The 144,179-nt window shown below is 36.4% G+C and overlaps 5 protein-coding genes across 5 annotated transcripts; 2 read left to right on the forward strand and 3 right to left on the reverse strand.

Annotated features, from left to right (window-relative positions):
* Positions 1-10,207: 10,207 nt before the first annotated feature.
* Positions 10,208-12,532, forward strand: LOC140140317 (uncharacterized). The gene is made up of 3 exons (XM_072162090.1): positions 10,208-10,510; positions 10,642-10,713; positions 12,135-12,532. The coding sequence occupies exons 1-3, from the start codon at positions 10,441-10,443 to the stop codon at positions 12,470-12,472; spliced, it is 480 nt and encodes a 159-aa protein (XP_072018191.1). The 5' UTR covers positions 10,208-10,440; the 3' UTR covers positions 12,473-12,532.
* Positions 12,533-13,478: 946 nt separating this feature from the next.
* On the forward strand, positions 13,479-29,039 carry LOC140141126 (major facilitator superfamily domain-containing protein 6-A-like). The gene is made up of 5 exons (XM_072162914.1): positions 13,479-13,579; positions 15,467-15,550; positions 20,204-20,358; positions 24,370-25,339; positions 28,060-29,039. Exons 1-5 carry the CDS (start codon positions 13,504-13,506, stop codon positions 28,239-28,241), a joined length of 1,467 nt encoding a protein of 488 aa, XP_072019015.1. The 5' UTR covers positions 13,479-13,503; the 3' UTR covers positions 28,242-29,039.
* Positions 29,040-36,301: 7,262 nt separating this feature from the next.
* On the reverse strand, positions 36,302-61,162 carry LOC140141128 (organic cation transporter protein-like). Its single transcript, XM_072162915.1, has 10 exons — positions 60,668-61,162; positions 49,627-49,773; positions 49,046-49,157; positions 47,574-47,742; positions 44,370-44,514; positions 44,072-44,157; positions 42,690-42,904; positions 41,590-41,698; positions 39,798-40,010; positions 36,302-37,108 (listed from the first exon to the last, which is right to left on the reverse strand). Exons 1-10 carry the CDS (start codon positions 61,016-61,018, stop codon positions 37,006-37,008), a joined length of 1,650 nt encoding a protein of 549 aa, XP_072019016.1. The 5' UTR covers positions 61,019-61,162; the 3' UTR covers positions 36,302-37,005.
* A 2,236-nt stretch (positions 61,163-63,398) lies between these two features.
* LOC140141129 (organic cation transporter protein-like) lies at positions 63,399-79,314 on the reverse strand. Its single transcript, XM_072162916.1, has 10 exons — positions 78,964-79,314; positions 75,229-75,375; positions 74,655-74,787; positions 72,407-72,575; positions 71,574-71,724; positions 71,152-71,246; positions 70,415-70,629; positions 69,639-69,747; positions 68,496-68,708; positions 63,399-63,973 (listed from the first exon to the last, which is right to left on the reverse strand). Exons 1-10 carry the CDS (start codon positions 79,312-79,314, stop codon positions 63,829-63,831), a joined length of 1,728 nt encoding a protein of 575 aa, XP_072019017.1. The 3' UTR covers positions 63,399-63,828.
* A 9,329-nt stretch (positions 79,315-88,643) lies between these two features.
* LOC140140318 (histamine N-methyltransferase-like) lies at positions 88,644-114,356 on the reverse strand. The gene is made up of 4 exons (XM_072162091.1): positions 114,239-114,356; positions 95,908-96,142; positions 90,575-90,889; positions 88,644-89,781 (listed from the first exon to the last, which is right to left on the reverse strand). Exons 2-4 carry the CDS (start codon positions 96,125-96,127, stop codon positions 89,393-89,395), a joined length of 924 nt encoding a protein of 307 aa, XP_072018192.1. The 5' UTR covers positions 96,128-96,142; positions 114,239-114,356; the 3' UTR covers positions 88,644-89,392.
* Positions 114,357-144,179: the final 29,823 nt, after the last annotated feature.

A 144,179-nucleotide genomic window follows, 5' to 3' on the forward strand; every position in this document is an offset into this window, starting at 1 on the left:
AGGGGGGGGAACATCATGGAAAATCAACGGAGCATTCAAGAATGATTTACTCGAGTCTAACTCTAGCTTCCATGGCATGGGATGGCGATAAACTGGAAATGACTTGATGGCAGCTGCCAGCCATGCCAGCAGGGACTCAATTCAAGAAGAAATGCCATCGCATGATCGATAGCTCTTTTTTTTTTTTTTTTCCGGGGATGTGACACCTGATATGAGACCTTTGACTGACATTCAAAGTTGATGAAATGTCATCGTATTATTATGTAGTTGATCATGTACTACATACAACAAGTAGTAAATGGTGTTCATTATGTTAGGTGGTACTACACCCCTGATAAATTTTGTGACTAATTTTGCATTTTTCTCAAAAAAATAGCTATGCATTGGTATCAAAAAATAGCTATGCATTGGTAACAAAAATTATGTATATCATAGGGGCAAGGAATCCAATTACTTCATTGAAATTTCAGTGATTCAAGAAAGTGGTTCATTTACATTAAGAAATTAGGTACATTCTAGCGGTACCTCTTTTCTTATCATAAATAACGTACCGTTTGTCTAGAGTCACTGAAATAATTATTCCAGTGTAGTAACTGGATTCCTTGCCCCTATAATATACATTAATTTTGTTACCAGTGTCAGTGTGTTATTATTTTTGAGAAAAATAGTCACAAATTTATCTAGGGTGTAGTACCACCTTAAGCCATGGATTTTCAGGTAATAAATTTGTGCCCGGTACCCGACTCATTTTTCGGGCTGGTAATATGGTACCCAAAATTTTTTAACAAATATTTTATTCCTTTTTTTTTTTTTTCTGGACCTACACGTAGAGCTATTTTTTATAAATGCTAGGATCATTCATGGTCGACTTACAAAAAAAAGGTTTATGTTTTTAATATACAAATTGATAATTTGTATTCATGTTCCATTGTTCATACTCTATTAAGGTATTTACACCTGTAGTAAATTGTGACCATTTTTGAATTTTTCTCAAAAAATAATAACACACTGGTAACAAAAGTTATGTATATTATTGGGGCAAGGAATCCAATTACTACACTGAAATTTAATTGACTCAAGACAAGTGGTTCAGTATATATGATCGGATACGAGGTACATCCCAGCGGTACCTCATTTCTTATCCTAAATAACGGACCGCTTGTCTTGTGTCACTGAAATTCCAGTGTAGGAACTGGATTCATTGCCCCTATATTATACATAACTTTTTTTACCAGTGTGTTATAAGTTTTTGAGAAAAAGCAAAAATAGTCACAAATTTACCCCATGGGTGTAGTACCCCCTTAATGATTTCAAAATGCATTGAATTTGTATATATTGAAATCGAGTACCGGTATAACATGAACACAAATATCACTTTGCATAAAAAAACACAACAACCATGAATGATCCCAGCATTTAGCTCTAGGTCAAGGGACACACTCCAATACTGGAAAAATAATTTTTGTTGAAATTTCGGTACCTGGGCAGGAATTTCCTGCCGGGTAATGTAATCTTAGGCGGAACCCGTGAGCAGTGTTCATAAGCATAAAGTTTTAAATTATGAAAAGTTTAACATAAGTTATTATTTGTAGGCCTATTCATGTCATTAGTCTATTGACATATTTCAAAATGGATACAAATCCAATGCATTTTGAAGTGCCAATTATAACTTTGCATATTGAAAACACAAAATGTAACTTTTTTATTTTTTGAAAAGTCAACCATGGCTGATCCTAGCATTTAGCTCTTTGGTCCAGGGACACTCCAAATCCAAAAATAAAATCCAATTTTTGGACAATTTGTGGAATTTGTCAAAAAACTAGGGGTGGAACTTTACTCAAACATGGGACTTTACTATACTATACTATACTATACTATACTATACTATACTATACTATACTACATACTATACTATACTATACTATACTATACTATACTATACTATACTATACTATACTATACTATACTATACTATACTATAATACTATACCCATGTTCTGGGAAAAGTGAGGTGTTTTTGTATAATTATTGTAATTTACAATGTTATATATTAAAAGAAAAGGAGCAGAATAAAATAAAAGAGTAATTAAATTTATTTCCATAAAAGACTTCAATTTCTTCAATACTGTGTCCACTTTCCATGTTCTTATATGTTTGTAGCTGTACCAGTGGTTTGATCCTGGATCATCAACACATAGTGTTCATACAGTACATGGCCCATTCACTCTGTGAGTGGTCCAAGAGAGAAATTATTTTGGCATACACATGCCCTGTGTCTTACATGTAGTTGTACGCATTGACTGACTGGCTATATAATATGGGGATATTATAGTGTGCATGCAGTGAAGGGCCTGTGGGGCTATTTTCTTTGGAAAGGGGGGGGGGCTATCAGTGACCAGATTGCATTGTTTTTTGTCACCTACATGTATCTGAAGTGAAGTTGATAATATTTATGACCACACCCCCTTATCCATATCAGCAAATATAAAGTTATATGGGCACTGTCAGTTAGAAGGACAGAACCCTGTCCCTGAAATTTGAAAGTAAACAAGGTTTTTAAGCATTGGATAGGTTGGACGGCCATGATGATACCTCATTTACAATCTTTTTCATTTTTCAATTTCAATTGTAAAAAAACCCTCCATGTTCCACACATTTAGTGGAAAACAATTTGACCCCTTTAGTAGCCTATGCCAAACCTATCATGATCCTCCACTTATTTGGGACCCCTCCTAAGAACTGGCAGCACCCTGATGACATATTGTTGAGTTAAAAAAGCTTACCCAAGCACTGAATACCAGTATGAATGTTGAGTCCACCCCAGACCCCAGTTATAACAAGTCACCAAAAATTCAGGGCAAGTCAAGTCATTTCAAGTCACTTGATTGAAGCGTAAATGTAAAAAGCAAAAGTCAGAAGTGTAAAAAGCATGTCAGAATTTTAGAAAATTATATTTGCAAGTGATTTATGGATACTTTTGTGTGTGGGTATGCACTTGTGTTTCTAGGTGTTTGTGCTTTGTGAAATTGTTTAACCCAAATGCAATTTGTATAAGTTGAAACAAAATTCTGACTTAGTTTACACTTCTGGCTTTTGATTGTGTTTATTGGTTAGGGTTAGGATGTGGGTTTGAATACAGTATCTGTGGTTTGCATAAAGGGTCAATGTGTTACTATGATCCTGATTGGATTTTCTCTAGGGTTTTCTGATATCGTATGACCCCGCATTAGGGAGCTGTCACTTTCTTCGGGAGGGGGTCCCAAATATACGGGGGGGGTGGTCATAAATTTCCGGACAAAGAAAAATAAGGGGTCATAAAATTTTTGATGACCAAAATGTAGGAAGTCACAAGATGTCCACAGATAGTGTATTTATGTTATTCAAAAGACAGATTTCAATACAATTTTAGCCTGCCGGGGGTAAGGTGTATTGGTGGTGGACTGGTGGTGGGGAGGGGTGTTTGGGTCATAAAATTGTTGTCGAAATAAGGGGTCGAAATTTTATTGATGCTGACTTTTTGTAAATTTGGGACTGGGGGGCAAGGGGTATTTCTCTTGCCCCCCCATTTTTAGGCAACTTGACTCCCCCACAAAAAAAATCACACACATTTCAAATTTTTGCTGCAACTTTTTGCTACAAAATTGGTTGATCCCCCCTGAAATTCACTTCCCCCAAGTCCCCCTCCCGAAAAAAATCCTGGGTCTGCCACTGATTACACGTAATCGTCATGCACTGAGGGAAATTGTATACATAAGCTTACTGGAATACTTCCTTTACATGTAAGTGCATGGTTCTTCATGTATAAGCTGTTCTTATTTGAATTTTATAGTGGGAAATTAAACACGATAGTGGACAATATATTGCCGGGATATATTGACATGAAATCATTTATCTTTTCAAAAGAAAATTAATATAATTAGTACGGCGTAATTTGCTGTTTACATAGTTTGTACACATGTCCATGTGCCCGATCGACGGTCAATTGTTTACGTATCGCGAGTTGTCACCACAGCTGTCAAATCGTTACCGAATTGCCTTGGCTCAATCCCATAATGCAACGCGAGTGCAAAACTCAAGATCTAGGCACGCTAAGCGTAAACGCTCATAAAATGTCGTTTATTTTACTATTTACTGTTTTTTTCTTGAAATTACCACTGCGGTAGGTTTCTCTGGATCCCTTTTATCAATATAAAGTGAAATGTTCTCATTCAATTTTCCTGCGAAATCTCTCACTGCCCCTTTAAGCACCTGAAGTGCTTCTTATACATTTGTAAGGCTATAGAAGGCTATAGAACTTCTCGGAAATGCGCTCAGTAAATTCCTGAAATAATAATAATAAATAAAAAGAAAATTTAAGAATCCTCAACAAAGGAAGCGGAAGGGGACACTAAACATGTTTGTTTTTTACTCAACCTTGAAAAAATAAGTTTCTAAGTGACATGCTGCAAACACATAATCTGGGTTGGGCACACCTGTACAACAGAGTCTTTTAAATTTGTAGGTCTCTTTAATAGTGAGACAAAGGAGCATGTACAGATGACTTGATATCCACTGCCACTCTCATAGGAATTCCATCTTGAATTTCATCATATACCAAACAATTACCTGTCTTGTGTCTATAAAATTTCAGCTCAAGTTGCACTGGTGAAGACCTTCTTTATGTTGGGATTAGAACTGGCTCAGTTCCTTGGATTACAGTGGCATAGCTATGGGTTGTGGCACCCAGCGATTCAATCATTCTATACTACGGTCACAACCTGAGGTGAACCAAATTATAGAGTTCTCAAGTAATTCTTGGGCTTGGCTCGACTTCTCGAGTGAGTAACTTACCATTTCATATGGCATGGACATGGTGATGAAAAATTTTTAGCAGGTTGATCGATGAACAGTTTCTTCTGGAGGTTGCCAAATTTTAATACCTCGTTTATCACACCGGTAACACACATACACATCACGATTGAGGAATCATAAGCAGCAACCAATGAAGCACATACTTGGTACATATCATGATTTTCAAGCACAAATGGCAATATCGTGTTTCACGGCCCACAATAATTGGCGCGAAAGTTGGACTCCCTAGCTTACTGAAAATTGGTCGCGCTATACGTAAACAGCAAAAATGATGATGTTTTTTAATTATTTAATGTTTTCTTGCTGTATTGTCCCATAAAGTTTAGTACGATATTATTTTTAATGTGTAGAAATGTAACTCTGTGAAAATTATAGTAAATAAAAAAGAAATAATGAAATAAAATACAGTTTGTGCAGTGTTGCTTTTGTCTTTGAGAGCTTTTTCTTTTTTGTATTGACCTAGACCCGGGACCTAGACGGGCCTATTGTTGTTTATTTACAAGTATTAAAGTTATAGATTTATAGGGTATACATTTTTTAAACGTATGCGTTTTTAACGGAATAAATAGCAATGTAGGACCTATAATACTATGGCATTCCATTTATTCCGTCAAATTTATGCCGATAAAATCTGTTAATATTGGTGGTGCGTGTCGGCTATAAAATGACGGAATAAATCATAGGCCTATAATAGTGGGCATGAAGTATGCAATTTATTCCGTCAAAATAATAATAATAACAATAATTAAATGTTTAAATTATCAGTCTCGTTCTTTAACGGAATAAATTGAATCTGTGTGTTGGAAGCGGTAAAAATGAAAAGCATTGTTTATTCCGTTGTTTAATTGTATTTTAATAATCTATTAATACTCCCTATACCGGTATACATTTTGTAAACGTATGCGTTTTTAACGGAATAAATAGCGATTTAGGGCCTATACTATGACATGGCATTTATTCCGTCAAAATGATGCCGATAAATCTGTTAATATTGGTGCGTGTCGGCTATAAATGACGGAATAAATCATATGCCTGGTAGTTGGCATGAAGTATATGCAATTTATTCCGTCATAATAATAATAATAATAATAATAATATAATAATAAAATGAGTAAATTATCAGTCTCGTTCTTTAACGGAATAGATTGAATGTGTCACTTCCCAACTTTTAAACACAGGATCAGGATAACTTTTAGCACGATCTCGTAGCAGCTAGGCCTTGGGCCCTATAATAGAGTTTGTGTTAATAACGGAATATGCAAAACCAAGTTAATATTTAGTATTTTGTAGATTATAAATGATCATGCTGATTCTCGGCCTCATTTTTAGAGGTAATAATTCAAGCGCAGCCGGGAAGCGCAGTTGATTAATTTGCTTAATTCTGTAGTGTAGGCCTACTAGTAGGCTTATGAACGGAATAAATGTAAAAAATAGGAATGATTTCAAAGTAGCCTATACTGTGTTACAATCTTAACGGAATAAAGGTAAAATCAAGTTATACTGGGGGTATTGTGTTGATTTAGTTTATCATGCTATTCAAGTTATTTTGTGACGGCATGATCTAGGCCTAGGCCTGTTTTTAAAGGTTTAATGTTTAGCAATCTCACAATATACATGATATATTATCGTGTCAGTGAATAAACAAACCAATTAAGGCTTAAGTTAGTTTTAAGTTTTCCCGCCTTTTTAAAACTTAATTTTCCGCCAAAATGTTCCCGCTCTTTTTAGTTTAAGCTTGTCATAGCCCCGCAAATCTTTATAAACCCCGCTTTTGCTGCGCAATTTATCCCCCCAAAGGAAAACCCCTCTTTCTCGTCCTCCGGACGGGGACTTATTTTAGCTTGTTGGTTGAGAAAGCATATATATATAATCGTGTTTGGCGGCCCACCCTATGGGAAAATTCTATTATTTGCGTGTAGGTGGGCCGTCAAACACGATATATATTAAGCTTGATGATGAGCCCTATATATATAATCGTGTTTCGCGGCCCACCCTATGGGAAAATCGTATAATTTGTGTGTAGGTGGGCCGCCAAACACGATTATATATTAAGCTTGATGATGAGCCCCTATATATATAATCGTGTTTCGCGGCCCACCCTATGGGAAAATCGTATAATTTGTGTGTAGGTGGGCCGCCAAACACGATTATATATATATGGGCTTTCCAACAAGCTAAAACTAAAAATAAGTCCCCGTCCGGAGGACGAGAAAGAGGGTTTTCCTTTGGGGGATAAATTGCGCAGCAAAAGGGGTATATAAAGATTTGCGGGCTATGACAAGCTTAAGCTAGAAAGGAGCGAGATTTTGGCGGGAAAGTGATGCTCAAGAAGGCGGGAAATTTGGGGGAATTCTAATGTAAACCATGAAAATACTCCAGGGCAAAACAAAGACATCACAAAAAACGGTGGGACATAGGCAATTTATGCGCCTATAAACTGAGGCCTATGCGTTTTATTATATTGTAAAGGGAACGCATGTGTTGTAGGGGAATTACTAATTGGCCTAAGCCTGCTAAAAATAAAAATGATAAGCATTTGCCGGTCCACACGGCAAAAACATTTGAAAAGACAAAATTTAATAAAGAGATCGCCCTGGCCCCTGCATAAGTATAAAAGAGTTCACTGCATAGCAATTACAGACAGAAATGGATCGATACTGCATAGCATACCGGCAATTAAACTATTAACTCAAGTGGGATGTTTATAAACATAATCATCATTATTCACACCTGTGGCGATGACGGCGCGTGGCATTCATTGTCAATCGCTGTCAATCATAATCAAAGACTCATGACATGCGGTGGAGTGTGGCGTACAGACAGATTGGAATTTATAATATTATTAATACTGGACTGATCAATTTAAGGTGGGGGTATAGGGAATTTCAACTTTCTCTCAGTTATAATAATTATATGTGGCGTTTTCGCTCAAAAATTTCTTTGCCCCTTTTCTTTAGGCATGTTTATAAAATTTTCAACATTGTCATCATTGTATTTTCCCGGGCTTTTCCATAAAAAGCAACAACCACACAATATTTAGTTTGAACCACTCCCCCCGGGTGTATATTGACGGGCCTCTTCTAGCTGAATTAATTTGGTTGTTGCTTAGAAAAAGTTGGAATCTCATTTAATTTTGAGCTTTCTAGAATTCAATCATGGCTAGTCGTAACAGGAAGATATTTCAATTATGGACCGATATTCAAGATGTTATCGGTCAAGCTTCTTACTGGCCTGCTCGTATAAGGAGATTATTTTGGACATCTAATATCCAACACTTTGATCGAATTTTAATTTGCGCTTTCGCCTATGTTAATGGTTTAAACCCAGTCATGGTACTGGAATGGGCTGATGTTATGAATTGGTGTAGAGATGGCAGCGCAGAATTGCACCTGAAGAATCTTTTTATTTTATTTGAGGCAGGCAAACACTACAACTTATATGCTTGGCATATTTTTAACCGCAGGTATGAATACTTGGATGGAAGGGCAAGACAATATGTCCACAGATCGGAAAGGGGGCGTGGTGAGTAAAAAGTTTAAACATTAAATATTTTGCATGTTGCGAAATTTGCATAAAACATCAAATATGGCAGTTGGCGGCAAAAGGTAATGTATTGTGGTATGTGAGTAAAATGTTTGAACATTAAATAGTTTGCATGTTGCGAAATTTGCATAAAACATCAAATATGGCACTTGGAGGCAAAAAGGTAATGTATTGTGGTATGTGAGTAAAATGTTTGAACATTAACTATTTTGCATGTTGCGAAATTTGCATAAAACATCAAATATGGCATTGGCGGTAAAAAGGTAATGTATTGTGGTATGTGAGAAAAATTTGAACATCATTCGGACTTGAAACTTCGGACTTGAAACACAGGAATGGCGGACAGAAGAAATAATGGAAAGGGGAAGACTGGAAAGGGGAAGACGGGAAAGGATCGTCATGGTGGCGGGTGGTTCCGCAATAGAACACCAAGCTTATCTGAAATGGAGTTTCGCAATTGGAATAATCCTTTTGATTTTTATTCTTTGATGATGGCACCAGTTTTTACTTTGATTTTATGGTTGATGAACCATGGATTACTCGCCTCTTCAGCAATATGCAAGAAATGTGGCAGACCGTGCCAAATCAAGAGAAATTCGAGCAAACTCGACGGGCATGTTTGGAGATGCCGAAGTAAAGGGCATAAAAAAGTGAAAGAACACGAATTTTCACTTTCTTTGAGAAGACATTCTTATTTTTCTGGATTTAAGTTACCCTTGCAAGATATCTTGAACTTCATCAAACAGTATTTGGATGGTCACTCGCTATTGAAATGTACGATGCATACTAACATAGACTACAAGAACACTGCAGTCAACTGGGCATCAATGATCCGAGATATATTTATGGAATATATTTGGCGATATGTGATTGACGCAGAGATGAAATTAAGTGGTGAAATTGAGGTGGATGAAAGCATGTTTGGCAGAAAATGCAAGTATCACCGGGGTAACCCGCACGCAGGTATCAAGGTTTGGGTTGTTGGGCTTGTGGAGCGAGCATCGGGGCGTATGATATTATACCCTGTTGAGAACAGAAATGCCAACACCCTTTTAAAGATAATACAGCGCCATGTGTCCCCTGGGTCCAAAATTTTTAGCGATGGATGGGGTGGCTACAGCAAATTAAACAGTCTAGGTATGTACGAACATTTCTCAGTTATTCATAAGTACCAATACAAGAAAGTCTACCGCAATTGCACTACTGGAGAGATGCTAACCGTCTGCACCAATACCATGGAAGGATCCTGGAGGCACGCAAAGCTGCATTTTAATAAAATGGCGGGCACTTCCATTGGAAACTTTGAGAGTCATCTATGCGAAATCATGTTCAGAAATCACATGAAGAGTAAAAACATTTACGAACGCTTCTTTGACTATATCACCAAGTTTTATAGCCTAAAAAAGAAGGGAAAGATGACAGCCAAATATCCATTATTTGACACGTGGACGCATGGAGGTGACACCAAAGAGAAGTTTGTCATATACAATGACCTGAGTGGTAAGATGTCAATCCTCAGTTTTTGTGGTTTTAGTGTTTATTAGTTGCATTAATTTAACGGAATAAATGGCATACTCTATGGTGCGATTTATTCCGTTAAAATAATATCCGATAATAAAAAAAACCCGTTAAACCGCACAATCCTCTGTTAACCTTTTTAGTTTTTTTTTAAATCGTCACAATGTAACGGAATCAATGATTATCTACTGGTGCTACATGTATTTATTCCGTCAAAACATGCAAAATGTGCCTGATAATTAAAAAAAGAAAACACCTTAAATAGAGGATTGACGGTAAGATTGAAACAGGGATGTTGGAAACAGCAAAAAATGTTAAACTTCAATTAATATCTGTTTACGCTTTATATTTTCAGATGCTGATGCTGATGACGGTGACAGTCCTCCCGTTGAGCTTCGTGGTGAGGTTGAAGAGACATCTAGCAGCGCCGCCTCGGGCGATGATCTCAGCGAGCACGACCCAATACCCGAGACACCTCCACACGCGCACTTGGACGATGAGGCTGAGGTGGATGATGATGTCGACGACATGTCAGTTGACAACACCCCCCAGACGGGTCCATTTAATCCGTTACTGCATTGTGACGAGAATTTGAGTGGTAAGAACTTAATTTCTTTCTTTCTTTCTTTCTTCCCCCTTTTCTTAATTCTTTCTTTCTTTGCTCTGTAACGGCATATTAAAAGCCTATACATCATAATAACATTTATATTTACTTTTCATATTTTTCAGCTGACGACACCAACGCTTCCCAGACAGGCAGGCCCAAGCCCCAAGCCCTACGCTGTGATGAGAACTTGAGTGGTAAGAAAGGTTTTCTTACAAGCCGACGACGAAAGTCGGCTTGTTCTGTCTTCTTCCAATTCTTTCTTCTTCTTCTTCTTCTTCTGGCAACCAATCAAAATGCTCTAGCTCCGCCAAGCATTGACAGATTTCAACCATATTTTACCCAAATGACCACTGGGTTAGGCCAAACCTTCCATTTGACTTTGACCTTGCTGTGACCTTTGACCTAGCTATAATGGTCAAAAATGTGATTTCACAAAAAATGCTACTCCTTCCACAAATTACATGCAATGATCATGTGACTCATGCATATGAATCAACATGTGGCAGTGCTTAAAACTTGTTAAAAAGAATTGAGGTCAAAGGTCATTAAGGGGGTCATTTCCGGTCTGAAAGCTAAAAATATTCAAAAAATCACTGTCTTTACAAATTATATAGCAGAGAGTCGCCTTTAGCACACATGCATTGCTACTAGCCAGGGTCTTTAGGATGCCTACAGTTTTGGGGTCAAAGGTCATTAAGGGGTTACTTCCGGTCAAAAACCGAAATATTCAAAAAAAATATATCTCAAAATGTAAACAGACCAGAGTAATATAACCATCATACATGAATCAGTGTTACTTGATGTATGCATGGTATTTTTATTTTGGGGGTCAAAGGTCATTAAGGGGTCACTTCCTGTTTTTAGCTTAATAACTTTAAGAATTTTTATCTCAAGAACTAAACATGTTAGAATTTTTTAATTAAAATTGGGACAATACATTTTGTCGGTGTACATAAGGTTTTTTTTTCATTGAGGTCACATGTCATGAAACGGGTCAAAAGGTCAATCAAAACTTTAAAAAAATCAAAATCCATGTATAAGTTCCGATTAAGCTGAAATTCACCAGGAATCTTTCTTATGACATCCTAAGCACAATGCAAGAGCAGTTGACCCCATCCGTGACCCAAGGGTCAAGTTATAGGGGTCAAAGGTCAAATTTCGAAATTGATCCAATCGAGCTCAAATTCAACAGGAATTATTCTTACGACATTCTAAACATGTTAAAAATATAATAATATTTATGACCCCAAAGGTCAAAGTTAAGGGGTCAAAGGTCAACTGCGGCGGCTTGTACTCAGCGTCTGTTGACTCTAGTTTCTTTCTTTCTTTCTCTCATTCTCTCTTTCTTTCTCTCTTTCTTTATTTCTTTCTCTCATTCTCTCTCTCTTTCTTTCTTTCTTTCTCTCTCTCTTTCTCTCTTTCTCTCTTTCTCTCTTTCTCTCTTTCTTTCTTTCTTTCTTTCTTTCTTTCTTTCTTTCTTTCTTTCTTTCTTTCTTTCTTTCTTTCTTTCTTTCTTTCTTTCTTTCTTTCTTTCTTTCTTTCTTTCTTTCTTTCTCTTTCTTGGCCTACATAGGCCTAAATCATGACAAGCCTATTTTGTTTTAATCATTTTCAGACAGTATTTCTGACATTGAGTCGTCATCATCAAAGACCCGGGAACCAGTCGCCGGCCCTTCAGCACCAACAAGAACGAGAACAACTCAACGCTATGTGGCGTACCCCAAGGGCTGGGAACCAGCCCCAGAGACTGACCGCGACGTGAGTGGGGAAACCAGCAGCGCCAGCACCAGCAGCACAAAGAAGAAAGTGTTGAAGAGAAAGAAGGGAAAAGGACCAAAAGGAAAGAAGAGACAGTGGCGAAAGAGTACCAGTAAGGAGAAGCACACAAATCCGTACACGAAGAAGGCGTATGACTGGACGACGTGGTCTTCAAGTGATGATGACTTTCAATAAAAACAAATTACATGTTCCAGCGTTTACATAGTTTTACGAGTTTTTACAGTTGGTTGGAATTGAAGCTAATTGAACTATTTACAGTTGCAGTTGACATGGTTGAAATTGAACTCATGATTTTGTTTGACTCTGTGGTTTAACGTTGGAGTTTAACGTTGGAGTTTAACGTTGGAGTTTTCTGCTACGTTGCATTAACTATAATTGACTTATTCCAGAAAATTACAATTTGCACTTTTGAGCACACCCTTGCCAGTTGGAGCTTTATTAGGTAAGTATGAAGTTTATTATCTTACTTTTAACATTTTTATAAATGCCAAAAGTGATTGTTTAATTGCTTCTCCAAAAAAAAATCATTTTTAAACGGTTTTACTTTCGGATATTTTCAGTATTTGTAGGCCTATGTTTAAATAAATGCAAAAGTCCAAAACACAAATAAAGAAATAGAACAATTTCAAAACTAAATGTTGGACAATCAAACAATCATTTTCCAGTGTATAAATTGAAGTTATACAATTATTTTTATTTATGTAAAATTATGCGCAGGTTTGTTAAGGAATTTTGCTTAAAAATCGCGAAATAAGATTTAATAATATTAAAAATAATTTATTACGGACTTATTTATATCATATAATATCATTTGCACAACTGCGCAATCTCCCGTCTTTGTATTTTGCCACGCACGACTGAAAAACCTCCGTAAACACAGCGAGCAGATATTATTGATTAATTTTTAGTAAGCTAGGGAGTCAAACTTTGGCGGCAAAACAGTGGGCCGTGAAACACGATATTGCCGCACAAATTATAGCACTTTTAATCTAAATTTGATTGCAAAAGCACTTTGCCATGCATGCACCTCGCGCTTCCAGTTAAACACAGCCTGTGTGAAAACAAAATTAACAGGAAAATATAGAGCGCCACCACTATTCATGCGCCCAATTAGAGTATCGATCATATTGACTGCTCAGATAATTACGAATCATTCTGGCAGCTTCACAGTTGTGGAAAATTGCAGTATTTTTCTACAATTCAAAATGTCACATCTACGCATGCATCACTCTGGTGCTGCCCTAGATAGTGTGATATCTTTTGCTATAAAGTCGGTTAAAAGTAAGTGAGTCTGACAGTCTCATGGACAGAAAAAACAAGACTGCGGAATTTGTATTGTCAAATTTAAAATTAAATTGTTTACACTTTACCATGTTACAGTGGAATTTTCAATCGAATTAACACAGCCTGACATAGCATGACGATTTTTTGCGTACACTGCGCAATTCGTACGCCAGCATGTGCAATTGTGCGTACAAAACGCAGAAATGGAATCCATCCATGCCAGCGCACTCGTGATGGGGCTGTGCAATAATTATGTGTACCGCCAGGGTGGTGAATTCTCAAAGTGGTCTGCCAAAATCGCTTGCTCCCCCTTTGGCCATCCCAAAAAAGTGCCAAAAACCTTTAAAATCTTGCCCCCCCTTTACACACTAAGATTTTGGGGAATCCAAATTTAAAACCTGTAATTATCTTTATAATGCGAGCGCAGCGAGCAGGAAATTTTGAATATTTGAACGTGTTCCTAATGTTTTCGTACACCTTTTTAGGGCGTATATAATATAGAAAACTGCATCATTTTACATATCAAATTAAAGCCCTTGAGTAAAGAAAGCCGAAACTGAAAACATTTTTGTCATAGCACTTTCCGTAACAAAGTTACATCTTGTCGAGTCATCAAAAAGATTCTGCTAGCAAAATTCCCCAAAACAGCATAGGGGTGTTTCTAGTTCCTTCCGCCATATCCGTCTGCTCTATCTGATATTATTATGGGTCACACAATGCTATGCTTCTTGACTAGCAAATGAGGTGCCGATGTGTAGGTATGCCAGGCAAACCTTAGTTAACACATTTGCTAGTCAACCAAATTCGCCTAGAACTCAACACATATTTTACATAGAAATTTAAAAGAACAGGCTGGTCAAGGAAACCTACATAAATATGTTTTCTATACTTCACTTGACCCAAATATATGATTTTTATGGTGATAAGACAATCGCACATGGAATTTTAGAGGGATTTTGATAGCAGTTCCATTAAAAAAGCTGCTATCATAATGAGACGAAGATCTAGAAACACCCCCGAAATGCTGTTTTGGGGAATTTTGCTAGCTGAATCTTTTTGATGAAAGTCAATCTTTGACAAAAATGTAACTTTGCTACGGAAAGTGCTATGAAAAAAAGGTTTTCAGTTTTGGCTTTGTTTACTCAAGGGCTTTAATTTGATATATAAAATGATGCAGTTTGATGGCAAATTTGAATTCACCTAGCATACCTACAATGTGATGTAGCAAATTTTAAAAATAAACAACTCATTCAGATACGGTACGGTAGTTTAAAAAATGTTGCAGGTTTGTGTGACTATATTCACACACAACATTAAAATACTTGGAATTCTTTTGTTCCATGATTTACCAAAAATATACTGACAGGAAACTCTAAAGAATTAAAGCAATAATGTGTGATTTGCATATAATAGATTCTTATTTAAATGTTTGTTTTCACTGATCACATTATTCCCTTTTAATTTCGAGCCAAACAAATGAGGTATAACGACGAAAATTGCGATTCATTCCAACGCCTACAATGTGTGTACTACGCTCGCCCATCGTATTACATGTAACTGCACGGAGCATCGCGCTCGACGTGTGTACATACAAGCTGACATCCACGGTACATATGTTAGCAAGTACTCGATCGTTGAACTTTGAATAAAACCGGGTCGACCCGGTTTTAATACAAAAAGTTAAATTTTACTGTTATTAAAGGACTTCAGGCTTAGTCTTTTACGTGGTATTTTAGTATATACCACTGGCCCACTAGGCATTATAATTATGCAAAAAGTAGAAATCCAAGTAAAATTGAGGGCGTCGCTGTGAAGCAAATCACACATTATGGCTTTAATATGACTCTTTTAACCAAAAGATTTTATCATATTTTGTCATAACAGAAAAGAACCTACAATGTGGTGCCTATGTTCATGTCAACAGAATATTTCTTCCCATAAAAACTGCCTACTTCCTCTACTTTGCAGGTAAGTCTTGAGCCCTAATCCTAACCCTATTCATAAACATAGCCATGGATTTGTAATTCTAACACTGAGTTAGGGTTAAGGTTAATGGTGGATAGCATTAGGGTTAGGGATATGGTTAGGTTAGACCCTAATAACCTAACCATATCCTAATAATCCTAATCCTAACCTAAAATGGCCTAAACCCTTACTGCAGCCCTTTTTTGAAATGACCATTCAGACAATTAAACAGGCTATTAATTTTCATTCATACACTCCTATCCTATATCAAACCAGTCAATCATAAAAGCGGTTAGAAAAGTACACGGAGTGCATTAATGTGTATAATGACACTCGGTGTACTACGCGCAGTGCTTTTGCACATGTTCATGTCGTTAGTTAGTCAAACCTCACAAAAAATACTGTGCAAAGGTGGGTGACTGACCCCTTAAAGTAATTAGAAAATGTGTGGGATAGTAAAAGGGGTGGGGTATGAACGTTGACAGTATTTATTGTGGGACATTAGAGCACATCGGACATATCGAATTGCATTCTGAATATGAAGAATGTCCTTCTGATATCAAATAATTTTGATTTTGTGAAATTCGCAATGTAATACACATTTTATAGCAAATGATTAAAAATTGATATTTTTGATATTTAACCAAGAGCTGTAGGCATTCTTGTATTGTTTGTAAAATGTTTTGTCAAATAAAATACATCTTTAAAACATTATGTGTGCATTTATCTTATTTTTGTCTCTTTCTGTTTGTTACAAGTAATCAGAAAATATCATTAAAAAATATTCAATAAAGATCGATTTATCTTATCGTGTCCCCGCTGGCTTGATTAATTGTTAATATAGCGCCACCACTTTTTTCCGATCGAACTCTGAATGATCACTATATACATGACATCACCAAAATAAAAGACGGCCGAACTTCATTACGTATTCATGATGCCTACTATATATTCATATTGACATTTCGAGATAAATATTCATATTCACATTGCGAACCAATCAGAACACTTCGGTGTAAATTAGTCTTGCCGGTTCTGAATGCGTAATTAGCGCTTGATCTCTATTTAAAATGCGGAAATAAATACTATCTATGAATAATTCATCATTCATCGATCATGAATATGCATGTAATCGTCACGTTAAAATCATCCGATCGAATCGTATCATGTTTATGGCGCTTACTACGTGTATATAGTGTAGGCTTGATCCACCAGTCCTTCAACTGCTTACGCACGGTCATCGGGTTGTGCTTTTCTCAGGGGGAGAGGGGCAAGTAAATGAATACCATTTAAAATGATCATTTACTGTGTGGAATGAACAATATTTTGTGATATCTTCTAATTATAAATTTATTAAAACATCAGAAAGGGTAAAAAATCAGACAGATTCACACTATATATTTGTTAAAAACGTATTTTATTTCACACATTGTACAAATATCACAAATAATACAAGAATGCCTACAGCTCTTGATTTAACAGTACTCGAAGTAAACTTTATAAATCTGATGATTTATACTTTAAGTGTATGTAGGTGGGATGAAAAGCCGACTATCAATTGAAAATTTTGACCTTTCGTATTGAAGATATGGATTTTTTTCCCAAAATACCCAAAAAAATTTGGTCTTTTGGGGGAAAAATCCATAATCTTCAATATGAAAGGTCAAAATTTTCAATTGATCGTCGGCTTTTCCTCCCAGCTACATACACTTTAAGAATATATGGTCATTTTCACGGTAAAGGGTGTAACTTTGGATTTTTAACATTTTAATCCGTAGTGTTCTAATAAAGCCACAGAATTCCATAATTTTTGGCCACATACATGTAAGTCATCTAGTTAGCAGCTACCTTGGGTAGCATAATCAGCTTTGGGAGTTACTGCATTCAGTTTTAGCAGGCTTAAATGTACTTAATATTGCCATTTTGAAAAACTATAAAAACAGTAACATTTTTGTAAAACCCTGTGTTTTCTTCAGTTAGTTCATGGATAATTTTTCTTATCCTGAAAGTACAGTCATATGTTCAGTAAACACTGCCACATTAGATTTAATTGTGAACGGCCCTGTATTTTTGAGAACCGGACTTCGATATTTGTCGTTTCGGAGGCTTCATTTCAATTGTTAACAAACTTTGTGGGTGTAGCTTTGGTTCATAATTCTTGGTTATTTCTTCACTTCTTCTTGATTTATAACAGTTGTTATCTTAACTTGAAATGGGTAACAAAAATTAGCCGATTTGCAAGCTTTTAAAATTTTTATAAAATCTTGACTTCAAATAGCCGTTTTTCCGTTAACTTTTTGAAGCCTCCGAAACAAACTGTTCAGCAAGCTTGTGCAAATATAAATAAAAGAGCTCATCCAATCTATTTATCAAAATGTAGCAAAGTAGATCCTCAAGTCACATGTTTTTAAATCGTGGAGATATATATCACCGTTTGAAAATGGGACCCAATACAAACTTTCCGTTAACAATTGAAGCCTCCGAAACAAATGAAGCCTCCGAAACAACAGTAAACTTAATTATCATCTATGCATATCTAAATTGGTGTGTTTCATACTGATATCTGCATTGTAATTATTACTTGATATGTGCAGAATGTCAAAAATATTAAAAAAATTGACATTATGGTTAATGTTTGAAAAATATACTGATACCTTAAAAAGCCTGTTTCGGAGGCTTCACATGCAAAAAACACCATACTTAACAAATGGGTGAAAAAATTAATGTGTGATAAATCTACAATATCTGCTGCATAGAATCATTGATTCAATACACACAAGAAAATAACAGCTTAGATGATCCCAACACTGTTGTTTTCAAAAAAACTACTTCTGAAATGTTTAACAATTGTTAACATGAAGCCTCCGAAACAAAAAAAATGACTTGCTGTGATAATTTAATTTTTGTCACAACTGAAATTCAATACTTAGAAGCAAAGCATGAAAATTGGTAATTGTGATATTTTTTACCTATTTTTTTATGTCAACTTGTAGTACTTAGCTAAATATTTTACTTTTATGATCACCTGTGTTGTTAACTGAAGCCTCCGAAACACAAATCGCTTGAATTGCCAATTCTAAAAAAATAACTCCAATTTCTGTGAAACTTGGATGGGAGGTTCCTTTCATCAAGTAGTATTTGTACATGAAGTTAGACATTCAAATTATTTTAGGAACCCAATTAAAACTTAAAAAATATGTTTAAGGTTTGGACATTTCCATTGTAAATGACACTTGATGTTAAAAATTTTCAAAACTGCAATTACAAACATAGCAAAACATGGCATAAAATTTAACTTATATCTGTTGACTTACTTTGGAATGGAATTTCACATGTATTCCAGCTTTCATGTCAAAATTTTCTGAGGTTATGTAAAATACATTTTTTCTTAGATTTTAACCAAAATGTTATGCAAATGTCAATTTTTTTTATTAGAAATCAAAAGGTTTAAGCCTTGAAACATTATTTTACTTGAATTTAAGTTGCTTCTATGCATGATTTCAGTAAACAGAAACATATTTAAGTGGTTTGAAATTTTGACCCTAAAATCAAAAGTTACACCCTTTACCGTGAAAATGACCATATATCATTAGATTTATAAAATTTACTTCGAGGACTTTTATACATGTATATCAAAAATGTGAAAAATATCAAATTTAAATAATTTGTCATAAGATTTGTATTATATCGTGAATTTCAAAAAATGAAAATTATTTGATATCAGAAAGACATTCTTCGCATTCAGAATGCAATTCGATATGTCTGATGTGCTCTCATGTCCCACAAAAAATACTGTCAAAACGCTCATTCCAGATCCCTTAAAACATGTCTTTACAAAAATTATCAAACTGGTAAAACACCAGTTCTGCTTCAAGCGAGCCAATTAAAAGTCATATGATGATCGAGGAATACTAAATATTTCCTAATTAACCCAATATACACTACCCCTGTTAAACTTGAAACTGTGTTAAGGGGGTACTACACCCCTGCCCAATTTTGTGCCTATTTTTGCATTTTTCTCAAAAATTATAGCGCATTGGTGACAAGTTAGATATGTATATTATAGGGGCAAGGACTACAACTACTGCACTGGAAATTTTATTTCAGCACAGACAACAGTTGTGGATCGAGTTACAGTCAAAAATGAGGGAAAACCAATATTTGATCAATAAATCAATAACTACTTGGCTTGAGTTGTTGAATTTTTAGTGCAGTAGTTGTAGTCCTTGCCCCTATATACATATCTTACGTGTCACCAATGTGCTATAATTTTTGAGGAAAATGCAAAAATAGGCACAAAATTGGGCAGGGGTGTAGTACCCCCTTAAAGTCATACATACATACATACATGAGAGCTTTTGTTACACATCATTTCAAAAGATCACAGCGTGAAAAACCAAAACATATGCAAAATATATACAAGAAACAATTGAAAAACAAAAGAAAAATGAATCAAGCAAAATTATGTTTGCGGAAACACGGGGCGGAAACAGGTGGGTTTTAAGGCCTTTTTTAAAGGCAGAGACTGTTTCAGCACTTCGCACAAAGTCATCCAAAGGTATTTGGCAAAATATTGGCAAAAATGAAAATTGATGCTGGCGTGCAGTTGGAAATTAATGATAATTATCATTTTCATACTACTATACGTTTTTACAGCAATGGTATCAATTTTCCCATACCTACCCATCTACATGACATACCTTGGGCTCACAGCTACTCAAGTTGGTATCATATCCACCATGGAACCTGTAACAAACATAGCCATCTGTACTCTACTATGCATGGTTGCTGATCGTTATGCTCTACACAAGGTAAGACCGGGGGGCACTTCAATATGAAATGGATATAGGTGTAGGGCTGACACTTTCACAGTAAGAGGCATTTGGTATGGGGTCATTCAGTCAGGATTAATAGGAAAATTTTCACAGGAAAATTTTCTGGACATGTGACACCCATGGGTGCAAACATACATGTATTAGCATTATGGAATGTGACCCCGAGCGGCACAGCGGGTGGTCTTCCAATGTATTTGAATAGGAAGAATTTCTCCTTGGATGCAAAATAAGTTACTTGTCGGAAGTTTATAATGTTAAGAGTTTCGGTAGATAAATATTTTTTTCCGTAGGTGAATATTTTTGAAATTACGTTATGATGATATTGTGAAGAAATTAAGATTTCATAATTTTCAATAATTTTGCAAATGCACAAATTTCTATCGAAACTGCGGCCAAAATTACTATTCCAATTCAAAATAACTAAGACTTGAATAGGGAGGACACTGCCGGGGGTCAGGGATCAGGCTCGAAGTTACACTCACATTGATATGCATTGGTCTCATGTCCAGAAAATTTTCCCATGAATATTTACCTATTAATCTTGACTGTCATTGGGTGAGCCCATAATTTTTAACATTCCGTTAGGGCAAAATGTAAAAAATATGGGGTCATTGGGTAAGAAAATGACATTTTTTTTAAATGGAACATTTGGGTGAGAGCCAAAACAATGCCACAGAAACCTCAAACATTGAATTTCTAGTTCTAAATGGCTTCAAATTTCTTTGCTTTTTCAAAATAAGTAACAAAATCAGTGATAAGTGAAAGTTGCTGTTCAAATTGAAAAATAAGGGTCTTTAGGTGACAGATCAAATGGAAAAATAGGGGGTCTTTGGGTGACAAGAGCATGTGTTCGTAAACAAATATGGGGTCTTTGGGTGACAGTGATGCTGAAAAAGGGGGTCTTAACAGCCCTACATACGCGTCACCTCCAAAGTGGGAGTGTCATGCACCCCCCATCCCAAAGACCCCTCCTTACTTTAGCCTTTTTATAGAGCTATATGGGGTGGGGGAAATGAGGAAAATAGTCTTATACCAAACTTGAAGCAAAGTTTCCTCAAATTTGAGCTAGAGCAGTGTCATCTGACCAACCTAGCAATCACATGACTCCCAAAATACAAATAAATCACCGACAATTTTCCACTATTTTGGACAAAATAATGCCAAATTTTGTACATTTCAGTTCTAGATTTTAACCCCATAAAAAGTTATGCCTTGTTATATGTAAATCAGACAGCTCATGCAACACACTTTTTGAGAAAATCACGATTAAAAATTCTGTTGTTGGATTTGGCTTCATACTTACTTCTTTCTTTTAGAATTTCCTCAACAGGGAGTTTATGGGAATTTATATAAAGAAGAGACTTGGAAGTTTCATTTTGGCGAAATTGACATGGCTATCTTTCAGTAAAGCTGTTTAATATGGTATACAGTCATGTAGTACTGTATGTGAAACGAGTTTTGAACTCTGTCACCATATTATGCTATACAGTCTCACTATGTTTTCCTTTATAGTACATATACATCTCTATGTGATGCGTGTATTGGTTTACGGACACAAATAAGCTCTGAATAGAGCTGATATGTTGTTCACTGTATAGATCTGCTATCTGTATGTGATATATACGTATAGGACGGTTGCACTGAAGGTCATTAGTTCAAATCATCCTCCAGAAGACATGCAAATCCATGGAGTAAAATACCAATCACCTGCTAAAGTGGTATTGATTCTTATGTACTCAATGCATTTGGAGGATGATTTGAACTAATGACCTTTCATGCAATCGCCCTATGAATGGGTAAAGTAGCTTACATCATTGAATAGCGCAGTATGTGAAACACAATTGAATACCTGAGTGGAAGAAGGGCCCAACTCCAATTTTTTACAAAAATGAGTTAGACCCATCATTTTATTGCCAGCAGACTATTCTTCCATGTGTGTGAAAGATGAGCAAAAATCCACGCTCTAAATAGTCTTCCATGTACACTTAATCATGGTTTTCATGGAAGAAAGGCCCATCTCCACGGAGTTGGGCCCTTCTTCCACAAATATTGGGTTAAAGAGGAATTTTGTTCATCCATGAAATCTGCTTTTCACTACAATAAACTTTCTTGCTAACATATTACATGCGTCTACTTGTGCAATTAATGGATTTCTGTAGTTATTTATAACACATCTGCTTACGGAACTGGTACTCAGGCGCGGATTCAGGGGGGGGCCGGCGGGCCGGGCCCCCCCCATAATAACAAAAAAAAAGAGGAAAGGAGAGAAGAGAAGAGAAAGAGGAGAAAAGGAGAAAAAAGAAGAAAAAAGGAGAAAAGGAGAAGGAAAAGGTTAAATTGCACGTATAGTAGGCCCATGCCTAAATCGCAGTCGGGTCAGTCTATATAGGTATGTGATTATTTTGCTTGAAGGCGGGTCCTCTGCCTAAAAGCATGTGAAATTACGGCGGGCCCACCGATATGTAGGGCCCGTCACATTTTGTCACCAAAGTCAGTAGGCCTATTAAGACGGACTCCGAGCCGACTTCAATTCAACACCATGCATGCTTTAATTGCGAATCTCAAGTCTTAGGCCTATAAAGTGTCAGTGTTACATTTAAAATTTTACAAACCTTTTTTTGTTTTAAAACGCAATGATAGTGTAAAAATGGTCCACCAAATGGCTTCAATTAGGTCTTCATTTTGCAAAAGTTTCTCACTTCTGAGGGGGGCATATCCCCCTCAGACACCCCTACGTTCGCAAATTTTCGGCCTTTTGAAACATAAAATTTTACACAATAAATAGTGCAAAATAGTCCACCAAATGGCTTCAATAGGCCTTCATTTTACAAATTTTTCTCACTTCTGAGGGGGAACATCCCACTCAGACACCCCCCCTGCGTGCGCAACTTTATTGGTACATAATTATAAAGCAATAATTCACACAATAAAAGTCAAAACTTGTCCACACTAATGGCTTCAATTGGGCTGTTTTTCTCAAATTTTAGGCTTTTTCAAACCAAAATTTTACACAATAATAGTGACAAAATGGTCCACCAAATGGCTTCAAATGGGTCTACATTTTCCAAAAGTTTCTAACTTCTGAGGGGGGCACATCCCCCCTCAGACACCCCCCTACGTCGCGCAGCGCTCCGGGATGGCCACTTCGCGGCCATTACTTACATTTCTTTTTCAAAAATTGGGCCCCCCCCCCCTCTGACTGCTCTGGATCCGCCACTGCTGGTACTTGCAGTATATTAGTGGAAGAAGGGCCCAACTCCAGCTCGTATTAAGACCTGTACCGTTTCCATGGAATCATCATATATAATTTCGAATGTATGTAATATTGTATGTTTATGTATTGAAGGTCCCCTGAAGATGAAAACATTCTGTCTATAAAACTTTTCAAAATATTAAGTTTTTTCTTAATATCTCAAAAACAGTTTTGATGGAGTTGGGCCCTTCTTCCACTCAGGTATTCAATTTTAAAAAAACCCAGCAAATACACCAAAATCAAAGTTTTAAATCTCATTAATTATGAAATATGTATATCTGGGAAGCATGGTGGTCCAATGGTTAGAGCGCGAGCTTCATAATCGAAAGGTTGTGGGTTCGAGCCCCGCCGCAGCCAGTGTGTTGCGTCCTTGGGCAAGATGCCTTAATACCCAATTGCTTCACTCCACCCAGGTATAAAATGGGGGGCTGCTGGGGGTAATCACAATGTAAATCAGCTGAGAGTACCTGCGCATCAGTTGCGGACTTGTGGAAGCGGAAATGATTCTGATGTATCCTAATGGCAGCGGAATAATTGTTGAAGTGTGCTGGTACTTAGGTGTAGCGCACGTTAAATCACCGACATTTATTTTATTTATTTTTATTTATGTTAGTTGGTGGATTTGAACAGCTCAAAAACTAAATTTCTACACACCAAGTTCTCAAATAAGTAAGAAACCGACGAAATAATACTGACAGTTTTAATCAATCTGTTCTTGTATTTTTTGTTTTCAGGTATTTTTAATGCTCAGTGTTGTTGTGCCAGTTCTCACCTACTCAGCAATGTACTTTTTACCACATGTGGAACAGATTCCATGGACTCCTATAATAGAAAACACAACAAACCATGCGCTTATGAGACCAATCATCACTCCCTCGTTAGACAGTGTAAAGCCCACAACAGAAATCCATACTACGCCTTATCCCAAAATCAACTTCATTATTACTTTCTGGGTGATGCTGACACTGAAAATCATTGAGCGCTCCTTCAAAGGTCCATTTTACACCATCATGGATTCGTCAACGCAAAAGCTTGTGCAGGAGCATGGTGGTGAATTTGGCAGACAACGATTATGGGGTGCTGTTGCATGGGGTATATGGTCTCCAATTGCTGGATTAACGATTGATTCCTTCAAACCTACTGCAACTTTAAGCAATAAATATACTCCGATATTCATCATGCTTGTTACTTTCCTACTGTTGTGTATTATACCAGTGCTGATGATCAAACTACCTGTGCATGAAAGACCACAATCAATGTCTAGGCATATGTTCTCCTTGTTTTTAAAACCATTATTCCTAATGTTTTTAATCACCACATTTGTATGTGGAATGATTCTAGGGATTATATCCGCATACTTATTTATCTTCCTGCAAGATGAACTTAACAGTCCGCATTATTTGATGGGACTCACTTTAACGTTAACATGCGTTGCTGAAGTACCGGTGATGTTCTATGCTAAAAAGATAATCGCACTATTGGGCTATGTGAATGCGATGAATTTGGTGCTGTTTACATGGGGATTGCGCTGCTTTCTTTACAGCACATTACAGTCAGCATTTTGGGTGCTACCTGTGGAGTTATTGCATGGGATAACATTTGGTCTGTATTATCCAGCATATACTTCGTTTATCAACTGGATTTCACCCGATGGGATGCAGACGTCTGTGCAAGCATTGTGCAATGGGATATATATGGGATTGGGTAAGTCTACTGTACTATGGTGATGATGATGACAATAATGATGATGACAATGATGAGATGATACACTATGGACCACAATGGCCTCATCCCAATGGCATATAGTTCAAGAACCTCATTTAAACAATCATAGTACAAAATTTGACCTCACATTGCAGAGTGTGAGTTTTTGTACCCAAATTTTCTAAGGTCATTCATCAATTAATGTACAAATGTATTGGGGTATAAAGAACTATGCACTGATGAGTGAGCTTGTTGTGAATCCTAGTGGTGACAATGATGATGATGACAATAACAATGATGATGACAATAATGATGATGATGACAATAATAATGATGATGATGATGACAATAATAATGATGATGATGACAATAATAATGATGATAATGACAATAATAATGATGACAACATTGATGACAATAATAATGATGATGATGACAATAATGATGATGACAATAATGATGATGACAACATTGATGATGACAATGATGATGATGACAATGATGATGATGACAACATTGATGACAATGATGATGATGACAATAATAATGATGATGATGACAATAATAATGATGATGACAATAATAATGATGATGATGACAATAATGATGACAACATTGATGATGACAATAATAATGATGATGATGACAATAATAATGACAACATTGATGATGACAATGATGACAATAATAATGATGACAACATTGATGATGACAATAATAATGATGATGACAATAATAATGATGACAATAATGATGATGACAATGATGATGATGACAATAATGATGATGACAGCATTGATGATGACAATATAATGACGATGATGATGACAATAATAATGATGACAATGATGATGATGACAATAATGATGATGACAACATTGATGATGACAATGATGATGATGACACTGATGATGACAATAATGATGATGACAACATTGATGATGACAATGATGATGACAATGATGATGATGATGACAATAATAATGACAATGATGATGACAAAAATAATGATGACAATAATGATGACAATAATGATGATGACAACATTGATTTATTTTATTTTATTTTTTTAAATTTTATTCATCTGGCAATTAACAACAAAATTGAGACAAAACAACAAATTGGGTCTACTGAGCTGCCGGGGAACACTGAAAGCACAAAAGAGCACTGTCACCACAAGGCGCAGCGCTCCCAACTCAGCAGACCACACACATACAAATCATATTGGAAAAAAATAAAAAAAGGCATCAATATAAATTAATCATCATGCTCCATATAGTGAGATTTGAGTTGAGATTTAAAAGTAGACTTGTTACAGGTGAGATATGAGTCTCTGACATTTGATGATGACAATGATGATGATGACAATTATGATGATGACAACATTGATGACAATGATGATGATGACAATAATGATGATGACAACATTGATGATGACAATGATGATGATGACAATGATGATGATGACAATGATAATGACAATGATTATGACAATAATAATGATGACAATAATGATGATGACAATAATGATGATGACAACATTGATGATGACAACATTGATGATGACAATGATGATGATAACAATTATGATGATGACAACATTGATGATGACAATAATGATGATGACAATAATAATGACAATGATGATGACAATAATAATGACAATAATGATGATGACAATGATGATGATGACAATAATGATGACAATAATAATGACTATGATGATGACAATAATAATGACAATAATAATGATGACAATAATGATGATGACAATAATGATGACAATAATGATGATGACAACATTGATGATGACAATGATGATGATGATAATAATGATGACAACATTGATGATGACAATAATAATGACAATGATGATGACAATAATGATGATGACAATGATGATGATGACAATAATGATGATGACAACATTGATGATGACAATGATGATGATGACAATTGATGATGGTCATAATGATGATGATCATCATCATCATAATGAACATCATGATCATGCAAATAGGTTAATGTAATCGATCATAATGATGATCATTGATGAAAATAGGATGATGTTGATGATGATGCCCACACATACTAGCTGGCCTCCACAATATTTTACAGGCTTTTCTGACCACACTTCTCATACCAGGGTAGTCTTGTACATTGGCCTTCCTCCCTCTGTGGTAAAATCATGGCTACACCACTGTAAGATGATGAAGATGTTGATAATGATGATGACGAAGGTGTGTGGTGGTGACGATGTGGATGAAGAGGAAGATGATCATGACAATGTCAACAAGGCCAAAAAAAACCAAGTTTGTTTCCTGTAGAGTCCGCGCTTTACATTTTTGACGGCTTATTTTGTGCATTAGAATAATTTGTTTTCACTTTTCAAAGAAAAAAAGAAGAAAAAAACTGCAAAAATCACAAAAAATATTATACTACTGGAGTAAACATTTACACATTACACAACAAACGAGCGTAGTGAAAAACTACTGGAGAAAAACATCACACATTTTTTAAATACCTTTTTTAATCTGCAGGTTGAAAGGGGATCATAAATATTCTTGAATATGATTTTTTGTGTGTGTCTGAGAGACCAACTGTAAATTCCCATTCCAATTTGCAGCAAAAACAGCATTTTGTCATTTGAAGAAATGGATTAAAAAAAACAAAAGAAAAAAAAACGCATTTCGCATTTGACTTTTCTTTTCTTTTTAAAGGCATTGGTGCAGGAATGCTTTGTGGTGGCTTTGTATACGACACTTACGGAGGAAGAAATCTATTCCGAGCTGCAGCTGTAATGTGCATTGGAACTTTTATATTCATGGTCATGGCTCAGTGTGCATTGAGACGCAGAACTGATTCTCCGGCAGAAACTCGGCACTTACTAAATGTAGCCTGATATGAGGGGGTAAATGACCATAAGAGGATGTACTGCAAACATAGGTCATATTTTTGGCCAATATTTGGCCCTTTTTCTAAGCAAATTTGGGAAAATTGATCGGTCATTTTTCAACATTTTTGAAATGTGCCAAATGTTTCAGGGGAAAAGTTACCAGAAATTTGGACTTGTGGTATGCTAATTTCTTGGAATTTAATTGGTATAGCCATAGGTCCACTTTCAAATTCTCAGTTGCGCATGCAAATTTAATTTGAGGACATCACAGTGGTATAACGTGAGTCATCCTATGAGAATATTTTTCTTGCCCCCCCCATTTTTCAGGCAAAACCCCCAAAATGACGTACATTTTCACTTTTTCACCCCTGAAATTCACTTTGCCCCCCCCAAAAAATTCCTGGTGCCGCCACTGGGGGGGGGCATTGGTAAGTTTCCTATGGGATGTTTTAAATTTTAAAATTGATTAAGTGAACATGTGCCCTTGTGACGCTATGCCACTGTGACAGTAAACAGTGTATAATATTTGTGCCTGAATAAGAGAGGAGATGACTATTTCATTATTCATTATTTGATTCTAGTGTTCAATAATGTTGTATTCTGATGGTTGGTGAATAAACTTTAGTTTTACTCAAATTAAAGCATTTCAAGCAAAAAAATTGTGCAGTTGGGAAACAGGAACCAAGGTGTTGATTTTCATTGGCCTTATCACAAATATTTTGATTTGAAGAAGATCCTTGTTATTATTGGTGCAGTGTTTACAACAAGGATTTTATACCTTAGGGGATGTGCAATAATTATGAGCCCTGGTGGGAGGGGTAAAATAGGGGGGCAAGAAATTTTTGGCAAGCCGAAAGGGTGGGGAGCAATTTTGGTAAGCCAAGGGGGGGCAACTGATTTTTGATACACATTCATGGGGCACCTTTTAAATAAAACGCTCCTAAAAGGCTAAGGAAAACATTACAGAAACGTTTAAATATGCAAATTTTCTTGCTTACTGAGCTCCCAACATGTATCTAAACCATTAATTTAACTTAAGGTTTGTAGATTGGGATTCCAAAAATTTGGCATGTGCAAAGGGGAGGGGGCAAAGAACTTTTAGCAGGCCGAGAGGGGGTGGGGCAAGCGATTTTGGGCAGGCCAAGAGGTGGGGGGGGCAAGCACTTTTTGGCGAGCCGTTTGGAAATTTTACCCGGCTCATAATTAGTGCACAGCCCCTTAAATTACATGCTTTTGATTAACTCTGTGTTAATTTACAAGGTCATTATGTGTGTCCCTGTTTTGACCTGGCCTATCTATCTTTCTTTAATTCTCTCCATGTGGAAGATAAGTTCAATTTTTTTTTCATTTAAAAAAATATCAGAATTGTAAATTTTCATTACCATAATTATTTGGAATGAGCATGAAAAATGCATTACAAACAAACCTAGTATTGGTTCAGTGGTTCTTAACATAGCTCTTAATATTTAAAAAAAATATCTCAAAACTTATGACTTTTTGGGCGAGAAGCGTAAGCGCTTCTTGCCCTTTTGCACTGAGTCTTGACCACATATTACTCACAATGTTGTAGAAATAGTTGTGCTGTCTATATACTTGGGAAACTACAGAGGTGATTGTGTACATTAAAATTTTTAATTATTATTTCATTTTGATATTCAAACAGTGCTATAAAGTCATCGTAGGAAGCAATGTGTTTGAAATAATTGTTGTACAACTTGAATGAACTAGAATTACTTGTATGCAAATCCAAAAGTTACAACAGATATTTTAATTTCTTTGTTGATTTAGCGGGATTGCCAGATTTTATGTACAGTTGGGCTACATTAATAGCCTCGTTATAGTTTTATTAATACTAGCAAATTACTTGCCTCTATGTGCTTGCTGTTTTATTTAGCGTATATAATCTGTAAAACAAATTAATTCTCGGTGCCAATTCGACTTTCTGAGGACGTAAGATGAGCTGTGAATTTGGGAATTGGGGGATCAGAGATTTCTAATGAAATATGTGACTGGACACTACGAATCAGCCGTAAAGCCATCCCCGGTCAATTTTGTTTTATTACATGTTTAGAAAATATATATCATAAGCTTTAAAATAGTACATGTATATTATTTGACTTCAAACGATATCCAGAAGCGGGGTTATGGTTTGTTGAACTCTGCTCTTTCAACAAAATTGTACCTTTTTTCGGTTCTATGTGTGTCTCTTTTTCCACATTGTTCATAAAGTCGTAATTGGCGGTCATTTCAAATCATCCCCAAGCCAACAAGGTTCAGGAATGTCCTCTCATTGTTATCGTTGGTTATAATGTACATACCTAGACAAAATACAAGGCAATTGTAACCCACCACTTGAACAGGATTTAGCCAAAGCAAACAAAGAATAGAACATTAATGATTCTACATGTAGAAGATTATTATCCTCTTCTGCAATAGGATTATTGATTGGTTTAAACACTATCAAATGAGAAACATGTCGCGCCTAATTAAGACACTTATGAATACGACCTTGGCACACATTTTGCACTGTATCTCAGAATACAATTTGCCGAGTTAACGGCTCATTTATATCTTTAGTATATATCTTGGTATCCATCTCAGTTAACTTGTAAACAACATCATTTGTTCATGTAATATCTGCCCAACCGTCCAATCATCATCAATTTGTATCTTAAGATACTGTAAATATCTTTATAAACAAAAAGTATAATCTATTCAGATTCAAAGCAACTTTATTTTCTATTTGTTGTGCTTTATTACCACACATATATATTTTTTTTAAACCTTGTATAATTGTAGTAGTTTCAAAAATAGTTTGGTGTATTACTTTGTATCCTTGTGATAGATTCAAATTATTAGATGTTTGTATTAAAAATACCATCAATAGTTCCATATAATCAGAGCTGGATTTACCATAGGGCCAGATGGGCCCAGGCCCAGGGCCGCCAAATTTTTTGGGGCCCCCAAAATTGCCCTGTGTAGTGCATCTTCCATTTTACCCAAAAAACACCATGTTTTGGGCCAAAATAGGGTACAAAAATTGCAATATTTTGCGCACTTTGCGCGCACTGGCCGGTTATGTAGCAAATTTCAGCTTCTATTTGGGCTAAAATTGATTTTTTTTGTAAATGTCCTAGTAAAATCTAAAAACTTGGCCACTTGAGTGCACATGTCTTCCTCACGGTTCGTTTGGGGCCGGCCTCCAAATTTTGACCTGGCCCAGTGCCCCCAAAAGGTAAATCTGGCCCTGCATATAATATATCTTGCCAACTGTATTTTACAACTTTATACACATATGCAACATTCCCATTCAAATATCAAATTTTTATTCTTTTGTACAGTATGTTACATGTTTTTAAATCAATATATCTATTGTCTAATATCATTATACTAAAGAATGCTAAACCAGAATAGCATAAACAACCTCTTTCATCAATTGCAGCTTTCTCTGTTCCATTTTCTACATTTTAAGTAACAATGCCTATATTTTCATTATTTAAGTTTTTTTTATATATTATCGTGATACTGTTTCTTATATAATGTAACTCTCTCACCAAATAAATGAAAGTTCACATACCAGCACATTCTCCATTTGCTTTCTTTGTGTCCACGTTTAGACAGATGGAAAATGGTCCAAAATGAGTACAACTGTGCAGGGGTTATTTTAACGGGCCTCTGGCACGTTCGTGCAGTGAGAATAAATATCCGTGCTTAAAATATTTCTATAATATTCAAGTTTCAGCCACACGACCAGGAAATTCCTCCACAAAAAAACAAAACAAAAACAAAAAACAATATTGCCTTACAACGCCCTTTTCTCTCCAATGGGCTATTCCAGATGTATTCCGCACCCCCATGGAAGACACTTCCGGAATTCGGGGCTAAATTGTCAGCCGGAATTCACATGTCAGGAAATACCCATGGAAGACACTGCCGGAATTGTGGTAATATGTCTAATATGGCCAGCCGGAATTCACGTAAATGTAAATGTCTTCCATAGGGTTCCAGCTGGAATTAGAACATTTTTTGTTTCCAGCCAGAATTCAAGTAAATGTCTTTCATAGGGTAATCGAGATGGTGATCATAAGTGAAGATTCTGCTGGAATTGGAGCATTTTGGACCATTTTCCAGCCGGAATATTAAGAAATGTGAATGTCTTCCATAGGCACATCATGGCCTTTCACAATCCCCACTCTTGTTTTTTCGTTTATTTTAGCAGCCGGAATTTCACCTAATCTCAATGTCTTCCATACCCTCCAGCCGGAATCTTTGCTAAAAATGACTGCTGGAATTCTAGACACATCTCAATTCCAGCTGGAATTGTATTTTTTAAAATGTCTTCCATAGGGGGGTGCGGAATACATCTGGAATAGCCCAATTAGTGAACCAATTGTGTACTTTCATCAAGCTGGAAAAAGTCAAAGGGATTTATATTTAAACTCAAAACATACCCTTCCAAATAACTTAAATAACAGTTTCTTTTCTAATTAAAATTTTACAGGGATTGTAATTTTATGAAATTGTAAACACCTGTGTGCATTTTATGCAACTTTGCAGACTTTTTATGCGTTGTTGCATTCTGATTAACATTTTTTAAACAAAAAACATGACATTCAGTGAGCCAGGTGTGTACTCTCACCAAGCTGTAGCTAATAAGTAAAAAATAATGACAAGTCAATTAAAGGGATTTACATTTTAAATGAAACCCTACCCTTCTAAATAACTCGAAACATTTTCTTTTCTAATTAAAATTTTACAGAGATTGTAATTTTATGAATGTGTAGGCATGCACCTGCGTGTATTTTAACTTTATAGAGTATAGCGCTTTTGCATTATGATTAACATTTTTAAACAAAAAACTGGTAACTTGATATAAGTGAACCAGATATGTACTTTCATCGACCTGTTTGGATAACACGTTTATTATTTGAAATATTCTTAATCGTGGTGTGACCAAACGTAAAAAATATTCATAGAAACAATAACAAGTTGTCTTTACGATGATATTACGCAAACACATTAGGAAATGAATTTGGAGAAAACCTTCTGTTAATAAAATACTATGCTGAGCCACCAGCCTGGGTGGCTCACGCTACAGTAATTTCAGATGATTGAGCCCAGTAATACATCAAATAATGTCTTCCAATTCATGAAAACAAATAGATTATTATCGGATTAAAAGCTTAGAGGGAAGGTCTCTCTGCTCAGCGAGTGTTTGTAATTATCAGGTTTTCTCCAAATTCATTCTCTAATGATTTGGACAAATTGTAAATGATAATAATTGTGATAATAATAATAAAAAATAACCGGGCAAAACAGACGTGTCATTTTTGGTATGACATTTTCGTTATAGAAGAAAAAAAAACGGGCAAAATAGACGTGTCATTTTTTGGTATGACATTTTCGTTATTGATATATGGTGACAGCTATAGTCAGATCACATGTGTGCAACTTTGCAGACTTTTTATGCGTTGTTGCATTCTGATTAACATTTGAAAAAAACATTAACTATTTAGTGAGGCAGGTGTGTACTTTCACCAAGCTGTATTTAAGTAAAAATTTACAATGAAACCCTACCCATCTAAATAATTTTAAACATTTTCTTTTCTGATTAAAATTTTACAGAGATTGTAATTTTATTTGCATTTTATGCAACTTTGCAGAAATTTATGCGTTTTTGCATTCTAATTTTTTTTTTAAATACCGGTAACTTGACATTAGCGAACTAGATGTTTACATTCATCGAGCTGTAGCTAGATTCAAAAATGACAACAAGAATCGAGCCGTTTGGATAACACGTTTATTATTTGAAATATTCTTAATCGTGTGACCAATCGTGAATAATATTCACAGAAACAACAAGTTGTCCTTACGATGATATTACAAATTTTAAATGAAAATATTAAATTATCAGCATTTAGGGACCGTTCATTTTTAACGCGGGAGGGGGGCCGGGAAAATGTTGAGCTTTATGGCTGAAAATACCTACCCCCTATTGCGATGAATCAATTTCACGTAACCCCCCTATTGAATCAAACAAAATCACATACCCCCCCCCTTCAAGCAAACTTCAATATTAATTCAGTCAGAGATTGGGATTTTGACATTGGGGATGGGGTTTGAAAATATTTCTTGAAGTCATAGTGAATACAGCTCCTTTTGGCGACAAAATAAGTTAATTGTAGAAATGCGCGTGAAAATTTGTGTCATTTTGAAGCTAAACTGATGAAATATGGTGCAAAAGTGGAATAAAATCATGCGAAGTGCACAAAAATGTGCAATTTTTGGACTAAAATGCCCAAATATAAGGTTAATTTGGTCAGAAACCCACATAGGCCTACAGAGCCTCTACAGGCCTCAGCTTGTGGCGGGGGTGATTGTATGGACCACCCCCGGCCTTGGCAAAATATTAGGGGGATTTACTGCCCCCATCCCCTGGGATCTACGCCTATGCCAATAGATCTACTTTTGGTGAGAAAATTTATAGGTGAGGAGTGTCGGAGTGGTTTGTGTGCGTAGCATGTGACAGTGGCGTAGATTTCTTTTTTGACATTTGGGGGATGGGGTAGGCAAAAGAAAAAAAATTCCTGAAGTATAATAATAGTGAATCCAGCACAATTTGGCCGTTGACTGTGTTTATGGTACAAATGCGCGCGAAGCGCACAATGTTTTGCCCTATTGGAGCTAAAATGGTGAAATATGGTGCAAAAAGGGAACAAATTTGTGCGAATAAGTCATTTATAGACAATTATGTATGGTATGATTGATATTGTTACTATATGCAAGACCTTCGGATACTTGGTATTAAATAATAGTGAATAACTATTAAATTTCACATGACCCCCCTATCAGGAAAAATAAAATCACATAACCCCCCTGTTTGTCAAAAGTGAAAATCGCATACCCCCCCCCCCTACATTTTTCCCGGCCCCACCTCCCACATTAATAATGAGCGGTCCCTTAGTTCTATTCGCTCATTCTGTTGCTCTTTTACCTTTTTGTTGCTTGTTTTCAATCCTCTTGTAACTCAGGCTCTTGAAATGAATATGTCACTAATATTAATTAAAAAAATGCACGATAATGTATTTTAAGGTCACACTGATTAAGTGACAGTACTATGTATTAAGAAACTTTTAATAAAGACAGCTGTCTACAAAAAAGGGAAAAAATTAAATTATGTTAATTTAAAAGCTTAAAATTTAGAAATACAAGTTGTGGTGTACCCCAAGGTTAAATTCGAGGACCCCTATTATATATTATATATAAACGATAATAAATAAATGAAGAATGTACCAATTTATTCTCTCTGCTGATTATGAGTTTCCCCCACTGTAGATAGTTTCAAGAGTAACCTAAAAACTCACTGATTGTTACTGTTTTAAGCCTTTTTCAGGTATTATATGTTTTGTATATATTTTGTATCTTTGTAAAGTGCTTTGATCAGGTTGGAAAAGCACTATATGAAGTGCTGTTATTATTATTAATGGCGGAAGCCCTTTGTCTCGAACAAAAGGTACCTCTCGATGAATAGCGTTTCGGAAACTCAAATAGGCACAAAGGAACAATAGGCGTTACGTATTCTATTTCCTCTCCTCTCTATATTAGCTCCATGGGTATGAGCCTATTGGTTGTAATACGACCTCGAGGCAACCGCCATCCCACTAGTTGAGATCAAAAATGTATCACCAAATCGAGTGATTTTAATTTTTTTCCATAAACTGGAGGGGAACACACACCTCGAGCACACCCCGCACAGCCTGATATTGAGGCAAAAGTATCTAAAATCATTCCAATTTGCCAACGTGCAGAGTCTTTTCCCCACCTAAAATAGCCACTGGAACCATGGAATAGGTCCCCAGTACTAGTTTCCGCACGGATTTGATGAGCGAACAACGATCGCATCCCGCGCCTAAGCTACGAGGGTCTTTGTGCATAAATCATGATATTAATAAGAAACTGTACTGGACAAGTTGTCAATTTTCAGTAGTTCCTTGCTTGACGAAATATTATTCGAAATATTATTGCCCCCCCCCTGCATATTGTCTAGTCTGTACCGTATTTACTTGTTTCCCCACATCAAGTTGGTGTACCTTGCTCTGAAATATTATAGTTATTGCGCTGAATAATTATATTCTGAGTAACTGCCATTATATTTATGGACATTATCATTTTTATAGGAACCCTCAATCGCTTTCCGCTTTCATTGTTTTAAGTCAAAGTTCTACAGACAAGAAAGAGACTGTATTTGTAGATTTTCCAAAAGCCCGGGTCCAGAATTCACTGATACTAATTATTAACATAATCATATCTACCAAAAAACGTGTAAAAAGGGGCCAAAGTTTAAAAAAACTTTCCTGTGTGGCTTTTCACCATTTTTTCAACTTGGTCCCATTTAGTTAAGTCGTAATAACATGAAGAACGGGTCATAATTTTTACATGCAACAATTTGCACTTATAGTTTTTAAGACTGTCCGAAAGCGGTGGAATATGACGTAGGCTATGTGTTATCAAAAACATTTGAAGGTTTATGTTTTATTATATTGCGTGTTCATAAAGAGTAGTAGAGTAGTATGTATAAGCAAATCGACTGTCTGGCAAACTGCTGCATATAGGCCTGGGCCCTACATCTGTACATATGGCGCAGAATCCCACATGATGATGAAATAAACCTCGTCGCGTTGCTAATTTTCACTTCTTTTTTCATTAACTAACCGTTATTTCATTAACTAACCGTTATTTTTAAACTTTGGAAAACCTCGACCGAGGTTCTTTATATGTCTATGTCTGTATCCTTTTCAAATGTTTCAGTAAGTTCATATTCTGGTTCTGTATCTCTTGTGTCTCCTTTTATCCGCTGCCAAAGTGTTAAGCCCCTGTATTAAAGAAACATATTGGAAGAATCATGATGCACAAATTCTAACGGCATGTACAGTTACAATATTTTACTTGATCATGTCAATTAATTTTTAGATATCATGCCAGGTATATTTCTGTACACGCACCGTTAGATATCAAGGGGCTGTGTTATGTTTTGAAAGAAAAACGTGTCTGCCATCTGAGCAAAATATTGCTCCACCTCGGACCAAAAAATAAAATTGCTCCACCTCAGAGTAAACTAAGAAACACTTATTGTGAAGGGCATTGAAAGGGAGACTCCGGAAAGCGTAAACATTATTTCGTATATGCCTTATACAGGGTGTCCCAGAATGATTTATACCAGGAAAGTTGTATGTTTTAGGTATAAAGGGCATTACTATCTGTAGTATTGTTTTAAATTCTAAAATTAACATATATTTAGCTTTCTTAGGAATTTTAGATTTTAGAAATTGGACGTTTCTAATAGAAGTTACATGCTATTGCGTAAAAATGGTGAATTCCCAAGTTTGGACAAAACTACCTATTTTGAAAACCTGTAAAATTACTAACCGTTCAGCACAAAGTTATTTGGAAAATGCTATGCAGTATATTTGTTGTGTCCTGTTCTTTCTTCTACTAAATAGTCGATTATTTATGATATTACGAAGCAAGTTTGTATGGAATAAAGGATTTGTTACGCTTGGGTGACCTTAAACTATTCTTTCTTTGGCGGCAGTTTTGGCGACAAATATTGCAGCGTGTGAGTTTCATCATTTGAAATGCCGGCAAAGATCTACTTTTCATAAAAGTATAAAGAAGGTTCGTCCTTAGTGTCACATCATGTATTTATGTGCACAGTATATTGGCAAACCCACAGCTACGTAACAGAGAAGATTAAAATTTACTGAGGAGGATCCTTGAAGAAGTTATATCCTCTGTAATAATAACATTTTTGGGTAAAAATTGTGGTAAATATTACATAAAAAGTACGTTTATCAACCTATATATCTGAAGTCATATTGAAATGTTTCACTTTATCCCGTGCAATTGATCCCATATCAAGAATTAATCAGCGTTATAAGCTCTACATCTGTGCCAAATTTAGTGTATTTCCTATAAAAGAATGTAGGATTTCTCCAATATATTGCACAGTGCGGCTGGACGATGGTGATAAAGGATCCATGTGTTATGAAGCCTTTGCGCTGTAAATTACACACGTGCAGTTTTTGTCCATTTTCAGTAATAGCAATGTCACGCCAAAACGAATTAAGCTATTTCCATGAAAGTCACAGAATAAGTAGGAGACATATGTGTCATTGTATTGCACATATTAAAATTAGATACACTGTTGACTATACATTTTTGATATTTTGTTCAAACACGGTATAAATCATTCTGGGACACCCTGTATGTTAGAAAAATAATTATCAAGCGCGAATCACGTGGGTTTATTTAAAACAAACTCATATTGACCATAAAAACGAATAAAAACGGTCGGCTCTCAACACGCGATATTCAAAATTCCCGCGCCGAAGTTGTCTAAGTACAATGACGTAAAAGCTTGGTTATTTGTGCTCAATTGTCGTCATCCTTCATTGATTGTATCACTCATATTGCAGTTCCTGTCCGTTTTCCTATACACAATACACAGTGCTCTCACCATTGACACGTAACCTCTACAAATAGTGTATGTTAGAAGTATAGGCAATTGCCTAGTTAACGTCGCTGTGTGAAAAATGACCGGCCAATATTTAAAGTACTCTTCTGAAATTCTAGAAAATATAGTTTTGTAACGTGTCCTAAATTTTTAGCTAATTTAGATGTTTGGAAATATTCGCACTTTGGTGTTTTAGTGTATGTTATAGGTAATAGGACATTGCCTTGTTAACGTCACTGTGTGAAAAACAACCTGCCAATATTTAAAGTACTCTTCTGAAATTCTAGAAAATATAGTTTTGTAACATGTCCTAAATTTTTAGCTAATTTAGGTGTTTGGAAATATTCGCACTTTTGTGTTTTAGGAAGGATATGTAAACGACAGATAACACCAAAAATTTGAAGAAATTATTTCCAAACCGTGTTACGGTCCACAGCCATTATGTTTCTCATTTTCAAGAATTCTGGTTAACAATATGCACACTATTGTCTCATTTCGTAAACAAAGGCCCACACAGTATTGTTACCTTGCGATTGCTTTATAATCGTTCACCCAACTGAAACTATAATACCAGCTCATTGCTCATTGCACAGGTAAAACAGAAACATGTGTAGTGTGGATTTAACCAGAGAAGATCTGATGTAACGTACTTGAGCTGTTTTCAATGAGTGTTATCTTGGTTTTATAGCTTTTAATGGGGTTTAAGTCCTGCAATGGTCGTGGTGAATTCTACTGTAGACATGACTGCATCATGTGGGACCATTGCACTCGACTACTTCGGCGCCGCCCGGGAATTTTGAATATCGCGTGTTTGTTTTAAATAAAACCATGTGATTCGTGCTTTAAGTTCGGATTTTCTTCTTTACAAATACTGCTGTGTTGTTTTAACATATTGAACGAAATGGGACGAATGGGTATAATAACCGTACATAATCCGACTTTCCTTTAATGTCTTAATATTTTGAATACGATAAGCTATATGAGAATTTGTAACGGCTGCATTGCTGTTTATGAATACTTTGCATATTATCCGTATCTGTAGGACTTACTTTCCAACTAGCTCCCCTTCTTCCAGAGTTTCCGGTAGTTTTCTTCCCTGTGTTTCCGGCAGTAATAACAATGGAATCCCAGCAACGAAACAAAAGCTTGCAAATATAATCAAAGGTAATTCTGGGGAGACTATATCAGCTAATAATAAAATATATGGAGATAAAATACTGCCAATACGAGAGGAAAATGAGCCCATCCCAACGCCGACATTCCTGCAAGAAGAAACGAAAAAATGTTCATTATTTGAATATTCGCTTTGCATTTCGTTAAAGTGCTTCATTCGTCGTAAGTTTTGCTTGCTGACATATCGAAAACCATGTTTGTTTTTTTTTATAAACCGATATATAACATGTGAAGTGCCTTACACGATTCGCTGAGCGCGGGCAGCGACCATGACAAGAACGGTTTTGCACTTCAAAAAATCGATAACAGGGTCGTTCTTCGGTAAGGCGCCTATTTGATGGTTTGGAAAATAGACATTTCAAAATGATATTTTTATTTATTTATTTTTACAGATTAAGAAAGAGATGTCTCCAGTGTAGTGAAAAATCTTAAGTCGTAACTTTAAATATTTGTTCGTCACAATTGCACCGAAGTTCAACTATAGCAAAATGTGTCGCACATTGAACCTTTCTGTTCTTTAGCTACAGAGGAAAGATGTATCCAAGATTATGCAACATATCATTACAATTCCTTTTGACCAGTTTTAAGGTTGAGTAACGGAGATGATGTCAATGAATGGAGAGTCCTAACCGCATTGCATATGGAAAGGTTTCTATACAAAAACGATTCTCTTATAAACCATCATGCGCACAGTTCCCACCTCGATACACCTGAGCACACATTTTCCTCCAAGAGCTTCCAAGCAGAGAACAAAAAGCAGTGAATGTCTCCACCACAGTCTTTGATTACACTATACGGTTGAGTGCATAGCAATGTGAGAGCTGTAGAGCGTTTAGCTGAAAATGGGCCTCTTTGGTTGGTTTTTGTCGAAACCTCAAGTGTTCCCTTAATCCAATCAGAATTTTTTTTTTATAGCAAACGAAAGCTAACACTTCCCCCTAAAATTCTTGGCGCAACCGCTGCAACAGAATATGGTATTCCACGGCAGTCAAGTCAAGTAAGACCACAAAGACAGCCCTGTTGTCATCGATGGATCTGAGAATCCTATTGTGGTGAACAGACAGGAGTGCCGTCTTGGTACTATGAGCAGCCCGATACGCTGACTCTAAAGGCTCAACCAATTTATTACACTCGATATACTTGTTGACCTGAGCAGAGACAACCTTCTCAATCAGTTTACCAACAAAGGCCAGTACAGTCCTTTATATACTCAAAGGCCAGTAGTCCTATATATACACGCAAAGGCCAGAAGTCCAATATAATACCTACTGATGACTTTGATGAAGCCACTTGCCTTTAGGAATGGTATCGTCACCCTTTTTATGGTCTATAGTCGTGTTCACACAGTCGGACATAAGTGAGTTATTACCGGTAATGAGCGACTTATAACCGGTAATAGTGAGTTATTACCGGTAATAAGTGACCGACCGTGTGAACACGACTTATATTATGCCGCCACCCTAACAGAATAGAATGATAGAGTTAGGTTGGTATGGATATAGGATTAGGTCAATAATACCCTTCAGGTCACTGATTTCGTCTTTTAACGCATCGAAACAATTTGTAATTGTGGAGCTGAAAAATATCAAGACCTTGATATATTGCAAGTTTCTTTGCAACCGTTTTCTTCGCGTACATCTTGGATCTTATATCTAAAGGTCCTATTACCTTATTGGTGTTGGAAATAACTCGGCAGCATAGAGGTAGACAGTGGCGTACGATGCTGATATACATAACTTTCCGACCATCGCAATGGTTAGTGTAACATTATCCAATTCTGAAAACAAAACGTAATTAATATACTTTATAATTATTCTGCTATAATATATATCTTCAATACGAAAGGTCAAAATTTGCAATCGATCGTCGGCTTTTCATCCGAGCTACACACATTTGAAGTACATTATAATTAGATTTTTACTTTGAGGACTATTGCATACAAAAATATCAATTTTTAATCATTTCCCATCAAATGTGTATTATATAATATCGCGAATTAAAAAAAAAAATCAAAATTATTTGATATCAGCAGGACATTCTTCGTATTCAGAATGGAATTCGAAGTCTGATGTGCTCTCATGTCCCAGAAAAAAAATACTGTCCAAACGTTGCATGCTACCAGAGCCAAAGTACACAATAGGTGTTTATTTGATCGTTAGGATGCAGCCCGTTACGTCTCCATCTTCCTTTGTGAATATATCACGATTAGGGGCAGTGCAATAAATATGACGCCTGGGGGAGGGTACAATGGGGAGGGGGGCAAGAACTGTGTGGCCAGCTAACAAAAAGGGGGAGAGCAAGCAATTTTTGACAAGCCAAGTGGGGTAGCAAGCGAGTTTATGGGTCTCCATTTGGACATTTTACCCTCCCGGGGGCTCATAATTATTATTGCAGAGCCTCTTAACCAACTAAAAATTTGCAACTAACTTTACGTTGTGCCCGATACCATTGGATTTCATCAGGCATCTGACTAATGATTAGCATATTTTTATTCCAGAATTAGATCAATTTCAAAAATAATGTTTTAAACTTTTAAGCCCTGCCGCGATGGGTCCGTCACTCATTTCATACTTTTACCTCATTCTTCCAGTCCTCTACCGGGGGTGGGGATTTATAAAGCTTGATGGATATTCAAAACCACAACCTTCAACCTTGAACAATTATTATTTGTGAACATTATTGTTTTTTACACCCGATTGAAGCACAGTTTTCATTTTGGGGATAGGACGATGACAACCCTACACCGGAACCCTAACCGGTACTATTACCGTTGGGAATCGGAATGCAACAGAACAAAGCAAGACTGCCAACCATCATAAAACCGAACATGACGCGTCGTCTGCCGAAACGATCTAGTAGTAATTGGCATGAAATATAGGCGGGAATCTCCACCGCACCCGCGATGAAAAAAGAAAGGTATGGGTCACTGCCAAGATCTTCTGTGAAAAACGACAGACCGTAGTAAACCATTGAGTTGGCGATCCTACAAGAGAGAATTAAAATATAATAAGCGATGAATATCTTTTAATGTGCCTGAACTATAGCCTATAGGAAAAGAATAGTTTTTACTATATGCGATGTCAAGTTCAGAAGATAGATGACAGTTAAATACAAATTCCGTTGAATCATATGGAATCCTACTAGTACATATCTTTTGACACTTTGCTGTGTAACATGCTAACTGGGCATCGCAGATAGTGCAAACTATTTTTTAAGTTTTTTTATGAAACCTCTAAGCTAGGCGAACAATTCGCATCAACTTTAACGAAAATGTGACTTTGACTTTTGGCCAAATCGACTTGAGACCTTTTGTGCCCCATAACTTCTTAACGATAGGTCGTACACGCACAAACATTACATGGGATCCGTGGGGCCAGACGCATAATTCGACATGCTTGACAGTGTTTTGGAATAAAATAATTTTTGCCCCCTATACGATCCTATGGGGTCATATGGGAGGGGGTCCTTTTTGAGGGTAACGGTATCAAAATATTGCTTGGCAGACAACAGATTCGAGTTCAGCATACCCGAATTAAACAAAAATAAGCTGGTTGCCAACTTTTACGGACGCAAGCTTGCCGCTAGGTACGCGATTTTTCCCAAAAAGAACCAGTCTAAATTGACACATTGAGTGATATATGGGTTAGCTTTCTTGCCTCTCTTGAATACCTCACAAAACGAATTTAAACACACACCATAAAAAAACACGCAGTGATTTATAGTGCGCTACGCACAGGCACAATAGACGTTGATCCACAAGCCTCAGCACACTTTACATGTTGTCGTTGACCACTACGGCCCCACATCATTCCATAAACCATTAAACAACAATTCAGGGACTTTGCTGCTTCAAGAGCGCACACCCTAGACATTCCACAAATAACCTTCGCAACCAGGATCAGCTCCCCGAGTTTCGTACGGGTTACAACGAGACAAATTAGCAGTAAGTTCCTTGTCCAGGGGAATTTCAAGCTAACTCATTTTTTCCACGAGAGCGTACTAGGTACCGCCAGGGTTCGAACCCGCAACCTCTCGCACCATAGTCGAAAGCCTTAACGATTAAGCTAACTTGACTGCAACCTACCCACCCCCATACGCAAGCCATTGCATGAGCAAAAGCAACACACACATTTTACTGCTTCTCACTTACCATGCGAAGTAAATGATGAGTGTTTTGAATCGCATATTAGGAGTTCGTATTAGGTTCCAGGCACTCGCACGTTGAGCATTGTCACTCTTCTCAGAAAAAAAAAATTAAACCAAAATTAGTCGAGAAATCGAAAATAAGGCTAAATCAAAAATGATTTCTATCTTAAAAAAATCTATCTTAAAAATAGCTTTAAAATATAAGTGTGACAGCTGTTGATATATATAGAATTGAACATTATATAATGTCTTTTGTTAGAAAAATTAATAAATGATCACATCAAACAACCGGGTGTACCCACCTTCACATCTTCAAGTTTTATATCTTCGTCTAAATATTCATCAGGTAATTCCACTTTATTGACTTTAGCAGCTTTCGTGAGAATTATTTTGGCTTCTTCTTTGCGCCCTTTGGATAGGAGCCATCTTGGTGATTCTGGAACAAACCTACAAATCAATAGAAATAACATGTGTTCAAAGTGCAAGACATTGGGGGTAGCGACAGCGGGGGAATAACGGCGATATTAGAAATTTTAAACAAAATCATATTGATCATAAAAACGAATAAAAACAGATGGCTCTCAAAATGCTAGACTGTCCCACAGTCTCGGTTCCATCTCTGGGTAAATAATTAGAGCTAAATTACACACATTTTTTGGGGAAAATACACTGCACATTGGCAAATGAAATGTGTCAGTTACTTTTGCCTCAATGCCGGGGAAGGGGTCGGGTGTGTACCCACTCAAGTTTATGAGATTTGTAAACAAATCACTCAATAATTTGGTGATACATTTTTGATCTCAACCAGTGGTGTATTGATTTATTTTTTACTTGGGGGGGGGGGGCGATTGTCACAGGGAAGTCGTTCTACAATATATCAACCATTCCATCAACCAACCCTAAGCCTTCCCTGCAAACTAACATTTTTGTAGATAAATTGATCTTCAATGTGTTTGCTTGTTCTGGTTTATGATGTGTGTACTTGTAAATAATAGGGTCCAAGAATGTACCCCTGGGGTACACCACAACTTACATTATAAAAATTGATCGTTAAAAATTTAATTTAATTCTAAGTTTAATTTAATTTAACGATTGGTCACACAATTAAGAATATTGCAAATGATTGATAAACATGTTAACCAAACGGCTCGTAATTTTATGATGTGAATTTTTCTGCAATAATAGCAACATAAAATAGAGTTTGAAAGTATATATGATTCGATGTTATTGTAATTTTTTTGATTTTGAACCCAGCTAGAGCTAGTTCGCGAATAATGTTAATTAGAAAAGGAAACTTGGTTGGAGTTATTTAGACGGGTATAGATTTCATTTTAAATAAATCAATTCATTTGACTTGTCATTATTTTTACTTTGTACAGCCTCGTCCCCCACTTTACCCCATCAAATGCAGATTTTGGTATCAAATGAAAGGTTCTATGTTTCTCATTAAGATATGTGACCGTCCACGTCGAAACGCTCGTAAAGTCGGCCCTTGGTCAATTTTGTTTTCTTCCGTGTTTAGAAAATATATATCATAAGCTTTACAATGATATATCATTTGACTTCAAACAATATCCAGAAGCGGAGTTATGGCTTGTTAAACTTTACTCCTTCAGTAAAAGGGTACATTATTTTGGTCCTACATTATTTCTCTTTTTCCACATCGCTGGTATTACATATCAAATTGTCATAATTGGCGGTCACTTCAAATCATCCCCAAGTCAACGAGGTTCAGGAATGTCCTCTCATTGTTGATTGTTAGTTAACCCACCACTTGAACCGGATTTGGCCAAAGCAAACAAAGACTACAGCTATTTGCTAACTCTATACATCAGTATAAGCTTATTATCCTCTTCAACAATAGGATTAAAGATTGGCGTTCGACTGACACTAAAATGAGAAACATGTAGGACAAACATTACATAAATATGAATACAACCTTTATGCACATTTTACACTGTAACTCGAACGGTTTGAGATGGATGGTCACATATTGAAATCAGGCGTTCCAAGGGGTAGACACTTGTAAAATGGTATATATAAGAACATCAGCAAACAGACTAACAAACGACAGGGAAATTTTCAAAAAAAAATTTTATCATGAAATGTAAGGTATTATTACTCATATTATTTGGATAATTTAAATTTAAAATATATGTAAATAGCGCCCTCAATTTGCACCGAACTGCACAGTTTATAGAAATAAAATTACCACAAAAAAGCAGAAAAGATGAATAATTTGATATAGAAACGAAAATCTATGTAAAAATTGCTACAAAATAATGCGTATAATAGTTAATTAGTGTCATAGCTGTTGGTATTATTCAGGTCTAGAATTGAACATTATAATAATGTTTTGTTAGAAATATTAATAAATAATCACATCAAACAACCGTGTCATAATTATAATTTACAAACGAATAAAGATTGCAAAATTGCATAAAATGCACACAGGTGCCTATAATTGCTTGTAATTACAATCTTTGTAAAGTGTTAAGCAGAATAGCAAATATTTGGATTTATTTAGAAAGGTAGGTTTAAATTTAAAATGTAATCCATTTTAAGGGCTCGGATAGCGACGTTTTCTCAATATTTTCGTGGGATCTGAGACTGAGAGCACTTCAGACACACCAAACTTCATTTTGAATACGAGGAATGTCCTTCTGATATCAAATAATGTAGATATTTTCAAGTTGGCGATTTAATACAAAGTTTGTGGCAAACTATTTGAAAATTGATATTGTTGACATTTTATAATTGTCCTTGAAGTATATAGGTTTTATAAATCTAATGATATGTGTGTATGAATTATGTACTGAAGATACATGAAAATTCATAATGGGAAACTTAATGTATATCGTCAATACGAAATATCTAAATTTGATGGCCGGCTTTAGTGTTTAACAGCGTTTGGAAATGTTTAATTTAGTATTAAGGCCTACCTCTTAAGCTTCTACCATATAGACCAAGAAGAATTTGAAAGCGTAAGAAATATAAAACATATTAAAGTTTACATAATTGATTTTGGAACAAAAAAACAGTGGCGTAGCGTCATGGGGGCAGGGGGAACGTTCCCCCCAATCGGGCAAAATTGAGGAAAATTGCCCCAAAACGGCTTGTGCCCCCAATCAGACCCGGTGCCCAACAATCATGGTCGGTGCCCCCCCCCCCCCCTCGGATGACCCACGCTACGCTGAAAAAACGACGTATAAGCGACGAAAAAACCCTGTTTAGTTTTAAGGGGGACGGACCTTTCAAGAAGGGTCGGTCGGTCGGCTAGGCTTTTTATTAAACCAATGACTCTAAAAATAACCACAATCTGTAAATAAATCTGATGGACCCTACAACAATTTTCGTCAAACTCAGTCCAAATAAATAAATTTAGAAATTCTCAAAAACGGAAAATCTGGGTCAATCGGGCCCGTAGAACAGGATATTATTTTCGTCGTTTACAGGCATGCAGGAAAGCAAAATGACATAACAGCTACTCAAAGAATAACATTTACCAGTAATATGCTAGAAACACTACAGACGGTATAGATATTGCCAACTCAATCTTTGGCCATGACCTCAGCCTCCATGCGATGAGTGCTATACTCATGTAGCCTATACTGTAGAAATATTCAATCGCAATACCAGCAAACGCTCGTTTGGAAGGTCCGACTAATTCAGTTGCTGTAGGTAACGAGATTAAACATAAAAGTATTGAAATGTTATTAAATTTATAGGCCCTGAGGTTTGATTCTATGCTAATATTGTCATAAAGTCAGAAAAGTCAGAAAAAGACAATTAATGTTGTTTATAAGTCAAAATCACAAACATGTCAAAACTGGTTTGGACAGCTGAGATTCTAAAAAATGACCCCTAAAATGTATACAAAAAAGAGACCCAAAATATGACGAATCATCTGGACAATTGACACGATTTTTGTTAAAATGACGCAAATATTGATCTTGTTTCACAAATTTGGTTAAAACCATTTAACAATAAACAATTTCAAAGATTTGCGGGGGAAATTGAGAAAGTTTGCATCTACTGAAGATAGCTCATATAAGAAAAGTGAATTTTGCTATCTAATGAAAATAACTCAATTATTAGAGAATTTTGAATTTGCTGTCTACTAAAGATAACCCAGATTCATAGTTGTTCATTAGAAAATTTTAAATTTTGCTATCTACTGAAGATAGCTCATAATAGAAAATTTTAATTTTGCTATCTACTGAAGAAAGCTCATATTTATAAATGAGAATGTTGCTATCTACTGAAGATAGCTCATATTACAACATGTAAATTTTGCTATTTACTGAAGACAGCTCACATTAGAACATGTGAATTTTGCTATCTACTGAAGACAGCTCATATAAGAACATTATGAACTGAAGATAATAGTTGAAATTAGAAAACTTGAATCTTGCTATCTACTGAAGTTAGGTCATAGACAAATTTAAATTTGGTATCTTTTGAAGATAACTCATAATAGAAAAACAATTTTGCTATCTACTGAACCTGAACATAACTCATATTTGAAAAAAATGCTTGCACATATTAAAACAATAATTGTGCTATCTACTGAAGTTAGCTCATATAGCAATTGTGCTATCTACTGAAGTTTTGTTTGCTATCTACTGAAGATAGCTCACAAATTGATTAGAAAATGTGACTTTTACTATCTACTGAAGATAACTCATAATATTAGAGACAGCTCAGATTCTATCTACTGAAGGTAGCTCATATTAGATAATTTTAAGTTTGCTATCTACTGAAGATAGTTACTTAAGTTTGCTATCTGAAGATAGTTACTTAAGTTTGCTATCTACTGAAGATAGCTACTGAAGTAAGATAGCTACTAATGATAACTCATATTAGAGACAGCTCAGATTCATACTTAATTAGACAATTTAATTTGCTATCTACTGAAGATAGCTCATATTAAAAATCTATTTTGCTATTTACTTGACACACTACTGGTTAACCTTACCAATTACAAGGGCTACAACGAACACACCGGAAGCCGTGACGCCAAGAAGAAATTGTAACGCACAGAAGACGGGGAAACTCGGTGAAAATGACGCACCAACTCCAACGGACACCTTTGATGAAAATAACATTGGGAACAAAAATTCACTTTATCTTTTAAATCTTCGATTAATAGGTCCATGTAAAGATCGTTTGATGTTTGTATATTGCATTGTCTCAATTAATTACGTAATCATGGTAATGTTTGCCTATATTTTGATCTATAAATGTTGATCTAATTTTGACTTGTTACCCACTGGTTTCAGTTCGAATGAATTGCAAATCCGGCTGAACTTACGACGCGTTCACTTTTCTTGGTTTCAGATCCGGTCGCAGGCATTTTCTAAGGTCGTATAACTCTTCGTGTCTATTATATTAATGTTATAATTTACTAAACTTAAATTATTTGCCTAGTCGGTCCCCAGGCAGTCCATGTAGTCTGCGATTGTGCAGTTTTCTACAGAGGCTTCCATTGTGTTCAAAAATGATAAACAATTATTATTGACCCATGATATTTTACATTATTTTCATAAGATCAAATACCTGCATGATAATTCCCAATAGAAGCATTGGTTTCCTGCCTACAATATCAGCTAACTGACCAAAAATGGCTGAACCCACCATCTTACCGACTAGAACCAATGACTTGGAAAGATGACGTTTGGAATTTCTATCACATACTAAATCGAACTGAAACAAGAAAAACGTAATAATTAATATAAAGATTTTTAATTTTTTTAATTACATTAAGAATGATCTGCACTTATAGTTAAAAGGCGGTATCTACTCCCTATTCCAGAAAAATGCAGCACTACTCTTTTTGGATTAATAAAATATTATCAAGTTCTGCCAAATGAAACATAGCTCAATCCTAATCCATTAGTTAGTTAACTGGCAATAAAAGAAAAAATCACTATTTTACTAATTTCTTGAAAAAAGAGCCAAAAACATGCATTTTTGGCATATTTTCTGACAATCGAGTCTCAAAAATCAAAGACTTGGAACAAGTCTAAGCATTCAAAATCTTGAGTATATGCCGAAATGTGCTCTAATTTTCACTTTTTTGTGTTTCTTTAATTAAATGATTGGTTATCAGAATAAAACAAGTCTTTTCCAAAAATTAAACTGCATAAACTGAAATTAGTCTTGGTATAAGTCTTTGGGCTTGATTGTCACAGCATACGAAAAACACCCTAAAAACGCATGTTTTTGGCCCTTATTTCCAAAAATTGACCAAATATTAAAATTTGACTTTTATTGCCAGTTACGACTAACTAAAGGATTAGGATTTAGCTATGTTTCATTTGGCAAAACTGGATAATATTTTTTTAATCCCAAAAAAATTAGTTCTGTATTTTTTGGGAATAGCGAGTACATTCTACAATGTTCTAGAAGATATAGGCCTAGCCTACTATCATAACTACGTTTTTACCGTAGTGGCCAGGATAGTGGCATACTGGCGCAGTCACTGGCGTCACTCTTTTTTGTCTTTTTAATAAAATTCCTTGCAGCTGGCCTGTTATTTATGCATTTGTTTATAATGGTTTAATTTTAAATTGATATTTTGTATTATATTTATCACATTTGGTAGTTTTCATAATAGTATAAAGCGCACTGAGGAATCTACGATTCAGAATGCGTTAAAATGCGGATTTGTTATTATTATATTGTTATTAAGGCATGTATATACAATCATCTGTGTAGGAACGAACGATATAATGTAAGACACGGAGGGAAAGGTCAGCTTTGCTCTGTAGAATATCTTGCCCTCCCCCCACCCCCGCGTGGGATGCTGACCACCGTGATTTTTTAAGTTGTGCTCATTTTAAACCCTTTTGAACTCTTTTTTTCAAAGTGTGTATGGGTTCAAATCCAGACAGGACCAGTGTTGTCACGGGAGAGTTCGGCTCTTGGCAAAGGGGTTTTTAAATACCCATTTTAACTACATCGACCCTGGTGTATAGCGGCGAGATTGTCCTATTTCAGTTATACAGGGTGTCCCAAAAAAAGAGGCCCCTCATTGCGCCCTCTTTTTCTCCTATTTGAAAAGTTGATTAAATATATTTTGGTATGTAAAGAAACCTTTAATCATTAGCTTTAATAAACCAAAACAATTATTTCAATCGGCTTACAACTTTTGAAGATATGTCCTTTTGAATAAAAGTACCCGTTTTTCACTCTGTCCACGGATAGTAAACAGAGTGGTTGGGATGGCTCATGTTGTGGAGTGGCCTGCACGATCACCAGACCTTAACACTTGATTTTTTTTCCTTTGTGGCAAAATCCAAGATCTTCGCAAACGTATTACTAAATGCATTCGCAAGTATCCGGCGCACAAGGATGGTACGCAACGCAATAGATGCAATGAGGACCAGGGCTGAAACCTGTATTCCCCAAGGAGGCAACCAGGTAGAGGGCAGAGCAGCATAGTAAACTCACTTCAGAAGAACCAAATACAAACCAAACAGCCTTTTAGGGCTACCTTTTATCCTAAAAAGAGAAATGACTTACGTTGTAAATAAAAAAAAAAAAGAAAGCAAGAAACAACAACGTAAGAAAGTAAGAAACATAATAAAACAAAAAGGCATAAATAACCAAGAAAAAGTAAGTAATTGCAAGTAAAACAAAAGAAGTCCCATTCGGCATCCATTTTACCCACAAATTAATGACACTATTAACAAAATCCATTGCCCAACCCACCGGTAAAGCCCATTCCATAAACAAAGTTATTTTATAAAGTTATCATTGAGAAATGTTTGATATTCATGCATGGTATATGTGTACTCTTTTTCAATCTTTGAAGTAGCCAAACCCTCTCCGTGGACAGAGTGAAAAACGGGTACATTTCTTTAAAAGAGCATATCTTCAAAAGTTGTGAGCCGATTGATATAATTGTTTTGGTTTATTATAGCTAACGACTCAAGGTTTCTTTACATACCAAAATATATTTGATCAACTTTTCAGAAATAGGAGAAAAAGGGGGCGCAATGAGGGGCCTCTTTTTTTTGGGACACCCTGTACATACTGCAGTTACTGTCCGTTTTCCTATACACAATACACAGTGCTCTCACCATTGACGCGTGACCTCTACAAATGATGTATGTTGGAAGAATGGGCACTTGCCTAGTTAACATCACTGTGTGAAAAATAACCAGCCAATATTTAACTTATTCTCCAAACTTCTAGCAAATATATTTCTCTAACATGACCTAAAATTACAGCTAGGTTAGATGTTCAGAAATAGTGGCACTTTTGTAAAATATGAGTGAGGGCAAGGCATAGCTAGCCAACTCCCCGTGTTAATTGAATGGAGATTTGACCGAAAATATTGGTATCGGACCGCTCACTTCTGAAGGATGCCACAAAAAACGGTACAAGCTACATTTAAACTATTCTCTGGCAATCATCATGATGAGTTTCTTATATAGTATGCCGAAATTGGGTACTGTAGGTGATTGACAAAGGGTCGCACTTTTCTGGTAAATAAGTGACAGTGAACATGAAATATCAGCGCCCATAAACCCAAGTTAGTAGCTAGTTAGTGCAGGCCGTCACGGGACTGATTATTGAAGTGCCTTATTAATAGATACGCACGATTTAGGGCAAGAAAAAAAACCGGGACACTTTTGGAGACATCATCATCATCATCATCATCATCATCATCATCATCATCATCATCGACATCATCATCATCATCACTTTCTACATTTTTTCTAAACAAACTAAACAACATAGGGCCTACCGTTTTAATAAGATTTCTTTCTTGAAATGCATGTAACTATAATTATTGTTTAGAGCGTGATGAAATAAAACATCACGATTTTCATCACAAAACAAATATAATGCATAAGAAATCGTTTGTTTTAGAGCGTGATGATGAAATAAAACATCACGGTTTTCATCACGAAACAAGTAATACATAAGAAATCAATTTTTCGTGAGTGATGAAATAAAACATCAAAATTGTCATCACGAAACAAAGTAATACATGAGAAATCGTTTGTTTTAAAGCGTGATGAAATAAAACATCACGATTTTCATCACAAAACAAAGTAATAGGCCTACAAAAGAAATACATTTTTCGAGAGTGATTAAATAAAACATCACGATTTTCATCACGGAACAAAGTAATACATAAGACATCGTTTGTTTGATTGCAATCAACCGCGACAGTTCGTCTCACACACATAACAATGCACTGCGATCAAATAGGTTGATGACAACATTTGATTGAATGGACTGCACTGCGCCATGATTACGTGCACCGGTTCAAATCCTTTGTTTGGAGCCAATCAATAATTTCACGTACAGCCTCTATGCAAATTAGAGTTTACACACGATGCAGCTGGGGTAATCGACCGAAGCTGGTTGCCGTTAGTGATCGAATGCATGAGCTTATTTGCTTTACTGAATCGATTTACTGGATTAATTTCCTGTTAACTGGGTTTAATGCCACAAAGGTCGAATCGGGCTTGCCATGGACCATAAGTGCATCATGAGTTAAAACCATGGAGCTATTAAAGATGGAGAGGCAATAGATTGTGTAACCGTGCATTGTAAACTTGTGCCGATTTGAAATCTGACAAGCTATTCATCGAAAGGTACCTTTTGTTTGGGACAAAGGGCTACCGCCATTAAATCGGTAAGCTGACCCGACAGTGTATTAACGCTTTAACTAGCAGACTACTGTCAATAAGTGATCAAACGAAAGTCGCGTGAAAGCGCCTACTATAACGAAAAGTACCTTTTGTTGTCATACCACTCAAGGGTGTGATTGAGTAGCCGTAAGCACAAAAGGCACACATTAGCCGCTGATGTACAGTTCGTTGTCACCCTACTGAATTTAGGTGCTTCATTTAAATAAATTGAACGCGCTTGCTGAATGATTACACATCAAGGCTGCCATGTCTGCATGTCTATAGTACTGTATAATGGTAATAGCTACGTATACATGTAACATATAATAAGTATACCGGTATAGGCCTTTATAAAAGTTGTTTCACAAATTGACATTTTATTTTATTTTAAGAAGGAGAATGTCATAAACAGTGGCGTACTGAAGGGGGCAGCTCTTCTGTGAGAGGTCTTGGGAGGGATGAGGGAGGTAGAGGTGGAGGAGGGATATGAAGAATGAGAGGGGACTGGAGGAAGAGAGAAAGAGGAAGAAATGAAGAGAAATAAATAAATAGACGTAAATAAATAGAAAGGTAAGGAAAATGATAGGAATGAGAGGGGATAAAAAGTAAGAGGGGATGGAGAAGGGAAGGGTGATAAGAAGAGGGAGTGATACTATAGCAAGGAAAGAATAAGTACAGAGAAAGGAAAAGAAAGGAATGACAAATAAATGTGGGCCTTATAATAATTATTATAGAAACTAAACACAGCCCCCCCCCCATAGGCCTAACACTAACAGCACTATAGGCAGCCATTCGATGATGTCAATGCCTTTATGCGTTACGTATTTAAAACGCCCAGTCAGATGTATTTTACACCTGCCAAGCACAAGTCACCCAATTTCGAAAATTGGACGTTGAATGTACACTCTCATGAATATTGATTGGTAACATTTTCCATTATGTCAGCGCTCAAATCGGACACAATAGAACAATAGACCATTCAGTGCGTTGGTTAAGGGGACTCGATCTTTTGTGCGTAATTATAGAGGGCCAGGGGATTCACTCTATCATTTTAAAAATTATTTGAAGAAGTTAAAGAGCCCTAAGAATAAAAAACTGTAGTGTAATTCACGCCAGACACAATTTCTTTATATGACAAAAATTATTTTTGTAATCGATCAAAAAACAAACGTTTTATATCAATTTTAAATTTAGCCTGAATCGGTAAATATGGTACCTCTCGCTCTTTTTTAGGTCAAGGCTGTTTTTACCATTATGCAGCGAACCATTGTTGAAGCTATTTCACATACATGTACAAAACATTCTAGAGAAAGAATGAGGCCATATACTGTTGAAATATCTTTTGTTGATTTCGAATGATAATGTCATGGTCGTAAATTTTAAGGTCAAATTCCTAAAACCAAAACAAAACATTGCGACGCAGATATTTCCCGACTTACTCAATTTCATCATCACATCAGTGTCTTTATTATTTGTTTGAAACCTTTCCCAAACGTTCGTGCTCTTTATGCATAAAAACGGCTAATCTATCTTTACAAAACGCGTCTTTTTAGTAAACAAAAGGCTAAAGATGGCATTATGAGATTTATCATTTATCATTACACTCCTCCACTCAAGTGCAACCGTGGCGGAGCGGTAAAGCGCTAGACGCGTAATCAAAGGAAGTTCCGAATCGCTGGTTCGAATCCCAACGAAGCCTGTGGAAATTATTTTTTTCTTCAAAATTCATGATCGCATTCCGAAATGAGTCACTTGTCGGTAAATCATGTATCGTATCCTTAAAACAGACTTGTTGTGCGAGGAGACGTTAACTAACGTGTAACACTAAATGACCCACGACCTTCTTTTTTCTAAAAATATGTTTTGACGTTTCCGTTTTAAAATTGTTCGGTACTGATGTCCAGGCATCACTGAATGATCGCCCACTTTTAGGGGTTTCTCACCGACAGACTCCTAGTTTTGAATCACTGTCCGCACACCCTCGTCACTTCCTTGCCACAGGCACCAACTTAGGCTTGTCAGTACTATCAGAGAGTTGATATTCTTGAGAGGGCACTCTATTCACGTGGTTTCTTTTCCAACGCTAAAAGATCACGAATTTTGGTGGTTTGCAAATAAAAGTGTCCGCACTATCGATTGATTACGTAACTGTTATGAATAATTTATTAGGTTTTTCAATGCAATCGCCTCGACCCATTAATACATATTATCTGTATTATCAAAGTACTTGGAATAGCAATCCGGTGAGTTCACTGAACTACGCCCTAATACTGATGGCGTTTTAATGGCGTTTAATGGCGCTAATCCTCTCCATACACAGATGAACAAATACAATAGATGAAGGTCAACACGTATGACCTCCTATTTGACATGTTATATGTGATGTACAAAAACCTGAATATCATAAAGATCAGTATTCGTTTGTGCATATGAACTGCACATTTACGTTGCTAGATATTACTCATTATATATAATGACAAATATTGGTATTATGACAGTACGGTATATATACATTGTATATAAAACGACTAATAGATCCTACTATCATGGCGTCAGGTCAATGTTCATCATACCCCGTATGTTTCTTAAAATTCATTCATATTTGAGACAAATTGCTGTGCCAATTTTATTGGTGCACAAGTAGATCCGTGTTTTTTAAATTTTCATTTCCTTTTAATGAAAGAATTAAGGTTTTCCACTGCACGGTGGCCACAAGGGTGATACTAATTTTAATGCTATATTTTCAAAACGAATACGTGCTCCCGGTTGGCTCTATAGCGATTTCACAGAAAAGGTATTTCTAGTGCAATGCAGCGTCGGACTCTAGCTGAGAGCGTAGCCTAAGTCATTCGGACTCCAAAAGGGCTCTCCATACACAAATGAACAAACACAAAGGAGGGTAGTCTCCTCCGTGACCGGCTTGATTTCGATGGAGCGGAACCAAATTGGCTGCGGAGGAGACGGGTCATTTTTCCATGCAAATTTTTCAGTGTCAGCCGCCTGGTACTATCAGGGCTACGACACTCAGCTCATTTGCATGGCAAAAGTACACGTCTCCTCCGCAGCCAATTTGGTTTCGCTCCATCGACATCAAGCAGGCCACGGAGGAGACTACCCTCCTTTGTGTTTGTTCATTTGTGTATGGAGAGCCATTATTTGAGTCTATAATGACTTAGGCTACGCTCTCAGCTAGAGTCCGACGCTGCATTGTACTAGAAATACCTTTTCTGTGAAATCGCTATAGAGCCACACCACTCCACGCCATACATAAATTCTGCTAGTCACATTTCCCCAATATGAAATTTTTTAAAAGTAAAATTTTAATTTTAATTTTACTTCATTAAAGTTTGGCGGAGGCGGGGTTCGAACTCACGGCGGCGGACTGCTTTGGACACACTATGCATATGAACCCAGCGCCTTAGACCACTCGACCACTTGTCTTGTTGGAATTCATTGGAAACTTATTTGAAGATATAATCGCAACTTCAACATAGGCCTACCACGTGACAAGCAAAGGCAGAAAACGTACCTATTTTGGAATTTTATTTCAAATAAAAACATTTATGTGTATTATTAGCGCTCAATTGTTGTTAACTGCGTGTTTTATACAAAAAAAAATCCAACGATAAACATGATAACTGGGCGTCTATATGGACAATACATTATATCGATTTTGACACGTGCTTGTGTCTCAGTACATTTCCATGATGGTCAGTAAAATACTATAGAGGAAAATCTACCATTTTCTTGTATACACGTTCGATGTTTTGATCAAGTATGTTAATATTCGACATTAGACCCAAATTTTTTTTCAGGAAATAAAAGGTTAGATTACCATAAAAACGATACAGTAATCTTTTGCCGGGTCTAATGTTATTTATACATAGAATTTTTAACGTTTTTTCTATCCTTATTCTTGCTCAATTAAAAAAATATTTTGGCGTATATAAAATTGAAATAAAATTCTCTGCCTCACAAACGACATGAAATATGCCACAATTGGGTATCACGAATCGTTATATATGATGTGCAGTTAATATTCATATTTTCTTTTTATACAGAGGATGCTTCAGTTTTGACAGGAAAAATATTTTCTTGAAAACCCTCTCACTCGGTTATTTTAAAAAGGTAACCACGCTTCCCTAGAATGTGCAATAAATTAGCATTAAAATTTTTCTTATTCTAACAGCAAGCGTTTCTAGAATGTATTATGGCGAAATGTGGTGTACTATTCGCCACTTGCACAGATTCCGCCATTATGCACTATGTGCGGGAGAGCCTCGAACTGGCAGCATACATGAATGGGAATTGAACCAGTCATATAACATTCTGTGTAAGGTTACGTAATTCTTCCTTTCATGTATGCTGCCAGTTCGAGGCTCTCCCGCATATAGTGCATAATGGCGGAACCGTGCAAGTGGCGAATAGAGCCAACCAGGAACACGTATTCGTTTTGAAAATATAGCATTAAAATTAGTATCACCCTTGTGGCCCCGTGCAGTGGAAAACCTTAATTCTTTCATTAAAAAGAAATGAAAATAAAAAACAACACGGATCTACCTGTGCACCTATAAAATGGGCACAGCAATTTGTCTCAAATATGAGTGAATTTCAAAAAACATACGGGATATGATGAACATTGACCTGACGCCATGATAGCAGGATCTATTAGTCGTTTTATATACAATGTATATACCGTATTGTCATAATACCAATATTTATCATAATATATAATGAGTAATATTTAGCAACGCAAACGTGCAGTTCATATGCACAAACGAATACTGATCTTTATGATATATTCAGGTTTTTGTACATCACGTATAACATGTCACATAGGAGGTCATACGTGTTGACCTTCATCTATTGTATTTGTTGAACTGTGTATGGAGAGGAGAAACACCATTAAAACTCCATCAGTTTTAGGGCGTAGTTCAGTGAACTCACCGGATTGCTATTCCAAGTACTTCGATAATACAGATAATATGTATTAATGGACCGAGGCGATTGCATTGAAAAACCTAATAAATTATTCATAACAGTTACGTAATCAATCGATAGTGCGGACACTTTTCATTTGCAAACCACCAAAATTTGTGATCTTTTAGCGTTGGAAAAGAAACCACGTGAATAGAGTGCCCTCTCAAGAATAGGTTCTCTGTGGTACTATTACGCTGACTTTTGTATTCGGCGAGGAGGACCTCCTGGTTTGTTTACAAACAGAGAGGTAGACAAAAAACCGTTCCGCTTGTCCAAACACTCAAGTATCAGAAGGATGGTCCACAATAGCGTGATTAACGTAACCTGAATAGGGATTAAAAAGCTGTCACGTAGAACCATGTGCTTCTATTGTCCAATTTGCCATCAAGATTTCATATGCAAACAGTTCAGACCCAGTACACGATCATGTCAGAAATTAATATTTTGTTCTGGGTCTGATTATTCGGACTATATTTCCCTATGTTCCCATAGACTGCGGAACTCGGTCCTCAATGATAGTCAGTCATTTATCTTTTGGTCATTATATGACTATCATTTGAGGACTGAGTTCTTACGATACATCTTTCGAGGTGCAGTTTCCAGACAATAGCCAGGTGGATGTCAGTTCATAAGAGCAATGTCGGGGATTATAGATCACAATTTTTCAATCGATGGGGAGAGATGAGGTCCCACCAGGTCCAACCGAGTCTCCTACACAGGTTACGCTCCCTGTGGAGGGGCGGAACCAAACTGGCTGATGTGGAGACTAAGCCAGTTTGCGTCCGTCTGATACTCGTCTATCCTCGTCTTTGACCATGCGCAGATCTGGCTGGTCAGGAAGATATTTAATATCCCGAATTTATAATATGCCTACCAGTTCCACCGTATAACCGATTTGCTAGAGAATATTTGTTACCATGTTTAATAAATTCGTATTAATCGTATAATAAAATGTGGCCAAATGTATATTTGTATACATAGTGTGTGGATCCACTCTTCTACGGACTTGGCTACTAAGCATGTCGGGAAGGATATGGCGGTATGCTGACCTGGGTCAATATGTTCTGGGCAGATGAGGTCCCACCAATTGCCTACGACCTTGTGTGCGATCATGTGTAACAGGCAATTCCCGATAATAATAGAGGTTCCCTGCAATAGCTTGGGATTATTGGGGCAGAGGTTATCTATTGAATCCTTTCATGACTACTGAAGCATAGTCAATTCTGTCAAGGACACTCGGCAGGAATTGAAAGACCATGTCACTCTCGACAAAAGAATGCATGCATGTCAAAGGTCATACGACACCAATTTGGTGTTTGTTATGCTCCTCGAAATATGTACCTTAAAGTCTATGTCTGATGTTCCCACATAATACTACAAAAAGAGCTTTAAAGAGAAAGCCTCGCCAGAACAGTTCTTCTGGGGGAACCCACCCTGCCTGGTTATCAAATTAATCAGTGACAAGGTTATCTTTTAATTTTACAGGCGCTAATTGATGTTTTAAGGGTAGACGGGGTATTGTTGGTCGAAGCAACCTAAAAATCGATTTTTATTATCTAGATCAATATATTATTGAAAATTAACACCTTGATGTTTTGCAAAAGTTAGTTCTGCAAACCGTATACTTTGCAAACTTGCTTAATTTATTGTTGTTAATGAGTTATGTACGTTTTACAAAAGTGTTGTTGTTTCAGCCCCTTTACAACGTAACTCAAGAACCGCAGCACCTATAAAAGTATATCTGTGATATTTTAATTCTTCTACACGCTCGCTATGAATTGGGCAATGCAGTTTTTGCCAAAGCTCACTACCATTCGTAAGATGCTGTGAACTACCAAATCACAACAGTTTAAAATAATTAATAACCTTAATGTTATTGCATCAATTGGCACCTGTCAAATTCAGAGATAACCTTGTCATTGATTAATTTGATAACCAGACAGGTTCGGTTCACCCATATTACTTACATCTGTCACTGCCGTCGATTCGTAAAATGTAGTATCATAAACCCATCCTTGATCACATTTGAGAACAATCCCTTCATCTTTACACTGGTCGTACGGCTCCGATCTATTATACTTTTCACACTTAGACCATTCTTTATTCTTAAACGGAATCGTACAATTTTTTGTCGGCGAAAATTTCTCGTATTCTTGTCCAGGAAACGACCGGCAATAATGTTCTGGTTGAGCACTAAGAAATGTGTTCCCAAGACTGTGCCAGGCACTGGGAATCGCTAATAAACAGATGGTGAAGTAGACGTATTTCTGATAGCGTCCAAATTCGCCAAGATATTTAAGAATATCGTTATAACGCATTGTTACTCAATTATGTTTGTGGTAAAAAAACTTCGAATCTTTGTATAGATGTTGTAGTTTCAACTTGCAGCTAACAAACACAGGGAATCACGATTAAACAGATAGTGAAGTAGATGTATTTTGATAGGCTCCAAATTCACCTAAATCATACATTTATGGCTTCAAAAGCGTCAGGGCATATGTTTCAGATGATACTATTAATTATAGGCCTACTTCTATTACGTTTTACGTGGCATGCTGGCGCAGTCACCCTTTGTTGTCTTTATAAATAAATTGCGTGCAGCTGGCCGACTATTTTAATGCATTTGTTTAATATTGATTTCACTTTTGAGGGCTCGGATAGCGATGTTTGCACGAGGAATGTTCTTCTGATATCAAATAATTTAGAATTTTTGGAAATTGGTGATTTAATTCAAATTTTATGGCAAATTGTTAAAAATTGGTATTTTTGACATTTAACAGTCCTCAAAGTAAACTTAATAAATCTAATGATATGTATATACTTAATGAGTATGTAGCTGGGATGAAAACCCGTCTATCAATTAAAAATATTGACCTATATCGTATTCAGAATACACATGAAACTTCGTAAAAGACCTTAAATGTTAGGTCTTTTAGGAAACTTGATGTATATCTTCAATACGAAAGGTCAAAATTTTATTGATAATCGGCTTTTCATCCCAGGTACATAGGGCTACACTTGTCCCACAAAAATACTGTGCAATACCCCATGGGATGCTAAACTGCGGAACTCAGTCTTCAATGATAGTCAGTCATTTCTCTATTGGTCGTTATATGACTATAATTTGAAGACTGAGTTCTTATGATACATCTTCCGAGGAGCAGTTTCAGACAATAGCTCGGGATTATTGGGGCAGAGGTTATCTTTTGAATTCTTTCATGACCACTGAAGCATAGTCATGCCTGTCAAGGACACTTGGCGTGAATTGAAAGACCATGTCACTCGTTACAAAGAATGTCAAAGGTCATAAAACACCAATTTGGTGTACTTCCGCTCCTCGGAATATGATGTTTAAGGTCTAGGACTAAATGGGATGCTAACCGCCATAACTTTTATACATTTTGTCCCCTTCAAAATCCCCCTTGAGAACCGCATTGCCCCCTGTAAAAGTCTTGGCGTCGTAACTGGAATTTATTGAATGCTTTATTGATTGATGATTGGCTGATAGCTAGATTATTTGAATAATTATGAAATGATTGGAATGAATTATTTTATACTTTTCTTCGACATTACATTGCATTGTTTAATATACAACTTAATACAAATGAAGAAGAAAAAGAAGAACAAGAAGAAGAAGAACAAGAAAAATGTATAATAAATTCTTCTTTTTTTTTATAATGATTAGTAACAAAGATTGAATGATAATAATAATAGTAATAATAGTAATAATTATAAAAATAATAATAATAATAATAATTTAATAAAAAGTTGATTATAAATGAGATTCTAATAACTTCCAATCAATTTTGTTTAAATGAGCATCATCAAACAATATTAAAAAAACGATACTATTTCAAACAATTATTGTTACGTGTAGAAATAAAAAGTAAACTGTGATACAATTGATCAACTAAATAGTTCGATAAATGTGTTAACTAAAGTAAGATCCGTGTTGTTGAGTTTATATTGATTGTGGACTATGCTTACAATGTATCGTATAGCGAACGTCCTTCGGACCAGCTGTGTATACGGGTTTTGCAATGGTGTGAATGTATAGATCGGAATCGTGTTTATTATAAATTGGCTGAATTTTGAGCACATCGTTGCACAGTGTCATCGCCCCGATATCTTCATGGCAGAAATCGCCATGGTAGGTTGACTCCATAGCCACGCATGGCCATTTTGTTCCGACCTGTTTAATAGTTTTGAGATGCATAATGGGCTAAGGACATCCGACTAAGCCTATTGACAATAGCCCGGTGGCTGACGCTGTGTGTGTGAGTGAGCATGATATGGGCCATTAGGTCATCCCAGTTGTAGTCTTTTTACTTTTACTTTTTCAGCCATTATCAATCCACTGCAGGATGAAGGCCTCAGCATGATGTCTCCATGTGTCTCTGTTTTGCGCTTATTGGTACCAGTTCACTTCCCCCAGTAGTTTTGCAGTGCGTTCCTCCATCGCTTCCGTTGGCGTCCTTTATTTCGCTTCCTCTCATAAGGTGTCCAATGTGTGAGTGTTGAGCTCCAACGATTGTCTTGTCTGCGGCTGATATGGCCGGCCCAGGTCCATTTTCTGCTTTTGATGGTTTCCAAGATGTCTTGAACTTATCTTTTGAGAATTTAATATGGTACAAATCCGCACTGTAATAATGCTGCGATGTTTCATGATGAGTTTGTTTTTGAAGGGGGGTACTTGAATTATTTTTCGACGGGGGTGTGAAGGGTCATTCAGTATTCCTGCAATAAGTTAAATGTATCTTATGACTTTCTATAGAAAGATGTGTCACAGACCAAAAATAAAATACTTTACTATTCTGTGCATAGTTTACATCTTTATTTGATCATTAGACATTTTTAAATTAAGGACCCATTCTTAAGGATTCGTCTTGAAAGACCGACCCATGTCTAAGGATTGTCTGTCATTTGGGTGGCACATCCCCGTGTAGCGTTTGTACGTGAGTACCCGGGGGATGTTGGGGTGTGTGTGTGTGGGAGGGGTGTTTTGTGTATTTGTGCATGTGGAATAGGGGTGTGTGCATTTGGAGACAGGAGGTATGCTTGGGTGTTTGCATGTGACTGGCATACAGACAAGAGTCTTATCCAAACGTTACTGAGAATATCAACATGCTCAGAAGTCTGTGTTTGTAGCCTTTTCAAATGTTTTAAGTTCATTTTCTGGTTCCATGACCTCTGCACTTTCTGTAAGTTTGGCGGTGTTCTCATCATATGTATCTCCTGTGTCTCCTTTTATCCGCTGCCAAAGTGATAAGCCCCTGCATTAAGGAAACATACACATTGGAAACATCATTATTCACAAATTCTAACGGCATTTCGCCATAGAGTAGTGATGTAACAGGATTAATTACCATAGCGAAAAACTATTTTGAATGTATTGTTCTGCACTATAAGTAGGTTATACTCAGCACCTGTCATGCCTGTGTATGTGCGCAATCATAGACTGAATAAAATACCGCTCTTTTCGAAGACACTAATCGTACAGGTGTGCGTGACACGTACATTTACTCAACATAATGTGAAATTTCCATAGAATTACGATCCAGGTCTTTGTGCCTATTCTATGATAATCAGTGGTGCTATGCAGAATAAAAGCGTACGTCTAGTGCAGGGCAATAAATACTAGAGACATTGCGATTTCCAAACGTAGACATCGGACGTACGTTGATCTATTCAAAACCACTCGCCTGTATCGAAGCGAGGTCACGTATTTAGCTATTTTTGAAGATATTCCACGTGCGAAATCGACGTAATTACATCGTTGATAATGTACAAAATGTGTCCAATTCACAATAATTATGTTAAGGGGGTACTACACCCCTGTGGTAAATTTTTGCATTTTTCTCAAAAAATAATAACACACTGGTAACAAAAGTTATGTATATTATTGGGGCAAGGAATCCAATTACCACACTGAAATTTCAGTGACTCAAGACAAGCGGTTCAGTATATATGATAGGAAATGAGGTACATCCTAGCAGTACCTTATTTCTTATCATAAATAACGAACCGCTTGTTTTGGGTCACTGAAATTCCAGTGTAGTAATTGGATTCCTTGCCCCTATAATACACATGACTTTTGTTACCACTGTGTTATTAGTTTTTGAGAAAAATGCAAAAATAGACACAAATTTATCGAGGGGTGTAGTACCCCCTTAAAGACAGTCAAAGATAATGAACATACGAAGGAAAGTCTAATTATTATTATGATCTTTTTTGTTTGTAACAAATCATTATAATAAAGGTACAGCGATGTGTTGAAAATGAACTAAATTTAAACGCAATATTCATACGCAGAGATTGCCCAGTGAAATGTGTGTGATACTTTGCGTACAAAAAATGACATTGCGATTTCCCATTTTTGGATTCCCAACGTAGAATAAAACGCAGATGCTACGTTGAATATGCTGATTTTACCTCAAGTCCATGCAACGCGCCCAATTTTCAGGACGAAAAAGTCTCATTTTGAAAGTAAAGTCATGATGTATGGATGTAGTGATCTTTAATCTACCAAAATATATGTTTTGGGGCAACTATAATATTTGGGGAGCACAAAAAACAATTAAGTTTAATCAGCATGTAGGTCAAAATTTTAGTCAAAATCAAATGCGGCCTGTTTGATCAGGCATAGACTCAGCTTACTGTTATCGGGACTGTTATTTTTTCAATCACTATGCCCTCTATCGACCTAGGTTAGAAGCTGTTAGATTAGATCAAATATTATAGTCTTTATTTCAGCTTACTTGTTCTCCTTCGTGACGAATGAGCACAATCCAGTTTGGAACCGAGACTAGCAATATTTAACACCGTATTAACGTACGTAAAAACGTACGTAAAAACGTACGCGAAAACGTACGTAAAACGTACGCGAAAACGTACGTCCCACGTGCTGCGTTTAGAAAATCGCAATGTCTCTACTAAATTGTTTTCACCTATCGCTGTGGTAATTAATCCTGTTACATCACTTCTTCTACAGCGAATTTACAGAGATAACTACTTGTACAAAACGGAGACTCTAGCGCACTTGGCAATGTGGAATTCTCTTCCTCCGGCCTCACATTCGCAATGCCAATGACCTGGGTTATTAAAAATAAAATTAATATAAAGACTCATTTATTTAATGCTAAAAGTTGCGTGGTCTGATATTTGCATGTTCTGTTTTCCATTTTACATTAATGCCTTCCATTAAAACAACGTGTTTCCAAAATTGTGAGTTGTATTGTTCCAGTGGTATTGATTATGAGAAGTAATAAACGTGTATAGCAATGTCCCATAGGATAGAATATATGTGATGCGATCAAGCAAAATCAGTCGGAACTCGGAAATACAGTAAGCCAAATAATTAAGGTACCAGTTACGTTCACCCCCTGTATATCCTAAACAAAGGCAGACATGTCATTATTCGAACCAGCAGCCAATAGCTGCATCTTTTAGCTCGAATTTGTTAACATTGTTCAAGAAAATAAAGACACGATTATCCAAAAACACAAGGAAGATGCAAATTTAAAAGTTGCAGTTTACCACATTGTATGCCCTATTAATTTGTACACAAAGCGTTCGCGAGCAAGAGAACTAGCGCCGTGCTTTCATTGATTAGAACACAAAAGTGCAACTTTTGATTTCGTTTCTTTCTTAGGTTTCAGATTACTGTTTCTTTAATTCTCAACCAATTTCAACAAATAAGGTCGTAAATCAGAGCTAAAGAGTACAGGTATTGGCTGCTTGTTTTAAATGTGACATATTTGTCGTTGTTTAGGATATACAGGGGTGAACATAACTGGTACCTTAATTATTTGGCTTACTGTATTCGTTAGGAAATATTTCCTTTTGTTTCCTTTTGTTTTGGAAACTCTTTAATTGCTCATATCTTTGAAACTGGTTGTTCAATTTCAATGGGGTTTTCTGCAAAAGTGCAGTTTTGTAAATGCTTTTTACTATCCTATAAGAAACTGAAAATATAATATTTCCGAGTTCCGACTGGTTTCGCTTGATCGCATCACATATGTCTACTTTCCAATTGTGATTACCACAATAATGCACCACTTTTTACACCTTATAAACGAAACATATCTGGGGTTATGAGAAAAATATGAGCTTTCTTTAGTTTTGACTAAATAAAAAAAAATGAGGAATGCACATTTCGATCGGGCGCAAAAAACACGTGCAAAACATATTTAAGATGTTCAAAATGTAATAGATCATCTCATCTTTCAATACTGTGCAGAAACCTCCGCTGGAGTATACTCGCACATTAGTTGTGGTGCATTCAAGCAAGTGCAGACAAGGACTGGCGCTGATCCAAAACTATATACAAGGTGAATGTGCAGCTACAAAGATGACTGGAAAGTGGACTGGTCAGGTGAAGGCGACGCCACACACTCTGGACCTGAAGACGTCTAGGGTTGGTGACTCAACAACTTCCTGGGGCAATGAGTTTCACAGACGGATAGTGTCTGGGAAGAAAGAGTCTTGCAGTAAAGCTGTGCGGGAGAATGGAACATGGAACCTCTGAGAGTGCCCCTGGTGGTGGTGTTTGACGGGATCAGCTGGCTGTCAGGAATGTCAATGAGATGGTTGACAATTCGATACATCATGGTGGCTTTGGAGATTGCTCTTCGTTGTTGTAGAGATTCCCATCCGAGGTTGTTTAGCATGGATGTAACACATCTTGCACGGGAATAGTCGTTCATGACGTCCCGGGCAGCACTGCGTTGCACAGACTCAACCTTGGTGATGTTTCTCTTGGTGGTAGGATTCCATACGCAGCTTTGTGTGTTCCAAGTGTGTTCTTGAAGATTTCTTAGTGTGTTCTTAATATGTCATTATGCAGTCATGTCTACAGCAGAATTCAACACGACCTTTGCAGGACTTAAACCCCATTACACCAAGATAAACCTCATTCAGCTCAACTATGTTAAATCAGGGATGTGTCTCATATCCCTGGTTAAACATGTTTCTGATTTCATGTGCGATATCGCAATGTGCTGTGATGAAATAGGTATTATAATTTCAGTTGGATGCACCATTACAAAGCAACAATACTGAGCGTGGCCTTTGTTTCCGAAATGAGAACAAAAGTCTGCATATTGTTATCCAGTCATGTTGATGGTACAACTCATGTCAAACTTGTCACATTTATTGTGATCGTATCACACAAGTAAATGAGAAACATGTCGTTTTAGACTTAACACGGTTTGGAAAAAGTTTTACCATTTTTTAGCTCCCTATCGGGCAGTCAGAACTCCATATTTGGGAGGGCTCGACAACAATATTCCCAAAAATTTTAATCATTTTTTGATGACCATAGAGGGAAAGAGTTGAAGTTTTTTTACAGCTTCTATGGCAAAAATTGATCAAACCGATCACACGATGGTGCTCGCTCGAAGTTGGAGCTATCTCGAGTCAGCTGTTGGCACAATTTGCCATTAAAATTACACGTCCGACTGTTATGAAATTTTGGAAGACTCTCTTCGGAAAAACAGCTCGACAACAGCTTTTCCGTGACTTTTTTTACTTCAAATTGTAGTATGTTAAGGATGAACATTATAATTCACATGTGAGCCTCTATGGCTATTATTGGGTGAAGGGTTTTCCTCCAGCCCACTAACTAGTCTATTGCTAATACCTACAGTACAGTGAGTGAGCTAAAGGTCAATCATCAATTGGAGCGCTGTGTGTGCACTGAATAGGAAAAACGGACAGTAACTGCATAATGTTCATTTTAGTTCAATATTGGGCCATTATTCCACTGTACATTATTACTCGTATCTGGATACTTACTTTCCTACTAGTTCCCCTTCCTCCAGAGTTTCCGGTAATTTAGTTCCCAGTGTTTCGGGCAGTAATAACAACAGAATTCCAGCAACGAAAGAAAAGCTTGCAAATATAATCAAAGGTAATTCTGGGGAGACAATATCAGCTAATAATAAGATATATGGAGATAAAATACTTCCAATGCGAGCGGAGAATGAACCCATCCCAACGCCGACATTCCTGCAAAGAAGAAACGAAAAGGCTCATTATTTGATTATTCGCTTTGCATTTCGTCAAAGTGCTTCATTCGTCATAAGTTTCGTATACTGACATATCGAAAACCATGCTATTATAAACCGATATATAACACGTGAAGTGCCTTACGCGATTCGCTGAGCGCGGGCAGCGACCATGACAAAAAACGATTTTGTACTGCAAAAAATCGATAACATCACCATATAACATTATAATACAATCGGACCGGTTTATAGATATCTTGATTTCGTCTGTATGCGACGAATGAATATTTAACTGCTATAAACTTTGAAGAATTCAATATGGGAATACCTAACGGACCAGGTTTTTTGGGCATAATATATATAATTGTTTCTTATCATACACACACAGATCTTAGTTATGACATCAGCTCTCTTTTCCAGTCTTATAGATATTTGTTATTGTAGGCATATTTCTCAAGGTGGCTTCTAACGGCTTTGAAGACGGAAAAAATTTATCGCTAGGATTAGCCTTGATTTTTTCAGGATAGGTTTATTTATAGTTTTGCGTGTCGACAATCCTGTTGACGGTGGCTCTGAAAAGAGCCGTATCATAAAAAAATGCGTTTGAGCTACCTCTTAATCCTATATATACCTACTGATGACTTTGATGAATCTAATAAAACCACTGTTCTTTAGGAATGGCATCGTTATTCTTTTTTGGGTCTATATTATGCCGCCACCACCCCAACAGAATAGGATTATTGAGTTAGGTTTTATTGGTTAAGAGTAGAGTTAGGGTTAGGTCAATAATACCTTTCAGGTTACTGATTTCACCTTTTGGTGTATCGATACAGTATTTGTCAGTGTAGAGCTGACCTTGATAATAGCAAGTTTCTTGCAACCGTTTTCTTCACGTACACCTTGGAACTTTATCTAAAGGTCCCTATTGTACCTGATTGGTGTTGGAAACAACTCGGCAGCATAGAGGTAGACAATAGCGTACGATCCTGATATACATAATTTCCCGACCATCGCAATGGCTAGTGTCACATTATCCAATTCTGAAAACAAAACGTAATTAATATACGATATAACATGTAACATGTATAATGCCAATATAACAAGCAGAATATGTCTTCATGTTTGTTTAACAGTTCAGCGGCTTTCCAAACATGCATAAGTCTTGTTGTTTATAGGTGCTTATTGGATCGTTGGAATGCAGCCCTAGTCCCTCTTCTCACTTTGTGAATATATCAAGACTTGACCAATTGCATATTTGCAAATCACGTTGCTACGTTGCGTCCGATACCATTGGATTCCATCTGGTATCTGAATAATGATTGGCAAATTGTAATTTAAGTATTAAAAGATTTCAAAAATAATGTGTTATGAATTATTTACACGAAGATGTTACCTTCATTTTGATTTCATGCCCTGCGGGGCTCCTATATATTAGAACTCCATTTGATGCAAGTCTTTACTATGGAAGGCGGCGGCCTTGGCCCTGCCGGCCTTGCAACCATCATGTTTTTAAGCCCTAACGGGCTGAGTGCCCGTGTAGCCCGTCAGTCATTTCATACTTCAACCTTTTCGGGGGCTAGTTTATAGACTAAGCTTGATGGATATTCAAAACCACAACCTTCAACCTGGAACAATATTGTTTGTGAGCATTATTTTTACGCCCGATTGAGGCACAGTTTGTGAAGGATAGGAAGATGACATCACTACCGTTGGGAATCGGAATGCAACAGAATAACGCCAGACTGCCGACCATCATAAACCCGAACATGACGCGTCGTCTGCCTAGCCGATCTAGTAGTAATTGGCATAAAATATAGGCGGGAATCTCCACCGCACCAGAGATGAAAAACGATAGGTATGGGTCACTACCGAGATCTTCTGTGAAAAACGACAGACCGTAGTAAACCATTGAGTTGGCGATCCTGCAAGAGAGAATTAAAATATATAAAGTTTTCAAGGCTTTCGATAAGCCTGTGTTCCACAATTTATAAGAGTACAACGTATGTTTGAAAAGTTTTGTTTGCTAGCTCATTATATATTATGCGAATGTGTATCCTCCTCAGCCTTTATTAATCGTACGCTGAAACCTGTTGAGTACTTATGAAATGATATTAGAATATATTTTATAATTAGCTATCTGACAGCGCGACAATTGGTGAAAAATAAAATCGATTTCATTACATTAATAATTACAAGCAGGTTATGGAGTAACACTGCAAAAACTGTGTTTATCAATTGAACACATTTCTAAACACATTCTTTCTTGCTGTCACTTTGTATACATGCACTCTAATTTCGTACTATTCAATTTTTCATGACTTAAAAATACCTCACAAAACATGCTAAATGAATTTAAGCACACGCCATCAACACCTACCCACCCCATACACAATGAATCATTGCATGAGCAAAAGCAACATAACATATTAATGCTTGCCACTTACCACGCGAAGTAAATGTTGAGTGTTTTGAATCGCATATTAGGAGTTCGTATAAGGTCCCAGGCACTCGCACGTTGAGCATTATCAGCATTAGCACTCTTCTCAGGAAACTGAAAAAAGTAAAAACAAAAATAGTCGAGAATTAGGCCTAATCATACTGAAAACTAAAGTCAAATTAAATTTCATAATTTTCATTACTTTATGAATGCGTTGCTATGGTACAAATTACTACTAAACGTCAAAGTGCGCGCGTTACCTTTTTGCAAAGCATGATTAAACAAAAATATTGCAAATAGCAAAAATTGTAGTATCAATAATTAATTTACTATAAGGGTGTGACTCCGAAAAAGTGCAAAAGAGCAAAGAAGCCATCTTTAATTTAGAACTAAGTTAAAGCTATCTCGAATATAAATGCTATATAACACACCCACCTTCACATCTTCAAGTTCTAAATCTTCGTCTAAAAGTTTATCAGGTAATTTCACTTTATTGACTTTAGCAGCTTTCGTGAGAATTTTCTTGGCTTCTTCTTTGCGCCCTTTGGATAAAAGCCATCTTGGTGATTCTGGAACAAGCCTACAAATTAAGTCAACTTATCATTGAGAGCAATAATGTGTTTTTAAACTTAAAAGTGCAAGACAGTGGCGTAGCGATCGCGTGGGTATAGCGCCGATATTATAAAGAAATTAGTCTGTGGACCTTAATCATGTTACATGAAAGAATCGTTTTCCAAACGATTTTAGTCTCTCATTCGGCAAAATCTTTTCTATGATCATATATATAGCATCACATCATTGATGCAATCATTATACCCTGAAATGTATGGGGTAAAATTTGGCCTGAATTTCCAAAACCAAAAAGTGGTTAAAAAGAGCAAAAAGTATCGTATTTTGCCTAGATGTACAATTGCATGGTCATGCATTAAATATACAAAACCTATTTGAGTTGAAATGCCATGTTCTTGGGAAATGGCGTTTAGGATTCCAGTGAGCCCTGTACAGACGACAACCCTAGTTTGGAACAGACCACCTGTTGGAAATAATTCTCGTCTTGTTTTGCAGCAAACAAAACGATTAACTTTTGTCCGCTGAAATTTTCCCACCCAAAAGATTACCTTTGCCGTTTTGCCTGCATGGAAATTTAGGAAAATCTAAGCGGACAATGCATTTGAAACAATGATGTTAAAACGACAAATTGCGTTAAAAGGCATGCACGACAGCAAAAATGACATAATAGCTACTTAAAGAATATCATTTACCAATAATAGGCTAGAAATGCTGCAGACGGTATAGATATTGCCAATTCAATTTTTGGCCATGCCCTCAGTCTCCATGCGATGAGTGCTATACTCATGTAGCCTATACTGTAGAAATATTCAATCGCAATACCAGCAAACGCTCGTTTGGAAGGTCCGACTAATTCAGTTGCTGCAGGTAACGAGATTAAATAGATTAAATATAAAAGTATTAATTAATTAATTAATTCAACAAAATTTATTTATTTTGCTCTTAAAATTAGAAATGTTAAAGGAAATCTGTACCATAAACTAATCAATGGCTATATAGTTGCAGTAATAATAAAAACGACAAACAGTAAAAGTCCCAAGCTTATATACGTCCAAATAAAGGAGAAATTCTTAATTCCTTACGACAATCAGCGATCAGTTTGTAATCCATGGTGGCGGCCATATTGATACCCGATGTATTTTATTACGCTGTAACGGTACCCCGATTTTGAAACCAGCGAAATCCGTGCCACCAGCCTCGTCCCTCGTGAACTTTGGTGACACGAAGCGAATACTACCAAAGTTCAGATTCAACATTCGTTCAAAAGAAAACGCGACAATTTTTACCCATAAAACTACAGAAGAACATAAAAAATGTATTTTAAGTAATATTTATGATCAACAATGTCTTTTGAGAACGAAAAGTAAAAACAGCACTAAAACCAAAATTCGCTGTGGGGGTCGCGAATGCCATAGCAACACACGCTCGCCGCGGGTCTGTGTGAAAGGTTACACTACCGCTTGTGGCAGAAAGGATTCGCAAGCAGCTATCATGGCGGCTTCCATGAATCGCAGAAACGAAGGATTAAAAGTGTTTTTTCTTTGTTAGGAATATTCCGAAATTCATATAGACCGTCTGGTATGTTTAATTTAGGGGTATATAACTATATTAGCCATTGATTAGTTTCCTTTAACTACACATAAAGTTCACCAACCTCTATAACGTATTGTACTGTAGCTTTGGGCCAGAGGCCTATGTTTTAACTTCGAATTGAATTGAATCAGACAAAGTTATATCCCATATTAGAAAATGTTAAATTTGCTATCTACTGATATAATCTATCTACTCATATAAGAAAATGTGAATTTGCAAACTACTTTTAAGTAGATAGCAAATGCACATTTTAAAAGATAGCCCATATTAGAACATTTTAATTTTGCTCTCTACTGAAGATAGCTCATAATTCGGAAATGTGAATTTTGCTATCTGCTGAAGATATATTAGACAATTTTAATTTTGCTATACTGAAGATAGCTCATACTAGTATGTGAATTGTGAAATCTACTGAAAAGAGCTCATATTAGAAAATGTGATTTTTGATTATCTACTGAAGAAGTTTGATTTTAATTGACATCAGACTCATTTAACTTGATCGCACCACATATTAAAAATGTTGATTAATCTATCTATACTGTACTGAATATAGCTCATAATTATTGTTTTGTTAGAAAATCTAAATTTTGCTGTCTACTGAAGATAACTCATATTAGACAATTTTGATTTTACTATATACTCATATTAACAAAATTATTTAGCTATCTACTGAAGACGACTCATATTGGAGAATGTTAATTTGTTGTCTACTGATGTTAGCTTATTAGATAATATTAATTTTGTTATCAACTGAAGATAGCTCACTAGATCATATTAATTCGTTGTCTACTGAAGATAGCTCATCAGATAATATTATTATTCCTGCCTACTGAAGATGGCTCAGTCATACTTGTTTTATTAGAAAATTTGAATTTTGCTATCTACCGAAGATGTTCATATTAGATAATTTATTAATTTTGATATCTTCTGAAGATTGCTCATATTAGAACATTTTAATTTTGCTATCTACCGAAGATAGCTCATTAGATAATATTAATTCTGCTATCTACTGAAGATAGATCATTAGAATATTTTAATTTTGCTCTCTACTGAAGATATTCCATATTAGAAAATGTGAATTTTGCTTTTTCTGAATAGTCCAACAAACCCGATAACTTGACATACAGACTGTATCAAAACGATTGGTACCCATTAATTTTGATGTTTATTGAAAAGCTTGCCTCTTCCAAATGCAGCATCGGATACTCTTGAAATTTCCAGAACGTATTGATTATGAATTTTTATACAATTATTCTACAAATTATTTGGATCTTTTGGTGAATTTCGAGCCGTTAGACTCATCCATTAGCAATGAAAACTTATGGGTACCAATCATTTTGATAGAGCCTGTATAATGAATAACCTTACCAATTACAAGGGCTACAACGAACACACCGGAAGCCGTGACCCCAAGAAGAAATTGTAACGCACAGAAGACGGGGAAACTCGGTGAAAATGACGCACCAACTCCAACGGACACCTTTGATGAAAATTACATTGGGAACAAAAGTTCACTTTATCTTTGAATGCTTTGATTAGGTCCATGTAAATATCGTTTCGTGTACGTATACTGTATTGTCTCAATTAATAACGTAATATAAGAAAGGTATTTTAACACAATTACGTAATATTTAACTACAACAACTATACAAAGCTTCAAAGTAATAATAATGGATCACAAACCCAACTGAACTCACGGCGTTTTTCCTTTTTTTGGTTTTAGATCCGGCCTTAGGCATTTTCTCAGGTTGTATACTTCGTGGCTATTAATGTTGATAACTTACCAAACTTAACTTATTTGCATACTGACAATCCCGGGCAGTTTACGTTTTTGCAGTTTCCTCAGAGGCTTCCATCGTGTTCAACCATGATCATGATTGGTGAAAAACAATAATTACATTATTTTCATACGATCAAATACCTGCATGATAACTCCAAATAGAAACATGGGCTTCCTGCCTACGACATCGGCTAACTGACCAAAAATGGCTGAACCCACCATCTTACCGACTAGAACCAATGACTTGGAAAGTTGACGTTTGGAATTTCTGTCACATACTAAATCAAACTGAAACAAGAAAACATGAAAGTTCTTTAGTAAACTAACATACCCTGCAAAAATCAAAACTTAGCAGTAGTTCGGTCAAAATATGAGATTTTGAATAAACCGCCTCAATATAACACAGTACATGGCGTACGCGCAGTCGTGACATATTAAAAGAACCGACACGACTCACGTTTGAATGAGTGGCTCGCATTGGCGACATGCGCTGGTATTTTAATAGCGTTTAATCTGTATTTTAAATAGCGTTTTTCTCTGTATTGCCTCGTCTGTTTGGGCCCAAATTTATAGAGGACATATCTGACAGTGAAATCTAACATTTTATACCAAAAAATAAATTAAATAAAAATACAATTCTATTTCTTATGGAAATGTTATAATATACCAAAAAAATACAATTCTATTTCTTATAGAAATGTTATATATATGGCTTTAATATAAAGGATTTAGTTTTGTTTTAATTACATTAAGAATAATCTGTACTTAAAGTTAAAAGACAGTATCTACAATGTTCTAGAAGATACTACTGATATGTATACCTACTACCATAACTACGTTTATACCGTAGTGGCCAGGACAGTGGCATACTTGTGCAGTCATTGGTGTCACTCTTGTGTCTTTTTAATCAAATTGCTTGCAGCTGGCCTGTTGTTTTATGCATTTGTTTATAAAGGTTTGATTGTAAATTTAAATTTAAATTCATAATTTGTATAATTGATAAATTTTAGTAGTTTTTATAATAGTGTAAAGCGCCTTTGAGGAATCTGTGATTCACAATGCGCTATATAAATGCTGTTTTATTATTATTTTATTACTTTTAGGATATATATATTTTTTAAACAAAATCATCTGTGTAGGAACTTGATAGCTTTGTCAGGATGGGAGAGTTAGCTTTCTCCTGTAGAATATCTTACTTCCCCCCACCCATGGGATGCTGGGGTTGCTGGCCATCGTGATTTGTAAGCATTTTTGTGCTCATTTTTAAAGATACCCTTTGGACCTCTTTGTATTATTATGACCACAAAGGGTTCAACTCCTGACATGACCATAGTGTTGTGCACTTAAAGACATCCTGGGGGCTTTACCTAAAGCCAAGAATTTTCTGCTTTACAAATGCTAAATTCCGCTTTTCTCCGCTTTGTAATTTTAGCACATTTCTGACATCATAAAATTTCACAAGAATCTTGTGACGATCATTGCGATTTGCAAAGTTGGGATGGGTAATTGGGTATCATGGCTGCAATGGGGCGTTGTACGGTAAATTTATGACGGATTTTACTTTATTTTGATGAATTTTGAAGACCCATTTCATTTAGTATTTTATTTATTTCTTTTCAATTGTATTTTTTTCCTTTTTCTAGGTCATTTTTGATTATTTTTTTTATTTTTTTCTCAGAAATGCGTTTTCCGCTTTACCTCCGAATTCCGCGATTTTCGCGGAATTTCCGCTTGGCTTTAGCTTTACCCCTTGTTGCTAGTACATCGACACTGGTGTATAAATAACATAGCGGCGTAATTGCTATAGGAGAGATTGGCTTATTCCTTAGCAATTTGCAAAATTGCTAAGGTCTGTTTCTGTCAAGTTCTTTCTTTCTTTCTTTCTTTCTTTCTTTCTTTCTGTCAATCTTATAATGAGCCACCGTAGCCATATGCTTTGAGCCATGTTGACCATAGTTGGTCATTAGGACCATTGGGTGGGGGGACAAATGAAACATGATCAACTTCAGGTCAAAGGTCATCCACTTCCGGTCAATGGCCGAAAACGTGATTTCACTAAAAATGCTACTTCTTCCATAAATTATACAGCACGATGATGGCACTTGGGTACATGCATCAGCTATACCCAGTGTCTAAAAGTTATTGTCCAGAATTGGGGTCAAAGGTCATTAAGGGATACTTCCGGTATATGACCAAATACCCTAAAATGCTGCTGCTGTCGCAAATATATATGGTACAACAATGTTACTTGGTCATCAGGACCAATAGCTGGTGGCACAAATGTCACGTGACCAACTCAAGGTCAAAGGTTATGGAAAGGTCATTATGGCCGAAAATGTTATTTCCTGTTATTTTTACTAAAACTGCTACTCCTTACACGAATTACACAGCAAGATGATGTCACTTGACACATGCATTAGCCTTGAGGTCAAAGGTCATACGAAGGTCATTATGGCTGATGTGATTTTCTGTTCTGTTACTAAAAATGCTAAGTCATTCCACAAATTATAATATAGCATGATAACATTACACATTGTATTCATCCATTGGGGTCAAAGGTAATTGGGGTCAAAGGTCATGCAGATATTACTTCCGGTATGTAGAAAAATACCTTAGGAAGTCGCACTCTAATAGCGCATGACCAAAGTTGCACAGAAATATTTACATGAATATTGAATAATTTTTGGTTAACAAAATGATTTCACAACTATGGAAAATAATTATGTAATATAATTAATAATTATAAGGCCAAATAAAAATTAAACATGTTTCACATACCCTCCCGCTTCCTTTTTTGAGGTTTCTTCAATTATATATTTATTCAGTTATTACTTTTCAAAAAATATATCTAGGAAGCAGAAATATTTCTATAGCCTTGCTAATATACAAGAAACACTTTTGGAAGGTTTTATGAAAAAGAGAGGGGCCGGCCTATATCCTCAGAACAAAAATAAAAAGAGGCCTCCTCCTTTTTCCAGGCATTATTGTGTATGCTAAAACAGCTCAAATTATGGGTATTCACACCGATTTTGCCATGAAAATATAAAATAAAAAGCCCCCTCTTCCTCCTTTTTTACAAAAACCCGGACTTGAAACATGTTTTTTATTTTACTTGGCCTAATTATTTGATACTACAAACTTCTAGTTATACATGTATATTCCAATGAATTACACCAAACTGCTGGACCTTTTGAACTCACATATGCTATAGGTGAGCTAACAAATTAACCTTGCTCCCATTGTCCCTATGGTCAATTTCAAATTACAGTGCATTTCAAAAAAAGACCTCTCAGTAAAATCAGCATATTATACTACTGCTGGCTGTTTATATGCCTTAATACATGCATGCATGCTAGATAGCTGGGCTAATTAGCCATAGGCCTAGTTAATTAGCTATTGCTAAGGTCGCGTATATGTGTATGCGCAATTAGCTCTAGTTATAGTTAAACAGACTTTAATTGTGCAAGGAGATGTGTTGCACTTAACTGAGATGTGTTGCACCGAAATACCCCGGATCTCCTCTCACCCAATATTTTTGACATTTTGCTCTCATCGAATGCCAAAAATCATGCTTTCACCAAATAACCCCATATTTTTGACATTTTGCTCTCATCGAATGCCAAAAATCATGCTTTCACCAAATAACCCCATATTTTTGACATTTTGCTCTCATCGAATGCCAAAAATCATGCTTTCACCAAATAACCCCATATTTTTGACATTTTGCTCTCATCGAATGCCAAAAATCATGCTTTCACCAAATAATCCCATATTTTTGACATTTTGCTCTCACCGAATGCCTCTTACTGTGAACGTGTCCGACCGATACCTATATCGATTTCATATTAAAGTACCCCCACCCCTCCGGATACTTACATCCGTCACTGCCGTCGATTCGTAAAATGTAGTATCATAAACCCATCCTTGATCACATTTGAGCACGACCCCTTCATCTTTACACTGATCGTATGGCTCCGATCTATTATACTTCTCACACTTAGACCATTCTTTATTCTTAAACGGAATCGTACAATTTTTCGTCGGCGAAAAGTCATCGTATTCTTGTCCAGGAAACGACCGACAATAATGTTCTGGTTGAGCACTAAGAAATGTGTTCCCAAGACTGTGCCATGCACAGGGAATCGCTAATAAACAGATAGTGAAGTAGACGTATTTCTGATAGCGTCCAAATTCGCCAAGATATTTGAGAATATCGTCGTAACGCATTGTCACTTAATGTTATTAGTTGTAAACTTTGAAGCTTTGTATAGTTGTTGTAGTTTCAACTTGTAGCAACAAATTACTGTTTCACTCATTAGCTAAATTGTGCTTGAAATGAACACAAACTTTGCATTTGAACTATATTCAATTTGGGAATACCTGTATCGTATTCTTATCATTCTCAAACAACAACTATTTGCCGATTGTATTCTAGTGCTGTTAAGCTTGTTTTTGTTTATCTCTTTATCTCGTTTTTATCATGTGTACCCTTGTGCATTTGTCTACCACGAACTCGTATCCCACGAACATGACGAATTTGACAGGATCATGCGGCAATCACAATGACCTTATATTTCTGATAATGTGATCGCACAACATAAATGTCCACTTCAACGTTATACTTCTAAAATGGTTTCAATCTGTTGAAATTGGAGAAGAAACGCTGTTGGCCAATGACAAAAATACTGCATGACATATTATTATTGAAGACCGACATAAAAAGACTAGTTTGCGTATGACGTCCTGTCAACCAGACCAAAAATGCCGTACTGCGCAGGTCAGCAACCAATAACATCGCGCCTTTGCCCTGACGTCAGACGCAAACTAATCTTTTTAATTCTGTCTTCAATTATAGTACCAACGTTTTAGCTGAATTGCCTATTGTGAGTGCCCCTGTGTTGTGTGCATACATGTAGTTAACAATAACTGCATGATGGATGAATAGAAAGTGTGTAAGGCACCACTTGAGAAAGTGGTACCATTGTTCTCACACAGCCCAAGGGTGTGCTCAGGTGTCCCAATTTGGGACTCAGGCACTAAAACCTTCTATGTAATTCCAAGGGCGGTGCCCAAAGTGTGCGGCTAATAAATGGAGAGTTGAAGACCGACATAAAAAGACTAGTTTGCGTATGACGTCCTGTCAACCAGACCAAAAATGCCGTACTGCGCAGGTCAGCAACCAATAACATCGCGCCTTTGCCCTGACGTCAGACGCAAACTAGTCTTTTTAATTCTGTCTTCAATTATAGTACCAACGTTTTAGCTGAAAATGTGGTAATAACTCATTCAACCATACTAGGGACAAAAATGCTTCCAGTTGTCCAGCATGACGCGCGCGTACGTACCTGTTACCAACTGTCAACATTTGACAACCAATGGCGTTGGTTACTTTCTGCAAAGCTGGACTGAACAAGTCTTTTACAAATCATCTCATATGTTACCGATCCCCCATCTGGGAATTCAAGCTCATTTACTCTGTTAATTGGCATCCCATTCGGGTTCACTGGTGTGAAGACAACGGCTATTAATTCCACATTTCTTCACAGCACCATCATTCCCGAAGAAAATCATAGTTTCTTACTCGTTGAGAAAATATTAAAAATCAGTGAGTAATATTCAGGTTTTGTACCAAATTCATAGGTTTTTCTAAAATCAGTTACATTTTGGTATGACTCGCTTCACTGATTTTCTAAAAAAATTAATTTTGAGAACATTAACATTCATCAATCATGGCAAACTTGGAACGACACAATAGCGATACGTCATAGGCGCTTTGTTTTTCAAAACCGAATCCATTGAATAATTCCCACAAAATAGAACAATAAAATTAATGTGCTCACTAGGCCTATTTCAGTTTCTTATATTTTCAGAATTTAACAATTAACCCCACAAACATATATTTTATTGGGACACTCTGTATACTACAAAATGTAGTACTCAATGATAATGTTGATATTTTATGTTGACTTTGCCCAGTCTCGATATCTTGATAAATCAGTGATAACCTATAAACATAATATAAATATATAGTGAGATGTCTTGTTCACAGCCTATCATTTTATTGTGCTAGTCAGTGAAACGGTGATTGCTTGACGCATACACGAACGCATATGTGACCGTACACCACGAATGAGCCGTAAATGTCCTAAATTGTATTCTGAGTTACATTGTAAAATGTGCATGAAGGTCGTATTCATAGGTACCTCAAGTTGGTTTTGACAGCATTAGTCAAACACCTTTTAAACCAATCAATAATCCTATCGTTGAAGAGGATAATAAGCTTCTACCTATTTCTATTGAATTCTTAAATAGCTCTGGTCTTTGTTTGCTTTGGCTAAATCCTGTTCAAGTGGTGGGTTACAAAGCATTGTATTTTGTCTAGGTATGTATAACCAACAATTAACAATGAGAGGACATTTCTGAACCTTGTTGACTTGGGGGTGATTTGAAATGATCGCCAATTATGACTGTTTGATATTTATTACCAGCAATGTCGAAAAAGAGACACATGTAGAACCGAAAAAGGTACCATTTTGTTGAATGAGCAAAGTTCAACCAACCATAACCCCGCTTCTGAATATCGTTTGAAGCAAAATGATATACCATTTTAAAGCTTATGATATATATTTTCTAAACACGAAATAAAACAAAATTGACCGGGGGCCGAATTTACGGCTCATTCGTGGTGTACGGTCACATATAGTACTACATGTAGTAGAGGCATATTTAGGGTTCTCGTGACCGCGAAAGCAGAAGAAGATTTGAGAGTTGAAATCGATTCTTTGAGACAATTAGAATAAAATAAGCTCCTATGTCCCTCCCAAAAGTGTGGCTTAACTCCAGGTTTTTAAAACCGGAGAAATCTTTAAAATCATTCAATGTTTTCATCGCATGTTCTAATGATTCAGAAGTTCCATCGAGAATTAAGGCTGTGTCATCGGCATATTGGAAGAGCTTAAAAGACATATCATTTATTACAATACCTTTAATTGACTCACTTATTGGAGAACTGGCCAAACACGCTGTCAGCGAAGGCACAAAGGCTGTCACCAAATACTAGTATACAACCTCCATGTGAATGTGCTATTCATAAAACCAAAGGCTCTTTTCAGAGCCACCACAATCTTAGATATGTGGTCATTAACAATTACGGATGAAGTGATCTTACTATAAAATGTATTCAACCATTTAATAACATCTTTACCAAAATTTAAAAAGTTAAGAGTCTTTCTGATAAAATTGTGAGATACCGTTTCGAAAGCTTTTTCAGAATCAATTAATATAACATCACATCGGGGATATTGGCGATTTCAGTATAGCTAAATATATTATATATACGAATATTTTCTCCAATATATCTGTCTGCCACAAAACTAGTTTGATCTTTATTAATTTTTTTGTATAAGACATTCAATAGTGATATTGATCTCCAATTCGTCTAGGTTTATTCCTTTCGGCAAAAGAGAAATGTGTCCATGCTTTTGACTTTCTGACAAGTTGCCTTTTTCAAAACCATAATTTATAGAACGTAGAAGAAACGCACCTATTTCAGACCAAAATGTTTTATAAAACTTTAATGTAAATCCATCTTAACCAGGAGATTTGTTACTTTTCATATTCTTTAGAGCTAAATTTAGTTCTTCTTGGGTAATCTTACCCTCCAAAGCATAAGACTCTTCTGCCGAAAGCTTTCTGATCGGAAGATTATCACAAATTGAACCATCATGAATTTTTGCTTCATGCAAGTTTAATAAAAGTTTTAACTTCATTCATTATTTCCTCTTGTGAATTTACTTGTAGTCCATTTACCTTCTCTAAATTACGCATTTGCTTATTGATGTAATTTCTTTTTTCCAGATTACAAAAATATTTGGTCGGTTTTTTACCTTGTTCAATCTATAGAGCTTTAGATCTCATAAAAGAACCCTTCAAATGTGTAACTCTTATTTGTTCTAAATCAGAGTTTGCTTCTTTTAGCCTAGTCCTAATATTTATTAGAACATCTGCATTGGGATCAGAAATACTTTTTTCATCAAGTTCAGTTTCTAGGTCCTGAATCAAATTAGTCAATTTTGTCTCTGTTTTGCCTAGATTTCTTTTTCGCCTGGAAGAGTATGCTATTGTTGTGCCTCTAATTTCTAGGATAACAAGGCTTCAAAGAATAACTGATCATTAATCATAAGCTTCAATTATTATATATTATTATATAAATATTGTATGGAGTGGCTGAGTATATCTCTTTAAAATTTTGTATCGAAGATTTTATTTTTTCAATATTGAATATATAAAGTTTTACCCTTTCCATGTTTAAAGCCACCGCAATTTATATCAAGAACAATCAAAGAATGATCTGTTCTGTAACCAGGCAAAATATCTGAATTACTTATTGTACTAGCGGTCACCCGTCTTTCGCGGTTCATAAATGATAGCGATGTTTTTTGCGGGGGTTAAAATGGGACGCCTGAAAAACTGCGATATAAACAGTTGCCCTGAGTTGGTACACTGATAGCCCCAGTAGTACTCTATATTTGCAAGTATACATGAGCCCCATATGTCATATATTATGGGCCCCAGGGCCCCAAATGTTACAATAAGGGGCAACAGATTGACAAGGCTAGCTCTAAAACTACAATGGCACTAAGAGCTCATATGTGGCACACGCAACCTCAAGTTGTAAATGTGCCTTTTGTCCATTTTGGCCCCAGATATTCAAGGCTAGGGGCTCCAGAGGCCCAAATGTTAAAAGAAAGGGCCGGCCGTTTCTCAGCAAATAAAGTAGCTACAGGGCTCAGATTTGGTACACTAATAGGTTTTCAGCATGGTTATATGTATATATGAGCCCAATATGTCACAAAATATGGGCCCAGGGCCCCAAACGCTAAACATAGGGTCGGTCGTTACTCAGTAAATAAAGCAGCTACAACGCCCTGCTTGAGTATACTAATAGCACTTGAGCATTATACTTTAACATACATATATGTACATGAGCCCCATACGTCAAATATTACTAGCCCCAGGGTCCCAAATGTTAAAACAAAGGGCCGACCGTTTCTCATCAAATAAAGCAGCTCTAGGGCTCAGAGTTTCTACACAGATAGCACCTGAGAATTTTATTGTTATGTGTATGTCACATATTATGGGCCACAGTTTCACTTTTTATACAGTTTTCGCCAAATTAGGAGAATTTTAAATTTTTTTAAATTTTAAGTACTATGATAGTATGGCAAGTATATTGCACAATAGAATAGAAAAACCTGGTTTTTCGTAGATAAACCTGGTTTTTCAATCGAAAACGAGAAACCTGGTTTTTCGGTGAGAAACCAGGTTTTTCGGCCGAGAAACCTGGTTTTCGCCGATAAACTTGGTTTTTCACTGATAAACCTGGTTTTCAAACGAAAACCAGGTTTTTGAATTCGATTGTCATAGTTTTTCGAAAACCTGGTTTCTCGGTCGATAAACCTGGTTTATCAAAAACTATGACAATCGAATTTGAAAAACCTGGTTTTTCGATTGAAAACCAGGTTTATCAAAAAACTATGACAATCGATTTGAAAAACCAAGTTTATCGGCGAAAACCAGGTTTCTCGGTCGATAAACCTGGTTTTTCAAAAACTATGACAATCGAATTCGAAAAACCTGGTTTTCGATTGAAAACCAGGTTTATCAAAAAACTATGACAATCGATTTGAAAACCAAGTTTATCGGCGAAAACCAGGTTTCTCGGTCGATAAACCTGGTTTTCAAAAACTATGACAATCGAATTCGAAAAACCTGGTTTTCGATTGAAAAACCAGGTTTATCAAAAAACTATGACAATCGATTTGAAAAACCAAGTTTATCGACGAAAACCAGGTTTCTCGGTCGATAAACCTGGTTTTTCAAAACTACGACAATCGAATTCGAAAAACCAGGTTTCTCGGTCGATAAACCTGGTTTTCAAAACTATGACAATCGAATTCGAAAAACCAGGTTTATCAAAAAACTACATTGTATGACAATCGAATGCTCCTCGAAAAACCGGAATTTCCAAACCATTAGTAATGGCGACACACTTCATGGCGCGCGGGCATGGTGTGATCAACGAGGTAGAAAGGATAGAGCGCCCTGCTCGTCGAATCTGTGAAGCCGGTGCTGTATAGATACACAAACAGGCGCGTAGCCATCATTGTCAGTCCGAGGGGGCAAACGTCTTTATCGTCCCTAAAACGTCGTTATCGTCCCTATTCTTTTTTATCGCAATATCGCGTGTGCGTAGCACGCGAGTGTATTTGTTTTGTTAAATAACGAGCGTACGTAGCGCGTGAGCCGAAATTTTTTGGGTTAAATCTCCTTCTCCTTCTCCTCCCTCTTTCTTTCTTTCCTTTCCTCCTCTTCCTCTCCTTTCCTTCTCTTTCCCTTTTTCCTTCCCGTTTTCTTCCCTCTCCTTCTCCCTTCCCTACTCTTTCTCCCTCTCCTTCCCTTCTTTTTCTCTTTTCTCTTCTTTTTTTCGTCCCCATTTTATAAAGGCAAGCACGCCTGAATCTGGTATTTCATCGCTCCTGCCGATTTGGTAAAGGTGCTCTTTTACCCCTTGAAGATTCCACATCCATCCTACCAATATCCTGTTAAAAACCTGTAAGCACATCATGATTTATCACTAAATGGCGGACGAAAAATTGCTGAAAAATTGCTGGCATGGAGTGTGTACAGTACCAGGGGAATCGATGCGTGTACGAAGTTGTGGTACTCGACAGTTTGTTTTCAAGCTCCTTATAGACCTATGTAGCGTACAAACCACAATAAATCAGCAAATCCACTCGGCTTCATAAGCGTCTGTTGTTTTTATATTCCCCGTCTCTGAAATCAATGACGTAATCAAAATCTACTCAATATTCATATTTTCGAACGTTGTTTGCTCCAGTCCAGGCCCTGTTCCAGTCCTCAATACAACACAGTGAAGCGGCCGTGCGTGAGTACCGGTATTCGAGGCCTGGAGGATCTAGCCTAAGTGCAATCGGGGAGTGCAAGCGTATAGTATTCGATTGTCATAGTTTTTTTGATAAACCAGGTTAATCAAAAACTATGACAATTGAATTCGAAAAACCTGGTTTTTCGATTGAAAAACCTGGTTTTTCGATTGAAAAACCAGGTTTTTCAAAAAAAACTATGACAATCGAATTGAAAAACCAAGTTTATCGGCGAAAAACCAGGTTTCTCGGTCGATAAACCTGGTTTTTCAAAAACTATGACAATCGAATTTGAAAAACCTGGTTTTCGATTGAAAAACCAGGTTTATCAAAAAACTATGACAATCGAATTGAAAACCAAGTTTATCGGCGAAAACCAGGTTTCTCGGTCGATAAACCTGGTTTTCAAAACTATGACAATCGAATTCGAAAAACCTGGTTTTCGATTGAAAACCAGGTTTATCAAAAAACTATGACAATCGATTTGAAAACCAAGTTTATCGGCGAAAACCAGGTTTCTCGGTCGATAAACCTGGTTTTTCAAAAACTATGACAATCGAATTCGAAAAACCTGGTTTTTCGATTGAAAAACCAGGTTTATCAAAAAAAACTATGACAATCGATTTGAAAAACCAAGTTTATCGACGAAAAACCAGGTTTCTCGGTCGATAAACCTGGTTTTTCAAAAACTACGACAATCGAATTCGAAAACCAGGTTTCTCGGTCGATAAACCTGGTTTTTCAAAAAACTGACAATCGAATTCGAAAAACCAGGTTTATCAAAAAACTACATTGTATGACAATCGAATGCTCCTCGAAAACCGGAATTTCCAAACCATTAGTAATGGCGACACACTTCATGGCGCGCGGGCATGGTGTGATCAACGAGGTAGAAAGGATAGAGCGCCCTGCTCGTCGAATCTGTGAAGCCGGTGCTGTATAGATACACAAACAGGCGCGTAGCCATCATTGTCAGTCCGAGGGGCAAACGTCTTTATCGTCCCTAAAACGTCGTTATCGTCCCTATTCTTTTTATCGCAATATCGCGTGTGCGTAGCACGCGAGTGTATTTGTTTTGTTAAATAACGAGCGTACGTAGCGCGTGAGCCGAAATTTTTTGGGTTAAATCTCCCTTCTCCCCCTTTTTTTTCTTCTCCCTCTTTCTTTCTTTTTTTTCCTTAATGATACGGCGACCTCCGAGATTTCCCACTCTTTCCCTTTTTCCTTCCCTTTTCTTCCCTCTCCTTCTCCCTTCCCTTCTCTTTCTCCCTCTCCTTCCCTTCTTTTTCTCTTTTCTCTTCTTTTTTTCGTCCCCATTTTATAAAGGCAAGCACGCCTGAATCTGGTATTTCATCGCTCCTGCCGATTTGGTAAAGGTGCTCTTTTACCCCTTGAAGATTCCACATCCATCCTACCAATATCATGTTAAAAACCTGTAAGCACATCATGATTTATCACTAAATGGCGGACGAAAAATTGCTGAAAAATTGCTGGCATGGAGTGTACAGTACCAGGGGGAATCGATGCGTGTACGAAGTTGTGGTACTCGACAGTTTGTTTTCAAGCTCCTTATAGACCTATGTAGCGTACAAACCACAATAAATCAGCAAATCCACTCGGCTTCATAAGCGTCTGTTGTTTTTATATTCCCCGTCTCTGAAATCAATGACGTAATCAAAATCTACTCAATATTCATATTTTCGAACGTTGTTTGCTCCAGTCCAGGCCCTGTTCCAGTCCTCAATACAACACAGTGAAGCGGCCGTGCGTGAGTACCGGTATTCGAGGCCTGGAGGATCTAGCCTAAGTGCAATCGGGGAGTGCAAGCGTATAGTATTCGATTGTCATAGTTTTTTTTGATAAACCAGGTTAATCAAAAACTATGACAATCGAATTCGAAAAACCTGGTTTTTCGATTGAAAAACCTGGTTTTTCGATTGAAAAACCAGGTTTTTCAAAAAACTATGACAATCGAATTGAAAAACCAAGTTTATCGGCGAAAAACCAGGTTTCTCGGTCGATAAACCTGGTTTTTCAAAAACTATGACAATCGAATTTGAAAAACCTGGTTTTTCGATTGAAAAACCAGGTTTATCAAAAAAACTATGACAATCGAATTGAAAAACCAAGTTTATCGGCGAAAAACCAGGAATCTCGGTCGATAAACCTGGTTTTTCAAAAACTATGACAATCGAATTCGAAAACCTGGTTTTTGATTGAAAACCAGGTTTATCAATAAAAACTATGACAATCGAATTGAAAAACCAAGTTTATCAGTGAAAACCAGGTTTCTCGGCCGATAAACCTGGTTTCTCAAAAACTATGACAATCAAATTCGAAAACCTGGTTTTCGATTGAAAAACCAGGTTTATCAAATCGAAAACCAAGTTTATCGATTGGATTGTCATAGTTTTGATAAACCTGGTTTATCAGCCGAAAACCAAGTTTATCAAAAACTCTTACAATCGAATTGATAAACCTGGTTTTTCGATTTGAAAAACCTGGTTTTTCGATCAAAAAACCAGGTTTTTCGATTGAACCAGGTTTATCGACGAAAAACCAGGTTTTTCTGTTCTATTGTGCAATATACTTGCCATATGATAGTGCAACCTACATCAAATTAAAGCATTGTATTTTCACGTTTTACACATTTTCCGCCCAATTGGACGACTTATTTTTACAATTTCTTTATTAGTGCTACGAGAGCGCAACCTACATTAAATTAAAGCTTGTGAATTGAAATTTCAGTTTTTACACATTCTCCGCCCAATTGGTTGACTTTTAACAATTTCTTTAATTTAAGTTATACGAGAGGGCAACCTATATCAAATTAAAGCTTGAGACTTGTACTTTCACGTTTTACATATTTTTTGCCCAATTGTGCGACTTTTTACAATTTCTTTATTACGAGAGCACAACCTACATTAAATTAAAGCTTGTGAATTGGACTTCAGTTTTTTTACATTTTCCACCCAGTTGGGCGACTTTTTACAATTTCTTTATTTTAAGTCCTCAGCAAATAGACTATGTTTGTGTTCACGGATTATATGCGGGTATAGCCGTATTTGTGGACAAATATAAGGTCCTCTAGTTTGTACTGTTCTTCTGTGTACTGTTCAGTACTAAATATTGCGCCTTTCACACATATTTTTAATTAATTATGAGGAATTGCAATTAGAGAGTCCTCAACTTTGGCAAATTAATAACTTAATAGTTATGAAGAATGCAACAATTACAGACTCCTCAACTTGACCACCACCACCCAAAAAAAGAAGCAGAAACATTTCTGTGTCTACGTGTTTCTTATGACGTATATTTTGAGTTCCATAGCTTTTATAATAGCAATGTGTAGTTGTACTTTATGTAGGTTTGGTAATGAAGAAGCACACGTGTTCTGCTTGAAAGAACCAATCATTACCACGCTGAACAGAACAATCTTTGATACACGCCAATACTTGTTGAAAAAGATCTTTTGGCTGGTCTCTTAATTTTATCGGATATGTCACAAAATCAATCGCTTGATTACGCTCTTCACTTTCTTCCTCATCAAAGCAATGTGTAATCTTGTAAAGACACACATACGCATCTATGAGATATGGGAGTTGTAATTGACGCAGTGCATCGTGTACATGGGCCGAGTTCCGGTGATGTCTTGGGGGAGATGTGGTCCCTGATGACCCATCCTGTGATGAGGTCACAGGTCTAAGATAGGGGAATGCTCTCCACAGCTTTCCAAAACCAGCGTATTCTGAAAAAAAGAAAAGAAGAGGATGAGAAGAAGAAGAAGAAGAAGTTCAAAGAATACGAATCAGAAGAGGAGGAGGAGGAAGAAGAAGAGATGGAGGAGAAGAATAATGAAGGAAAACCCGTATTACTTGTAATTTTGTAATACATGTACACTGTGACTACACTCACCCCATCACACCTCGGGGTCGTGGGTAAAATAAAACGACGCGTGTATGATATTTGAACTACAAGAAAATCATACGTAGCCATTAACCTCCAATCTAAAGAATCCGTGGCACCATATCATCAGATTTATACGTGGGCAAATACAAATCTGGTGTCATTTTCAAGCTACTTTGTTCATCTTTACAGATAAAAAAAAATCTTTAAAAAGAAGTTATTTTTATCTTCTCAGTTTATTTGGGGAACGGTTTTTTGTAATACATGAAACGTTTACGGAAAGTGAAAGAGAAGTATGGGGATATTGTTGAAACAGGGAGGTGATTTACATTGGGCTATTCCACTTAAAACCCACACTACCCCTGTGGAAGATTTAGTTAAAGTCTTCCACAGAGGGAGTATAAGTTGTGAATAGAATAGACAATTGGGTAACTTCCATTTGAAATACTCACTCCAGTTGTGGATGATATAGGTAAAGCCATAATACAGGGGGAGTATGGGTTTCAAATTGATTAGCTCTGACCAATTACATTTGACAAACATACTCCCACTGTGGAAGATATTTCCAAAATCTTCCACAGGGGTAGTGTGGATTTCAACTGGAATAGCCCATTTTCTCTCTTTCATCAACTCACCTGCAGTAATTGTTACTAACAGAATTCCACCTGGTACCAGCATATCGTGAAGACTTTGTAGTGCTTCATTTAGATTTTGTGCAAAGTACAGAGAATTACATGCACTTATGAAGTGGTACTTATGACTGTTTTCTTGCTGATTTTCCACAAAGTCGTCGAACTTATGATTTTGCCAATCGAATGTAATGTCCGGCGCATGCTCCTTGATTTTGGCCTGATACTTGACGAGTGAAATTGCACAGGGTTCCACGACGCAGGTATGAATCTTTGGAAACTTGATCAGCAACTTATTCAAAAACATGAGTTCAATTTCACCTGTAAACAAATATTCAGATACAGATTTTATCAAATGAAGACTGGATGTTGAAGACACGCCACAACATGATGTAGGGAGGCAATAGACTGCAAAAGCGTAGCGGATTTGTGGGGGAGAGGGCACCGAGTCTGATTGACGTGGTACCGGTTGTCTTTCAATGTGATGTCATATTTTAATTTCTATCCAATACTATTGGGGGTACATGTCCGTTAAAGCCATATTATAACATTTCCATAAGAAATAGAATTGTATTGTTTTGGTATAAAATGTTAGTTTTTACTGTCAGATATGTCCTCTTTTAATTTGGGCCCAAACAGACGGGGCAATACAAAGAAAACCAGCGCATATGTCGCCAATGGGAGCCACTCATTCGAGCGTGAGTCGTGTCGGCTCTTTTGATAATTATGTATCGACTGCCCGCACGCCATGTACGTACTGTGTTATGCACATCGTGTACGCGTTCGACTAATATTTCCATCGTAATAATAAAACGACGGTTCCTGCGGTTTATTGAAAATATCGAATTTCGACAAAACTACAGCACCTAAAGTCTTGATTTTTGCAGGGTATGTTAGTTTACTAAAGCACGTAAAAAACCCAGAATTTTGAAAAATATTGAGGGCATCCTCATCAGCAAATGTTATAATATAGCTTTAAAGGGCCATTATATGCTCCACAAATTCGACGAAGAATATTCGTTCAACAAGTATTCGTTATTCAATCTATTTCAATTCATTTGTATCTTATAAAAAAATAGGCCTACTTGTTGATGGAAAATCAATTATATTTGATGTCGAATGTCTGGTGTCTGGTTCACGATGGTAGAACTTGAGAAGCAAGCAGTTGAGTTGGAGAGGTGCAGTCACACCTTTGGTCTCCATATTAACGCAGCCAAAACCCATGTTATGACCCATGGTAGCAAAGAGACAATCTCCCTGGGTGGAAAGCCAATCAAGCAGGTTGAAAGGTTCAAATACCTTGGCTCAATGGTAGGGTGTGATGGCGACTCTACACCGGAGATCAATGCTCGACTAGCACTTGCCAGAGATGCCACCAGCCAATTAATAGGATTATGGAAGGCTAAAGCGATCAGCCTGAAGCTGAAGAAACAAATGGTGAGATCACTTGTCTGGAGTATACCCTGTATGGTGAAGAAAGTTGGACCCTAAAACAACGTTGATATCAAGAAGATAGAGTCGTTTGAGCTGTGGGTATGGCGCAGAATGCTTCAGGTCAGTTGGAAAGATAGGAAAACCAATGCATGGATCCGTCAGAAAGTGGGTATCACAGAGAAACAAGGTCTGCTCAGTCAGCTGAAGAAAAGAAATATAGGCCTATCCCTGTATGGTCATTGGAAGCGGCGTCCAGATAGTATTGTTCAGATAACGATAGAAGGAGAAGTAAAAGGAAAAGCCAGGCCAGGTCGAAGGAAAACAGGATGGATTGATAACATCAGAATGTGGACTAATGGTGGAATGGCTGTGGCAAGAGAGAAAGCACGCAAGAGAATGCCAACGGTTCTATGAGGACTATGGCAACGCAGCAGCAGCAGCAGTCTGGTGGAAATATATTATCAATCAAATGTTCGCCATGTTCGTTAGAAGTTAAACGTGACTGGATATAGAATGGGAAGATATAAATAAAGAAGACATGTTACATCGAATATCCTACGTCGAATAAAAAGTCCCCGTAAAAAGTATACAGTGGGCCTTCGGCCCCGTATCCATAGGTTGTTCCCTTGTGGCGTGTGCCCTTGTTCCGTGTTCACTTGTTCCCAGGTGACCTGCCACACAGACAACCTATGGATACGGGCACTAAGCAAAAAGGACAAAGGTTCGTTGTCTGTGTGGCAGGTCACATGGGAACAAGTGAACACGGAACCATAATGTTGAGGATTCTAATCCCACTCTCCGTGATAAAATTTATATTCTTACCTATCATTGAATTCTATCATCCTTTGTGTGTCACATACAGGCCTGTTTCATATGGCTTTCTGATTCTTAACCCTCGAATAGAGGATATCCGTGTTCTATAAGCTGCATATTCTATCAGCGACTGCTATACCTTGTTTAGGATTTTCAAAAGAAGTATCTGCATGTGCAACCATGACTAGCCATGACTACTGTCTGTCCAATTAACTTAGACACCCGGGTTTTATGATTTATTTCACAAAGTTTTCACTTTGGCAAAAAGTCATGAAAGAAAAGTTGCTAAACACTGTCAGACTTAACAGAAATTTTTAGTAAAGCTATGAAAAAAATATGTTTCTTTGTCTACTTTTATTCAATTTGAACCGATTTACAGCAAGATATCTGGGTCCAGGCGAATATTCCTAATGACTTGAAACTTTTGATGAGATAATTTATTTACAGTAAGGGGTGTTTGAACATTGTAATCATGCATATTGATCAGTGATACCACCCTTTTTTCTTTGTTCCTTATCATCGATGCAATAATAACAGATGCTTTTACTAATTCACAATAACTCAAAAGATGTCACAGTTGGTGCATTATAACAAATGATAGGGCAAGTTAATATGCGTCTGGAGTGTATTGTGGATTATACTCCTCACCAAAGAGCTTTTAATAGAAATAGAGTCGCAATAGATTATATAATCTTTTGTTCTTTTGATGCCGATTAGAAGTTGCGACAGGCTATTCATAAAAGTGGTACCATTGTTTCGAAGAAAGGGGTTCCGCCATTAAATTGGTCACTGATCCGGCATCATATTAACGCTCTACACAACAGGCGGGTATCAATAAGTGACCACACTACAGTCATGTGTAAGGGCAGTCATGTGTAAAGTGGTACCATTGTACTCATGTATCACAAATGTGTGCTTGTGTGGGTCTGAAGACTATAAGGAGGCTTTAGCTGTCGATGCAATCATCTTTACCACCCACCTGACGATAGGCGTTTCATTTAAATAAATTGAATGCTCTTGGTGATCGATTACACATTAGAATGTATGAAGGCTGCCATGTCCAGTCCATATATCTGTATTACACTATAATGGTAATCGCTATACGTATACATGTAAATATAAGTATAGGCCTATAAAGGTTGTTTTTAAGAAATTTCCATTTTAATTTAATGTAATTTAATTTTATTTTATTTTAAGAAGGAGATTGGTATAGTGGCGTGCCCAAAGAGGGTAGGGGGTTGGTAATGAGCAGATTCACCTCTGTAAGAAGTCTTGGGAGGGGAGGAGGGAGGAAGAAGGGAGGAGGGGATATGGAGAATGGGAGAGGGCTGGAGGAAGGCAGAAATAAAAAGATATAATAAAGACAAGTAGATAAATAGAACTATAAGAATATGATGGGAATGAGAGAGGGAGGGTGAGAGGGGACAATGAGAGCGAGGGAGTGATAAAGACAGTGTAGGTCTAGGAAAGAATAAGTACAGAGAAGGAAAAAGAAAGGAATGATGAATACATTTAATAATAATTATTAGGCCTATATAATAACTAAACGCATAACAGCACTGGGCAGCCATTCGACGATGTCAATGCCTTTATTCGTTACGTAATTAAAACGCCCAGTCAGCTGTATTTCACACCTACCAAACACAACTCACCCAATTTCGCAAACTGGACGTCGAATGTACACTCTCATGAATATTGATTGGCAACATTTTCCAATATGTCAGCGTTCTAATAGGAAACAATAGAACAATAGACCCTGCAGAGCGTTGCTCCTCACCAATAACATCAAAACATTCATAGGGCATACAATTTGTATTTATTATAGAATTGGTCCAAGCCACAAGCATGCACAGAAGAAGATTCAAATACCACGCCGAATTGTTGTAATTGGCTGAGGGACAGCTGAGATCACTGAGTTAATACACTAAGAATAAATAAGCCAATAAGAAACACTGTCTGTATTTTATGAACTGAATTATATTGAACAAATGTTTTTGGCGAGGAGTGTAATTAATTTACTATTCATCCATTTACTATCCAAAATCACCATACTTACAAATCTGTATAATGTGACCTTCCAAAATAATGGTACCCAACTTCTACCGGATTATTTTTAAAGTGTTGAGAAAAACCTTCCAATTTCAATAGAATTTCAGGTAAACTCTCACTCTATGCTTTGGAAACACAAAAATCCCGTTAGGTCTCAGCAAATGTTAACACTTTTCTTTCATGACTTTCTTTGAAAGTGGATATTTTTTCAAGTAATAAATACTGGGTATCTAAGTTAATTGGACAGACAGTAGCTCAACATAGCCCGTCAAAGTCATACAGGTAATTCCGAGGTCGTGCATTGAATTGGTTTGAATGAGGAATACTACGGGAACCAGCGCCTTTTGTTAAAAGTCTCCCATGAGTAACGTGGAGAACCTCTATTATAATAGGCCTACTTAGTACTCTGGCATTGTTTTGGGAGAAGAACTAGGGGGGGGGGGTACCTCAGAATAATTATAATCTAAGATGGAATTAAAAATACTAATTTGCGTCTGACGTCAGGGCAAAGGCGATACGTGATTGGTTGCTGACCTGTTGCTGACCAGTTTGATGACCGTCATACGCACACTAGTCTGTTTAATTCGGTCTCGAATTACAGTTCTAGGATCGCAAAGATTCTCATCTATCAGGCCAGTTCTTTAACCTCAATAGACGTGTTAATTCATAAATTGAACTTCCAATGTCTTGGGTACAAAACTCATTCTCCGCAACTTGAGGTCAAAATTTGAGCAATGGTTGCTAAGTGGAAGTTAATGAACGGTGGCATTGAAGATGCGATCATTGTGGCTCACAGTGCTGGAATATACCACAACTTTTTTTTTCAAAGACACTTCAGTCATATTATCAAGAAAAGTTCATAATTATAGACATACCAGCCGTCTACCAACCTGTCATCCTGTCATGTGACTCTGACGTCATATCTAAGTCACATGACCAAAATCCCGCTCCAGTTATGCATATCAAAGACAGCAATATCATGGAAACTGCTGTCCAACATTGATATAAAATTTGATCAATTGTTGAATATCTTTGTAACTTACCACTCCCACTCCCAACACCTAAAACTCGTAGCGGTTTATCATCAGTTCTGTCACCTATATTTGCTACCAGTTTCTCCACGATGTGCCCACAGAATGTCTCATCAATCCATGTTTGCGCAGCTTCGAAATAGCCACCTGTCCCCGAGTAGTCACTGAATTGTTTTTGTGAGTGATCCTGTAAAATTGGCCTAGGCGTTGATGATATATCTGAGTCGACCATGCTAATGGAACCAATCTTTAAAGAAAAGAGAAGAAAAATGGAACAAAGTTATCGAGTCATTATACCAACACCATTTACAGATTGTACATGTATTTGCAGCACATTCATTAGTGTTGTGCTTTGTACACCACGACTGAAAGTTTGAAAGTCTACTGAAGTCTATTCACCCATAACTTAGTTAACGGTGCAGCGCCGCGCTTTATATTAGTACTGGTACACGAGGAATGATTTTTGAAAGGTTGTATCGCAAAAGGGATCTTAAGGTTGACATTGCTATAAATAACGAATTTCAGCCGACATTCGCGCCTCCTTGCCAGTTCCAGCCATGATATTGTTCGGAACATTTTCTGAACAGATTTGTAATGTTGAGCTCCTATTCTATTGTTTTTATCAACACAACCAAGAGTCATTCAAATTCGGCTCCCCCGGGACGCCGATATATTTTGCATAACGCTAATTTTTACCGGGACTATAAAATGCGGAAGGATTTAGTGTAGTGCACATAGACAATATATTTACTAGGATGACAGCATTTAACAAAAACGAGGTGTTAAAAGACGTTGTTGTTACATATTTGGGTTTTATTTTAATGAAAAAGTACAAAAACAAAATGTTTTGTAACAATTAACTAGCAGTTTGTTTTAAAACATCCGCTGCACTACAAACAGGTTGCACTCATCACCTGTGTATGTCTGCAATCATAGATTGAATACAATACCGGTCTTTTCAAAGATACTAATCTTACAGGTGCGAGTGATCAGCATGATATGGTTGAATCCCTCATTTCAAATTATAAGTTTTGGTTTCTCTTTTGTTCAGAAACCAAACACCAAGGGATTAAAAAGTAGAGCAGATCTGATCTGCAATCATAACACTATTGTGCTGGGAGTTCACAGTATAAGGTACCGGTATATAACCATAAATATATAATGCCCTATTGTGCTAACATAATTATTATCGGATATCTATCACTGCGGGCGGTAGTTGATGATGCTCTTTGAAATCTGATTTAGTCTTACTTCAGATAAGTCTGTCGTAGGTGGCATAATTTCATGTCACTGTATAATTACACCCCGAGTTCTAGGTCTAGAAATCATGCGCGTATATTGAGGGGGGGGGGGTTTGTTTGTTTGTATGAAACATAAATGATGCATGATGATGGAGATGATTTGATTATGAATTAGTTTATTTTCTCCGGTAAGCACAACCCATACCTCTTATCTAGGCTCACTTCTCCCCCACCTATATAACCTCCTCTTCCCAAAGTGTTTCCTTCTCCCCCCTCCTCTCCTCCCCCTACATTCGATATCTCCTCTATCTCGAGCTCTCCTCCCCTTGCCTTTCCACTTCCAATGTTCTCTCCCATCTCTCCCCTTATACATCCCCCTTACACACCCTCTTCCCCACTCTCTCTTTCTCTTCTCGTGTTTATAATATCTCGAGTAATAAATAAAAGTCAATTTAAACCAGCCTAGATATTGGAAGTCAAAGCTTTCTATTAAAGCGATCGCATGCATGTGATATACATATAAATAGAGAAGTGTATGATAGTGTATCACTCAAGTGTCTATTCTCAGGGTATTCTTTTCTTATATCGGTGGAAATATTTCGATGATCTATATTTTTTCACAGTGAAATAAGCCTTGGCTATTTCCAAAACTAAATCACGCTTTAAAATGTAGATTGACTTGTGCGACTTCTCTTCTCTTGAATATTGCACTGCGAAATTAAAAAACTTCTTTTGTATAATTTGATCAAGGTAACTTCAAACCTGATTTCCGATTAGATAACAAACTGAAATGGAAACCGAAATGGCTTGCTACAAATTTTAAGTTTCTAACAAAGGGTTCAGACAAAGATATCGATAATGACGTCACTCAAGAGCTGAGGCAGGATAATACGAAACCACGTGACCAAAACCAAAACCCAAACTAAAACTCATTATTTGAAATGACCGAATGCAGAGGTACCGCGTGAACGTACCAGTGCAGCGCGGTATATTCAAAAATTGTTTTCACCTATTGCTATGGTAGTTAATCCGATTATTACATCACTTCGCCAGCGTATTCGCCGTAGAAGTGACGTAATAATTAGATTAACTACAACTAGCAATAGAGGAATACAATTTTTGCACTACAAGCAGATTGCACTAATCACCTGTGTATGTCAGCAAACATAGATTGAATACAATACCGCTCTTTTCAAAGACACTAATGTTACAGGTGCGAGTGATCAGCCTTTCTTTGACATCTATGGTTCAATGCATAGGTACCGCGTGAATGTTGTAGTGCAGGGCGATATATTCAAAATCGTATTTCTCTATTGCTATGGTTTGGAACAATTCAACCATACACAATCATCCAAATCCAAGATCCAGCTAGCTTCAAAACAGCAGTACTTCACATATACGTCAACATTTAGGGCACACGCAATTTTGCTGTTAAACCGAACACAATAGTACATAACTAGAGCTAATTGCGCATACACATATACGCGACCTTAGCAATAGCTAATTAACTAGGCCTATATAGCTAATTAGCCCAGCTACATAGCATGAATGCATGTAAGCAGTAGTATATGCTGATTTTCTGAGAGGTCTTTTTTGAAATGCACTATAACTTTGGAATTTGGCTAGAGACCAAGGTTAATTTGTTAGCTCACCTATAGCATATGCAAGTTCAAAAGGTCCAGCATATGTATAATTCATTGGAATATACATATATGAACAGATGTTTGTAGTACCGGTATTATAATTATAATCATAAATTATATTACATAATTATTTTCCATAATATTACAGTATGTGAAATCATTTTGATAAGGCCAAGTAAAAAAAAAAATTAAAAAAAAAAACATGTTTGAAAAAAAGGAGGAAGAGGGGGCTTTTTATTTTTTATCGTAAAATTGGTGCAAATACCCATAATTAGAACTGTTTTAGCGCACACAATAATGCCGGAAAAGGAAGAGGCCTCTTTTATATCTTGTTCAACGAGATAGGCCTCCTCTAATTATCACAAAACCTTCCAAAAGTAAGGCTATAGAAAGCATCTTTACTCCCTAGACATATTTTTTTAAAGTTATAACTGAATTTCAAAAAATAAAAATATAAATTGAAGAAACCTCAAAAAAGGAAGCGGGAGAAGACGTGAAACATGATTTTTTTTTATTCGGCCTAACCAAAAATTATTCAATATTCATGTAAATATTTCTGTGTAACTTTGGTCATGCGCTATTATAGTGCAACTTCCTAAGGTATTTTGCTACATACTGGAAGTAATACCTACATGACCTTTGACCCCAATGACCTTTGACCCCGATAGAAGAAGTAATGTCAAGCTATATTATAATTTGTGGAATGACTTAGAATTTTTAGTAACAGAACAGAAAATCACATCAGCCATAATGACTTTCGTATGACCTTTGACCTCAAGGCTAATGCATGTGTCAAGTGACGTCATCTTACTGTGTAATTCGTGTAAGGAGTAGCAGTTTTAGTAAAAATAATAGGAAATAACATTTTCGGCCATAATGACCTTTCCATGACCTTTGACCTTGAGTTGGTCATGTGACATTTGTGCCACCAGCTATTGGTCCTGATGACTAAGTAACATTGTTGTACTATATATATTTGCGACAGCATCAGCATTTTAGGGTATTTGGTCATATACCGGAAGTATCCCCTTAATGACCTTTGACCCCGATTGTGGACAATAACTTTTAGACACTGGGTATAGCTGATGCATGTACCAAAGTGCCATCATCGTGCTGTGTAATTTGTGGAAGAAGTAGCATTTTTAGTGAAATCACGTTTTTGGCCATTGACCGGAAGTGAATGACCTTTGACCTGAAGTTGATCCTGTTTCATTTGTCCCCCCACCCAATGGTCCTAATGACCAACTATGGTCAACATGGCTCAAAGCATATGGCTACGGTGGCTCATTATAAGATTGACAGAAAGAAAGAAAGAAAGAAAGAAAGAAACAAAGAACTTGACAGAAACAGACCTTAGCAATTTTGCAAATTGCTAAGGAAAAAAAACTCGACAATATTCGCCCTGTGAAACAAACACAAAACACCACCGTACATAAAAACAAATTTGATAATACACGCCATGTTTAACCTCGCATCCATGCAACAATACCAAACCTGTCAATCCCCTACCCGTCTAGATAACTCCCACACTCGCCTGCCCACACACCAACCCCGTACTTCAACATCTGCTCAATTCCACCCTCAATCTCCGATTGGGACAACTCTTGTGTTTCTGGAAGATGTTTCCAAATTCCAACCGGTGCCTTCGGGACAAAACAATGCATATACCTATATTAAGCACACTTAGAAAGTTTTTCAACATATTTCAACACACATTTAGGGATTTTCAACACACATTTAGAGACCTGAAAAACAACACACAATTTGGGACTTAAAATTTTTTTCAAAAAATGTCAACACACATTTTGGGACTTAGTCATTTTTCTTGAAAATTTCAACACATACGTATTATATATAGTGCATAATGTATTTTACCCCACTTTATTTAAACCTGAAAAACGACACACAATTTGGGACTTTGAAAATTTTTCTAAATATTTCAACACACATTTTGGAACTTAGTCATTTTTGAGAAAAATTTCAACACACACGTATTATAGTGCATAATGTATTTTACCCCACTTTATTTAAACGTGACAAACAACACACAATTTGGGACTTAGAAAAGTGTTCATAAAATTTCAACACACATTTTGGGACTTAGTCATTTTTCAGAAAAATTTCAACACACGTGAATAGTGCATGCATATGTATTTTTATCCCACTCTATTAAAACCTGAAAAACAACACACATTTCAGGACTTAGAAATTTTTTCAAAAAATTTCAACACACATTTTGGGACTTAGTCATTTCTCAGAAAAATTTCAACACACGTGAATAGTGCATGCATATGTATTTTTATCCCACTCTATTAAAACCTGAAAAACAACACACATTTCAGGACTTAGAAATTTTTTCAAAAAATTTCAACACACATTTTGGGACTTAGTCATTTCTCAGAAAAATTTCAACACACGTGAATAGTGCATGCATATGTATTTTTATCCCACTCTATTAAAACCTGAAAAACAACACACAATTTGGGACTTAGAAAATTTTTCAAAAAATTTCAACACACATTTCGGGACTTAGTAATTTTTCTCAAAAAATTCAACACACGTGTATAGTACATGCATATGTATTTTTACATCACTCTATTAAAACTTGAAAAACAACACACATTTTGGGACTTAGTAATTTTTTCAAAAAATTTCAACACACATTTAGGGACTTAGTAATTTTTCTTGAAAATTTCAACACACGTGTATAGTGCATGCATGTATTTTTATCCCACTCTATTAAAACCTGAAAAACAACACACATTTCGGGACTTAGAACATTTTTCAAAAAATTTCAACACACATTTAGGGACTTAGTCATTTTTCAGCAAAATTTCAACGCACGTGTATAGTGCATGCATATGTATTTTACCCCACTCTATTAAAACCTGAAAAACAACACACAATTTGGGACTTAGAAAATTTTTCAAAAAATTTTAACACGCTTTTTGGGACTTAGTCATTTTTCAGCAAAATTCAACACACACGTATTATAGTGCATTATGTATTTTACCCCACTTTATTTAAACCTGAAAAACGACACACAATTTGGGACTTAGAAAATTTTTCAAAAAATTTCAACACACATTTAGGGACTTAGTCATTTTTCAGCAAAATTTCAACACACATGTATAGTGCATGCATTATGTATTTTACCCCACTTTATTGTGTGACCCTTAGGAGTATCCGTAGGGAGAACACTAAGCGATACGGCCAGGTGCATGCTTGTTCGCGGTCTACAGGTGTAACTAGGTTGTTGTATATTCTATAATTTTCCTGGTGTGTTAACTGTGATTACATCTAGACACCAGTTTATTTTTTTAATTGAACGGGACCCTAACTTAATGAGAAAAATGCCGAAAAAGAGAGGACCCCGGCAAGTGCACACAACTGTGTACAATGACATTATTGTAGCCCAAATCTGGAATTTTCCTGTGCAAATACACCTACTTTGGGCGTTGGTGCATGCCGCACTTTCATGATTGGGTGCGATAATTTAACGTGAATTCAACGAACGATGTTGACTATATCGATTATATCGCCTCTACCAGAGAGCATATAGGTTTGACAATGTGTGACAAGCAAGCACGATGACTGAACTGCGCCTATGACTATTGTCCCTGTCTACATGGTCTATGATAATTGTTTTCTTACCGAAATATATTCACTTTTAGGAGAAATTGCGTGTGTCAAGGTCAAACTTTACCGTTTTTACTTTACACTGATATTATATAATAACATGCATTAGGTTTTGCAATTTTACTTTGTGTCTAACATTTTAAAACATTTTAAATAATAAACCCGTTTATATTGACATAACTTCCCGTCATCCTTGTTTATATTGACATATCTTCCCGTCATGCCAAATTTAGCAGATGAGTCATCATGAGTCATAAGTTAACACAGACCACGGTTGCCAAACAAATGAGACCAAACCGCGGGTCAAATCATTGAAAAGTCGCCCAATATTTTTTTTATCAACCGTTGGTTTCTATGAGATAGAAAACTACCAGAAGTCGCGTAAGCCAATGTTGAGAAGTCATGCAATATTTTTCTTAACCATCAATTGGTGTCTATAGGACAGGAAATTGTCGCGTGGAAAATCTTCAAAACTCATCCTATTGACCTAGGCCTATTACATCGCGGGTTTGGCAACCCTGTTATATATACAGTTATATAACATCGCACCGTATTGTGAGGAGAACGAACTGAATGTTGACATTGTATTCAGGATTTGAAACAAGAACTGTCTTTAAACAGACAATGCGGTTGGTATAAAACATAGCGTGTGATATCATGATATAAACTTCAAAATCTAAAAACAAAAGTAAAGAAATAATTTAGGGCGAAATAAATAAACAGCGTACAGCAGGTGCTATCTTGTCAATAATGATAAGAGGAACATGAAAAAACCCAGCAGAGAGCATGCACCCCAGTAAAGAGTTAAATAAAGCAAGGAAAAATCATAATGTGCAGAAGGCCTACTTTTCGGATGATATTCACAGAAACAAAAATAAAGAACTAAAGATCTAAAAACAAAAGTAAAGAAAATGAGGGCGAAATAAATAAACAGCGTACAGCAGGTGCTGACTTGTCAATAATGATAAGAGGAGCATGTACCTCAATAAAGAGTTTCAATAAAACAAGGAAAAATCATCATGTGCAGAGGCCTACTTTTCGGATGATATTCACTGAAACAGAAATAAAGAACTAAGTTTAAAGAATTATATAATTTAAGATTAGATAATGAACAATCATACATAAAAATGTGACATGTGTCTGATGATATTTATACACTTCGAGCAAAAATAAAGAACTACTTAACACGCGACATAAATAAATAGCCATATGATGAACGAACTGAATGTTGACATTGCGGACCAGGATTTGAAACAAGAACTGTTTTCAAAAAGACAACGCGGTTGGTATAAAAACATAGCGTGTGCTATCATGATATAAACTTCAAAATCTAAAAACAAAAGTATAGGGCGAAATAAATAAACAGCGTACAGCAGGTGCTATCTTGTCGATAATGATAAGAGGAACATGAAAAAAACCAGCAGAGAGCATGCACCCCAGTAAAGAGTTAAATAAAGCAAGGAAAAATCATAATGTGCAGAAGGCCTACTTTTCGGATGATATTCACAAAAACAAAAATAAAGAACTAAAGATCTAAAAACAAAAGTAAAGAAAATGAGGGCGAAATAAATAAACAGCGTACAGCAGGTGCTGACTTGTCAATAATGATAAGAGGAGCATGTACCTCAATAAAGAGTTTAAATAAAACAAGGAAAAATCATCATGTGCAGAGGCCTACTTTTCGGATGATATTCACTGAAACAGAAATAAAGAACTAAGTTTAAAGAATTATATAATTTAAGATTAGATAATGAACAATCATACATAAAAATGTGACATGTGTCTGATGATATTTATACACTTCGAGCAAAAAATAAAGAACTATACTTAACACGCGACATAAATAAATAGCCATATTTTATGAACGAACTAAATGTTGACATTGCGGACCAGGATTTGAAACAAGAACTATTTTCAAAAAGACAACGCGGTTGGTATAAAAACATAGCGTGTGCTATCATGATATAAACTTCAAAATCTAAAAACAAAAGTATAGGGCGAAATAAATAAACAGCGTACAGCAGGTGCTATCTTGTCAATAATGATAAGAGGAACATGAAAAAACCCAGCAGAGAGCATGCACCCCAGTAAAGAGTTAAATAAAGCAAGGAAAAATCATAATGTGCAGAAGGCCTACTTTTCGGATGATATTCACAGAAACAAAAATAAAGAACTACGTTAGTACGTTTAAAAAATTATATAATTTAAAATTAAATAATGCAAAATCATACATAAAAATGTGACATGTGTCTGATGATAATTATACACTTCGACCAAAAATAAAAAATACTTAACACGCGACATAAATAAACAGCCATCTATCAAGAATGACAAGAGGAACATAAAAAAAAAAAACCACCTAATATATGAGAGCATGCACCCCAATAAAGAATTGCTTTAAAATAAAACAATGAAAAATCATGACATGTGAAATGTATGTTGATACACTTATAAATAATACTCAAGGGTGAAATAAAAAACACCTTATCTACCGATATTTCCACAGTTAAACATACTCAGTGATCACTTGTACTAAAACAAAAATAAAGAAATACTTCACAAATGATAAGAGGAACACATAAAAAATAAATAAGCGAGCATGTCCAAAAAAGAATTAGTAAAAGATAAAATAATGATAAAACGTACAAGAAGGGGCTAAATATTTGTCACAAAAAATTATTAAATGCTCATTTGCTCTAAGATATTTAATGTTTGCAATTTACTCTTAGTTTATCGTTTATTTATTATTTATCTAGGCTTATATATCTTTTATTTATTTATCTATTAATTTATCAATTTATTTCAATATCATTATTATTAAGTGCCTATTTATAATGATATTTAAATCTATCAACATTATGCTTACGTCATCCAGGAGTTATTATCCCACTTGAAATCGCCATAAGCTATTAGACTTCATAACTCTATTAAACTACACTCGGGGCGCCGTTCTTAGTAACATGTAGGCCTAATTGACAGAGCTTCATCTTTTTCACTGTGTTTTTGATATGATATGATATTTTGTTGTAATTATATGTTTTGTATGTATGAGCACTCATGAGTGTAATTTCCCTTGTGGATCAATAAAGTTTTACTTGACTTGACTTGACTTGACTTATAAACACAAATTAATAAAGAAATACCCAATGGGTGAAATAAAAAGCATGATCTATCTTTTCAAGAATGAAAAGAGGATATAAAAATATAACAGAGCATGTCCTATAAACATGATAAAGAATTATTTAAAAATCGTACAAATGTGAAACATGTAATATGACATTATACTTAACATAAAACAAAATAAAACGGTCATGATAATATGACATTAAGGGCGCACACCACTAATGAAGCGTCTTGGTTGAAATGCACGTGAAAATTAATGTCTTTCTTTGCTCAATTTGAGGCCTTTTTGGCTCTCATAGTTGCCTGATGTACCCCGGAGCGTCTTGGTTGAAATGCACGTGAAAATTAATGTCTTTCTTTGCTCAATTTGAGGCCTTTTTGGCTCTCATAGTTGCCTGATGTACCCCGGAGCGTCTTGGTTGAAATGCACGTGAAAATTAATGTCTTTCTTTGCTCAATTTGAGGCCTTTTTGGCTCTCATAGTTAACTGCCTGATGTACCCCGTTACATTTTATTAAGAAACAAGGTAGTATAGTTTCTCTCCATTGATTTTGCAGTGGGGCCCAGAGGGGCTTTCAGATTTATGCGGGGGGGGGGGGGGCTTAATGGCTAAAATCGCCAAAAACCGGCTGATTTTACATATTTTAAATAAATTGCGGGGGCTTCAGCGCACAAAGCCCCCCCCCGGACACATCACTGTTTTTCATACATTTGCATATAAACGTGCATAAGAAATTTAATAATTTTATTAGTTTTGGTTCAGTGTAGTAACAAAAACAACTGCCAAACGAAACTCTTGACAAAGGGGAAAAAAAAAAAAAAAAAAAAAAAAAAATGTTGTTCTTGTATTATAACTCTTGTCAAGTTTTTGGGAATAACAAATATCGAATACTAACTACAGTGACCGTGAGGGCTGTGGTTAAAATTATAGACTCAAGGTAATTTCAAAAACATGCAATGACTTGTATGTTAGAAGTATAGGCAATTGCCTAGTTAACGTCACTGTGTGAAAAATAACCGGCCAATATTTAAAGTATTCTCTGAAATTCTAGAAAATATAGTTTTGTAACATGTCCAAAATTTTTAGCTAATTTAGGTGTTTGGAAATATTCGCACTTTTGTGTTTTAGGAAGGATATGTAAACGACAGATAACACCAAAAAATATGAAGAAATTATTTCCAAACCGTGTTAAGAGTGTAATCATTATGCTTCTCATTTTCAAGAATGCTGGTTAACAATAAGCAGACTATTGTCTCATTTCGTAAACAAAAGCCCAATTTTAGTTAGGCCAGAAATTGGCCTAACTCTCCATAATATATAGAATCCCGTGTTAAAATGTTATCCGCAATCCAAAGTCAGTAGTCCACTTGGGAAGCTAACAAACAGAGGGAGTACGATGACTGAAAAGATCAGATGTGAAAATCTATCAATTGTGCACAAATAATTGAATCAGAGTTTTAAGGGATCTAAAATGAGCGTGTATTGCGTTTGACAGTATTTTTTGTGGGACATGAGAGCACCTCAGACCTATCGAATTGCATTCTGAATACGAAGCATGTCTTTCTGATATCAAATAATTTTCATTTTGTGAAAATCACAATATAATACAAATTTTATGACAAATTATAAAAATTTGATATTTTTCAAATTTTTGATATATAACAGTCCTCGAAGTAAGTTATATAAATCTAATGATATATTCTTAAAGTGTATGTAGCAGGGAGGAAAAGCCGACGGTCAATTGAAAATTTTGACCTTTCATATTGAAAATATGGATTTTTTTCCCCAAAAGACCTATTTTTTTTGGTGTTTTGGGAAAAAAATCCATATCTTCAATACGAAAGGTCAAAATTTTCAATTGATCGTCGGCTTTTCATCCCACCTACATCCACTTTAAGTATAAATCATCAGATTTATAAAGTTTACTTCAAGTACTGTTAAATATCAAAAATATCAATTTTTAATGATTTGCCATACAATGTGTATTAAATTGCGAATTTCAAAAGGCAAAATTATTTGATATCAGAATGACATTCTTCGTATTCAGAATGCAATTCGATATGTCTGATGTGCTCTAATGTCCCAAAATAAATACTGTCCAAACGTTCATACCCCAGCCCTTAAGCTTAAATGTAATAGACAGAAGCACAATTGGCAAGTGGAGTACGGAGAAGTGTAGCTACACCCTGGAAGGAAAAAATCAGTACTAGTATTTGAAACGAGGAAATGTGCAATATGACTTAATGTAATACATTAAAAAAGGCTTAAAAGGCAACTATTAGGCCCTGATTCATATTTAATCCTCATTTAGGCCTGTAAATTAGATTGTCTGTGAAAATTTAGCAGGATCCGACTTTTTATGACGATTTGGCTAAACTTTCAAAATGTGTTACATTTCAGAAACACCAAGCTGTTTGTGAGGTGGCGTTAGCTGTATGGGTTATAGGTTGGTCTATTCACAATTATTATTTTTCTGGAAAAAAATCCTAAACTCCATATATATTAATTTTTACAATGGATGTCTTCATCTGACCTTCTGCTTGCAGAAAGGTGAAGTTTTGAAGAACTGAGTTGTTTTCCCGGCCCCTGTCTGTACAGAAAGTCAGTGGGGGGTTATTTACTGGTGTGCACCCTAAAAGGCCCTTGTTATAACCAGTGGTGGCGGCATGATTTTTCCCGTGCATGAGGGTTTAGGCCAAATTAAATTATATGTCTAAACTTGAGGTTGCATGTGTAAAACATGGTCTTTTTTAACGCATGTTTGGGGTATTGAAATGATATTTTTTGGCTTGCACAATCATGGTAAAGATCCATGTCATACATAAGAGATTATAGGACATACAATACTTGGTAGGCCTAATGATAAACTTTGTACGTGTTAGGGAACTGAAAGACTGAAAACGCAAACGTCATGGGAGGCTCTGTCTCACCAGTTGCATTTACAAGGCCCTTGTTATAACCAGTGGTGGCGGATGATTTTTTTTCTTGGGGGGTCACACAAGGTTCTGAACAGAAACGTCACATACGGACCAACCCACACTACCGAGAACCGCGAATGCCGAGAACCGCGAAAGCCGAGAACCGCTCTAGTTTAAACCTGAAAAACGGCACACAATTTGGGACTTAGAAAATTTTTCAAAAAATTTCAACACACATTTTGGGACTTAGTCATTTTTCAGAAAAATTTCAACACACGTGTATAGTGCATGCATATGTATTTTTATCCCACTCTATTAAAACCTGAAAAACAACACACAATTTGAGACTTAGAAAATTTTTCAAAAATTTCAACACACATTTCGGACTTAGTAATTTAAAAAAAAAAAATTCAACACACGTGTATAGTGCATGCATATGTATTTTTACATCACTCTATTAAAACTTGAAAAACAACACACATTTTGGGACTTAGTAATTTTTTCAAAAAAATTCAACACACATTTAGGGACTTAGTAATTTTTCTTGAAAATTTCAACACACACGTATTATATAGTGCATTATGTATTTTACCCCACTTTTATATTTAAACCTGAAAAACGACACACAATTTGGGACTTTAGAAAATTTTTCAAAAAATTTCAACACACATTTTGGGACTTAGTCATTTTTCAGATAAATTTCAACACACGTGTATAGTGCATGCATATGTATTTTTATCCCACTCTATTAAAACCTGAAAAACAACACACATTTCGGGACTTAGTAATTTTTCTTGAAAATTTCAACACACACGTATTATATAGTGCATTATGTATTTTACCCCACTTTATTTAAACCTGAAAAACGACACACAATTTGGGACTTAGAAAATTTTTCAAAAATTTCAACACACATTTGGGACTTAGTCATTTTCAGATAAATTTCAACACACGTGTATAGTGCATGCATATGTATTTTTATCCCACTCTATTAAAACCTGAAAAACAACACACATTTCGGGACTTAGTAATTTTTCTTGAAAATTTCAACACACACGTATTATATAGTGCATTATGTATTTTACCCCACTTTATTTAAACCTGAAAAACGACACACAATTTGGGACTTAGAAAATTTTTCAAAAAATTTCAACACACATTTTGGGACTTAGTCATTTTTCAGAAAAATTTCAACACACGTGAATAGTGCATGCATATATATTTTTATCCCACTCTATTAAAACCTGAAAAACAACACACAATTTGGGACTTAGAAAATTTTTCAAAAAATTTCAACACACATTTCGGGACTTAGTAATTTTTCTTTAAAAATTCAACACACGTGTATTAGTGCATGCATATGTATTTTTACATCACTCTATTAAAACTTGAAAAACAACACACATTTTGGGACTTAGTAATTTTTTCAAAAAATTTCAACACACATTTAGGGACTTCGTAATTTTTCTTGAAAATTTCAACACACGTGTATAGTGCATGCATGTATTTTTATCCCACTCTATTAAAACCTGAAAAACAACACACATATACGTCAACACCTACGTCAAGACTAAGAAACAAACCGTATGCGCACATACCCTATACGTCTGGCTCCAACTTAGGAGTGTATATGGTCCTGTGTCATAAAACTAGGGTACCTTTGTGTTACATAATAAAAAATTGAAATGCTTCAAACATTTTACCTACAAGTTTCATTTGAAGTGTTTCGTCCTCCTGAGAATTTTGACACCTTTTTTTAAATTATTTTTTAATGAAAGTCGGTTAAAAAATGAGAGTGGGCAAAAACAATCGCAAAGTAGGGGTGTATTTACCCCCCCCCCTCTTTTTTTTCGACATTTACAATCATTCTAAGCAAGTATTAGTCTTTTAAATGACCTTATGTATTTATTTACTTGGTCTAGAAGTCTGGGAGTTCATCATTTCTTTACTAGATTCAAATTTTTAATTTTAGGTGGGATGGACTCGACGGGGACCCAGCTATAGCTGCCATTGTGGTGTAGGAATGCGTGAAATTGGATTCGTCTATATTATCCCTGCAGATACAGATATCATATTTTGGTTTTACTGAGTAGGCCTATACGTTCTTTATAAGTTACTATTGTTACTTACGTGAGATCAATATAATATTGGATGTAGTTGGTCTATTATTTACTTTCATAGGCCTATGTACTAAATTTTATGTAGGCCTACTATATATTTTGGCGTTACACAGGCAGTGTCCTATAGGTATTATTATTAATTATGTATGCAGTTGAAATATTCATTTAGTATCAGAATGTACTTATTTTCTTGATAAAATATTAATTCATTCATTATTATTGTCTTTATTTTGCATCAAAATGTTGCCATTTTCTGTATAAAATATTATTGTATAACACTGTAATATTGGTGTACATCTCATTCTAATGTATATCATGTTATTGTATTATTTAAAATTGAATTGAATTGAATTGACCCACAAAGGTTACCAGATACGGTATGTTAAAATGTCAACTCTAGTAAAGGTTCTGAAGCATTTTCATAATATTTTACAATAAGGTTCATTTGTTATTTCAAGATGGTACTACACCCTTTGATAAATTTGTGACTATTTTTGCATTTTTCTCAAAAAAAAACCCACACTGGTAACAAAAGTTACGCATATTATAGGGACAAGGAATCCAGTTACTACACTGGAATTCCAGTGACTCAAGACAAGCGGTACGTTATTTATGATAAGAAAAGAGGTACCGCTTAAATGTACCTTATATCTTAATAATGAACCACTTGTCTTGAAACACTGAAATTTCAGTGAAGTAATTGGATTCCTTGCCCTATAATATACATAACTTTGTTACCAGTGTGTAGTTATTTTTGAGAAAAATGCAAAATTAATCACAACATTTATCAGGGGTGTAGTACCACCTTAAAATTGACAAAACATTTAATATAGTTTGGCAGAAAGTATTTAACATTAACAAAATAAATATTAATAAATATAAATTTAAATATTTTTTATAATAGTTATTTTAAAATATTTCCTGAAGTCCACATTATAAGTTATTAAAGCGTAATATAACTTTTTGGGAAAATGTTCTCTAACATTTTAAACATGTTGTGAATACTGGGAAAAGAGTATCTTGAAATTATATAGGCCTATGAATAAAATATCGATTTTCAATATCTAAATCAATATATTATTGAAAAATAACACTTTGATGTTTTGCAAAAGTTCATTCTACAAATCATACACTTTAAAAAACTTGCTTGATTTATTGTTGTTAATGAGTTATGTACGTTTTACAAAAGTGTCGTTGTTCCAGCCTTCTTTACAACATAACTCAAGAACCACAAGACCTACAAAAGTATATCTGTGATATTTGAATTCTTCTACACACTCGCTATGAAATAACCAGTGGAATTTTTGCCAAAGCTCACTACCATTGGCAAGATGATGTGAACTACCAAATCGCAACAGTCTAACCTTAAGTGCATATATTTTTCCTTTTGAAATGGACATTTTCGGGCGGGAGGATCGATCTATTTTTTTTTCAAATTCCATACATATGGCAGGAATAATGGATAACGCTATGCAACTTGCACCATGGATCATCATGATCAAAGGCGCATCATAGAGATCTCAGAGTGCATTTTTTAGCATTTGAACCACTCTTATTTCTCTCTTATAGAAATATATTATCGATTTTACGTCATCAAACATTCGTTAGAACTTAAACATTACTGGAAATAGAATGGCAATAGATTAAATAACGTAGATATGTTACATCAAATATTTTACGTCTAATAAAAAGTCTGCATACGGCCTAAGACCAAACACTGCTGGCATAGTCAAAATGTGGAATTATAAGTGCATTAGAGAGCATATAACTAAGGTTTTATGAGGAAGGAAATACTTTGCACGTTTTACAACACCAATTCTCTTGGAAACATTTCCAGATACACAATCAATATGTGATGACCAAGACATATTACTATCAAACGTAATACCAAGATATTTAAAAACATCAACTCTTTCAATAAATTTGTCATCAAATGTGAGAGTTATGTCATCGTAATGATTGAGTGTATGATTAGTTCCAAAAATCATAAACTTGGTTTTGTCAGTAAAGGAAGGTTAAAGGAAGGTTTTTATTTCAAACTCTAATGGTGACCCGCAGGTCAAATTGCTAGAACTGTACATTAAACACACCTAAACAGACACAATGCAATTTGCAGGCAGCAGCTTAATCAGCGCAACATTGAAACAAACAACTATACAAACATCCAATTCAACCCAACCACATCCCCCAGTGCAGTAGGCAATGCGGATAAAGTGCCTTGCCCAAGGACACAACACGTTGGCACGAGCGGGGCTCGAACTCACAACCTATAGATTATGAGTCGGGCGCCTTATCCACTCGGCCACACGTGCTCCCAGTATTTAATGTGAGCTTATTAGCTTTAAACCAGTTAGTTAACAACAGCTTTTAGGTTCGATTCTAGATGCACTTTTAGGACATCTGCATTTTTTGCTTTACACATAAGAGAAGTATCATCTGCATACAGTACTGCCTTACAAGTTACAACATCAGGTAAACAATTATAAAAAAAAATTATAAATATCAGAGGGCCCAAAATGGAGCCTTGAGGAATTCCAGTATTATAAGTTTCGAAATCTGACAGTAAATAATTCACATGCACAGCTTGAGCCCTTTTACTTAGGTATGTTTTATATCAATCAAGTTCATTTCCCTTGATACCATAATCATCAAGTATATTAATTAGAATTTCATGATTTACCATATCAAAAACCTTTTTTAGATCCAACTGTTGCAAAACCATTGTCCATATTATTAAGAATATAATTTTGTAAGCTTTTGTACATCTAGTAAAGTTGTTGTTGTGGAATGATTGGATCTAAAAAACCAGATTGCGAATCAGAAAGGATATTTCTACTACAAAGATAATCATATAATTGGTTATAAACATTTCTTTCAATACTCTTTGAAATAATTGGCAAGACTGAAATTGGTCTATAATTGCTTACATTATTCTTATCACCAGATTTAAAAACTGGAGTAACTTTAGCTTTGTTCCACTCATTAGGAAGTTTGGAACTACTTAAAGAAATATTACATATATGAGCAAGTGATTTAGACACATAAGGTGCAGCCAATTTGAGTAGTATTACATTGAATTTATATAAACCTGGTGACTTATTATTATCCATATTACATATTTGTTTATATAAAATCATAGGATACAGAATGGAATCTAAAGCTCTCACTATGGTTGCATCGAAATACAGTGGCGTAGCTAGGGGTTGTGGCGCCTAGGGCTAAGGATACATAATGGCGCCCCTCCACAATTCTTGAAACAAGTGCGAGCGGAGCACGCGAATGATTTTGTGCTGAAGAAATGCGCGCGAAGCCCCCTCTGCCCCCCCGTCGCTACGCCATTGTCGAAATTTATACTACTTATCATCATTACATGGGCAGGTGATATCAACTTTATATCACCTGCCCGTGACCAGGTCTTGGTCTGGGTCTGGGTCTCGGACTGCCTGGTCTCAGTCTCTGTCTTGGTCTCGGATATGCCGGCAGGCTCGACTACAATACTGCCATGACTGCGCTTGATTCTTAAAATTGAACTGGGCATTACTGATTTATCCGATTCGACCATGCTGATCGTGGAACTCTTAAATCAGAATGTTCTTATCGTATGTCAGAAAACTGTGTCATGAGAAGACCAGACACCTTAAAGGTATTATTGTCTCACCTGTGTTGACTTCGTATCGTTTTTCAAGCAGTGGTTTCCATACGGTTTCCGAGGTAACAAATGTATTATTATTACACGGTATAACACAGCGTCATTGAACCCTGACTTTCGACCGGCACGTGCGGAATGATCCTACCTTTTCCGGGTTCAAGTGCACTGAACATGCTGAAGGGCGCAGGCCACCAAATCAGCTCCCCATTGAAAAGCACGGTGAAATGAACATTTTCAGAGGATGTTTTCTACCCCGAGTGACAATATATTTCATTTTCTGTTGCTGTTAGTTTATTAATTAAGAGTTCATTTTTCATTTAAGCTTAAATTTTCATGAACTTTATAGATTCAGTTTTTTGATAGGCCTACTGTTACGAGTCGGACTGACTCAAGGCCAAAATCACCTTTTACCCAAATTCACACGAATGCACAACACACATACACTGATTGATTAAGCTAACAAAATCTAAGTCTTTAATTGAAGGTAAAATATGATTGGTACATATAACAACAATTGCATACACAATATCACACAATCACAGTTTTAAAATTAATAACCAGCAGTCTTCTTGTTGGTGATCATAGAGTTCTTGAAATGTTCTGGACGGCTGATGTATATATCCTTATCCTGCGAAAATCAGCGAAGTCCATTGTACACTTGTGTTTATAAATATCCTTGCGAATAAAATCCTCACGTGTTGCTTTCTCCAAACACTTAACTCCTTGCGCTGCTTTCTCCAAAAATGGTGATTCTTTCACCAATCACTCTTTCTCCAGGAAACAGGCTTCTTTCGACACTGCTCCACTGTATTTGACAGATGTGTTGTTTTATATTAAACCAGACTCCAGCAATTCGACAGCAGAACTTTAATCCTTTGATGAGGAAGAGCACTTTCGTGTACTCATAAATTTCCTTCGTTGCTGTATTAAAAATAGCACATTATTGGCTATGTAAACTGGTTAAAATGTACTTCTTTTTTTGAAGCACAAAGACGACCAACACAATCATGTATAGTTTACAATCCCTCTTGACATTCTGTAAGGTGCCAATTCAAGCTCTCACATTTTATACCAGTACTCATGCATAACCCCATCATCTATGAATAAACCATTACTTCATTCACATCTTCACAACAGATGATGCAATCTTGGGATTTCCCAAGATTAATTATACACATTAACCTTTCACATTACATCACTTCCTGGTTTTTTTCCTAATGGTGCAATACACTGAACTGGGGATTTCCAAGTTCCAAACATAGATCTGACTTTCTTTACAGTAATTGGGGGGGGATCCCAAATGACTTTACACACCAACTCTTGCAAGTGCAAGGGGTTTCCCACCTCATGAAATACTTTCAGTTTGTAAACAAAGCTAAATAATTAAATTAAATTACTCAGGGCACATCACAATACGCACCTGCGAATAGCGCCATCCCTATTTTCAACATGTATTACGACTGCACAGTGCTTCTGACATGGGCCTTCCTACAGGGCCTAATTTTTTATGTAAAACCTTTTTTTTAAATTTCGGGTCCATTTAAGTGATTAACGTTGTTATTAGAACATGCCAACCCACACCACTCCACGCCATACATAAATTCTCCCAGTCACATTTCCCCAATATGAAATTTTTAAAAAGTAAAATTTTAATTTTAATTCTTTTAAAGTTTGGCAGAGGCGGGGTTCGAACTCACGGCTCACCGCTTTGGCTAGTACCACGTAAACCATACGTCCAGCGCCTTAGACCGCTCGACCACGAAGAACTTGATAGTGTCATCGTGAAAATTTATACATATAATATTAATAAATCGCAACTTCATTACTGCATCATATTTTGGAATTTTATCTGCTTAAAACATTAATGTGTATTATAATAAAGCTACCATTATTTATATTGTTGAATTCTCAAGCGCATAGAGACAATTAATACGAGGGTCCTATGAATAGGCCTACATACACAATACATAAAATCGATTTTGATATCGGCTATGTGCTCTGCTGTGCATGTGGTTTCCCGCAGTGGCGGAAGTTGTATTACGAAGTGCATCCGAACTCCATTTTGAAGCAAATGATTTTGACAAGGCATTGGATTGTTCCAGTTTGCATCCTAAATCCACATTAGACCCCTAATTTTATTTACAAAATCAAAAGATTAGATTATCATAACAACAAAACGGTAATCTTTTGTCGGGTCTAATGTGAAAATTGATTAAAAAATACAGTTTTACAGAATTAATTTTCACTTAATTCCAAAAAAAAATGGCGTATATAAGATTGAAATAAATTATCTACCTTCTATACTAGATCAATTGTGACGCAAGTTGTTATCAAAAATTGTTGTGATAGATGTACAGTTAATATTCATATATTCCATTACCTATCTGATGGTACAGTTTTTACACAGAAAATATTTATTTGAAAAACCTGCCACTCGGCTTTTTCCGGAAAGGTCACAGGGTCGCCGTGACCTGTGCAATAATTACAATTAAAATTTGTCTTATTCTAACAGCAAGCGTTTCTAGAATATATTATGGCGAAATGTGGTGTAATGCCAACCTCAGTGAAAACTAAGTCCCAAAGGACACCAAATTGCCTCAATTAGCCGTATAGTTTTTGCCGGAACTCATCACCTTGCACTTTTGGCGCATTAATTTGGTGTAATACGCCCTGAACTGCACTATGAAAAGCAAGAACTGTCTTTTAAAAAAAAAGACATGACGCATTGGGTTATAAACCTCGTGACTTTGGAAAAATAATTTTAAGGGCTACCTTAAGGTTAGTTTTAATATGGGGACTTTTGGGCCTCATAGCTGGTCTAAAGTATATAAAGTATAACACAAGAGCTAATTAAAGCACGGAACTAGTGCTACACGGAAAGATTATATACATATCTTACCTTTTCAAGTTGCGGTCCGGTGGGTTTGTTGTATAAGCCCAAAGCGCAATACAAAGGGATACGGCCAGGTACCATGTTGTTCGCAAGCTACACGTGTAATTCGGTAGATTCATGATCTGAAATTTTCCTGGTGCGTTAACTGTCATTAAAGCTAGACACCGGTTTTATTTTGAACTTGAACGGGTATCTAATTAATGAGAATTTCGAGGTTCGGCAAACTGGCTTTTAATGAGCACAATGTACATTATTATAGACCAAATACACCTATAGAAGCATGTTCAAGCAACACTTTGGCACCTTGGACTATTGTTCTATAGTTGCCGATATCTCTCTCTAGTTGGTGCATTACCTGCATGCCGCGCTTTAGCCTATAGCAAGATCAGTCATGAACGATTTGCTATTTACGCATCGTTATTGGGTTGGGAAAACGCGGCTTTAACAACCAATTATTCAAAGGGGTTTGGGCTATTGGGTTGTTTATTGGGAGAGATTATTTAACATTGATATTTATATTCTATAATAATAAATTCACTTTAAGGAAAATTTGCGTGTGTCAAGGTCGAATTTTTCTGGTTGAACTATTTTTCAAAGCAGTCAAAATAGGTACTACCATTGCTGGTGAGGGAATGGGTTCTATTCAAGTACTATTTCCCGGGGAAATAGTTTTACTATTCCATCTGAGCGCGTGTGACCTCATCGCCGCGTCGCAGTTCCTAGTGGTCGGTGCAACTCGCCACGTACGCGGGATTTTAGTACCGGTTCCGGGGTATTAATGTGTAGCAATTCATGTTGTCTTGCGAAGCACACAAGCAGCACAAAAACTGCAGCAAAAATACGGCGGTTTCATGGCATAATCTGAGTTCAGGATCAGCATCTTAATATTAACAGTGAAATAACAGAGAACATGGTTATACTCGCCCGGGTTACTCGGCGGTATTGTATTAGAGGTTACAACATTTTCACGGTATTAGCAAATAGCCATTCAACTGTGTGCGTGCGGCGTGCATGTGAATCAAAACAAAGCAAGGCCCGAGCCTAGCCTTGACTAGGCCTAGCCTGTATGCGTTTCATCAATCAATGAACAAAGAATATATTAATGAAGGATATAAAACAAATATTTACTGCTCTAAATTCGGGATCTGGTGGAATCTATTGGTCCCCTCGGTGAACTGGAGACCGTGAGCCTACTATTTTTCCCTCGACCTGGCGGTCTCGGGAAAATAGTAGGCCCACGGTCTCCAGCCCGGTATCCAGTTCACCTCGGGGACCAATAGATTCCACCAGATCCCTCATGAGCAGTAAATATAATTTGTATAATATCTAGCCGCAGGCTGACGTAACCTCTCTGGATAGTATACTCATGGAAGAATTCTTCCATGGTATACTAAAGCAACAGAGCCCAAAAGTAATGCTAGTTTACATCAAGATAAAGCGAGTAACCGTATCCACCATGCAAGTTACCAGTGCGTATAGCGAGACAAATATACGCGTAACATCGCGTAGTGCTCTGCGTAGAACGTGCACCCACCGAGCACTACTAATAACGTACGCAATCAGAGCACATAATTTCAAATAATATATACTTTGATCAGCTCGTAATCGGCGGGAATTATTAGGCTTTTACCACTACGCCAAAATGTAGACCGACGTTAAGAATGATATAGAATGGTCTATATTGTTTGTGTTTAAGAAAGTAGACAAAGTATAGGACTTCAACTAATAAATTGTGATGCTTCTGGTGAGATGTCACGAGACAATTTTTAAAATTAAAATATATTGATAATAATCCGCGATGTTATAAGCCCCGCCGATTACGAGCTGATCAAACTGTAGTGCTTTCCCAGCAAACACAAAACGTTTTCGACATCATTCGCAAAGGCTTATAAAAGGTTGTCAGAAAACGTTTAAATGTCGGGTTATATAAAGGGTATATTACGGCTGAGACTAGTATACCTAGGTATACCTTAGGTATACTAGTCTCAGATTACGGGTATAAAACGTTTTCATAACATTAAAAACATTTTTTGATAATATATTGCCCAGTAAACACAAAATGTTTTACAGAAAACGATTAAATGTCGGGTTATATAAAGGGTATAAAAACGTTTTAATAACATTCCAAAAACATTTTGGAAAACTTGATACAAAACATTCTAAAGAGAATGTTATTTTAGGGTTGAAAAAATATTTTGCGAAAAATGTTTGCTCAAAATATTTGCAATAACGTTTTAAAAACGTTTTCATGATCTTTATATAACCCGACATTTAAATGTTATTAAAACGTTTTGAAAATAACATCTTAAGAACATTTCTGTGTTTGCTGGGTGCAAATATTTTAACATTATGTTATTTAATTGTTGACAAAATATTTGGCTAAAAATGTTTGAAAAAAATGTTTACAATAGCATTTTGCAAACATTTTAAAAATATTGTTGTTGTGTGTTTTCATTCAAAACGTTTTAAAACGTTTTCATGACCTTTATATAACCCGACATTTTAATGTTATTAAAACGTTTTTACCTAAACCAAAAGCCAAAATATAACTTACTTAAAACGTTTTTAGAACGTTTTTGTGTTTGCTGGGTTTACATGACACATTTTGACAAATCACAGTGCGTGATTTTCAATAATGGGTCGTGAGGGTATTTTTTTAAATAGAATTATTCATATTGGTCTGATATCATTGTACACCTACTGCGTTATGTATGGTAATTTTGTATATGAATAATGTATATTGTTTGATTTGCTGATTTTGGATGATTTGTGGGTGTGAGTGTGGGAGTCGGGGGTGTGTACGGGGTGTGTGTACATGTTCAAACGCTTGATTTTTAATAATGCAGTTTAATTCGCTTGTCGAATGAAAGCACAATTATCCATGCGGCTGAAATCGCCTTCCGTAGTGAAGTCGTGATAGTTTCACTATTTTCCCGGTGGCTGGAATCGCCTTCCGTAGTGAAGTTAGTCTCCTCCGCAGCCAGTTTGGTTACGCTCCCTCCACACAAACAGTCTGCCAATGGCCACTTATAACGCCGTTTCTGATTGGCTACACGTATGTAGCTGCAGAGCTGTACATACGGGAACTTGATTGACCTCAGTCAGGTGGCGAGATGGCGGGTCAAAATTGCTCATGAATAATGAAGTAGCCGTCTAGCCGATCGACCAATTGAAAGCTTTGTTTGACGTCAAGCTGGCTGACGTCGTCAGAAAATCGCTAGCCAATCAAAAAGACCTCGTTCGTTATCATTGGCAGACTGTTTGTGTGGAGGGTGCGGAACCAAACTGGCTGCCGTGGAGACTATAGTGAAGTCACGTGATAGTTTCGCGCGCAGGACCTCAGCACGGGTTGTCGCTATTTGGATTCATTCTTTGTCGGTCAAGCATTCAGAGCGGGCGTAACATTTTTTCACTCTCTATTTATCATGTTTATTGGACAACGAAGAGGCCGTATTAAATCAGCAAGCTTATACAATACAGCTTTCTTCACATGGAATAAACTGTGACGGCAACAGATAATCAAGATGTTGTCTGCATAAATTTGTGTAAATTACTCGATTCAAGTAGGCCTATATTGAGGAGGACAGGCGTTACGAGTGCAATTCGCTGTATGACGATATGCTGGAACACAATGGCAACGACCGATGACTAACAACAGGGGATAAATCGGTGAGATATTTGCTTTCATCAATAAATTTGTTAAACTTTGCCGTTAATCAGTTTTATTAGCAGTGAATAATTGGGTTCTAGCCCACCTTTAGAAAATAGCCATGGAGAATAGATCCAGGTAACTACTTTAGTATTCTAAAATACAGGTTGCATTTCAATCTAACGTTATAATCTTGCTGTATTTCAGCTCGGAGGCCATGGGTAGAAAACCTGGGTTAATTTTCTTAGAACAATACATAGGTCTACGTAATCTAATCATGACTTCAGGGACGCGACCTCTATAATGGTCATCATTTCTATGCACCATGTTCATTGAAGCATGATTGAAGTGACATAGAATTGAATAGATGCGTGTATGTCACATCAGAAAGTAATACAATAGAAATTAGAATGATCTCATGAATGCGTAACCAATCTTTACACGCTACGTAATAAACTCGTAGCCGATGGAGCATGAACAGTGATCACTCTTATAAGTATAATGTGTGATCACAATTATTGGTACTCATGAATACTAAAGATTGATGAATCATGCGGGTGGCCATTTCTATAACATATCATGATGGGTTGTCACAGTTATACGTATGGATGTTTATGAATCCCATACTGGTGAGGTTAAAAAATCATGTTCAAAATTTCTGTTCGGAATTGGAAAATTTCTCTGAGGATATAGGCTTAATGGCCATTTTATTTAGCGAATTTTATTATCAATTTCAAACATTTTAACGCAAATTTTTTTATTGTGGAAGCCATGCGTGTTTTCATTTTGGCGAAAAACAAAACTAAATAAAAATGTCATTTGCTATTCTTCGGCATCAACTAGAATTTGGTGTCATCACAGTTTTGGCAGGTTAAAGGTTGTCTGAAAGTGAAAGTGGTATAAATTAATAAAGGAGTTGGAGTGTAGAATATATATGAGGCTCATAATATACATACATGTATATGACATACAGTATTTAGTGTAGGCTATAAAGTTGCAGACAGGATTTGCTTCTCTTTTCTTCTGTCTTTTAATTGCAGGTCGGATGGATTCTACGAGACGGGGGATAGAAGGAAGGACGATAGAAGAAAGAACGGGAACTTCTATATGGGGAGAATTATAGTATGTAGGCCTACAACAAGCTAACTATATTTAGTACAGGCAAAGATAACAAAGGATCTACTACATCTTCATTAAAATACAGTGTTTTCTTCAAATTGAGTATTATTGCATCTCGAATATTAACATATTATACAGTGCTTCGTGCGAGTAAAAATAGCATCAGCAATTATGGAACTGAATTCTAACATGGCTATGGATGGGTATTGGCAGTGAGCAATAGAGGAAGATCAGCTCATAGCTTGATGGAAAGGTCAACACTTTAATATCAAGTTGGTATCAGTGGAAGGAGCTCATACAATTCTTTGGCAATCTATCCAGGTTAAACAATTCAGGAAGCATAGTAAGGATACAGTTGGAGGGAATGGAAGAATAATTTTGGTGTCATCAAACAAAGAACAGAAATCTTCACCGCAAGTTGGTAGGACAGAGTTGTGGTTTTAAATTGTGTCTATTAAATGAAGACAAATTAAATTTTTTGCATAATGCATATTGCATGGCTTCTTGCTTTTTTGATCTCGAAATTACTGTTGCATTTATGTTGTGCAATATGTACTGTGTGCATTGTTTGCTATTTTGCGTGGTTTATAATGTATTTCACAGTTAATTGCATCTTGATCAATCATGTCCATTTAGGCTTACGCTGTGCAATATTTTGATTGTCTTTTTAAACTGGCTTTAATATATTTGCTCGAACTCTTTGTATGTTCTAAATATTGTAAACTCAAATATTCTTCTCATTTTTTACAAATGTATGTGGATTTAATACCATGTTTTGTAAAGCGCCTTGAGTTCTTTTGATGTAATTGCGCTATATAAGAAATAAATATTATTTATTAATCAAATTACGGTATTATCTTCTACGATGTATGTATGTCAGAATGTTAAATAGGGCCACCTATTTGTTACACCCAGAGACAAAAGGAAATTCACCTTAGTGGGCAGGAAACATGTATGGGCATTTGTCAAAACATGGGAAGTCGACAGTGGCATATAGGGCCTACATTTGAACATCACATGTAGGCCTTGAGGGATGAAAAATCAAATAATTCCAATAATGAAGTAGGCTAATAATCATGGGGCATGTTTACGTTTGCTTTGTTTGGCATTGGGTTTTCTCATACGTAAATCTACCCAAAAGATAGGAAGAATTAGCCAATAACAAATTATTCAGATATTCTTTTGTTGGGTTATTCCATTCTAGGCAAATATAACGATGGCTATGAGAAGTCGACAGTGACATATGTAGGGCCTACATGTGAACATCACATGTAGGCCCTGAGGGATGAAAATTCCAATAATTCCAATAATGAAGTAATAATCATGGGGTTTGTTTGCTTTGTTTCGCATTGGGTTTTCGCATACGTAAATCTACCCAAAAGATAGGAAGAATTAGCCAATAAACAAATTATTCAGGTATTACTTTCCAACAGTAAGAATGCTCATGTCGGTTGATCCAGTGTCATGTCGTCAACCTAGCTAAAGCCTAAACCTTTTATCACCTAGTAGTATTTATTGCACTTACCTGTCAGACTTTTGGTTATTCCAAATATAACATGGCCATTTTCTTCACCGCAAAGCACGGCGGAGGAGTAGATGGCATGTAAAGCATAAAATGCAAACAGAGGGGGGGGGGGGCTTGTCCAGGAACTTGGTTGGCAGTTTTTTGGATCATTTTTCTAAAATGATCAATTTAATGTACATAATTATACATATATTACATTAATAAATTCTATTTAGTCTTTCCAATCTTCGTGGGTATTTGCCTACTAGAAGATTTGGCGTTGGTTTCTACTGATGGCCACCATGTAATCTAAATATGAATATAATATGAAAATGAGAAAGGGGTCAGCCATTTAATTTCTTTTGATATATGTAAGTCCGCGGCTTTTTTATATTCCCTCATTTCAAATGTTTAGTTTCGGTTTCTCTTTTGTTCAGAAAACCAAAAATCAAGGGATTAAAATGTGGAGATGAACTGGTCTGCAATTATAACACTATTATGCTGGGTGGGTATATAACCAGAAGTATACAATAGCCTAACCCGAAGTATACAATAGCCTATTTTGCTAACATACCGGTAATGATTATCATGATTGATATCGGAAATCTATCCCCGGCCCCGCGGATGACAGTTGATGCTCTCTGTCGAAGTTGACATATTACACCCCAAATTATAGGCCTAGAAATCATACACATGTGCGTATACATATTGAGGGGTGGGGTGGGGGCTTTGTTTGTTTGTATGAAACATAAACGATGCATGGAGATGATTTGATTATGAATTATTTTATTATCCCCGGTAAGCACAACTCATACCTTTTACCTGCGCTCCCCTCTCCCCCCACTTATATAACCTCCTCTCTCCTTCTCCCCCTCCTCGCTAGGCTATATTCGATATCTCCTCTATCTCGAGCTCTCCTCCCCCTTCCTTTTTCACTTCCAATGCTCTCTCCCATCTGTTTCCCTTTCTCCCTGTCCTTACCTCCCCCCATACACACTCTCTCTTTCCCCCCACACAAACTCTCCTTCCCCTCTATCTTCTCTCTTTCCCCCTCTATCTTCTATTTTAATTTCCAGTAAAAATTGCTTCAGTAAAAGTCATCAGCTTGTATTGGAAGTCATAGCCTTCTATTGATTCTGGTACATGGGATTAAGGACATGAATCGATTTTGTTTATAACACTCCAGTCGCCGCTTTTGTAATGTCGCGATTTTGTTTATAACAACTTAGTCGCCGCTTTTGTAATGTCGAATGCAAATATTTCGATGGTCTATATTTTTCACAGGTGAAATAGCCTAGGCTTATTCGATTTTGTAAACCACGTCTTTCAATGTAGATTACCATGCTCAATTTCTCTCCTCGTGAATATTGCACTGCGAAATTTAAACATTTCTTTTGTATACTTAGAGTAGGTAACTTCAAATCAAACAATTTTCTTCGTCACACCACTTATAAGAAACTGAAACCAAAACCGAAACTGCCTGTCACAAATGTTTAGTTTTTAACAAAAGGTAGAAACAATGAGTTCGATATCTTGTGATTCAAGTGGTTAGGCAGCCCAATAGGAAACCACGTGACCAAAACCAAAACCAAAACTAAAACTAAACATTTGAAATGAGGCATTGTCATCGTTAGATGCAGTCTTTATATTCTATCCATTGTTAGATGGAGTCTTTATATTTTCTCTATCGTTAGATAGTGCATTCCCTGTTAAGGGAACTTTTGGTTTATAGGCGCAACTGGCTTTCGAAGTAGTTGTTTGGGAGGCTCGGTCGGGTAATTACCGCGAGCGAAAAATCAATAAATATTAGCTGGCTGATTCCAATGAATTTTCTCAAAGCATTGCACGAATAAATTATGCGTTCTTTCTGAATGACTGACAAGAGGTCCAAAATTGGTGTGAGGGGTTCTTTATTTCAGTGTCTGTGGATAATGCAGATTAATTCGCTTGTCGAATGAAAACACAATTATCCATGCGGCTGAAATCGCCTTCCGTAGTGAAGTCGTGATAGTTTCACTATTTTCCCGGTGGCTGGAATCGCCTTCCGTAGTGAAGTCACGTGATAGTTTCGCGCGCAGGACCTCAGCACGGGTTGTCGCTATTTGGATTAATTCTTTGTCGGTCAAGCATTCAGAGCGGGCGTAACATTTTTCCCACCCACCACTCCCTTTATGTCAGGGTTGATCGGATTAAAATTGATCAAAATAGTGGACTGGGCGTCATAAATGAGTATCGCTAGAGTGAGAAAAATCATAAAGGTTTCATCGTTGAGTCAAAATGTAATTAAGAATGAAATGAAATCAGAATATGTTGGATGTCACGGTTCTTTGTGTTGCATAATAGTATGACTATATGGATGTACGTGTGTGAGTAGTTAACTTCAGCTTCAGTTTCTATCTCAGCAACATGTTCTATTCTGTTGCGCAGCTGTAATATTATTCTCAGTGAAATAGTGTGGTGAAGTTTGCTTCTGCCTCAGAAGCACTAGTAAAATTAATTTTAAATTGTACCATTTTGAGTCTGGAAGGAAAAAGGAAAACATAATTGGTTGAGAGCCCTCGGGTTAGAATATACTGATGTTCTTTCCGTGCGTAATAATATGACTAAGGTGTGAGAGTGCGTAAATAGATCATTTCAGGTTCAGTTCTAATTCAGCAACACGTTTTTATGCTGTGGCGCAGTTATAAATGTTCAAATATCTTTGTAAAATAGTGGTTAAGTTGCTTCTTCAGAAGCATTAGTAAAATTGTTAAAATTTATGCCATTTCAGTCTTGGGCGGTATTTTGGTTGATGAATGTTGTGTATAGCGGGAAGGAAGGAATCAACACCAGGTTGGCATGGGGTAGCTAGACAGGGGCCAAGTACTATGCCCTCAGATTTTTCTTGTTCAACAAAATATAAAAAAGGAAATAATGTGATCAAGTTTTTATGAGGTTGCGCAGCCGGCGAGTTATCGCGTTGAATTCTAGGGTAGGCTGTCCTATTGTATTTAGAGTAGGCATCATAACCGAGTGATGTATACGATATCATAAGCTTTCAAAGCATGACAATGTGTGTCAAGATATCTGGGACAGTTTTTTGGATCATTTTTCTAAAATGATCAATTTAATGTACATAATTATACATATATTACATTAATAAATTCTATTTAGTCTTTCCAATCTTCGTGGGTATTTGCCTACTAGAAGATTTGGCGTTGGTTTCTACTGATGCCCACCATGTAATCTAAATATGAATATAATATGAAAATGAGAAAGGGGTCAGCCATTTAATTTCTTTTGATATATGTAAGTCCGCGGCTTTTTATATCGTCATCGTTAGATGCAGTCTTTATATTCTATCCATTGTTAGATGGAGTCTTTATATTTTCTCTATCGTTAGATAGTGCATTCCCTGTTAAGGGAACTTTTGGTTTATAGGCGCAACTGGCTTTCGAAGTAGTTGTTTGGGAGGCTCGGTCGGGTAATTACCGCGAGCGAAAAAGTTGACCATAAATCAATAAATATTAGCTGGCTGATTCAATGAATTTTCTCAAAGCATTGCACGAATAAATTATGCGTTCTTTCTGAATGACTGACAAGAGGTCCAAAATTGGTGTGAGGGTTTCTTTATTTCAGTGTCTGTGGATAATGGGTCGTGAGGGTAATACTAGAATTATTCATAATTTGTTTGATATCATTGTACACTCACTACACTGCTTTAAGTATGGTAATTTTATATATGAATAATATTTTACTTGATTTGATGATTTGGCACGATTTGTGGGTGTGATTATGGAAGACAGGGGTGTACGTGGAAATGTGCAATTAATTTATAATCACGTTTTAAAGTTTCTGTTGATTTTTGTGATAAAAGTATAATGACAAACAAATGAACAGTTTAGATTTTTGATAATAAATTATTAAATTTATGGAGAGTTCCAAGTAGGCAATTTTTTATCGTCATTGTATTTTGTGCATTTTAACTAACGTTTACAATTTAAAACACACACATACATCCCAACACGGCCCTGTTGAAGCGCGATAATATTTTGTTGTAGGATTTCTAAAAATAAAAGAAATGCATAAAAGAACAAGCAAAATAGTTTCCAGTTTGTTGTCAATTCTTTTAACAAAAATAAATTTCTGTAAAAAACAAGCGCTGATGAACATGGTGGAGGTACTCCGCGGTACACTAATGGCTTATACCGTGGTTCTATTCTAAGCCACTAATGTTATCCGTAAACAATAGATATAAATAAAACAATTAGAGAATAAACGATAGAACTTTGTGTATGTCATGAAAACTTCGCTTTTTCTAAAATGAACACAATTTGTTGAAAACTTTAGTTGCATGTACTGCGATCTCGTGCGAGTGTTCTCTCTACGTCTATAGTAGTGCTCAGTGCTACGTCTACATCATGCGCTGCATACGCGTACATATACAAGCCTATTCCCTGACGACGCGACCTCATCGCGTCAAAGACGACACCAGGAACCAATGAAATTTAGTACAAGCTTAACCACACCACATGACTAACATTAGACTTTAAAGCCATAATATATGATTTCCGTCAAATTTTAATTTTGTTATTCTTTACCCAAAATGCTGAAATAATATTAGCAATAACTGCTGGGGGAAGGGTTTCTGTCCATTTTAACCATAAATAACAAGGTAAAGTCACAAAACCCTACTGGCTATTTTGGCTGTTTGGGGATTTAGAGTCATAATTATGACTTTATGTCGAAATTACTCTGTTAACGTACAAACACAACAAATTTGACTGATTCCATTTAGGTACAAGTTGGGACTTGTGTAAACATTATAAATATGACAAAAAATCCGGTTTGAAAGAAAATTAACTAATTTCCTATTATAAGATCGTACATTATGGCTTCAAAATAAAGTCTTTTTCTTTTTCGGATTATAGCAAAAACTTTCATCTGCAGTGGCAACGCTACGGGGGGGGGGGGCCAAGGGGGGCAAGGGGGGGGGCAAATATTTTTCTTCCCCCCCACTTTTTAGACAAAAACCCCCAAATCACGTAGATTTCCACTTTTTGCGGCAATTTTGCGCAAAATTTGCCACTTTTGCCCCCCCTGAAATTCACTTTGCCCCCAATGCCCCCCCGAAAAAATTCCTGGCGCCGCCACTGTTCATCGGTGTTTGCTCAAATTCTTTTGTTAGGTGGATTTAATTATGTCAATATACAACGTATAATATTTGTACAGTAAATATGATTTATTCTGAAGCGAACATGAAAGGGAAAATAAGGAATAGAACTAGAGAAATAAGTAGGAAGCGGGCATAGTTCTTGGCAGCTGTGATGTCAGGCCTACAGCAAAGCATAGGTACCAGAACACGCAAAGGATCCTTTGATTTTACCATGTTATGTAAGATTATTATCTTCTCATATTTACATCGGTAATATTAGCCTCTCAGGTCCTTGGTAATTTGACAATTTTTTAAAAACCTGGATCCACCCCTGACCAATATCCCATGTTTATTGTCATATCCCAGCAAACACAAACATTTTCTTAAAACGTCCATTCAAAACGTTTTAATAACATTTAAAAGTCGGGTTATATAAAGATCATGAATATGTTTTTAAAACGTCTTGTGGTGATGAGGTGATAATCTTCTTTGGGTAAAAAAAGAAAAAAAAGGAAAGAAAAGCGCAGTGATTTATAAAACGCCTAGACGTTGATCCAGTGATTGTAAAACAGCGTAGAAGTTCAGTGCGAAATAATGCCTTTGCGCTAATCTCAGGACTATACCATTCAGCAAATTACTTCAGCGGTGTCCGTCTGCTCTGTCTGATTATCGCGTAAAAAGAACAATCTCACGCGTTGCTACGCAGCTTGACCAGCGAATGAGGTGCCGATGTGATGATGACGTGATTTTATTAGCCAATCAGAATCCCACTTCCGTATACGCCATAAACTGCGCCAAATTTACGACAGCTGAAGTTCTCTGCTGAAAACTATAATCTGTAAAATCTAATTCTAATGCCGCTGTCATACTTCCATGCCGCTGCGGCAAGCGGCATGACGTATCAGTCAATGATAAGCCTTGATTGTATTTGTTTGCAATGCGCGTGCGTCAATGTTGTACTAAGTTCAATCTTCCAAAGCATCTGTTAGTTCCCAAAATATCTTTACAGGAGTTTTGCTTTACTTTATACGTCGTCAGAGGCGTCAGTAAATTCATTTCACAGTTTGGTGCAAGTACTCATAGATTCATGAAATGTTGTTATCTTAAACATTCATGATGTATTTTCTCAACCTTGTATGGGTTTTGATCGTTATAAGTTGTTTCTGGAAACATGGAAAATGCTTCACACCAAGCTATGAGGGTAAGTTTACTTTAATATCCACCAAATTGGATTTTCCTTGGTTAGGCGAGGGGCTTTGGCTAAACATGGTTTAATTAAAAGTAAAATCCGATCTCAGTTAAAAAGGAGTCTTAATGAAATAATGAAGTGTCAATGAAATATTGCTTTTTAGTAGTTTTGATGGTTGACCCTATAGTATAACACCTTTTCAACTTGTTCAACTACAAGTGTTCTGAACTGCAGGAGTGCTATACTTGGGAAGAAATATGGCTAACAATGTCGAACTCTTGTTACTCTGGTAAAGAAACATATGACAGAGCAGGTTTTTTTCTTTTTCTTTTCTTTTAAAAAAATCTGCTATGTAAAACAAATTTTATGACAAATCATGAAAAATTGACATTTTTGACATTTATTGTTTATCAGTCCTCGGCGTAAACTAGGCAGCCTTTATAAATCGAATGCTATGTATTTAAAGTGTATGTAGCAGGGATGAAAAGCCGACCATCATATGAAAATTTTGACCCTTTATATTGAAGATATTTTTGTGATCTTCATGTATATCTTCAGTACAAAAGGTTAACATTTTCATATGGTGGTCTGCTTTCCCTCCCAGTCAGCCTACAAAGTTTCTCACAGTACCGAGACTGCGCTTACCTGTGTCCAGAATGACATTCTTAGGGCTATTGACAACCAGCGGGCCGTTCTACTTCTGATGCTTGATCTTTCAGCAGCTTTTGATACCGTGGATCACGGTATCCTTCTGGAACGGCTCGCTGGTGATTTCGGTATCAAGGGTAAGGTGCAAAACTGGTTCAAGACCTACCTTGAGGGTAGGACTGGGAGAGTTCATATAGATGGTGTTTTTTCTGACGATAAAAACCTCATTTATGGGGTCCCCCAGGGCTCAGTCATCGGCCCCAGGCTTTTACGTACTACACCCGGAGAGTTAGTCAAATCATTGAGAGTCATCACCTACTCTACCACATTTATGCTGATGACGTTTCAGATTTATACGATCTTTGATCCGAGTTGTCACGGTGATGCTGCTTGCGCATTATTTAAGTTGAGCCAGTGTGTTAATGATCTGCAGGCTTGGATGCTCAGAAATAGATTGAAACTCAATCAATCTAAGACTGAGTTTTTTATTGCTTCATCTGCTCACCACTATAAGACCCTGCAATATCTCACCCTTCATCTTGGTAATCAGGAAATTCTATCTTCCCCTAGCATCCGTATCCTGGGTGTTATTTTTGATCACTCCATGACAATGGCCGATCACACTACCAATTTGTCTCGTACCATTAACTGGCAGCTGCGAAATCTCAATCGTATCCGTAAATACTTAGATACCGACACTTGTCATAACATTGTCCGCACTCTCATTGTATCCAAACTGGACTATTGTAACTTACTCTTTAATGGTATTGACAAAAAACACCTAAACCGTCTTCAAGTCCTCCAAAATAAGTCTGCCCGTCTTATCTTCAGGCAACCGAGTCGCAGTCATGCCTCTCCTCTTCTCCAATCTCTCCACTGGTTGCCTGTTGCCAAGAGTCTTCTCCAGACATTCAAAGCATTTCACACTCAATCACCTGATTACATCTCTTCTTATTTTCAACCTCAGACCCACAAAACATGTTATGCGCTTCGATCTGACGGTGCTGTCACACTTGAAGTGCCTCGTTCCAAGAAACAAGCTGGCGATCGCGCCTTTTCAACAGTGGAGCCGCGCCGTTGGAACGAGTTGCCCACCACTGTCCGAGGTCAAGAAAATATTACCACGTTCAAGAATCTCCTTAAAAACCCACCTCTTTCCCACTGATTAGCTCTTTTTCCTTTCTTGCCTTTCTCTCTTTTAGCGCTTTGCCTACTTTTGTAAAAGGCGCTTTATAAATCGCATTGTTTATGTTTATCTACATACACTTTAACTACATATATTTATAAAGTTTAACTGTTAAATGTCAAAAATGTAAATTGTTAATAATTTGCCATAAAATTTGTTTATATCGCCAATTTAAAAAAATCTAAATTATTTGATATCAGAAGAACATTACTCGTATTCAGAATGAAATTTTGTGTGTCTGATGTACTCTCAGGTCCCACAAAAAATACTGTTCAAAGGTGGTTTACATGACAGAGCCCTTAACAGTTACACACAATCTGTGGGGGCACAGTGGGTCTAATAATACTTTGACTCACAATCGCGAGGTAACTCGAGATCGTGGGCTCGAATCCCGCGATGTCAACATGTTGTGCACTCTCCGCAACCAGGTGTACACATTAGTATGCCGGCTTTATTCAATGCCGGGAAGGTAACAGATGGCTGTGGATGAGGAAGATGGCCACTCAGGCCTGTGTTCGTCCACATAATCTGTTATATTCAACAAAACTTCAGTTTATATTCGTTAGCTTTTGCTTGTTTAAAATCTACTAATTAGATGGGATAATCGCATTCAAATATAATGTGTCAGTCACATACTACCAGTACCACTGCACTGTATTTTTACTACCGCGTTTTTTACCACAATATTCTCTTTTAGTAAAGACATTGCTTACAAACTACATGTACATACCACATAGACAATAAAACATGCCATAAATACTTTCATTTGTTATTTTATTTACATTCTTATTATTTTCTGCATAGTTTTGACGCGGCTCCCAGCAAACTCAGATTCCGAGCCAAGTGTGTCATGACTCGGCAATTTGACCTCGCAGAAAAATAAGAGTATTATGTCATGGAAGAAAAGAACAGAATACTCGCAGTATAAAATATAGCTAGCTCCTTCTCCACATATTATTCGCTGGCAAAGTGATGTAATAATCGGATTAACTACAATAGCAATAGGGTAAAACAATGTTTGAATATACCGCACTTCACTAGTACGTTTTCCATTTCACTAAAATTTTAACCCTACGTAACTCAGGTAACCGTTCGTAAAGTTACGAATACCTAATACTAGACGTAACTTTACGAAGGGTTCCTGTAGTAAATCCCTATTACTTACGAAGGGTACCATTCGTAAGTATGTTTAGTGAAATGGAACTTACGATGAATAATTTTGAGACTTACGAAGCTTCGTAAAAATCAGTGGAATGGTCATGGACCCCTAAGCACATCATTTCAAATATAGTGCTTTTACATGACGCATTTTGACAAATGGGTCGTGAGGGCATTTTATAGAATTATTCATATTGGTCTGATATCATTGTACACTCACTACACTGCGTTATGTATGGTAATTTTGTATACTATGAATAATGTATATTGTTTGATTGGCTGATTTTTGATGATTTGTGGGTGTGAGTGGCGGGTGTGAGTGTGGGAGTCGGGGTGGGTATACGGGGTGTGTGTACATGTTCAAGGGTGTGATTTCCAATAATGGGTCGTGAGGGTAATACTAGAATTATTCATATTTGTTTGATATCATTGTACACTCACTACACTGCGTTATGTATGGTAATTTTGCATATGAATAATATATTGCTTGATTTGATGATTTGGCACGATTTGTGGGTGTGATTATGGAAGTCAGGGGTGTACGTGGAAATGTGCAATTAATTTATAATCACGTTTTAAAGTTTCTGTTGATTTTTGTGATAAAAGTATAATCATTATAATGACAAACAAATGAACAGTTTAGATTTTTGATAATAAATTATTAAATTTATGGAGAGTTCCAAGTAGGCAATTTTTTATCGTCATTGTATTTTGTGCATTTTAACTAACGTTTACAATTTAAAACACACACATACATCCCAACACGGCCCTGTTGAAGCGCGATAATATTTTGTTGTAGGATTTCTAAAAATAAAAGAAATGCATAAAAGAACAAGCAAAATAGTTTCCAGTTTGTTGTCAATTCTTTTAACAAAAATAAATTTCTGTAAAAAACAAGCGCTGATGAACATGGTGGAGGTACTCCGAGGTACACTAATGGCTTATACCGTGGTTCTATTCTAAGCCACTAATGTTATCCGTAAACAATAGATATAAATAAAACAATTAGAGAATAAACGATAGAACTTTGTGTATGTCATGAAAACTTCGCTTTTTCTAAAAATGAACACAATTTGTTGAAAACTTTAGTTGCATGTACTGCGATCTCGTGCGAGTGTTCTCTCTACGTCTATAGTAGTGCTCGGTGCTTCGTCTACACCATGCGCTGCATACGCGTACATAGACAAGCCTATTCCCTGACGACGCGACCTCATCGCGTCAAAGACGACACCAGGAACCAATGAAATTTAGTACAATCTTAACCACACCACATGACTAACATTAGACTTTAAAGCCATAATATATGATTTCCGTCAAATTTTAATTTTGTTATTCTTTACCCAAAATGCTGAAATAATATTAGCAATAACTGCTGGGGGAAGGGTTTCTGTCCATTTTAACCATAAATAACAAGGTAAAGTCACAAAACCCTACTGGCTATTTTGGCTGTTTGGGGATTTAGAGTCATAATTATGACTTTATGACTTAATGTCGAAATTGCTCTGTTAACGTACAAACACAACATATTTGACTGATTCCATTTAGGTACAAGTTGGGACTTGTGTAAACATTATAAATATGACAAAAAATCCGGTTTGAAAGAAAATTAACCAATTTCCTATTATAAGATCGTACATTATGGCTTCAAAATAAAGTCTTTTTTCTTTTTCGGATTATAGCAAAAACTTTCATCGGCAGTGGCAGCGCTACGGGGGGGCAAGGGGGGCAAGGGGGCAAGCAAATATTTTTCTTGCCCCCCCCCCACTTTTTAGGCAGAAACCCCAAAATCACGTAGATTTCCACTTTTTGCGGCAATTTTGCGCAAAATTTGCCACTTCCCCCTGAAATTCACTTTGCCCCCAATGCCCCCCGAAAAAAATTCCTGGCGCCGCCACTGTTCATCGGTGTTTGCTCAAGTTCTTTTGTTAGGTGGATTTAATTATGTCAAGATACAACGTCTATTTGTACAGTAAATATGATTTATTCAAGGGCGAACATGAAAGGGAAAATAAGGAATAGAACTAGAGAAATAAGTAGGAAGCGGGCATAGTTCTTGGCAGCTGTGATGTCAGGCCTACAGCAAAGCATAGGTACCAGAACACGCAAAGGATCCTTTGATTTTACCATGTTATGTAAGATTATTATCTTCTCATATTTACATCGGTAATATTAGCCTCTCAGGTTCTTGGTAATTTGACAATTTTTTTAAAAACCTGGATCCACCCCTGACCAATATCCCATGTTTATTGTCATATCCCAGCAAACACAAACATTTTCTTAAAACGTCTATTCAAAACGTTTTAATAACATTTAAAAGTCGGGTTATATAAAGATCATGAATATGTTTTTAAAACGTCTTGTGGTGATGAGGTGATAATCTTCTTTGGGTAAAAAAAGAAAAAAAGGAAAGAAAAGCGCAGTGATTTATAGTGCGCTACGCACAGGAACAACGCCTAGACGTTGATCCACAAGCCTCAGCACACTTTACAGTAGCCGGTGCCCGGTTACGCCTATGAAAGTGATTGTAAAACAGCGTAGAAGTTCAGTGCGAAATAATGCCTTTGCGCTAATCTCAGGACTATACCATTCAGCAAATTACTTCAGCGGTGTCCGTCTGCTCTGTCTGATTATCGCGTAAAAAGAACAATCTCACGCGTTGCTACGCAGCTTGACCAGCGAATGAGGTGCCGATGTGATGATGACTTGATTTTATTAGCCAATCAGAATCCCACTTCCGTATACGCCATAAACTGCGCCAAATTTACGACAGCTGAAGTTCTCTGCTGAAAACTATAATCTGTAAAATCTAATTCTAATGCCCCTGTCATACTTCCATGCCGCTGCGGCAAGCGGCATGACGTATCAGTCAATGATAAGCCTTGATTGTGTTTGTTTGCAATGCGCGTGCGTCAATGTTGTACTAAGTTCAATCTTCCAAAGCATATGTTAGTTCCCAAAATATTTTTACAAGAGTTTTGCTTTACTTTATACGTCGTCAGAGGCGTCAGTAAATTCATTTCACAGTTTGGTGCAAGTAATCATAGATTCATGAAATGTTGTTATCTTAAGGGCTGGGGTATGAACGTTTGGACAGTATTTATTGTGGGACATTAGAGCACATCAGACATATCGAATTGCATTCTGAATACGAAGAATGTCATTCTGATATCAAATAATTTTGATTTTTGAAATTCGTAATTTAATACACATTTTATGGCAAATCATTAAAATTGATATTTTTGATATTTAACAGTACTTGAAGTAAACTTTATAAATCTGATGATTTATACTTAAAGTGTATGTAGGTGGGATGAAAAGCCGACGATCAATTGAAAATTTTGACCTTTCGTATTGAAGATATGGATTTTTTTCCCAAAACACCCAAAAAAATTAGGTCTTTTTGGGAAAAAAATCCATATCTTCAATATGAAAGGTCAAAATTTTCAATTGACCGTCGGCTTTTCCTCCCTGCTACATACACTTTAAGAATATGTCATTAGATTTATATAATTTACTTCGAGGACTGTTATATATCAAAAATTTGAAAAATATCAAATTTTTATAATTTGTCATAAAATTTGTATTATATTGTGATTTTCAAAAATGAAAATTATTTGATATCAGAAAGACATGCTTCGTATTCAGAATGCAATTGATAGGTCTGAGGTGCTCTCATGTCCCACAAAAAATACTGTCGAAACGCAATAAACGCTCATTTTAGATCCCTTAAACATTCATGATGTATTTTCTCAACCTTGTATGGGTTTTGATCGTTATAAGTTGTTTCTGGAAACATGGAAAATGCTCCACGCCAAGCGATGGCGGTAAGTTTACTTTAATATCCACCAAATTGGATTTTCCTTGGTTAGGCGAGGGGCTTTGGCTAAACATGGTTTAATTAAAAGTAAAATCCGATCTCAGTTAAAAAGGAGTCTTAATGAAATAATGAAGTTTCAATGAAATATTCCTTTTTAGTAGTTTTGATGGTTGACCCTATAGTATAACACCTTTTCAACTTGTTCAACTACAAGTGTTCTGAACTGCAGGAATGCTATACTTGGGAAGAAATATGGCTAACAATGTCGAACTCTTGTTACTCTGGTAAAGAAACATATGACAGAGCAGGGTTTTTTCTTTTTCTTTTATTTTGCACCCACTTGCACAGTATTTTTTGTGGGACCTGAGAACCCATCAGACACCCAAAATTGCATTCTGAATACAATGAATGTCCTTATATCAAATAATTTTGATTTTTTTAAAAAATTTGCTATGTAAACCAAATTTTATGACAAATCATGAAAAATTGACATTTTTGACATTTATTGCTTATCAGTCCTCGGCGTAAACTAGGCAGACTTTATAAATCGAATGCTATGTATTTAAAGTGTATGTAGCAGGGATGAAAAGCCGACCATCATATGAAAATTTTGACCCTTTATATTGAAGATATTTTTGTGATCTTCATGTATATCTTCAGTACAAAAGGTTAACATTTTCATATGGTGGTCTGCTTTCCCTCCCAGTCAGCCTACAAAGTTTCTCACAGTACCGAGACTGCGCTTACCTGTGTCCAGAATGACATTCTTAGGGCTATTGACAACCAGCGGGCCGTTCTACTTCTAATGCTTGATCTTTCAGCAGCTTTTGATACCGTGGATCACGGTATCCTTCTGGAACGGCTCGCTGGTGATTTCGGTATCAAGGGTAAGGTGCAAAACTGGTTCAAGACCTACCTTGAGGGTAGGACTGGGAGAGTTCATATAGATGGTGTTTTTCTGACGATAAAAACCTCATTTATGGGGTCCCCCAGGGCTCAGTCATCGGCCCCAGGCTTTTACGTACTACACCCGGAGAGTTGGTCAAATCATTGAGAGTCATCACCTACTCTACCACATTTATGCTGATGACGTTTCAGATTTATACGATCTTTGATCCGAGTTGTCACGGTGATGCTGCTTGCGCATTATTTAAGTTGAGCCAGTGTGTTAATGATCTGCAGGCTTGGATGCTCAGAAATAGATTGAAACTCAATCAATCTAAGACTGAGTTTTTTTATTGCTTCATCTGCTCACCACTATAAGACCCTGCAATATCTCACCCTTCATCTTGGTAATCAGGAAATTCCATCTTCCCCTAGCATCCGTAACCTGGGTGTTATTTTTGATCACTCCATGACAATGACCGATCACACTACCAATTTGTCTCGTACCATTAACTGGCAGCTGCGAAATCTCAATCGTATCCGTAAATACTTAGATACCGACACTTGTCATAACATTGTCCGCACTCTCATTTTATCCAAACTGGACTATTGTAACTTACTCTTCAATGGTATTGATAAAAAACACCTAAACCGTCTTCAAGTCCTCCAAAATAAGTCTGCCCGTCTTATCTTCAGGCAACCGAGTCGCAGTCATGCCTCTCCTCTTCTCCAATCTCTCCACTGGTTGCCTGTTGCCAAGAGTCTTCTCCAGACATTTAAAGCATTTCACACTCAAGCACTGATTACATCTCTTCTTATTTTCAACCTCGGACCCACAAAACATCTTATGCGCTTCGATCTGACGCTGCTGTCACATTTGAAGTGCCTCGTTCCAAGAAACAAGCTGGCGATCTCGCCTTTTCAACAGTGGGGCCGCGCCTTTGGAACGAGTTGCCCACCACTGACCGAGGTCAAGAAAATATTACCACGTTCAAGAATCTCCTTAAAACCCACCTCTTTCCCACTGATTAGCTCTTTTTCCTTTCTTGTCTTTCTCTCTTTTAGCGCTTTGCCTACTTTTGTAAAAGGCGCTTTATAAATCGCATTGTTTATGTTTATCTACATACACTTTAACTACATAGATTTATAAAGTTTAACTGTTAAATGTCAAAAATGTAAATTGTTAATAATTTGCCATAAAATTTGTTTATATCGCCAATTTCAAAAAATCTAAATTATTTGATATCAGAAGAACATTCCTCGTATTCAGAATGAAATTTTGTGTGTCTGATGTACTCTCAGGTCCCACAAAAATACTGTTTAAAGGTGGTTTACATGACAGAGCCCTTAACAGTTACACACAATCTGTGGGGGCACAGTGGGTCTAATAATACTTTGACTCACAATCGCGAGGTAACTCGAGATCGTGGGCTCGAATCCCCGCGGTGTCAACATGTTGTGCACTCTCCTCAACCAGGTGTACACATTCGTATGCCGGCTTTATTCAATGCCGGGAAGGTAACAGATGGCTGTGGATGAGGAAGATGGCCACTCAGGCCTGTGTTCGTCCACATAATCTGTTATATTCAACACAACTTCAGTTTATATACATACCACATAGACAACAAAACATGCCATAAATACTTTCATTTGTTATTTTATTTACATTCTTATTTCTGCATAGACAAATTTGACGCGGCTCCCAGCAAACTCAGATTCCGAGCCAAGTGTGATTCATGTGTGCAGGAAGTCATGACTCGGCAATTTGACCTCGCAGAAAAATAAGAGTATTATGTCATGGAAGAAAAGAACAGAATACTCGCAGTATAAAATATAGCTAGCTCCTTCTCCACATATTATTCGCTGGCAAATGATGTAATAATCGGATTAACTACAATAGCAATAGGGTAAAACAATGTTTGAATATACCGCACTTCACTAGTACGTTCACGCGGCACAGACGTAAACAATTACCTGCCACCAGTCGCCAAGTTTTTTGACGGTGATTCCCGATTCTTCTGACCATGTGGTTGAGCAGTGCTAGAGCGGTCATCACACACGGTACCAGGGCACTTGCTTAACCGCCTTGTCACGCGGTACCTCTGCATTGAACCATATCATGCTGATCACTCGCACCTGTAAGATTAGGATCTTTGAAAAGAACGGTATTGTATTCAATTAATGATTGTAGACATGCACAGGTGATGAGTACAACCTGCTTGTAGCGCAGTGCGATATATTCAAAAATTGTTTACCCTAATGCTATGGTAGTTAATCCGTTTTTTACATCACTGCGCCAGCGAATTCGCCGTAGAGGTGTTGTAATAATCAGATTAACTACCATAGCAATAGAGGAATACAATTTTTGAGTAGATTACCCTGCACTTCAAGCAGATTGCCCTAATCACCTTTGTCAGCAAACATAGATTGAATACCGCTCTTTTCAAAGATACTAATCTTACAGGTGCGAGTGATCGATCAGCCTTTTTTTGACATCTATGATTCAATGCATAGGTACTGCGTGAATGTTGTAGTGCTGGGCGATAAATTCAAAATCCGCTATTGCTATGGTAGTTAATCCGATTAATTACGTCACTTCTACGGCGAATACACTGTACAATAAGAAGTGTTAACTGTATATATTTCGTGTTACATAGAGTGTAAAATAAATAAAGTCAATAACTAAAAGTTATCCAACGTAATATAAAGCAAAACCCGTTTTAAAATTTGTTTCATTTTATTTAGATGCCCAGCTTATAAACCAAAGCAGCATACTACGCGTAAGATTTAACGCGGAATATCTACCAATACCGTGGTCGAGGGGTCATCTGTTTTCAGGAAATCCAGAAGTTTTACTTAACGGTACAAAGTGGTTGAAGACCTGCATATCGGCGTCTTTGAAAGAGACTGTGGATCTTCTTTGTGAAGCGCTTAATCCTTTGGTTCCATTAAATGAAGATTCTGATGGCATCAGTGAAGACATAGTTTACGAAAACACACGCCTACTTCTTTTCGATGAATACGACAAAGATAATCAGGAATTATTCAGCTATTTATTCGAAGGACACAGTGAATGCAGAGATATAGGAAATGATGAGATTCAAGATTTTGCCGCAGGCATAATTTGTCATAAAGGTAATTAAATGCGAGTCAACAATTGAGACTTATGTCGGACCTTGACACTTGAAAGTTGATGATTTGCTATCACATTATAATAATTAAAATGACTTATTGTTATTAAGGTTAGCAATTATTTGAAACTGTTGCGATTTGGTAGTTCACAGCATCTTGCGAGTGGTAAAGAATTCAAATATCACAGATATACTTTTGTAGGTCCTGTGGTTCTTGAGTTATGTTGTAAAGAGGGCTGAAACAACACTTTTGTAAAACGTACATAACTCATTAACAACAATAAATCAAGCAAGTTTGCAAAGTATATGATTTGTAGAATGAATTTTTGCAAAACATCAAGGTGTTAGTTTTCAATAATATATTAATCTAGATAATGAAAAGCAGTTTGTTTGGTTGCTTCGTCTACCCTTAAGAGCACACTATTCAGGCAAGCGCACCATTCAGGCACGTTCACACTATTCCTGTCGTAATGCAATAATTATTCAAAAATGCAATAGCTACTAAAGAATACCAAATGTAGCACAATAACTTAAATTATTATTTGTATCAGGCCTTTGAGCGATACAACAAAATTAGATATTGTATAGTTTTTGCAAAATACCCGGATGCAATACAATATTGTTTTTAATATTGTACTCGTATCTCGTACTCCATCGCGCGTCACCATGGTCACGGCTCCTAACAGCACCAACACGCATCACAATACAACAACACAACAACACGGCAACCGTCACCGGCACACAGGAGATTTTATAAACAAGTAAAACCACAAACTTAATTTGCGGCAATTCTGGATGATGAATAACCTAGGAAATATAAACCACATCTACAAATATACCTGTATATTTTCCGAATTTGTCTTGGGGGAAGGAAAGAACAGAAAACAAGCAGGTCAAAAGGTAAGCCTAGTCCTACATTAATTACAATTCGCATTGGTTAGGCCCGGTGGCTAGGTAAGCTTAAATTTCCATTTTACCGCAGAGGGAAAGCCTAATAATAATATTGAATGGCTTATTTTCGTGTGATTCAAGAATATATTGCACGAGATAGAAAAATATTCTTGTATCACACTCAAAGCCATTTAATATTACCGTATATAAGTACAGCCTGTATCAAAATGATTGGTACCCATTAGTTTCCATTGATAATGGACGAGTGTGACACATACAAATTCAACACATGATCCACATAATTTATAGATAAATTATATAACAAGTCATAAACTATATATTCTGGATATTTCAATAGTATCCAGTGTTACATTTGAAAGATGCTGTCTGTTCAATAAACATCAACATTGATGGGTAGTGGGTACCAATCATTCCGAAATTTATTTATTTATTTATTTATAACTATTTGCACCTCAAACCAAAGAAGTAAACGTTGCATTTCTGGTGCAACAAAAAGCGGAATACTTTCGAAAGTGACGCCTCGCACAACTCACTAACACACCTCACCGCCAGTTTTATAATTCCAAAAGTATATATCTATCAATTTTGATGCCACAATGTAGCCAAAGGTGATACATGCAACAGAATTGGCATATAGGCTACTCTCCTTGTGGGTCACTTATTAGAAAAAATACGTTAGCCAATGTTAGCCCTTTGTGCAATCCCAGAATTCCGAGGTCAAAGTTTATACAAGGGTCAAATTTCAAAGGTTCTCAAAATTTGTTAAAACGTATTTAAAAATAGTCCTCAGGTCATAAGGATTCAGCAAATGTGTACTACGGCTTATCGTTCCGGAGTTTTGTCTTGTAATACCAATCTAGAAAAAGAATAGTTTGCAATATCTAGAACATTTGGTTACCTAGGAAACACAGCAAATTTACAGGCATGAAAATTCTCCGCGTTTCCGCGGATTTCCGCATTTTAAATGTTTGTTTTTTGTTTTTTTAACATTCACAAACATAAGTGCTGATAAGTGGTGGTGTTTATTTTATGTATCATTTTAAAACTACTTATTTCTTGTAAAAATTTGTCATCCAGGTAGACACCCGGCAATAACCCCAAAAAATAAAATAAAAGGAAAATAAAAATAAAATAAAATTACAGAAAGTTTATTTTTATTTTCCTTTCCTTTCTTTTTCCTTTGGGGGGGGGGGGGGTATTTGATAGTTTTTTTTTTTTTCATTTGATTTGATTTTGAAATCAAAGGAAAGGAAAGGAAAATAAAAATAAACTAAAATTACAAAAAAAAATTGAAAATGAAATAAAAAAAAATACAATAAAGAGGAATAGTTGCCTCGCTATACCCAAGCATTTCGGCTGATAGCATTGCTATTAACATGATGACACGCCAGATACTTGGCCTAAAAAATGCACTCTGAAACATAATTATGAAGGATGATCTCCGAGCGGAAAGTAACAATCGGCTTACCTGGCACACTGTTACAGTGACGGGAAGAAAGAGCACAAATAAGTTTAAAACATACGGAAGGAAGTTAACGAAGTCTTAAAAGTATCTGACCATTGACACACATGTGAAAGTAATGATCGGCTTATCTAGCACACTGTCACAGTGACAGGAAGAAAAAGCACAAATAAGTTTAAAACATATGGAAGTTAACGAGTCTTAAAAGTGTTTTGACCATTGATACACACGTGAAAGTAACGATCGGCTATACCTAGCACACTGTCACAGTGCCAGGAAGAAAGAGCACAAATTAGTTTAAACATACGGAAGTTAAAGAAGATGTTTAGAGCAATGACGTCGCAATAATTCAATGAAGCCTGACGACAAATAAGCACAAATAACAGTGACGTCATTGCTCTAGAACATTTCGGCGCGGGAATTTTGAATATCGCGTGTTGAGAGATTGCTGTTTTTATCCGTTTTTATGGTTAATATGAGTTTGTCTGGCACACTGTCACAGTCCCATGAATAAATACTGAAATATTACTAAACATGACATACCTTTAATAATTTGTTTATTAACCATATCCCGTACGCAAGTAAGCTACGCGGTTTATGCTAGACATGTGGACGCGTTGGTTGGAATAGGCCGTAAACAAACAACCGCTATATATTTGCCCGCAAAACTCACTTTTTTTACTGATTTTGAGGCCAATTCTTGACCGTTTCAACCCAATTTTCGCATTACTGTCTCGGTATATTCCTCGATCTCCCGTATGAATTTGGCGACATTTGGATCGAAACTAAAGGAGCCTTTATTGGACATACTAACCCACAACATTCCCCTATTTATAGTAAGATATTTGTTATTGTTTTTGTTTTTTTCATGCAGAGTTTATGGTGAAAGGTGGACCAAGTGTTCGTTGGCTAGAAGGCGAGCACAGTTGCCGTGGTCATTGTGACGGAGGACCATTGTACCGGAACGTATACCATGTATACGGATGTTATTGCGATCATATGTGTACATTGTTTTGGGACTGTTGCTTTGACTATGAGAATGTTTGCCCTCGAAACAAATCGTCCACAATTGGTGATACTACCATTCCAACTGTTCAACAGGAAGTTAGAGATTTTCATTTGTCGTCATGTTCCAATCTCTTCAAATTTGATCGACCTGCTGTCATGGTAACTAAATGTTCACCATCTTGGAAAAATGTATTTGTTAAGGAAAGATGTGAATTAATCGATTATAATTTGACCTTGTCATTAGGTTGGCCAATG

The sequence above is a fragment of the Amphiura filiformis genome, chromosome 19 (assembly GCF_039555335.1).
Source record: "Amphiura filiformis chromosome 19, Afil_fr2py, whole genome shotgun sequence".
Taxonomy (NCBI): Eukaryota; Metazoa; Echinodermata; class Ophiuroidea; order Amphilepidida; family Amphiuridae; genus Amphiura; species Amphiura filiformis.

What these genes read in the sequence shown, in the direction of transcription:
- LOC140141129 (XM_072162916.1), bottom strand. Translation starts at nt 79,314, where the DNA reads ATGCGTTACGACGATATTCTCAAATATCTTGGCGAATTTGGACGCTAT. An exon ending in GCATTTCTAGCCTATTATTG is followed by an intron (nt 71,725 to 72,406) that starts GTAAATGATATT and finishes CTTAATTTGTAG; the next exon opens with GCTTGTTCCAGAATCACCAA. An exon ending in GAAGGGGAACTAGTAGGAAA is followed by an intron (nt 63,974 to 68,495) that starts GTAAGTATCCAG and finishes TCCTTAATGCAG; the next exon opens with GGGCTTATCACTTTGGCAGC.
- LOC140141128 (XM_072162915.1), bottom strand. Translation starts at nt 61,018, where the DNA reads ATGCGTTATAACGATATTCTTAAATATCTTGGCGAATTTGGACGCTAT. An exon ending in CTCATCATTTACTTCGCATG is followed by an intron (nt 42,905 to 44,071) that starts GTAAGTGAGAAG and finishes TCTCTCTTGTAG; the next exon opens with GATCGCCAACTCAATGGTTT. An exon ending in TTGCATTCCGATTCCCAACG is followed by an intron (nt 41,699 to 42,689) that starts GTAATAGTACCG and finishes TTTTGTTTTCAG; the next exon opens with AATTGGATAATGTTACACTA.
- LOC140141126 (XM_072162914.1), top strand. Translation starts at nt 13,504, where the DNA reads ATGTCACATCTACGCATGCATCACTCTGGTGCTGCCCTAGATAGTGTG. An exon ending in TGCTATAAAGTCGGTTAAAA is followed by an intron (nt 13,580 to 15,466) that starts GTAAGTGAGTCT and finishes TTGTCATAACAG; the next exon opens with AAAAGAACCTACAATGTGGT. An exon ending in CTACTTCCTCTACTTTGCAG is followed by an intron (nt 15,551 to 20,203) that starts GTAAGTCTTGAG and finishes ACGTTTTTACAG; the next exon opens with CAATGGTATCAATTTTCCCA.
- LOC140140318 (XM_072162091.1), bottom strand. Translation starts at nt 96,127, where the DNA reads ATGGTCGACTCAGATATATCATCAACGCCTAGGCCAATTTTACAGGAT. An exon ending in AGGTGTTGGGAGTGGGAGTG is followed by an intron (nt 90,890 to 95,907) that starts GTAAGTTACAAA and finishes ATTTGTTTACAG; the next exon opens with GTGAAATTGAACTCATGTTT. An exon ending in GTTAGTAACAATTACTGCAG is followed by an intron (nt 89,782 to 90,574) that starts GTGAGTTGATGA and finishes TCTTTTTTTCAG; the next exon opens with AATACGCTGGTTTTGGAAAG.
- LOC140140317 (XM_072162090.1), top strand. Translation starts at nt 10,441, where the DNA reads ATGTCAGTTGACAACACCCCCCAGACGGGTCCATTTAATCCGTTACTG. An exon ending in TTGTGACGAGAATTTGAGTG is followed by an intron (nt 10,511 to 10,641) that starts GTAAGAACTTAA and finishes CATATTTTTCAG; the next exon opens with CTGACGACACCAACGCTTCC. An exon ending in CTGTGATGAGAACTTGAGTG is followed by an intron (nt 10,714 to 12,134) that starts GTAAGAAAGGTT and finishes AATCATTTTCAG; the next exon opens with ACAGTATTTCTGACATTGAG.